Genomic DNA, 144,179 nt, shown 5'->3' with positions numbered 1-144,179 from the left:
ATAAATATACATATATCACCAGAGAATATCTATCTAGCTAATACTTCTAATAACCAACACTTATTATAATAAAATCACTAGATTACTAGTCATCAGATAACCTCTAGTTATTAGCCTAAACATTATCTTTCACATAATCCTTACTCACGGGATAGCAACTAACCACTATTTATTAATTAGCCAACATCTATCATCTAGTCAAGGTTCATCACTAGACAAAAACCGCCATTTATCCACCATTCATTATTATGAACTAATCATTCTATATACGTTAATCATTACTAGACAATACATTACTACATGTCACCTAACCATCTTTTATTAACTTACCCCATTCATTAACCCACCATTGTTAGCTTCCATGTTTTAACTAAGCAAGATTCATTAACTAATAAATTAGATTCCTAACCATCAAGTGATATAGCCCCCTAATAGACAACTAGTTACTAATAGCTTAACCATCTAACAAGATGAGTAGTCATAAGATCTTATTTAAGATAAAATCATATTATTTACAATGGTAAATAATAATTAATATAACAAATCTATACATGCCATCACCAGTATTCAATCAGTGGAATAATAAGCATCATACCCCATCTGCTTCCATCCTATACCAGAGAGATATGTATAAAAACATATACATATTCATATTCATTAACTGTAATCACTTCATTTAAAATGATAAAAAAATTCTTGACTATTCAACCAATATCATGACATGGCCCTTGGCCCATTAATTTATCCAAAATAATCACAATATCATAATTATGTCCTTAGGCCCATAGATATATCCGAGACTCATATAAATAACCATATTTATAAGCCTTATCTTATCTCTAATTATCTCATATATAGGAGGAATCTCACATATTAAAGGCATAATATCAATAAGCATGTAATCATCTCTCATACAAGAGACATCTAACTTCTAGTAGTCATAACTAAGAGGAACATCGTCTCTATAGGTTCAGCAATCATGACTAAAGAAAATAGCAACTTTATAGGCCAATCATCAAGTCTAAGAGGAAATAGTATCTCTATAGGCCAGTCATCAAGTCTAAGAGGAAATAACATCTCTATTGGCCGATCATCAAGTCTAAGAGAAAATAGCATCTCTATAGGCCAATCATCAAGTCTAAGAGTAAATAGCATATCTATAGGCCACATAACGTATCTAGGAGAAATATAGTCTATAAATGCCCAATATCACTTCCACAATAAGTATCAATCCATAACTCAAAATCCACAATCCGGGAACATCAATACAAGTTACAAAATTACGTAGTAACCTTATTCTAAGATTTACTATCCTCATCTATGTCTAACAACCGCAATTAAGTACATAAGACTTAACACATGCTTAGGCCTTAAGTGGGATGAATGATCCCACTTCTAACCCAAAATTTTCATAATTAGGAAAACTATGCCCCAAAATTAGAGAAGGTATCTATTTAATATTCTAGATGTCAAATTTCCATATTCAAGCATAAGATAAGAACTTCTACTAGAAACAAGGGTACTCAAGTCAACTCTACCCAAATTACAGTTTCAAGACTACCACATAGCACAATAAAGATAAATATATAAATAATGTATAAAAACCTAAAACCATATTCAAAACATTGTATTATATAATATCCATGCTATAACTAATCTAAACCAAAGAGAGAAGGCAACAGGATACAAAAGGGCTATTAACATACAATCTTATGGGCCCAAAACCCTCATCTAATTCCCAAACAACAATATATCAAGGCCAAGTTATCCTAACCATAATCAAACCTAACATCCATATTCACATGAAATATAATCATACATCACCTATGAAGAAAAGTGGCAAGAAACCTACCTCAAGTCCAAACCACAACACCTCACTTCATGCACCACATGCTCGTCTTCACTTTATAATCCTCAAAATACCATCACACTATCAAATCCATAATACACTTAACAATATGAGTCTAATGATACCTATATTGCACTATATTGATACAGGTCCAAAAATGACACCAAAATCCAAGTGGGTCCCATATAAAAAAAATGAGTTTCCAAGACAACCCAATGTTCACACATGAATAAGGAATCATAAACCCCAAATAATGGGTGAAAACTAAGCATAATTTGGATAAAATCAAGTCCTAAGCTTAATTAGGGTTTTGAGTCCAAATTAAGAAATTCAAGCATGAATTAAAGAAATTATTACCTTAATCTTGAAGATAATCGTGATACAAGATGATAATTAAGCTCCCAAGTCACCACCATGACCAATTTTGAGTTATTAAAATTAGTTTTTTCTAGGACTAAATGGCGGAGGGGAAAGGCCCCAAACGTGGCTTGGGGCCTTTATATATGCAATACCCTATATATTTCTAAGCTAGAAAATAAACCATTAATTCTATGCATGAAACCTCCTATCCTGTGATTCATATTTGAGTACATGAATTAGTATGAGTATCTTAGTGATAATAGAGCTTATGATGTTTTAAGCATGTTCATAAGAGTCACTTAGAGTAAGCCAAGCTAAGAGCTTTTGAATCCACCATGTTTTAGTGTGTGATTTCACATAGGTCATATTTGAATGAGAATAAATTGTTATATAGGAGGTATTTTTTTCATATTTATACCCTAAAAATTGTATATAATTAAATAATATTTCCGTCGATACTAAATTTGACTAAAACGGACACCCGGTGAAGAAGTTATGGCGATTTAAAGATTCAGCAGCGTCATTTTAGTCAGTGGCGCATCGCTCCATAAGACAAAATGATGTTTGTTCATTTCCACTATCTCTCCATGATTCCACCACATCGTGGTGAGTTTCCAGGTTGAAAACAAATGGCAACGCGACATCTCCGCATCGCGCCAGGGCCCAAATCGGGAAATTTTCACATAAATTAAAAGATGCATCTAAAGGGGTATTTGGTTCATTTTCCCACCCCTATATAATCCATAAACATGGAATTTATTCCCAATCCAACCACATTATACTTTTTTTTTCTCAAAATTCTCTCAAGAAATCCATAGGGTTTTCATAGGAGCTTCAAGATTCAAAGGATTTCACCGTTAATTTTTATGGATCTTTCATCGAAGGTGTACGTAGTGTTCATCCATGGATCCCTTTCATCCATGGAGCTCAAGAATCAAGTTTTAAAATCATGAATTGTGATTATAATGTTGTGGTATCATTATGTAAATGTTGATGGTTGTTATTTGGTATCTTGATGTATTTTCATGAAGTATGTGAGCATGTTAGTTAAAATCCATGAATTTGGGTGGCTTAAGATTGTTAAATTGATAAGTATACCTATGCCCAAAGTTGTGCATGTAAGGTGTTTGATAAAATGCCTAGAAGGATAGAAATCATGTATTATAGCTTAGGGATGAATTATATGATAAATTCATGCTAGTCTATTTTGTTCAAAGGGATCACATGTTGTTGTTGTGCAATTTATGTGTTAATGGAATGTACATGGTGATTAGAGAATGGATTCATAGTGTGTCTATATGCATTCTATGTTATGTACAAGATCATGATTATGAAGTACCACATGAGTTATCCCCCAATTATTACAATATGAACTAAATGTTAAATGCTTGTTATTTCCATAAGTTTAAAAGGTTTCCGTGCTATCGTTATGAAAAGTATATACTTTGCAAATGCTCATGATGTTAGAACATGAGGTTTATAACTTGATTACAAGAATTCCCATTCATGTTAGATACTATGATGATCATTTACTTTATGAAATCCCTCACTCATGTATTATGGATTGTTATTGATGTTCATGTATTCAAGAAAGTCACGTTGTGTCAGTTTCCTTCCATCGAGTCCTAGGGGTACCTATACCAAATAAATATAGTTGTGTGCCTTAAGAAAAGTCATGTTTTCATGATATCCTCAGTCAAGCCATGATCCGTAGAACTTAGTTAGTTATGTGACTTAAGAAAAAATTTAGTAAACTCAGTTAATCTCAGTTAACTTCAGTAATGTTAGTACTTAGTAACTTCAGTAATCTCTATAATTCAGTACTCTCAGAAATCTCATGAACTCAGTACTTAGTAAGATCAATAATCTCATAAACTCAGTCAATTATCAAATAATATTAGTATTTCATCAGTTAACAAAAATTTAGTAACTCAGTCCATTTCAGTTAAGTTAATCATGTTTAGTGTCTATTCAGATAAGAGTAGGATTTAGCACTGAGTAAACCCACGGATGGGAACTCAACTGCCAGTAGAGGGTGTGATTCTTAGAAGCAATCCTTGCGTTCCAGAACTATGTAGCCAGCGTAGGTTGAGATATCTAACCTGCCAGTTGAGGGTTGATAAGGTGTCTTACCTACCAGTTGAGCGTTCCCACCATTCTTATTTGAGTACCTGCTAGTTGAGGGTCTCTCACAGCTTGTCCATACCAGTGGTATGGTATTGACACCCTTCCAATCAGGGCACAGATTGAACCCCATCTCAGCTATTAGAGCATATTTAGGCATTGTCGGTTAGATGACTACTTCCCACAGTCTCAGTTTTAGTCTTAGTATTAGTAAAAGAACTTAGATAGTTCTTTAGATTTTAGGACTGTCAGATACAGTCAACTCAAAAATAGTATGGAACTCAACTAGTTCCATTTGATTTAGGACTGTCAAATATAGTCACTCATGTTATCAGATATGTCTATTCTCAAAAGTCAAGTTATTAATCATATCAGTTATCAGAACTTATGATATCAGCATTCAGTTTTAGAACTATCAGATACAGTAACCAGACTAGTTCTTCATAATCAGAACAGTCAAACTTAGTTATTCATGTATTAGTAACATAGTATCATTCCCTCAGTATCCAGTAATATAGTATCAGTCTTTCTCATTCATCAGTGACTCAGATGTCAGTATCAGTAAACTCAATAGTCAGAACTTAGTGTTCAGTCCTATCATGAGTTTAGTTATAGTTACTTATGTATGTATGTATTCTCACGTTTATATCAGTCAGTATTTCTCATACATATAAACCCTTTGCATTTAGCCTACCTCACTTATTACTCAGTATATTCAGTCGTACTAACGCATTTGCACTATGGTGTTTCTCTTATGTAATACCATAGGTTCAGAGGCACAAGATCCAGACTAGTATTAGATTCTAGTCTGAGCATTCAGAGTTAGAAGTGAGTCCTAATCTTTTGAGGACATGAGGCTTACATTACTAGTTCAGTTTTCCATTTATTTTAGTAGTTGGAGTTAGTTAGGGACATCTCCCATCAACTCCTTATTTAGACAGTTTAGAGGCAGTCAAATTATAGCATATCAGATAGTGATTTCAGATTTGTTTTGGTATTGTTATACTATTTTCAAACATTATTTTATCAGATGTTTATTCATTTTTGAACCTTATGGCCTTATAGATTCTATTCTGTATTTTTACTGTATATGTATACATATATATAGTATATTATACAGTGTTCAGGTACAAATATCAGTCATGGGTTAGCTTATGGTCATTCGGGGTCATGAGCACCATGTAGCATTTCGGTTCATAAAATTAGGGCGTTATAAACTTGGTATCAGAGACAGGTTTAATAGTGTCCTAGGAAGTCTGAAAGTCGTATCTATTAGAGTCTTGTACATGGGTTTGTTGTGCACCACACTTATATGTAAGAGGCTATGAGATGTTTTAGGAATAGTTTCCCTTCTTACATGTCTCAGGTAATACTATAGAAAGGTTGTCTAAGAAAACTCATAAAGATTCTCATTATGATTCACTCATGTCAACTCCACCTTACTTTTAAGGTAACAAAAATAGTGAAGCTCAAAGTCCTAAAGATAAGGCTTTCTCAGACAGTCCCTGCAAACAGCTATGGAATTTGCCATATGCTCAGACAGTATCCCCTTAGTTTTGTTATGATCCAAAGTCGTACAGATCTCATTCATGATCATGAGAACTCATTCTCAAACCCGTATTTAGATATGCCATCAGATCCCTTCTCAAAATCCTATGACAGCATAGACCTAGAATTTTAAGCATGAAATCAGGAGTTAACCATGGTAGAGTTGGGATAATTTTATCCAAATTAAATAGATTATGTATTCATGGGGATAGTTGTACCGAGGTAAACCAGTAGGCTTGAACAGTGCAAGCAAGCAAGAATTTAGGTTTATTGACTTAAAGTTAGGTATGAAGATGTGAATGTGATATCAGTAGTATATGAAGAAACAAAAATAGATAATGTGTTTAGTAAGGCAAGCATGTGTCATACAGAATGTAAGTATGTGATTAAGATTTCAGTGTAGTTCAAAGTTTAGTAGAGTGTTCACATACTTATGATGATGGCTTTAAGCTAAGGGGAAGATAATAGATCAAGTGACCAAGTCAGGCTCTCAGATTCCAATAGTAGTGCCAGTATGTATAGAAAATCAGCAAGGGAAGATGATTCCTGACCCATTTTTATCTCAGCATAAAGTTTCATAAGTCAGTCAGCATGATGCCTACGCATGATTCACATCTCAGTTCCATGAACCCACCTTATATTCATACACTTTTCATAGAATCATGTACGATTCTAGTTCCCAACATAAGGAGTTCAGTTTTATTCCCCTCAATAATGCAGATCATGTCCCATGAAAATAGAAAATCTAGACTCAGGTCATACAGCCCATGACTCATGTACACATATCATGCTCTACAGCATACTCAGCTTCCATGACTCATGCTACATCCCTACTGACCAGTTAAATTTAGATATGTCATGTATATCCTCAGTTTAGACCTTTTGGTACACATATGGTATTCATATTCTATCCCTAGACTTTAGTCAAGTGCCAAGTTCAGTTAAGTGTTTATTCATGTTTTAGGTCCTCCTGATTTAACCCCTTCAGTGAGCTCTCTTTGTGAAAATAGTGTAGTGTAGTGATGAGCAGTTGCTTAAATAAGGGAGTGAATTATTCATGTTAAGAGAAGGTTGTTGCATGCTTACTTTACACGAGGGTGTAGTTATAAAGATAGGCTTGAATATCATGATAAGTGTGTAAGTAAATGGCTAGCAAGAGGTAGTATTTAGAAATTGGGAAATTTCAGAGTGTGAATGTACATTCAGAGCCTTGACTTATGTCATCCTTCATTGTGCAACTATTATAACTCAGTTACCATTTCAGTTATAGTTTAAGTAATCAGTGTTCAGACTCAGAATCAAGAATTTCAGTATTAGCCTAAACATCAGCTATCAATACTCAGTTATTAGGACCCAATATCTAGTTTCAGTATGGATCCTAGTTACATTCATAGTTATAATGTATGCTTCAGATCAGTAATTAGCTCAGTTCATGTATCATGCCTCAGTTTTAGATCTCATATAATCAGTCGCAATTCAGTTCCTAGGTGTCTTGCGCATCACCTTAGTTTCCCTCAGTAGCTCAGCCAAGTTAGTATTCTTTGGGGGATCTAGTGTCCCAAAGAGGGAGATGCGCTATAATTCCCCAAACTTTTATAACATAAGCATTCCATTATCTCTTCACATAATGAATCCAAATTAGGAGTAGGGGGTACTTATAAGTTAACCCTTAAGTTCCATCCTCAACTGTACGTCAAGTGTTCAAGACTCAGTTCAGCTCATGGAATTCAGTTCATGCATCATGTTCCAGTATCAGTCATGTTCTCATAAGCCCATACATGCATACTTCTAGTATAATTGTGTGTTCATCATTTATTTTTCAGGTTCCATAACAAATTTCTTGAACCTACTCAGTCCCATGTTCATGCTACCATTATGAACTTGGTAAAATATTCATTACAAACTTGGTACTAACTGTCGTTGCATATTTTAGTCATACATTCGTATATCAGTTTAGTCAAGTAATTATGCATCAGATATGCATCCTCAATTTGAAAAAAACTCAGTTATCATGTTTAATTTTGTTACCAAGTTGGTATTCAATTCCATGCTTAGCTTCAGTTCAAACTTGGTATCTTTACCATTGCATGTTCATTCGCATGTTCATAAGACAGTTCAGTCATATATTCACGTATCAGATATGCGTGAACATCTTATCAGTACTTTCAGTCATGCATTCATGAATCATGTCAGTCGTATAATCATGTATTAGATATGGATGGATTTAGATTATCATTTATGCATCAGATATGCATTCTCATTTTGAGAAAACTCAGTCTATCATAATGCTCAGTCGTGCATTCTGAATTAGTTATCAATACATCAGATATGTTTCTTCAGTATGATATGTATTAATCTTATCAGTTATATCAGTCAAGAAATTGTGTTTCAATAGTGTATGTCTTGTACGTACTTTAGTTTATCGTTTCTCCCATCCTACTCAATCTCATTCGAGGACGAATGTTCCCAAGGGGAAGATATTATAATACCCCGTATATTTCTAAGCTAGAAAATGAACCATTGTTCCAACACATAAAACCTACTATCCTGTGATTCATATTTGAGTATATGAATTAGGATGAGTATCCTAGTGATAATACAGATTATGATGTGTTAAGCATCTTCATAAGAGTCACTTAGAGTAAGTCAAGCTAAGAGCTTTTGAATCCACCAAGTTTTAGTGTGTGATTTCACATAGGTCATCCTTGAAAGAGTATAACTTAGTCTATAGGTGGTATTTTTGCAGATTTATACCCTTCAAATTGTAGATAATTGAATAATCTTTTTGTCGATACAAAATTCGCCTAAAATGGACACCCGGTGAACAAGTTATGATGATTTAAAGTTTCAGCAGCGTCATTTCAGCCAGTGGCACATCGCGCCATAAGTCAAAATGATGTTTGTCAATTTCCAGTGTATCTCCGTGATTCCACCACATCGCGGTGAGTTTCTAGGTCTTAAAAAGGTGACAACACGATACCTCCGTGTCGCACCAGGGGCCCAAATCGGGAATTTTTTACAAAAATTAAAAGATGCATCTAGAGAGGTATTTGGTTCATCTTCCCACCCCTATATATTCCATAAACACGGAATTTAAGCCCAATCCAACCACATTATACTCTATTTTCTCAAAATTCTCTCAAGAAATCCATAGGATTTTCATAGGAGCTTCAAGATTCAAAGAATTTCACCGTTAATTTTCACGGATCTTCCATCTAAGGTATGCATAGTGTTCATCCATGAATCACTTTCATCCATGGAGCTCAAGAATTAAGTTTTAAGATTATGAATTGTGATTATGATGTTGTGATATATTATGTTAATGTTGATGGTTATTATTTCGTATCTTGATGTATTTTCATGAAGTATATAAGCATGTTAGTTGAAATCCATGAATTTGGGTGGCTTAAGATTGTTTAATTGATAAGTATATCTATGCCCAAAGTTGTGCATGTAAGGTGTTTGATAAAATGCCTAGAAGGATAGAAATAATGTATTATAGATTAGGGATGAACTACATGATAAATTCATGCTAGTCTATTATGTTCAAAGGGCTCACATGTTGTTGTTGTGCAATATATGTGTTAATGGAATGTACATGGTGATTGGAGAATGGATTCATAGTGTGTCTATATGCATTACATGTTATGTACAAGATCATGATTATGAAGTACCACATGAGTTATCCCTTAATTATTACAATTTGAACTAAATGTTAAATGCTTGCTATTCCTATCTGTTTAAACAGTTTCCATGCTATCGTTATGAAAAGTCTATGTTGTCGGAATGATCATGATATTAGAATATGAGGTTTATGACTTGATTACAAGAATTCTCATTCATGTTAGATTTTATTGTAACACCCCAATTTTTTAAACCGAAATTATAAACGGTGCTTATGACCCGAAGGAACACAAGCTAACCCATGACTGATATTTGTACCGGTATACAGCATAATATACATGTAAAATATGGAAAACATGAAAAATAGGCCGTAAGGTTCAACTGAATAAAGTATCAATGAATAGTAACATCCATATAGGGAAACAAAACCCAAAACAACTGAAGTGTGAATCAAATCTGAACTAAATCTGAAAGCCTCTAAATACTATCTGAGTAAGGAGTTGATGGAACATGTCACCAAATAACTTCATCTTGAAAAATTGAATTGAAATAATGATTGAAATAAAATAAAATCGTCCTTGAATGGATGAGGACTTATTGCAACTCTGCGTACTGGAATGCTAGTGCTACTGCTGATCTGGAACTCGTGACTCTGAACCTATGGTGTAACATAAAATAAAGCACTATAGCGCAAATGCATCAGTACAACTAAAAGTAATGAGTATACGAGTGGGGTAGGCTAAATGCAAAAGTGTTTACATGCATGAGCAATGCTAACTGACTGACTAATATTAACGTGAGAGTGAAAACATGCATACATAGTAACTGAGATCATTAATACATGATATCTAGATCTGTACACTAATACATGGATTACTGATATATACAATGAATAATACTAGGATCATGATAACATGGATGACTGAGTCTGACAGTCCTGAATCTGATGGAACTACCTGAGTTCCGTACTATAACTAAATTGGTTGTATCTGACAGTCCTGGTTTACTGAAATCTGAAGAACTATCTAAGTTCTTTTACTAATACTAGGACTAAAACTGTGGGAGGTAGTTTTTTAACCGACATGCCCCAATAAAGCATATAGCTAAGTTGGGGTCCAATCTCTGCCCCGACTGGAGGGGTGTCAATACCGCGCCACTGGTAAGGACAGTTGTGAGTGACCCTTAGCTGGCAGGTACTCGAAATGAGAATGGTATGAACCCTAAACTAATAGGTTAAGCCACCTCATAAACCCTAATCTGATAGGTTAAGATGTCTCAACCTACGCTGGATACATAGTTCTGGAAAACAAGGATGACTGCTAAGAATCACACCCTAAACTGGCAAGTGAATTCCCATCCTTGGGTTCACTCGGTACTAACTCCTACTCCCATCTAAAGAGACTGAACATGATTTAACTGACTGTACATAGACTGGGTAACTGAATTCCATTGATTGATGGAACAATACTACTATCTGAGAATTAACTAAGATCATGAGATTTCTGAGATTTCCTGAGTCACATGACTGACTGAGTTCTATAGATCGTGGCTTGAATGAGATTATCATGATAACATGACATGGCTCTAGGCACACAACTATATTTTTTGGGTACAAGTACCCCCAAGACTCGATGGAAGGAAACTGACACACATGACTGACTTGATCGTAAGAGTAGAGGCCATAATTTACAATATCATAAGTAGGGGATTTCACATTAAGCATAGTTCTCAATATCTTGTACATGGAAGGGAAATTCATACAGCATATATATACTTGTATAGATTCAATATAATGCTCAATACATATCACAACAACAACGCATATCACTCACGTCGAATTCATGTGAAATTATAAAGCATAGAGCATGGACTTGTCATTTAAGAACTATTAAAGCATGGGACGTGAATTCTATCATCTTAGGCGTATTATCAAACACTTTGCATACATTCTTTTATCTTAGGTGTGTTCATGAATTTCACCATATTAAGCCACATAAAGATCATGGGTTTTAACTAAGAAACACATATACTTCATGAAAACACCTTTAGATATCATCTTGAAACTTAAACAACAACCATCAACATATACATGTCCATATCAAAACAAGACAATCACAAATAGTATTTAAAACATGGTTCTTGAGCTCTATGAACAAAATGGGTCCATAGATGAACACTACACATACCTTAGATTAAGAATTCGTGAAGTCAGTAGTGAATTTGGCTTACCCCTAATTGAACCATAGACTTGTTCTTGATGGTTCTTGAGAGAATTTCAGAAAAAACACTATATTTTGGTGTTTTGGAGCCTAAATCCCGTGTTTAAGACTATATATAGGTTAGGAAAAATGACCAAAATACCCTTAGAAATGTGTAGGTGGAATGCTTAAAAGCTGGGCACCCATCGGAGTTGCCAGGCGGCACCCGCCAAGTCCACCGTACTAGACCAAGCGACGTCTTCCTTAGAGCAGTGCTCTATCTTGGGTGGCGCGGGCCTATCGCTTGGAGCTACTATTTTGGAAACCCAAACACGCCCTTACACCTTCCCAAAAAATTTTGAAACTTACCCTAGATGTTTACGACCTTGCCCCATCGTAACGCAACTTAAAAATCCAAAAACGAAGGTTGGGAAGGTCTTCAAATAAATCCCTAAAGTTTGGAGGTCTAAAATGAGACAAAGTGTTGAACACTTATAAAAAATTTCTAAGTCTTGAGGCTTGTAAAGCCAAATGAGCTGAATTTTGGACTTATGATTGTACGGGGTATTACAATATCTCTCCCGTGAGAACATTCGTCCTCAAATGAGAATCAACTAATAGGGGATAAAAGAAAAGATGAACATGAACTGAACATGAATGACTAAGACATGACTTCACGACTGACATGCTAAATATACTGAACTCATGCATATCTAATGCATGGATAATTGATACATGAATATATGATTGTGTGTTCTGATAACCTAAGTTTCTCAAGATGAGAATGCATAGCTGATGCATGATTTTATAACTAAACTGATACATGAATACATGACTGAGTATGAAATAGTAGTAGATACCAATTTTATACTGGGAACATGAACATGAAACTAAATGAACTTAAGGAGAACTATTACCTTGAGCTTGATCCGAATTGGTGGAGAAAACGTGAGGATACTTGGTACGCATATCTGCTTCTACTTCCCAAGTAGCTCCCTTGATGGACTGATTTCTCCAAAGAACCTTAACTAGAGGGACTTCTTTGCTCCTCAATCGACGAGTGTAATAGTCTAAGATTTTGACTAGAATCTCTTCATAAGAGAGACTATTCTAAACGTCAATGCTCTGAATAGGGACTAAAACTGCTGGGTCACTTATACAATTCTTGAGCAATGATACATGGAAGTCTTGATGAACTGAAGCTAGATTTGAAGGCAATTCGAGCTCATAAGCTACCTTGCCTAAATGACTGAGAGTCCTGAAGGGACTGACATATCGTGGACTAAGTTTTCCTTTCTTGCCGAACCTCTTCACTCCCTTCATGGAAGAGATCTTGAGATAGATATAGTCATCGACCTTGAACTTGAGATCTTTTTTACGAACATCAGCATAAGACTTTTGTCAGCTCTGAGAATCTCGGAGTCTCTCTCTGATCAACTGAACTTTCTTTAAGGCATCAAAAACCAAGTCTGGACCTATAACTGAGGCCTCACAAACTTCGAACCAACCAATTAGAGATCTATATCTCCTACCATAGAGATCTTAGAATGGAGTCATTTTAATACTGGAATGATAGCTATTACTGTATGGAAACTCAATCAAAGGCAAGTGGTCATTCCAACTTCCCTTAAATCAACTGCACACGCCCTTAGCATATCTTCAAAAGTCTGAATAGTCCTCTCTACTTGAACTTTTGTCTGAGGATGAAAGGATGTACTGAGATGGACTTAGGTACCAAGACCCTTTTGGAATGCTTTCCATAAGTAAGAGGTGAACTGGGTACCTCTGTCTGAGATGATAGATAATTGAACACCGTGTAATCTAACCAACTCCTTGATATAGAGTTTGGCATAATCCTCGGCTGAATAAGAGGTATAAACTGGGAGGAAATAAGCTAAATTGGTCATCCTATCTATAATAACCCAAACTGAATTATGCTGATGATGAGTTCGAGGCGAACACATCACAAAATTCATGTTCACTTTTTTCCACTTCCAGGTAGGAATGGTGAACTCCTACATGGAACCACTAGGTTTTTGATGCTCTATCTTAAATTGATGACATATATAGCACTTAGCTACAAACTCTGCAATATCTCTCTTCATCCCACTCCACTAATAGATCTCCCGTAAGTCACGGTACATCTTAGTGGCCCATGGATGAATAGAGTATCGTGCACCATGATCTTCTACAAGAATTTGTTGCCTCAAGTCATCTACACCTAAAACACATAGACGACCCTAACAACTAAGAACACCATCTCCCCCTTAGGAGAAAACCTCTACTTTCTGATTCTGAACTGACTCTTTTAGCTTGACAAGGCTAGGATCCCTGTCTTGCTTTTCTTTTACCTCAGAAACTAGAGAAGACTCTAAACTACTCTGAACTCGTACACCACCCTCTGAAGAGTCGACTAAGTGAATGCCTAGTCTGGCAAGTTGGTGGATTTCCTAGGCTATCTTTTTCTTGCTATCCTCAATGTGAGAGTCTACTGAGATTGTCGGCCATAATATTGGCCTTGCCCAGATAGTAAAGGACACTCATGTCATAATATTTCAAGAGCTCTAACCATCTTCTTTGACGAAGATTGAGATCTTTCTGAGAAAAGACATACTGAAGACTCTTATGAACTGTGAAGACATCTACATGAACTCCGTACAGATAATTCCTCCAAATCTTTAATGCAAAAACTATGGTTGCCAGCTCAAGATCATGAGTAGGATAATTTTTCTCATGGGGCTTTAACTTTCTGGAGGCGTGGGCTATGACCTTACCATGCTGCATAACGACATAACCTAAACCCACTCTGGATGTATCACGATATACTACAAACCCATCTGAACCATGTAGAAGAGCTAGAACTAGAGCTGAGGTGAGTCGAGTCTTCAACATATAAAAACTCTTCTCGCAGGAATCTGACCACTGAAACTTGACCTTCTTCTGAGTCAATCTGGACATAGGGGATACAATAGAATAAAATCCCTTAACAAACTATCTATAATAGCCAGCCAAACTCAAGAAACTCCTGATATCTGATGGAGATACGGGTTGAGGCCAGTTTCTTACCGCTTCGGTCTTCTAAGGATCTACTCTAATGTCATCACCAGAAATAATATGGCCAAGGAATGCTACTGATCTTATCCATAATTCGCACTTACTGAACTTGAAGAATAACTGATGATCTTTGTGAGTCTGAAGAATAATTCGGAGCTGGTCTGAATGATCATGCTCAGTGCGGGAATAGACTAGAATATCATCTATGAAGTGTATGACGAATATATCAAAGTAATGCTTGAAAACTCGGTTCATGAAGTCCATAAAAGCTGCAGGGGCATTGGTAAGACCAAAGGACATAAGTATAAACTCAAAGTGACCATACTAAGTATGGAAAGCTGTCTTCAGGATGTCACATTCTCTAACTCTGAGTTGATGATAGCCTGATTTGACGTCTATCTTGGAGAAATAATTGCCACCCTGAAGTTGGTCAAACCAGTCATCTATTCTAGGAAGCAGATACCTATACTTGACTGTAACTTTATTGAGCTGACGGTAATCGATACACATCCTAAGAGAACTGGTGCACCCCATGGGGATAAACTGGGCCTGATGAATCCCTTTTCTAAAAGATCCTTCAACTGATCCATTAGTTCCTTGAGTTCTTCTGGTGCCATTCTGTATGTCAAAAAAGATATAGGTTGTGTATCTGGAATAAGGTAAATGCCGAAGTCTATTTCCCTTTCGGGAGGAATGCCTAGAAGATCTTCAGGAAAGATATCTGAATATTCGTTAACCACTGGGACTGATTCAAAATTAGGAGATTTAAAACCAGAGTCCTTAACATGCACGAGATGATACACACACCCCTTAGAAATCAATTTCCTCACCCGAAGGTAGGAAACAAGCTGACCCCTGAAAGATGAAGTACTACCCTTCCACTCTAGGACGGGCTTATTTAGGAACTAAAACTGAACTATCCTATTTCTATAGTCAACTATGGCATAGCAAGAATGAAGCCAATCCATACCGAGAATGATGTTAAAATCAGTCTTCTCTAACTTGACTAAATTTACTGATGTGGCTTTCTGAAATATCATAATAGGGCAGTTCATGTTTACCCGCCGAGCTATGATAGATTTCCCCACTAGGGTAGAGACTGAAAAGGGTTCTACTAAAATTTTGGGATTGATTTTGAAATCGCCTTCTATATAAGGAGTAAAAAAAGACAAGGATGCACCTGGATCTAGCAAAGCATAAACATAAACATGGAAAATCTGTAACGTACCAGTAATGACATCAGGAGAATTTTCCTGATCCTGTCAGGTCTGAGGAGCATAGAGTCTGTTTGGGAGTTGCCCACTAGTGAACTGGAAGTGGCACCCTACTGATTAGGGCAACCGTACTGGGCTATGGAACGATTCTGCTGACCCTATAGACCTGACTATAGATACTCTCTAATTTTGTCGCCTGGTTTTATGCAACTGAAACAAACATCGCTACCAGCTCCACAAGTCTGACACAGGGGATTAGTTCAGGCACTACTGACACTGCCCTAAGACTTAGAGCCTGGTGCTCAATCTCAATTGCCATCTCTGAATTTCGGCATTGGGGCACTGGCGGAGGAAGGAGCTAGAACTGCTGGCTTAGGATGAAACTACAAACGGTTTCCTCCTTCTATTTTGGGTTGAGCAAAACTAAAACTGGCTGACCTTGCTCTCTTGTTCTGCCTCTCCTTAATCCTAATCTTCTGCTCCTCTATTTGTTGAGCATGGATCATGATCCTGGATAAATTTATATCACTATTAATCATCGTAGACCTACACTTATTTACCAAGCTATCATTCACCCCTAACACGAACTTGCTGATCTTAGCCCTATTGTCTGTAACCACATAAGGGGAATATTTGGCTAGCTTAGTAAATATAAAAGAATTCTCCTTAAACTTCATATTTCCCTTCCTGAGGTTGATGAACTCTAGAACTTTTGCCTCCTTTAACTCTTGGGGAAATAACCTGTCTCAGAAAGCCATGAAAAATTCCTTCTACTCTACAGGACCTGCATCCTCTAACCTCTCAAACTTCTACTGTTTCTACTAAGTATGACCCACATCTTACAACTGGTACATGGATAACTCAGTACCCTAACAGAAAGTAACTCCTACGATGTCTATGACCTTCTAGACTTGGTCAATAAATTCCTAAGGGTCTTCGTCAGACTTAGACCCGAAGAAGAATGGAGGGTTCATTCGGGTGAAGTCCTGAATCCTAGCTGTGGCTGAGTTGGCCACTGGATTGGATACAATAATTGGTGGCTATTCATTTTGGGTAGTCATAGACTGAGCAAGTATGGTGAATATGGCTCTAAACTCTACATGAGAAACATGTTCACCCAAAGGATCTTAGGGTTGGGGAGCTGGCTAGTTTCTTCTCTTTTGAGGCATATTCTAAAATAAGAGAAGAACGAATTAGACTGAGAGTTTAACTTGAGATTATACTCACTAGCACAACATGAATACTGAAAGAAGGGAAACTATTCTTAAAACATCTCATAGCCTCCAATACATAAATGTGGCATGCAACACACTAATGCACAGGACTCTACTAGATGTGGCTTTCTGACTTCCTAGGACTCTATCGAACCTTAGGCTCTGATACCAATTTTGTGACACCCCAATTTTCTTAACCATAATGATACACGTTGCTTATGACCCGAAGGACCACAAGCTAACCTATGACTGATATATGTACCTGTACACAGCATAATATACATGTAAAATGCGAAAAACATGAACAATAGGCCTTAAGGTTCAACTGAATAAAGTATTTAATGAATAGTAACATCTATTTGGGCTAACGAATACCCAAAACAACGGAAGTCTGAATCAAATCTGAACTAAATCTTAAAGCCTCTAAATATTATCTGAGTAAGGAGTTGAAGGAATATGTCTCCAACTAACTCTGTCTAGTAAAACTGAACTGAAATAATGAATGAAATAAAATAATATCATCCTCGGATGGATGAGGACTCACTGCAACTCTGCGTACTTGAATGCTACTGCTACTGCTGATCTGGAACTCGTGACTCTGAACCTATGGTGTAACATAAAATAAAGCACCATAGCACAAATGTGTCAGTACAACTAAAAGTACTGAGTATACGAGTCGGGTAGGATAAATTCAAAAGGGTTTACATGCATGAGCAATGCTAACTAACTGATTAATATTAACATGAGAGTTCAAACATGCATACATACTAACTGAGATCATTAATACATGATATCTAGATCTGTATGCTAATACATAGATTACTGATATATACAATGAATAATACTAGGATCATGATAACATGGATGACTGAGTCTGATAGTCCTGAATCTGATGGAACTACCTGAGTTCCGTACTATAACTGAATTGGTTGTATTTGACAGTCCTGGTTTATTGAAATCTGAAGAACTATCTAAGTTCTTTTACTAATACTAGGACTAAAACTGTGGGAGGTAGTTTTTTAACCGACATGCCCCAATAACGCATATAGCTAAGTTGGGGTCCAATCTCTGCCCAAACTGGAGGGGTGTCAATACCGCGCCACTGGTAAGGACAGCTGTGAGTGACCCTTAGCTGGCAGGTACTCGAAATAAGAATGGTAGGAAACCTAAACTAATAGGTTAAGCCACCTCATAAACCCTAATCTGACAGGTTAAGATGTCTCAACCTACATTGGATACATAGTTCTGGAATACAAGGATGACTGCTAAGAATCACCCTAAACTGGCAAGTGAATTCCCATCCTTGGGTTCACTCGGTACTAACTCCTACTCCCATCTAAAGAGACTGAACATGATTTAACTGACTGTACATAGATTGGGTAACTGAATTCCATTGATTGATGGAACAATACTACTATCTGAGAATTAACTAAGATCATGAGATTTCTGAGATTTCCTGAGTCACATGACTGACTGAGTTCTATAGATCATGGCTTGACTGAGATTATCATGATAACATGACATAGCTCTAGGCACACAATTATATTTTTTGGGTACAAGTACCCCCAAGACTCGATGGAAGGAAACTGACACACATAATTGACTTAATCGTAAGAGTAGAGTCCATAATTTACAATATCATAAGTAGGGGATTTCACACTAAGCATAGTTCTCAATATCTTTTACATGGAAGGGAAATTCATACAACATGTATATACTTGTATAGCTTCAATATCATGCTCAATCTATATCACAACAACAACGCATATCACTCTCGTTGAATTCATGTGGAATCATAAAGCATAGAGCATGGACTTGTCATCTAAGCACTATTAAAGCATAGGACGTGAATTCTATCATCCTAGGCTTATTATCAAACTCTTTGCTTGTATTCTTTTATCTTAGGTATGTTCATGAATTTCACCATATTAATCCATATAAAGATCATGGGTTTCAACTATGAAACGTATATACCTCATGAAAACACCTTTAGATATCATCTTGAAATGTAAACAACAACCATCAACGTATATATGTCCTATCACAACAAGATAATCATAAAATAGTGTTTAAAACATGGTTCTTGAGCTCTATGAATAAAGTGGGTCCATAGATGAACACTACGCATACCTTAGATTAAGAATTCGTGAAGTCAGTAGTGAATTTGGCTTGAATCTTGGAACCCCCAATTCAACCCTAGACTTGTACTTGATGGTTCTTGAGAGAATTTCAGCAAAAGCGCTATATTTTGGTGTTTTGGAACCTCAATCCCGTGTTTAAGACTATATATAGGTTAGGAAAAATGACTAAAATACTCTTAGAAATGCGGAGGTGGAATGCTGAAAAATTGGGCACCCACCGGAGTTGCCAGGCGGCACCCGCCAAGTCCACCGGACTAGACCAGGCAACGCCTGCCTTAGAGCAGTGCTCTAGCTGGCTCGGGCTTATCACCTGAAGCTACTATTTTGGAAACCTAAACACGCCCTTACGCCTTTCGAAAAATTCCAAAACTTACTCAAGATGTACTACGACCTTGCCCCATCGCAACATAACTTGAAAATCTAAAAACGAAGGTCAGGAGGGTCGTCAAATAAATCGCCAAAGTTTGGAGGTCTAAAATGAGACTAAGTGTTGAACACTTATAAAAATTTTCTAAGTCTTGAGGCTTGTAAAGCCAAATGAGATAAATTTCGGACTTACGATTGAACGGGGTATTACAATTATGATGACCATATACTTCAGGAAATCCTCACTCATGTATTATGGATTATTATTGATGGTCATGTATTCAAGAAAGTCACGTTGTGTTAGTTTGCTTTCATTAAGTCCTGGGGGTACTTGTTACCAAAAAATATAGTTGTGTGCCTAGAGAAAAGTCATGTTTTCATGATATCCTCCGTCAATCCATAATCCATAGAACTCAGTGAGTTATGTGACTCCGGAAAAAATTCAGTAAACTTAGTTAATCTTAGTTAACTTCAGTAATCTCTGTACTCAGTAAATTTAGTATTTCTGTAATTTAATACTCTCAAAAATCTCATGAACTCTGTACTTAGTAAGATCAGTAATCTCATGAACTCAGTCAGTTATCAGATATCAGTAGTATTCCGTCTGTCAATAAAAATACAGTAACTCAATCTAGTTCAGTTCAGTTAGTCATGTTCAGTGTCTATTCAGATGGGAGTAGGATTTAGAACCGAGTGAACCCAAGGATGGGAACTCACCTACCAGTAGAGGGTGTAATTATTAGAAGCAATCCTTGTATTCCAGAATCACGTAGCCAGCATAGGTTAAGACATCCAACCTTCCAGTTGTGGGTTGATGAGGTGTCTTACCTACCAGTTGAGGGTTCCCACCATTCTCATTTGATTACTTGCCAGTTGAGGGTAACTCACAGCTTGTCCATACCAGTGGCGCAATATTGACACCCTTCCAATCAGGGCACAGATTGGACTCAGCTCATCTATTAGAGCATATTTGGGGAATGTCGATTAGAGGACTACTTCCCATAGTCTCAGTTTCAATCTCAGTCTTAGTAAAAGAACTCATATAGTTCTTCAGATTTCAAGACTGTCAGATACACTCAACTTAGAAATAGTACAGAACTTAACTAGTTCCATCATATTTAGGACTTTCAGATATAGTCACTTATGTTATCAGATATATCAGTTCTTTGAAGTCAAGTTATCAGTCATATCAGTTATTAAAACTCATGATATCAGTATTTAGTTTTAGAACTGTCAGATACAGTCAACCAGACCAGTTCTTCATAATCAGAACTGTCAGAAATAGCTATTCATATATCAGTAACATAGTATCAGTCCCTTAGTATCCAGTAATATAGTATCAGTCTTTCTCATTCATCAGTGAATCAGATGTCAGCATCAGTAAACTCATTAGTCAAAACTTAGTATTCAGTCCTATCGCGAGTTCAGTTACAGTTACTTATGTATGTATGTATTCTCGCGTTTATATCAGTCAGCATTTCTCATGCATATAAACCCTTTTTATTTAGCCTACCTCACTATATACTCAGTACATTCAGTTTTACTGACATATTTGCGCTATGGTTTTTCTCTTATGTTACACCATAGGTTCAGAGGCACGAGCTCCAGATCAACAGTAGATTCCAGTCTCAGCAGTCAGAGTTAGAAGTGAGTCATAATCTTTCAAGGACATGAGGCTTACATTACTATTTCAGTTTTCAGTTTATTTCAGTAGTTGGAGTTAGTTGGAGACATGTCCCATCAACTCGTTATTCAGACAGTTTAGAGGCATTAAGACTATAGCATATCAGACAGTGATTTCAGATTTATTTTGGTATTGGTATACCATTTTCAAATATTATTTTATCAGATGTTTATTCAGTTTTGAACCTTATGGCCTTACAAGTCCTATTCTGCATTTTTACAGTATATGTATACATTTATACAGTATATTATGCAGTATTCAAGTACAGATATTAGTCATGGATTAGTTTTTGGTCCTTTGGGGTCATGAGAACTGCGTAGCATTCCGATTCAGAAAATTGAGGTGTTACAATATAGCCCCTACAGGTACTCAGATGTCGCAACTAATTCGGAATGAATATTATCCAATAGTGAATTTCGAGTGTAAACCATATTTCAAATCCATTTAAATCATCAAAACTTTCATCGGAGATCATTTTGGTAAAAAGTGGGGCTCACACCTATAGTTTCATCAATTTTCATAAAATGTGCTCAATAGCCCAAAATAACCCCAGGAGTCTTGGGAACAGAAGCAAGGGTTTCCTTAGCCTAAAATCGATGTTTTGGGTAAAAAGGGGAAGTTAGATTTTCAATATGAGGTCGTTTCAACCAAATGTGGTTCCCGCACCCATTCTTTTTAATTTTTAACTTTCTAACCAATAGGTTGAATTAAGCTCGGGTGTATTGGGATCTGATCCAAAGGTCTACCTAAACTAAACTGGTTATTAAGAATCTACTGGCATAGTCAAAATTTTCATCCGACATTATTTCACTAAATTTTTTGTTCGGTGGCCATTTGGAACCAATGAAGACTTTAAAATAGGGAATTGGCTCTAAAAAATAAATGAATTGCCCGATAACTGAACCATCGGTCCCAGCAAGTCATAAATAGCTTGGGAAATCTATGGAGAATCTCAAATATTTATAGTTATCATAAACATGGAAAATGACCTAAAGGGTCATTACAATTTTATAGAGATCATCCTTACTGTTATTTGAGGTTTACTAATTGTCTAATATTTAACATTATTATTTTATTGAATTATAAACAATGTTTAAAATAGATACGGAGAATTGTAAGAATCAAATGAATCCACACACTACTGGAAAAAAGCATTTTGTTTTAATCTGGAAAAAAAATGCAAGTTCTCTTATCTATTATTGAATTAACCTATCACCATTTTATATTTTTTATTTTGATATCCGGGTTTAATGAAAAGAAAAAAAAAGAATGGAACTGTATTTCTTATGGATTTCTTTGTGGCCCCAAGAGAAAGAAAATTTGACCGTTCATACAAGAACTTAAACTAAAAGTAGTTAGCAAAATTGTACGGGTGTTATCTATTATCTAGTTTTCATTAGCATCAATTATTTTTTGTAATGTTTATTTACTTGAATGTATATTTTGTATACACTTTTTGTTTAGATGGAGGACATTGAAACATTGTATTTGAGTTCAGATGGTCAGTCTATTGAAGCATTTTAAGTTGTCATGGGTTCCAAAATATCGGGTCATCTAAGACTGTATGATGCGGGAGTTACAAGGACTTCTTTTTGAAGAAAAGTTGGCATTTCTGAATCAACTTCAAAATTTACAAATGATGTAGTGGAACAAATTCAATAAATAATAAAAACATAGAGAAAGAAATTGAGGAAAAAAAGAATAATAATGCAATAAAAAGTTATGGCAGATGTAATTGCACAACTTCACCAAAAAGGATTGATTGATCCTAACATACAATCAATGTTATTTTTTCCTTCACCAGGAGAATCCACTTGTTCCAAATCAGATACAGGGAGAAACAATCAAGGTCAATATTCCTATTTATCCATTATGACATCTCGCTCTTCTTCTTATTCTTTTTTTCTATTCTTATTGACTATTTTTCTCAAGTCCCTATTGTGACTCTATTTTGTTTATATTTTATCTATTACAAGTTACAATAGTTACAAAAATATTGATTGTTGTACTATCATAGAATTTTATCATCTGTTGGACTGTTGTAACATGGTACTTTTTGTGGTTAATTGGTGGTGGTCACTTAGTGTGTTTGTTTCTATTTAGTTGAGCGTAAGTGTTCAGTTAACGTGTTTGGATTTATTTTGAATAATTTTATTTTGGGGAATTGTGGTCAACAATGTAAGAACCAATAATCACTATTGTAACATTGTATATATAACCATATAGTGGGTAATAGTTGAAAAATACTACATTTGAGAGTTGTTTTCTATTGGAATTTTGTTTTTCTTACTTTTTATATGATTGGTTGTTTTTGGATTTCCATATTTTTAATTCTTTAATGTGGCATTTGATTACCCTTTAGCCACTGTTTGGGTAGTTCTTGAAAATATCTCATTGATCCATTAGTTATTGGCGTGGGATTAGACAATTTGATTTTAGTGGAGACTTTGGTCTATACATTATTGCTGGGTGGTCTATGTAGTCTGTAGGTGTTGTTGTTGATGATGTTGTGGAGTATTTTTCCTTCCTCTTTTTCTTAGAGTTTTCCATTGATTATGCATACTATTTTCCCCTTATTCTGATAAGTACTACTTGCATGTAGAATTTTAGTGGCAGTCTTACAATTTTATTTGAATATTGGTATTTTCTCTTGTGTGGAAAATTCTTATTTCTAGTATTTATAACTAACTAGAATTGTTTAGTTGGTCAACTAAGTGCATTTGGTTAACGGTTGTAGCATTTTATTTGTCGAGTCTTGTTGTAAGAAAAATGGGGGTTTTGTTTGCTGAATTTAAGCCTTTGAATAAGTACATATGTTGTATATAAATATAAAACACTTAATAGTGGATTAGACTTGTATTGTAGGAGAATATAGAAAATTAATATTAAAGTAAAATTGGTCCTACCTAGCGGCTCTAGGGTAGTCCAAAGAATTCAGAAAAGGATATATGAAAGAGTGAAGTATGTTCGAGAAATTCCTCCTTGTATATTTTCTCTTTGAGATGTTTATATTTTAACATTCCATGGTCATAAAATAGAGAAATTATATCCCAGTGCTAAGGCCAAATATTCAAAATATTGCATCAGTATCTATGATTAGACCATTGTTTACTTGCTTATTGGCTATAATATTAATTTTTTAAAAATTTGTACTAATTCTCATCAAACCAATAATATAAAATTATTGTATTTTAGTAGAAACTGGTATAAGCCAGCAGACTGCTGAATTTACCAATGTGTATTAGCTTCTGCATCTACTTCTAATATCTGGAAGTCAATTTTTTTAAGATTGTCTCCCAAGTGAATGTAGTATACTGGATTCTCATTTTTTTTGCTGGCTATTTTAATATTTCATCAATGTTAAGTAGCTAATTTTTATTATTTGATTGCTGGGTTTTCTCTAAATTTCTCATAACTTGTGTGAAACAAGTACACTGAATTGTCCATTTTATTTCTAGTTATTTTCATTTACTTTGGTGAGGTTATAAAGACTATTTTTTTTATCTTTTGATCATTTTATTTTCTTAAATTCATATAGCATAACTTATTGGTATCATGTTTTCATATTTGTCCATTTTATTTCTAATTATTGTAACTTGTGAATTTGTATACCGTTTGTTTTTGGTGATGTTGATTTTGTTGCAATTGATTGTTGTATTTTCTTCCTTTTTTTTCCTGAGTTTTGCACTGATCATGTTCTAGAAAGTCTAATTTACATTGATTATTACCTTTTAGCTACAGTAATTTGTTTGTTCTTGAATTAGTTGTTGTGACTTAAAGTTTTTATAGTTGGCAATTATAGTTATTTATATACGAATCATATGTCTTTGTTATTTATTTTCTATTATCAATGTAAGTTGATATCATCCAAATTACCCTTTCTAAAATGTATAACGCTGACACTTGTAAAATATAAAACCCAACAAGGTTGGGTTGAACCCACATAAAATAGGACGAAAATCATTAGCTTGTTGATGCATCTTAAAAAGTACGTAAAGCAAATGGAGGATTTTGTAAGAATAGTATTAATAGTAACAATGCTGGCAAATAAGGTTGTTATCAGTATAAGATGATCACTAGGATTTTTTTCATCTTGACTTCATAACTCTGTAGAATTATTATGCTCGTCAAACTATCTCGATGCCTTTGCATGCAGAATCAAATAAGGTACATATCAACATACGTCTCTTAACCTTGGTTTGTGTGAATTTCACTCATCTCCTCTCGATCTCAAAGTGTCGCATTACTAATCCTTATTCTGGATCCCATATTAACTATATCCCCTACATCTCAAGTTAATTAAATAAAGGTTGGTAGCTTCAAATTACCGTTTTGATCTTATTTTCATAATATCAACCTCTCTCTCGAGTTAGTCTTGAATACAGACAGCTTCCGAACGTTTCCAACCATTAAGAAAGCAATCAAACCAAAAAAAAATCATAATACATGCAAGAACTCCAATCAAGAATGACTTTACACTACCTATAGTTCATTAATCCATTAGGGTCACCACAACCCTTGTGTAACACCCCGAGTATGTACCAAAGATGCTACACGGTGCTTACGACCTCGAAAGACGATAAGCTAATCCATGACTAATATCTATTGTGAGCACTGACACATGATACTGTAATAATGCGTAAAATAAGTTGAAATGCCATAAGGTTCAAAATATCTAAAATACTAATAAAGAATAATAATATCTAATAACAACATCTGAATCTGAAATAATGTTTGAAAATATAGTCTGAAAAGCCTTTAACTGAAACTGTCAAAAATTGGAATTGATGGGACAATGCTCCAACTAACTCCATCTACTAAAATATTGAGTCTACTATAATAAAGAAATAAAAGAATATCCTCAATAGAAGAGGACTCATTACTAAATATGATATGCAGGATGAATCTGAATTTGTCTATACATGGTCGAAAACCTGAGCATCCGAACCTATGATTGAGACATTATAGCACAAAGAAAGAGTATGTGTCAGTACGTGAAACGTACTGGTATACTAGATGAGGTAAGTCTAAATTCAAGCGTTCATATACATGAACAATACTTATTGAATGATATAGAGTAATTGAACATGAGAGTACATGGATAATCTGTAATTATTGTAAATACTGAATATGTAATACTGTGTGTATATATACTATAACTGAGCTTTTTTGAGCTAAGTACTGAGTTTTGATACTGAGTAACTAATAATTTGAGATTTCTGTAATCTGATTTACTGATACTGATTGACCGTATCTGACAATCCTGATTATGTAGAATTGAACTGAGTTCTATTCTAAAGATTGAAACTGGAACTGTGAGAGGTAATCATCTAATCGGTATGCCACAGATAAGATAAGAGAACAGAGTTGGGGTCTAAATTATAACCCCAATTGGAAGGATTCTAGCACCGTTCCATGGGTATAAACAACTGTTGTAGAGTTAGTCCTAACTAACGGGTGACCCATGAGATCATTCCTAACTAGCGGGTGATCCCTGATTATGTCAGTTCTATCTAATGGGTGACATCTCATAACCTACGTTGGCTATGTAGTTCTGGAGCTTGGGGATTACTTCTACGGACCCAGTCCTAACTAACGGGTGTGCCCCCGTACCTAGGCTCGCTCAGTGCTGAATGTTATTCCTAACTGAAAGACACTGAACTGGGAATACTGAACTGGACTGGACTGATACTTAGTTTACTGATTTTTCTTGAGTTTTATAACTAAGTTCTACTGATCGTAACATGACTGTACTATTCTGTAACTGACACTGGCTCTAAGTAAAAGCTATATTGTCAGGTATTAAATACCTCCAGGACTCAAAAGCATGAAAAGTAAAGCATAACATGATCTTGCAAACCATAACAATGCACACTTGTTCATAATTCATCTGTAGAGGCATTTTATCACACACTTATAGGGCATAAACTTATACATATACTAACATGTCATGATTTTTTCAATTTATTCATAGGGATATTCTATCAAACACTTGGGGAGCACAACTTAATGCACATAATCATGGTTAACATATAAGCATGGAAATTACAATGTTCAAACTTGCAATTTCATTGGTTTAACATGCAATCCTTATAATTCTCCCTAAATACTATTATATTTTCTTGAATCTTACATGGATTGAAAAACAAAATAACATCATAGACACATTAATCACTTTGTGAATTCAAGGGTTCAGCAAGATAATCACATATTCGTCACACATGCTATTCAATTTCATGAGATCTTGCACTTAAATCATGTATTGAAACCCAACTAATATCATGAACCTGAATTCAATCTACTTCAAGCATGGAAATCATAAATTTGAGATCTTGTATGTTTAAAAAAGAATTCTTGGACTCTATGGGTGAAAGGTACCCACAGATGAACACCTAGCATACCTTAATTGATAAGTTCTTAGAGTTCTTACTGAGTTTGTTGAGTTCTGTTCTTGATTTCTTAAGATCTAAGGTTTACTAATTGAGATAGAATAATTTCATTCTTGAGATAAGTGAGCAAATAATGTGGTAATAGTCTATTTAAGGCTTTAATCCCGTGTTTAGGCTGATTAGACATTGTAGGAATTGACCAAGCAGCCCCTCAAATTAAATAACGGAACCTAAAAATCCCAATTTTTCATGTTGGCGTGATGTGGTGGAATTGTGACAGCTTACCAGAATTTGGACGATTGGGAACTGAAGTTTTGGCACGACACAGCGCCATCGCTCAAGCTCATTGCATGGGAATTTACCGATTGGTACGAACCTCCATGATCATGGAGCAATATTGGATTTTAAAAATTATGAAATTGATTGGTGGCGCGATGCGGTGGTAACGTGTTGGATCCCTGGAAAATAACAATTTCCATTTGGACGGCCTCCGTGATATGCTGAAGTAACAAGTGGTACACTGTTTCACTAAAATGGCTCTAACTCTTCGCCTGGGTATCGGATTTGGGCGAATTTTATATTGTTGGAAAGCTAATTAAATTTTCTACGCAATGGTAAGCCCTAAAATAAAAATGAATGAGTATTATAAAAAATTTATATTGTATAACTCATGGACTGAGAGCTAATTTAAGCTAGGGAAATGCGGCATATTACAATATCACCCTTGGGAACATTGTCCTTGAATGAGACTAATTAAGCTGAGAAATGCTGATAGAATGAGTTTACACATTGAACATGCATGACTGAAGCATATGCTGATAGAATGAGTTTACACATTGAACATGCATGACTGAAGCATGAATACATGGCTAAAACTACTGAAAAGCTAATTTCTCATATTGTATATGCATATCTTATGAATTAGTACGTGACTACAACTACTGATGAACTGAAGATCATGAGCTAGAGTTATTTTCTTTGATACATTTTATACGACTGAGATTGGAACTTTGGAGCCAACTTATGAGTACCCACTACTCCAAACTGGATTTATTACATGAAGAGAAACTAAAAAGTTTAGGACATAAAAGCTCAAGGGATTACAGTGCATCTCCCCCTTGGGACATTATGTCCCCCAAAGGGTTCTAACTTGGCTTAGATACTGAGGAAAAGATGACGAGATGAATGGGTCACCTACGAATTGAATCATGACTGAATATCTAGGATCTAAAATTGAGGTATGATACATGAATTGAGCAGAACTCGCAACTACTAGGATGCTCTATCTTGGAATGGTCATATTCATGAAACTTCGAATTGTACAACTAGATGGAAAGATAGGAAACCATACAAACTCATCAGCCAGACTGTTAAATAAATTGTTGGTTGTACAGACTAACTCATGATGAAAACTTACACACGACTGGAGCATTTATCTAACACCGCTTTATATAAGGTTCTAATGACAATAAGGAGAAGGGGAATCTTGGCATGTTCTGAATAAGAAACATATAAGGCGAGGCCTACGAAACATCATCTAAGATAGAGTGACTAAGCCTTATTCACTACAACAACAATTTTAAAGCATAGAAATAGTCCTCAAATACTTTCTCAACTATACTCTCCACCTTAGTACGACACTTCACCTGAGACCACTGAAATTATTCACATAGACGCTGAGCATGGATGCATAAACATATTAACTTATCTGATTAACTGAATGGATGATAGTTACATACCGGTCATGAAAGAGTGAATTGCACTTAGTCTAGACTGAAACTATAAGGTATATTATTATACATATGAGGTAAGGACTGACTGGGCAACATAGAATACTGATCATACTTTAAAGCATGACATGATTACATGAGTCATGAACTGAATGACCTGAGTTTGGAGTTTTTGTGTTCATGGAACATGATTCGTAACACTGAGCGAACTAGAGCTCCTTATACTAGAAAGTGCAAGAATACATGATTTTTGTTAATATGCGCGAATATGAGCTATGATCGTAGAGTTGAAATGTAAGGCATGATTAGATATTTTGATAGCTGAAGTACAATACTTTGCACTGAGGTAAAGATGGATTGGGCATCATCCTTTCCTTGTGCTTTGCTTACACATGCTAACCTTACAACTAAAATATGAAAGTCTGACTTGGTGACTTGTTCTACCATCCCCACTTAGCCTAAATCCATTATTCTAAGTCTGTGCACCACTTAATCAACAACTCTAAACTGAACTATCACCACTTTACTTCTAAAATCAGAGGTAGACACTGAGGAGGGCTCTTTTATTATTTCGGGTCTGAGACTGAAGTTGATGGCTACATAGGGGTTACAAATTAAGTAAAGCCTCGGGATCTAACAAGGAATAAATGTAAAGATGAAAAACTCATAACGTACCTATAACTATATTAGGAGAATTTCCATGATCATGGCAAGACTGCAGTGCATAAAATTTGTTCTGGTATTGACTACTAATGGTTTTGGAAGTGGGGCCCTACTGAGTCAGGTGACCAGATAGGTTTGGAGGATGGTTGAACTAACCCTGTTGACGCAAATCTCTTCCTCTTTAAGCTATTACTCTACACTCCCACATCCTATGGCCTAGCTTACCATATCCAAAACATATATTATTTCCTGTTCTACACATACCTAGGTGATTTCTACCATATTCTTTGTAAAGAGGATGGGTATGACCACTGCTCACAATACCCTGGGTTTTGGAGCCTTGCTACCCATCATGACTGTCATTCCTAAACTTTGGTACTGGTTCACTAATAGAAGATGGAGCTGGGACTGAAAATTTCTAACTGAACTGAGAACGGTTACCACCCTCTGACCTTAGTGGAACAAAACTAAAGCTACCCGTTCTGGCTCTCTTATTCTATCTTTCCTTCTTCTTGAGCTTCTACTCTCCTCAACCTATTGAGCATGGACCATAAGCCTAGATATGTCCTTCTCTTTAATTAGCATTACCGTTCTGCACTCCTTAACCATACTCTCTAACACACCAGACATAAACTTTCTTATTCTGGACCTATTTTTTTCTACTACATGGGGAGCATACCTGGCGAACTGAATAAACTTGAGGGAATAATATTTCATGCTCATGCTACCCTGTCTAAGATTAATGAACTCCAACACTTTTCCTTCTCTAAGCTCTAAGGGAAATATTATGTCTAGAAAGGTAGTAGCAAACTCTTCCCACTCTATGGGCTCCACATTTGTACCCCTGTCTACCTTTCATTGCTTAAACCACGTATGGGCTACATCTTGTAGCTAATAGGTGGCTAACTCAGCACTCTCACTGGAAGTCACTCCTATGATATCTGAGACTTTCTGAACTTGATTAAGGAACTCATATGGATCCTTTTCTGACTTAGAACCTGATAATAGGGGAGGATACATTTGGGTGAAGTCCCAAATACTTGGTACAATAGTATTGGCCATTGGATTGGCCTAAACAGCAGTTGGACATTCAATTTGAGCTTCTACTAAATTGACTAGAGCAGTGAATATGGCTTTGAATTCTGCATGAAAGACATGCTCGTCCAGGGGATCTGTCTGAATGGGCTGAGGTGTTGACTGATTTTTGTTTCTTCCTTTTTAGTCCTTTTGGGAGGCATGTTTTATAAATGAAAGAAAGAAATAGATTAGGCTGAGAGTTTTTACTTGAGCTCTTGCTCACTCTTACGACATAAATACTTAAATAAGGAAAACTTTTTCTAAAACATCTTATAGCCTCCTATCCATAAGTGTACATACCTATACACAAAACTCTACAGGATGCGGCTTTCAGACTTCCTAGGACTCTATTGAACCTTAGGCTCTAATATCAGTTTTGTAACACCCCAAGTCTGTACCCCAGACGCTACACAATTCTTATGACTCCGAATAACCACAAGCTAAACCATAACTGATACTTATTATGAGCGTTGACACATGATACTGTACTAATGTGGAGAATGGGCAAAAATACCATTAGATTCAACATAACTGAAATACTAATAAAAATAATAATATCTGATAATAACATCTAAATCTAAAATACTTTTTGAAAATCTAGTCCGAAAATCCTCTAACTAAAACTGTCAGAAATTGGAGTTGATGGGACAATCACCCAACTAACTCCATCTACTAAAATACTTAGTCTACTGTAATAATGAAATAATAGAATATCCTCAATAGATGAAGAATCACTACTATATCTGATATTATGGCTAAATCTGAATTCGTCGATGTGTGGTCAGGAACTTGAGTATCCGTACCTATGATATGAGACATCATAGAGCAAAGAAAAAGCATGCGCCAGTACGTGGAATATACTGGGACGTACTGGCGCATGCTAGATGAGGTAAGGCTAAATACAAGGGTTCATATGCTTGAACACTACTGACTGAATACTATATAGTAATTGAACATGAGAGTAAATGGATAATCTATAACTTCTGTAAATACTAAATATGCAATACTATGCATATATATACTGTAACTGAGCTTTTCTGAAACTAAGTACTAATTTCTGATTCTAAGTAATGGATAATCTGAGATTCCTAATAACTGATTTATTGAAAATGATTGATTATATCGACAGTCCTGATTGTAGAACTATATTGAGTTATATTCTGAAGACTGAAACTAAAATTGTGAGAGGTAATCATCTAACCAACATCCCCTAAATAAGATAAGATAATTGAGTTGAGGTCTAATCTGTAACCCCAATAGTAAGGGTACCATCATCGTGCCATGGGTACAAACAACTGTTGTGGAGTCTGTCCTAGCTAAGGGTGACCACTGAGATCAGTCCTAACTAGGGGGTGATCCCTGAGTATGTTAGTCCTATTTAACGGGTGACATCTCATAACCTACGCTGGCTATGTAGTTACGGAGCTTAGGGATTGCTTCTAGGGACCCAATCCTAACTAACTGGTGTGCCCCCATCCCTTGGCTCACGCTATGCTAAATCCTACTCCTAACTAAAAAACACTGAACTGGGTATACAGAACTGGACTGGACTGATACTGAGTTTACTGAGTTTTCCTAAGTTCTGTAATTGACTGAGTTCTACTGATCATAACATGACTGTAATATTCTGTAACTGACACTGGCTCTAAGTAAACAGCTAGATTGTTAGGTATTACATATCCCCAGGACTCAATAGCATGAAAAGTAAAGCATAACATGATCTTTCAAAGCATAACAATGCACGTTTGTTCATAATTCATCTATAGAGGCATTTTATCAAACACTTGTAGGGCATAAGCTTTTACATATACTAACATGTCATGATTTTATCAATTTATTCACATGGACATTCTATCAAACACTTGGGGAGCACAATTTAATACAAATAATCATGGTTAACATATAAGCATGGCAACTATAATGTCCAAACTAGCAATTTCATGGGTTTAACATGAAATCCATATAATTCCCCCTAAATACTACTCTACTTTCATGAATCTTACAGGGATGAAAAAACAAATTAACATCATAGATACATTAATCACTTTGTAAATTCAAGGGCTTATCAATATAATAACATATTCATCACACATACTATTCAATTTCATGAAAACATGCACTTAAATCATGGATTGAAACCCAACTAATATCATAAAGATGAATTCAATCTACTTCAAGCATGGAAATCATAAATCTGAGATCTTCTATGTTTAAAAAGGGATTCTTGGACTTTATGGGTGAAAGGGACCCATAGATGAACACCTAACGTACCTGAATTTATAAGTTCTTGGAGTTCTTGGTAAGTTTCTTGAGTTTTGTTCTTGACTTCTTGAGAGCTAGGGTTTGCTAATTGAGAGAGAATAATTCCATTCTTGAGGTAAGTGAGCAAACAATGAGATAATAGCCTATTTAGGGCTTTAATCCCGTGTTTAGGCTGATTAGGGGTTTTAGGAATTGATCAAACAACTCCTAAAATTAAATAACGAAACCTGAAAATCCCAATTTTTCATGCTGGCATGATGCGGGGGAATCGTGCCAGCTCATTGGAATTTGGATGACTGGGAACTGAAGGTTTGGCCCTATACGACGCCATCACGCTGGCTCACTGCATGGGAATTTACCCCTTGGCGCGACGCACCATGATCGCGGAGCAACACTGTATTTTGATAATTAGGAAATTGCTGGTGGCGCGATGCGGTGGTATTGCGTTGGCTCACTGAAAAATGACAATTTCCATTTGAACGGCCTCCGTGATGCGCTGAAGTACCAGGTCGTACACTATTTCACTAAAATGGCTCTAACTCTTCGCCCGCGTATCAAATTTGGGCAAATTTTATATCATTGGAAAGAGAATTCAATTTCATATGCAATGGTAAGCTCTAAATTGAATTTTTTTAGTATTATTAAAATAATATTTAGGATAACTCATGGACTGAGAGCTAATTTAAGCTAGGGAAATGCAGGGTATTACACCTTGTTTTGATTTTTAGCAACTCAGGATCGTAAGAACACCCATATAATTCATAATTGAAAGCATATGAATGATCTCACAACTAAGTACGAATGAAAACCAAAATCTCAACTTTAAATCCATCCTAGATAACTAATAAGAATATTTTCAAGATAAAAACTTTATCTGAGAACTCAAAACAATGAATAAGGATATATATTGCATATACTATCAACGAAACATCCCATGGGAATTTAATCGATACATCAGAAAACCTATCCAAAACAAAGTATGAAAATAGAGTCGACACTAAGCTACGGCCGCACATACGGGTTATAGGTAGTACCCACGAGTTGTAGGTAGATTTGTAGGAATCAAAGCAGTCTTCAAGTCTTAAAAACACTACCTACGAGAGGTACCTATGGGGTACTACCTACGCCTCAAAATATTCTTTGTGGGAATCAGAGGCAAGAATCAACTTTCAAAACTTCAGGGAGCCCACTAATGGACCCAACCTACGAGCCGGTACTACCAGTGGCCCATAGGTAGGGCTTGTAGGTATCCTTCCTGCTAAGATTCATCACTTTTTGCTTCTTTTCTACTTGTAACTCTATTTTCTAGCAAAATAAACACAAATGCACATCATATCTAATAAAATGACCTATATACCTGCATAATTTCCTTGTTTGACTCATCAGAAGTTCCAAGAAACCATGTTACATTAACCCTTCCACTTAGAACATTTGCATGTCCTCGAACAAATAACACATAACATAAAAGCACGATGCTTAACTAAAACAAACCTAAGGTACCTATGGCAGTCAACTTAATTTGGCTCAAATTACTTACCCTATCTAAGTCATATCTTATAAAACCACTGTGTGGATCTATGAAGAACAACAATATAATACAAAGGAATCAAGTGGTAGTATTATATTAGCAACAAACAACCTAGCATATATGTAATTTACACTACCTAAGCAGAATAGCAACTAATAATACAACATTGTACCCGCACATTAAAGAAGTCACAATTCTTACAGTAGAGTAATGCATGTCAATGTAGGCACGATATCAGGGAACTCATGCTCTCAAAAAAAGTTCCAACAATGAGAATAAAATACCATAGGCTTGACCTTATTTTCTATACATTAGTTTTTTGGATAGTTGGACTGGGATCACTATAGGAAATTTTTTGGCTTGTAGTGTAGGCTTGGGGCTAGGCATGGTACATATGGGATATAGTGACTCACCCTTATTGACACTACACTTATATTCTTGGATCCAGTACATAACCATACTTCTTTTATTTCTCCATTTTTCTTCTTTATTTCTTATTAAGGTTGGATGTGGTTTCTTCATTCTCTTCTCTTATTCACTTCTCTTTTCATTTTTCTTCTTTTATACTTTTTTCTTCTCTTTTTTTTTTCAAATTTTCTTACCACACCCTACCCTAATCTCTTTCCTTTTATCCAACACTTTTCTACCAACCCAATTTCAACTATGCAACACCATGATAGTGACACAACCCGCCCTATAGCCCAGTCGTATTAGGCATCCCAAGTACGACCAGGATCGAAAACCACCCTCGTTACCCAACCTAACCTTTAGTCGCCTTCCCTGAGTTGGCTGAATTTGAGCATGTAGCAAGATAGTGTAACTGACTCACATAAAGACTCTAGGATAAGATCACAACCATGACCAAACCAACCAAGTCCAACCATCCCGTACCAATAATCAAAACCAAACCAAACCATACAAAAATAAGAGTCATACACTAGGCCATAACAAAAGATATTCCAAAGCAAACTATAGCTAATCCCAAAATGAATATGATGGAACAGTGAGAAATTATGTTTGATGATGCCAATCTCCTAGCTTATTCCAATGCCAAGGATGACACCTATACAGATCCCGCCCATTCCAACTCATAGAAGTACCACACAGCCTCTGGCTAAATGAGTACTGAAATCTGGTTGGGACATGCCACCAACCATAGCAAAAACCAATATCAAGAATAAAACCAAAATATCTAAAATTTTCCATAACATGAAATAGAGCCTTCCAAAAAAATAAAATCTCCCAACTTTAATCCAAATGATGCCCCGAGTTAATCACTATAAAGGAGGATTTGAACAATAGGTTCCTACATAGCATCGGTATACAACCGCCAGTAGACGGGGTTAGCGAGTGACCACTAGCATGATCTCAGGGTAAGGATAAAATAATGTCATTTATAAAACCAAGTAAAACCATCCATATGCACAAAAACCATACATATGCACAAAAACTATACATAAAACTGGTGCACGACGAGGGAAGATAACCTTAGGATAACTCCTTGGGATGACTAGTACATCCCCCCAATAGAGTACGACATCATGCACACAGTCACCAAGACCAACCTCATATCGACAAATATGAATTTCCAGGTTTTGTTCCCCCGAGACCTCCACCTTCCATGACTTAGATACACCTCCCGCCATTATTTCCTAATTAAAACCAATTTCCAAATAATCAAACCATTATCCATTTATCAACTAAGGCCATTAATATTGGTATCATCATAACAATCCGTAATTATAAGTATTATCCATAGCCAACTATATAGAGTTTTAAGGGGACTTTCAAGTGTCCTTATATTTACCATGTTAAAAAAACCACTTGGGGAATTCCATATACCACTCAACCATAACCATTAGCCATTGTCCATTCTAATCTATTTAAAGCATGCATAATTCCTTTACCAAGTTTTAAAACAAGCAACAGTTCCATTAAAGTAGTCAATGCAATGAACATATCTTTATAAGCATTTTGTCAAACAAATTAGGGGAATAGTATGGCCAAAACTAATTCCAGTTACCATTAAACCATTCCCATGAAATCCAATTATCCCAAAACACCATTAATGTATATAAAAGTATAATTAAAACCGTGGGAAACTATAACACCCAATTTAATATCAAAACCCCCAAATCATATTTGAAAACCAAAATCATACAATCAATGAAATTATGAAAACATTCATAAAACCATGCCTTTAGTTCAAATTAACAATGAGGGAAGAGAACATGACTTAAACCAAGACGGTGATGGAAAGAAATTGCCAAGACAATCTCCAAATTGATCCTTTAGTTAAACCTTAGCTTCTCTTTCCCAAAAGCTCTGGAAAGAATTATGGAGTGTTTTAGAAAAGTTTCCAAGTGTTAATGAATGGAATAATAGCGTAAAAAAACTCCCAAGTAGGTTAGAAGTCATGGGGCCTTATTAGGATTAGTGATGAAATGTCCAGAATACCCTTATTTTAGTTGTATTAAAATCCCATCATAGGGGTACGACTGACCCAGACGGGTCATACCCTCAAATATGAGTGGTACCCTAAACTCGTACCCTAATCCTCAAACTTTGGATCAAAAACTATCTAACATACGAAACATCCAACCAAGTCGTATCAAAAGTATAAGATCCGTACCGTTCATCTTTACCCCTGGCAGATTTAAGCTCAAGGAAGATTCAGACACTGTCCACCAGAAGAGTCTATGTTACAACTCATACCGTGGCTTACGACTCACGATGAGCCACTTGTACTCAGATCCAACAAAAGTAACAAAGTCTAAGATTAAGTTAAGGAATCTAATGATCTGTAACCACCAATATGACTCGTACCCCTAAGTCGTACCCATACTAGTAACCAAAATCCATCCCACCAACAAACACTGGTTAGCATACTACTAGAACTTACCATCTGAACCCCAACATACAGCTCGTACCCATGAGTCGTGTTGTGTCCAGAAATCAGAATTCTATGAAATTTTCTAAGATCCAGAGACTAGGGTGTTTCAGTCTCCCCAACTAGGAACATTTATCCCCGAATGACGGACAAGGTAGGAGTAAACACACGCATGAGTCATTTGCATTACGCTATCAAACATATTCCTAAGTTGTAACAAAGTTTAAAAACAAAGAGAAAAAGATATTAATCTTTTCTTTAATAAACTATGAAAATGAAGAAATGTTGAAGATAGATACCTTCTTCATGAAGCCCAGGAGCAGAAAACAAATATGGATATTTTGACTTTATGTACTCTTTCGCTACACATGTAACTTCTTCCACCTTATGGTTCCACGAAAGAACCTTAATCGAAATTACATCCTTGGTCCGCCACTGATGAACCTGCCTATCTAAGATCAAAATCGGAACCTCTTTATAAAATAAAGAATCTATTAGACCCAATCCTTCAAAACGAACAATCGATGAAGGATAACCAATGCACTTTCTTATCATGGAAACATGAAAGACGGGATGAACCAAGATCAAGCTAGAAGGTAACTACAACTTTTAAGTAACATTACCAATTCTCCACAAAACATCATAAGGACCCACATACTGAGGACCGAGATTTCCCTTCTTTCCAAACCGCACTGCTCCCTTAATGGGAGATACCTTGAGGAAAACATTATCCTAACCTCAAACTCAAAGTCTTTGTGCCTAACATCCGTAAATGACTTTTGGCGAGTTTCGGAAGCCTTAAGCATATCCCGAATCACCGTCACCTTCCCTATAGCCTGATAAAATAAGTAGGGACCAAACACGTCAGCCTAAAAAAAGATCAAACCAACCAATATGAGATCTACAATCCTACCTTACAATGCTTCAAAAGGGGTCATACCAATACTAGAATGAAAACTATTGTTGTATGAAAACTCCAAAAAAGGTAGATTCTAAACCTAATTGCCACCATAATCAATCACACAGGCCTAAAGAATATTCTTTAATGTCTAAATAGTTCTATGCATTTGCCCATCCATGTGTGGATAGAAAGAAGTACAAAGACTCACCTTGGTCCCGAATCTTTTCTAGAAAGATTGCCAGATGTGAGATGTAAATTGCATTCCACGATAAAAAATAATCGAAACAGGCACCCAATGTAGTTTCACCATCTCCTGAAGATACAGTTTCACATATTTCTCCACCAAGAAGGTAGTCTATATTGGCAAAAATTGTGCAGACTTAGTAATCCTATCAACAATGGCCGAAATCAAATAATATTGATTCTGAGACCGAGTAAGACCAATAACAAAGTCCATATTAATCACTTCCCACTTGCATTTGGAAAAATTAATTTCTTAATATAACCCTCCTTGCCTCATATGCTTAACCTTAACCTGTTGACATACCCTGCACTTGGCCACTAAATCAACCACATCCCTTTTCATGCCATTATTCCAAAAAATATCCTTGAGATCATGATACATCATAGTTAAGCTGGGATGAACAACATAGTGCGACTCATATGCCTCAGCTAAATTATTTTGTCGCACCTAGTTTCCATCAGGAACACACAACCTCCCTTGGTACCATAAAGTACAATTGCCACTAATCTCAAACATTACTACTTTCTTCCCACTAAAGTCACTCTTGATTTTCATCAAGATAGGATCTAACAGTTGCTTCTCCTTAATCTCTACACCAAGAGATGATCAAACTACTTCTTGCACCACCGCACCACCATCCTTGGATTCAAAAAGGAAAACTCCAAGATTAGCCAAGTGATGAATATCCTTCACCAATTCTCATTTTTCTACTTCCACATGAGCCAAAATCCCCATGGATAACCTGATAAGAGCATAAGCAACCACATTAGCCATATCTAGGCGATAGTGAAGACTCATATCATTGTCCTTAAGAAGTTCAATCCATCTCCTCTGGCTAAGACTAAGTTCCTTCTGAGTGAACACATACTGTAGACTCTTATGATCAAAAAATATAACCACCTGAACACCATACAAATATTGCAGCCATATTTTTAATGCAAACAAAACCACTAACAGCTCCAAATCATGAGTAGAATAATTCCTCTCATGTTTATCAAACTTCCTGAAGCATAGGCAATCATCTTTCTATGTTGGAACAACACACAACCAAGACCTACCCAAGATCCATCGTAATAAAACATGAGCCCATCATTCCCTTCCAAAAAGTCAAAATTAAAGCCAAAGTCAACTTATCTATCAACTTCTTGAAACTTCCTTCCCAAGCATTTGACCAAGTAAACTTAACATTCTTCTAAGATAACTTAGTCAAAAGAGAAGCTATCGATGAAAAGCTTTACACACACAACCTATAATACTTAGCTAAACCTAAGAAGCTCCAAATGTCAGATTGAGTCATGGGTATAGGCCACCTCTTTACCATAGCAACCTTTTATGAATCCACCATGATCCCCTCACTAGAAATAATATAACCCAAGAAAGATATAATATTGAACCAAAACTCTCACTTGGAGAACTTGGAATTCAATTATTGTTCTTTTATAGTCCACAACACCTTACAGAGGTGAGTAGCATGATCCACCTCACTCTTAGAATAGAACCAAATATCATTAATAAACACTATTATTAAAAGATCCAAACACTGATGAAAAACCTTATTCATCTGATCCATAAATACCGCTGAGCATTAGTCAACCAAAATGACATTACAAAAACTCAAAGTGCCTATACCGAGTATGGAAAGTAGTATTGAGGTTATCCATCTTTCTAATCATTAGCTGATGGTACCCACATCAAAGATCTAACTTAGAAATGAACTTGGAACCTTGTAATTGGTCAAAAAGATCATTTATACTTGGAAGAGGATACTTGTTCTTAGCCTTCACATTGTTCAACTGCCTATAGTTAATGCACATCCGAAGGGAACCATCCTTCTTGTTCACAAACAATGCCAGTGAATTCCAAGGATATACACTAGGATAAATAAACGCCTTATCTAGAAGATAGTTAAGTTTCTCCTTGAGTTCCCTCAACTCAGTCGGAGCTATTGTGTAAAAAGAAATAGAAATTAGATAAGTGTTTGAAACTAAGTCAATATAAAACCCTATTTCCCTATCTGGAAGAACACTAGGAAGATCATCTGAAAAGACCTCTAGAAACTCATTAACCACTGGAACCGACTGGAAAGAAGGACCTTTCAAGTTAGAATATTTAACTCAGACCAAGTGATAAAGATAAACTTTAGTATTTAACCTCTGAGCTCTAAGATAAGAACTAGGAGCTAAAGAAACACCCTCCCACTCTATAACTGCTTCACCAGGAAACTTAAAGATAGCCTCACAGGTTTGAAAATCCAAGGATGCATAAAAATAGTGCAATCAATCCATACCCAAAATGACATCAAAATCCACCATATCCAACTCAAATAGATGCAGCAAGGTACGATTGCCACCAATAAATACCACACCTCCTATAGACTCTATTAGCATGAACTAAGTCATCTACTAGGTAAAAAATAAAATAAGATCTGAAATAACTTTCAGATCAAAACCAAAAGATACAGCCACATAAGGAGTCACATAGGAGAGAGTGGACCCCAAATCAAGCAAACAATATACATCATAAGAGAAAAGCTATAACATACACTAACAACATCAGGTGATGCCTAGGATTTCTATCGAGAAGCCAAATTATACCAACTTATTTTGACAAACATTAGAATTAGGAGATGTAACAGAAGTAGATGCCATACCACAATTTGTATGAATAAAATATAAAGATACAAGAATCTAATTTGCCCTCATAGAAACCTTATTAACTAGATAATCCTTGAGCAGATGGATTTTCTTACCACAATTGAAGCATTTTTCCTTTCCTTCATCATGATATCCCCATTAAAGATGACCTACAAAACTAAAAAGAAAGGCATGAAGAAATTGACTGGCCTTCGCATGCCTAAGATTGGGCACCCTAAGGCCAGAAATTATTGCCACCATGATGATGCCTATCTCTCACCTGGTAAGGAGCACTAGTAGAAGTATAGGAACAAAAACTCCCTCACTTCTTTTCTTCCATTTACAATAATCCCCTTCACCCTGAAACTGAGCACCTCCCTAAATAGAAAACCTTCTCCTCTTTCCCTATGTATCCCCAAACTTTGTCTATTTCCTCTTCTCATCCTCTACCTATTGAATATGAATAGTCAACCTAGAGATGTCCATTTATTTAATCAGCAAGGTAGTCATTCTCTCTAAAATCAAGTACTTACTCAACCCAGAAGCAATGTTTCTTATTCTAGCTCCCATGTTAAGAACTAAATTAGAAGCATACCTTTACAATTGATAAACCTTAAGTCATATTCCTTGACAAGCATTCTCTCCTATTTGAGGTTCACAAACTCTTCTATCTTTTCTTCCCTCAACTATTGGGAAATAAAAAATCTAAGAAGGCCTTAGAAAGAGTATCCCATAAGTTTTTCCACATCATGCCTATATCTATTCCACTTCTCACACCATTGATAGGCAACATATTGGAGTTGATAAGCTTGAAAGTTTACCCATGCTACATTGGTAGCATGCATCACCCAAAATTTCCTATCTATTTAATCCAAGAAGCCCTTTGGATCCTTTTCTACCTTCACTCCAGAAAAAATGGGAGGACTCTTTTCATAAATTAGCCAACCCTTGTGGCCTCACCAAATAGAGCACCAGATATATCCTACTCATCCTTAGAAGCAACCAATTTAGAAATAGCTTGAATGGATTGATGAAATTCTATATTAGTCACCTCGGCTTGAAAAGGACTAGTATTGATTTTTAGAACTCTAGAAGTGTCAGTGATAGGACCTTAAGAGAGAAGATGAACCCCAAAAGTATGAGGCATCAATTCAGCACTACGCGTGTAAGACCCCGCAAGATTTGTAGCTTAATTCAATCCTTTAAGCTTGTCAAGGGGTCCCAGAATTAGAAAATCCTAGCTAAGTTTTTAGACTTTGTTTATTTTTAGCCTTTGAAAGTTGGCAATATAATTTTGCAACCTTAAAGTCCTTTAAATGTCTATAATTTAGTTAATTCATGATCAGGAAGATCAATAGGTATTCTTGGATAAGTTTTGGATTTTTTGAACTTCATTTTAAGCTTCTTTGGAATACGAACATAGTTTACCAACGTGATCTAGGCACGCCGCATCGCCCATCACATTGGTTAATATTGTTCCCAAAGTATCATCGTTCAATTCCAGTGAACCGGTGCAATCTTGTCATGATGCGTTGGATATCTCTTCGATGCCATCGACATATTGCGTCGACCTGAGCGTCGTCAATCCAGTTTTCACTCATTAAAAGACTGCGTTCTTGGGGGCATTTGGGTTTTTTCCATTGACTTTCACCCCCTTAAATGCAAATTTTAATACCCTAGAAATCAAATAAACACATTCTTTCTCAATTTCTCTCAAGAACAAGCCTTAGGGTTTTTAAATTTCAAATCAAGAACTCAACATTTCCACCATTAATTTCATAAAATTCTTCAACAATGTGTCTAAAGTGTTCATCCAAGGGTCCCTTCTACCATTTAAGCTCAAGAAACCCTTTTCAAAATATGAATTTTGAATTCCATGTTGTGGGTTTGATTGTACACATGTTAAAGTTGTGATATGATTTTAAAGATTGAATGTTTAATAAATTTCATAACTTTATGTTAGCATGTGTGTAGGAATCCTATAAATTGAATTGATTAATTTAGCCATGATGTAATTGTTTGATGTTCATGCCTAAGCCTAAAGATATGCCTCCTATGTGTTTGTCAAAATTCCTAAGTGAATAAATTGTGCATTGTGAACCATTGGTGATCTTACTAATGAACCCATAAGGAAACTGCATGTTTAAGATTACACCTATGATATTGTAATGCCTTGCAAGTGTTTGCTGAATTATCCATGTGAATTAAATAGTGTTCCATTGCATGATAGCATATGTTTCCATCTATGTACAAGTTCATGATTTAAAAGTACTTGATGAAATACCCCATAGATTCCATAGTGAATAGTTGACTATTATCATGTTGTCAAAAATTGCCATGTCTTATTATTCATGCTATCAAGTCCTGAGGGTATTTAATACCTGACAATTTAGCTGATTTCCTAAAGCCAGTGTAAGTTTCAAGATAGTCTTAGTCATGTCACGATCAGTAATACTCTAGTTTAGTTATAGAACTCAGTAGACTAGTACCAGCCTAGTCCCATACAGAATTCAGTTCAGTCCTCAGTAAACTCAGTCATTTAATAGAATTTAGTAGTATTTTGTCAGTTAATAGAACTCAGTAAAAGAAGTCCAGTTCAGTCCAGTATACTCAGTTCTGTGTATATTCAGTTGGGAGTAGGATTCAGCACTGAGTGAATCCTTGGATAAGGGCTCACCTGCCATCATAGGGTATGATCCTTAGAAGCAGTACTTACGTTCCATAACTGTGTAGCCAGCATATGAAGAGACATCAAACCTGCCAGATGAGGGTTGATGAGGTGGCTTAACTTGTCAGATAAGGGTCCCACCGTTCTTATTCGAGAACTTGTTAGATGAAGGTATCTCTTTAGTGTCTTTACTCGTGGCACAGTACTGACACCCTTCCAATAGGGTTACAGGTTGGACCCTATATCAGTTAGAAAATGGGCATGTCAGTTAGATTATTACTGCCTAAAGTATCAGTCTCAGTCCTCAGTAAAGAACTCAGATAGTTCTACAGATTTCAAGACTGTTTGATATAATCACTCAGCTCAGTACAGAACTCAACTAGTTCCATCAGAATCAGGACTATGAGAAATAGTTATTCAGTCAACAGTACACCAGTTATCAGTAATTCATGTTATCAGTAGATTCAGTAATCAAATTAATTATTCAGTATCATGACAATCTCAGTTACAGTCCACGTATTCATATATGTACTCCCATTCAGTCATACTCATGTTATTCAGTTATTATTATTCATACATATGAACCCATGCACTCAGCATACCTAACTTTACATTCAATTATATTCACACATACTGACGCATGTTTTTTCTTACACTATGGTGATTTATACCATAGGTTCAGACACATGGGCCCTAGAGCTTCCCTAGCGGTTCAGATATTCAGCAAACATCAGTAGACTAGCAGTGAGTCTTTATTATTTAAAGATATTCTTTTATTTCATTATCTCTTTAGATTCAGCATTTCAGTAGATGGAGTTAGTTAAGGGATGTCCCATCAACTCCTTATTCAGACAGTTCAGTTTAGAGACTTTTCAAACTAGAATGTTCAGACAGTATTCAGCATTTCAAATTCTGATGTTTTATTAGACTTTATTATTTTCTTATTATCAGTATTTCAGTTTTGAACCTTATGGCACTTCATCCTATTATTCCGCATTATATAATGTTATTACTCAGTTATTACAGCAGGTACTAGTCTTAGTTTAGATTGCGGTCCTTTGGGATTATGATTATCGTGTAGCGTTTGGGGTACCAGACTCGGGGCATTACACCCATGGATGGGATAGAAGAATTTTCTTGTGTTCCAGATCTATGAGGCATGATTTGAAAAATAAACAAACAAGAATTAAAGAAGATTCAAGGATTGAGACTCTAAGCATAAAAATAGAATAACAAGAAAGTGAAATATTCCTAAATGCCTTATAGCCTCTCCCTTATAAGTGTGGCACGCTACACATCTTGAAAAGAGACTCTATTCGACATAGTTTTGTGGACTCCCAATTGACCGTAAACCTAGGATATGATACGAACTTGACACAACCCACCTTGGTTCCTTGTCATAATGGGCATCCCATGTCCGACCAAGACTTAAGACCACCCCTGTTACCTAACCCAACCTCCAGTCGCTGCCCTAAGTCGGATGAATTTTGAGTATGTAATAAGATAGTGTAATAACTCACATAAAGACTCTAGGATAAGATCACAACTATGACCGACCCAACCGAGTCCAACCATACCATTACAATAATCCCACCATGCCAAACAATACCAAAATAAGGGCCATAAACCAGACCATAACAAAAGATGTTCAAAAACATAATATAATTAATCCTAAAATGAAATATGATAGAATAGTGAGAAATTATGTCAGATGATGCTAGCTCCCGACTTATTCTAATGCCAAGGCTTAAACCTATACCAATCCACCCACTCTAACCTATAAAAGTATCACAAAGCCTCTAATCAAAAGAGTAATGAAATCCGGTTGGGACATGCCCCTAACCATATCCAAAACCAACATCCCGAATAAAACAAAAATATCTAAAAATGTCCATAAAATGAAATGGAGACTTCCAAGAAGTTGGAAGCTCACCACTTTAGTCTAAATGTTATCCCCGAGTCAATCACTATGTAGGAGAAGTAGAATGATCAGTTCCTGCATAGCGTGGGTATACAACCGCTACTAGATCAGGTTGGCGAGAGACATCTAGAATGATCTAAGGGTAATGATAAAATGACTCCATTTATAAAACCCTGTAAAGCAATCCCCTTTATGCACACCAACTTATATATATATGTATACATATATAACCATGATGGAAAAAAAGATCGATTTTAGCATACCTTTAAAACCTTTACTTGGGTTGTGTAGCTTTTCCATTCTAAACCACCCATGGGTTATATGGATTTAGCTCCCCCTGTTGAAAAGGCCCTAGACCCTTTAGCCACAAGAATAGGGAAGAAAACCTCAGTATGAATAGTATATCCCAAAAATATAGTGTGACATCATGCACACGGTCACTAAGACTAACCTCATATCGGCAATTATGAGTTTCCAGTTTTGTTCCCCCTGGGACCTCCACCTTCCGTGGCTTAGCTACATCTCCCGCCATTAATTCCCAATTAAAACCAACTTCCAAAGAAGTAAACCATTATCCATTTATTAACCAAGGCCATTAATATTGGTATCATCATACCAATCCTTACTTGCAAGTATTATCCATAGCCAACCATATAGAGGTTTAAGGGGATTTTCAAGTGCCCTTCCATTTACCATGTTAAACAACTTGGGGGATTCCATGAACCACTCAAGCATAACCACTATCCATTTACAATTCCAAGCCATTTAAACCATGCATAATTCCTTTACTATGTTTTAAGAAAAGCAATAGTTCCATTAAAAGTAGTCAATGGAATGAACATATCTTTATAAGCATTTTGTCAAACACATTGGGGGCATAATATGACCAAAACCATTTATAATTACCATTTAAGCATTCCTCTACATTCCAATTATCCAAAACCATGATTAATGCATATAAAATCCTATTTAAGACCATGGGAAACCATAACCAACCATTTAATATCAAAACCCCCAAATCATATTTAATAATCAAAATCATACAATTTATGAAATCATGTTAACATTCATAAAAACTATGCCATTAGTTCGAATTAACAATGAGGAAGGAGAACATGCCTTAAACTAAGATGATGATGAAAAGAAATCACCAAGACAAGCCCCAAAATTGATCCCTTAGTAAAAACCCTAGCTTTCCTTGTCCAAAATCTCTTGAGAGAATTATGGAGTGTTTTTGAAAAGTTTCTAAGTGTTAATGAATGGAATAATAGGGTAAATAACCTCTCAAATAGGTTAGAAATTGTTGGGAACTATTAGCATCAGTGGGGAAATGTCTAGAATACCACCACTTAAGTTGAACCAAAATCTCATCATTGGGGTACGACTGACCCAGATGAGTCGTACCCTCCAATACAAGTGGCACCCTCCACTCGTATCCTATACCTCAACCTTTGGATCAAACACTATCCAACATATGGTACATCAAACCAATTCATACCCAAAGCAAACGATAGATACCCGTGGCACATTTAAGCTCAAGAAAGATTCAGACATTGTCCATTATAAGAGTCCATTGTATGACTCGAACCTTGGCTTACGACTCATGATGAGCCACTCGTACTCATGTCCAACCCAAGTAACCAATTCTACGATTAATTTAATGAACCAAAGGATTCATAACCACCAACACAACTTGTACCCCTAAGTCATGCCCATTCTATTAACCAAAATCCATCCCGCCAACCAACAATGGTCAGCGTACTACTGGACCTTACCATCCATACCCAACATATGTCTCATACCCATGAGTCATATTGGGTATAGAGATCAAAATTCTAGGAAATTTTCTAAGGTCAAGAAACTAGGGTATTTCAAATAGCCACTCTAACCTTAGGCTATTTGCCTAAGTTGAGGTGCACAGTGTCCAAGGAGGGTCCAGGGCCAAAACATGTTTATTGTAAATAGGTAGGTGAAATGGTTAAATTAAAAAAATAGATAAACTTAGGCTCAAATCAGGGATAAATGGACACTTATTATTATCCTGGTAGTTTTTTAGCCTAAGAGTGAAGTAATTCAAAAATGGCCTATGATAATGTCCCAATCAACTATCCTACAACCTAGGAAAGACTAACCGGGCAAGATCTAGATTAAATACACAAAGTGAAATAGGTAAATATCTCAAAAACACATGGTACATGATTATATTATCAATAACCTATCTAGTTCACACTATGCTAAGATCTAATTATTTTATGCCTAATACTAATTCCATAACAAGATTCACACAATGGTCACACATATATTTACACACATAGTTCACAAAATTTTTTAGAGGGGTTTCATACTTTTCAAACTTTTTAAAACCCAAAACAAAATGTGTCATCTGGATTTAGGTTCCTTAATTTTCATCTAATTAATGACAAACCACAATAACACAAAACAACACAAATAATACCTAAACATGTTAGTTTCTAACTAAGATAAAGCAACAGATGAGAAAAGAAACAAGAAAACAAAAACCCTTGGTTGTGGTATACCTCATCCCAACTAAAAGTTGATGCACTGTCTCCGAGTGTATACTAGAAACTAAATAACAAAAGGGTGTAGGGACATATCTAGGATGCTCTAGGAGTCAGAATGTGTATTACCCCCATCTAGGTCATCATGTGGCTCATCGCCAGGAGAAATTGGACATGCATGACTACAAGAGGCACCTAATGTCATCTCATCATACCTATGCACATCAATAGTAAGCTGAACCCTTGAATCTACAGTGGCTTTTCAAAAGGCTCATATAAACTCATCTACTAGCTCCTCTGTCTCACATACTTTCTTAGATCTTATAGGCGGGGCCTCATCATCCTCAAAAAACAACTCAAAAACCATGGGTAGATGTAATGACCCTTCAAGTAATTTTCCATATTTCTAATTATTTTCATTATTAGAGTTTCAATAAAGTTGCCCAAGTCATTTCTGACCTGCTGGAACTGACAGGTCAGTTATCGGGTAATTCATTTAGTTTTTAGAGCCAATTTCCTATTTTAAAATCTTCCCTGGTTTAATATAAACACCAAGAAAAATATTCTATGAATCAACCTCAAACACAAATTTTCACTATTCAAGTAGCTCCAGAAGATCAATTTTAAGATTCTTTATTTTGGTCTCAAGGCACCAGATATCATTTTGACCTATTAGTTGGAAAATAAAGAAATTGAAAATTTGGTGTGGGACCCACTTTTTATTGAAACAACCTCAGATGGGAATTTCTACTAGGCCATTGAGTTTTGAATGTTAGATTTTATAGGGTTGCATAGTCTGTTTGCATATATAGGATTCTGAATGAATTCGAAGGGCTTGGTGGAGACTTTTAAAATTCCAAGTCTAGTGATGTATCTTGTCTATTGCAATAGCGATAGTTTTTGAAGCAATAGCCACTCCTTTGTGCAGCCCAAAGTATCATGACAGATATGGTTTTGGATATGATAGCAACTCCTTTGTGCAACCCAATGTATCGCGATAAAGATGTTCATGTCTGCAATTGCGACTCCTTTATACTTGCCAAGGAACTATAGTAACGACTCATTTGACAACTGTAATATATCACAATAGTGATAGTTGGATCATAATAGTGATACCCGAGAACCTGGTATGGATATAAATAAACCATTTTAGCCCAAGTTTGACTATTGTTCATCTATTTTCTTTAGAGCTAAAACCCTAAATGGTGAGATAGCTTAAAATTAGAGATTATAGGTGATTTGGGAGCTTGTCTAACATTTGTTTATTAGATTAATCTTCCAATTGTACTAATATTTTTTCATTTCATGGTTGAATTTTCCATTTCTTTTTCAAAAATCTCAAAACCTTAAGGGCTTGATTTTAGCCCCAAATTAACTTAGAATTTTCCCAACTTTGAGGTTAATGATTCCTTGAGCATGTGGAAATATAGGGTAGGTTTTGGAAAGGTGATTTTTCGCAAATTGGACCCACATGGTATTTTGATTTTAGTACTAATGAAAAATCGTGCAATATAGGTATAGTTATTCTGATATTGATGATCAGAATGTGCTTTTGTTAACTTGGGATCTCGTGGAAGCTTCTCGAAAAGGAAAATCAATGATTTTCTAAATCCTTTGTGTTTTCTTGGGCATCCAGGTTGGCTAGGTTTTACCCCTTGTTAGATTGAGCTACTTCACAGTATATTTATGATATTGTATTAGATTTTGGATGAGTTTTAGGTGTTGGAATGATAAATTGAAATACTTGGGATTAGTCTGATTATTTAGGTTATATTGGATATCGTATTAGATATAATTAGCATAGTTAATAATACCTTAGGTGGTGTAACCCAAAATAGGGTGGGGTCATGACGGGTAGCTTAAGTCCAATAAAGGAATGGAGGCCACCCCTAACACCCAAACGATCGACCACCTTACACCAATGTTGGATGAATTTGGAACATATAACAAGATAAGAGAACATAAAATTAAATATATTATGATATGTGCATAATGAAAACATCAGCTAAACCATCCCAAGTCCACATAGTCAAACAAAGCCTCTACCAAACTAAATATCAATAAGGTTTTGGGACATGCCCCCGACTACAACCAAAAATAGTATCCAATAGTCTATAACTCAAAATAAAAACATAATCCTACAATGGTGCCATATTATGTATGGAAGCTTAACGCTTTAAGTCAACTCTCGATCAATCCACAATCATTGAGCAAGAGAAGTAGAGGTATATCTAAATCATGCATCACTTGGGCATACAACGTTAGAAGATGGTTAGTAGGGTGAACGCTAGCTTGTAACTTAAGGATAAAGATAAAATAGTGCCATGATCAAAAATTTCAAATCATTCAAATTCAATGCACATAATCAAATGCACAGATGTATGTATACTTATAAAAAGTTGGGGAAAGGAATAAGGCTTAAGATGCACTTTAAAATCTTAACCTAGATTGTGTATCTCAACCATCATAAGATAGTATCCATGGGTTATATGGGCCCCTGATCTCACCCTCTAGTTGGGCCCTAGTGCGTGTAGCCGCACGAATAGAAGAATAAACTTAGATATATGCACATTGGGGACTCAAACCTCCAAACATACAAAGATGACTTAAGAACCAAATATTGTAATGATTTATGGGAAACTCAAACCTCCCTAATCATGAAATAATAATAAAGGGGACTAGAACCTCCCTGGTCACTTTGGCCCCTGCATCGACAAATGTGATTTCCAGTATCGGTCACTCGGATCTCCACTTTTATGACTTATCTACACAACCCTTATTAAAGCCCAATTAAAATATTTATCACACATTCCCATTTATTGAACCACATTCCATATTAAGACATGCATTTTGGTATTGTCATACCAACTAGACTTGCCAGGTAATAACAACATGCAAAAACAATTTCCATTAACTTGAGGAAAACAACTCTTTTTATTCATTAATACAAGGTGGGGAAACTCAGACGCCTTTTGTTCATTAAATCATACCATTGTATTTCATATACCTCTTTATATCATGCAATAGTTCAAGACTAGTTCTATTTTACAATTTACCACAGTTCTTATAATTTAAAACCAGTTTCACATTAAGGGGTTGGGGTCATAACAACTTCAAATTCACAGTTTGGGAAAATCGTAATTCCCTTGTTCATTCACTATACCCATGCATCGAGATGTTCAAAACCATAATTAAAGCATGAAAATCACATATAAACCAAGAGAAACGTTGTTCAATTCATCAACATTCAAAACCCCAACCTTTGTTTCATGACCATCATAAATATGTCATGAAAAATACGGTAAAACAAATACCTTTAACAAATCAACAATGAGGGAAGAGTAACATGCCTGAAATAGTAAGATGTACGGAGAGAAATCACCCTTGAAAAACCTACGTGCTCAACCTCTTGAAAAACCTAAGTGTTCTTGACCTTGACGATTTGAGAGATCTTGAGAAGTTATTTTGATGTGTTTTTAAGGGCTAATGATGCACTAAAGGGTTTATAAGAAGTTGTTTTTAATTTTGGTAAAAGGGGAAATGTCCAAAATGCCCTTAACCAAAAAATTGGAAATAGGACGCCTTTGACTATGATTCAGCCATTGACTAGTAACCACTCCTTACAACTCATCACCACAAGATGTAACTAGGACATTCTCTAGGACACCACTTACTACTGACCTTATGACTAAACCAACCAACTCATAATAAGACCCTACGACTCATAGGGTCTAGTCGTAGTCAACACAGAACACTATCAATTTAAACACTAGACACCCTATGATTTTCACTTATGACTTTTAGTGAGCCGCTCGTACTCAGAGAAGAACTTAGCCACTTACTTTCTGATTTGATTATGACTTGGTCCCTAGGACCCATAATGACACCCTACGACTCGTTGGGTGAGTTGTTACCAAAGAAGTGAGATCAAAGCTCATGAAATTTTCAATGGCCATAATTTGGGGTGTTTTAATTCTCCCCCACTTGGATCATTCATCCTCGAATGATGGGTCAAGGCAGTTACATGCACAATTTTAACACAACTAACAATGACAATTCCCATTAACAAAGTCAGAAAACAAAGATGTAAGAATAAAACCTACCTTAAGCATGATTATCCTGGGAAAAAATAAGAATAGATACTTGGACTTCATGTCCTCTTTGTCTCCCTAAGTAGCCTCTTCAGCATTGTGGTTCCTTCATAGAACCTTTAATGAAGGTATTTCCATCGTCCGCAATTGATAAACTGAATGATCAAAAATTTCAACCTGGATTTCCTTAAAGATAAAGAATCCAAAATACCCATCTTCTCTAAAGGAAAAATCATTAAAGGATCACCCACATGCTTTCTTAACATTAAAACATGAAACACCGATGAATATAGCTCAAACTAGGTGGCAACTCCAACTCAATTTCACTACTATCGACTATCTTCAAGTCCAAGAATGGGGAAACATATCGGGGACTGAGCTTCCGCTTCTTCCCAAATTGCATTACTGACTTCATGGGAGACACCTTCAAGAACACTCAATCTCCAACCTCAAACTCTAACTCTTGATACCTTACATACACATAGGACTTTTGGAGACTTTTGGTGGTCTTAAGCCTATCTCGAATCACCTTTACCTTCTTTATGTATTAGTGAACCAAATCAGGGACAAACAGCTTTGCCTCACCAACCTTGAAGAACCCAATAGGAAATCCACACCTCCTACCATACAACACCTCGAATCGAGCCATCGTAATGCTAGAGTGGTAGATATTATTCTACGCAAACTTTATAAGAGGAAAATGATCAACCCAACTACCACCATAGTCAATCACTCAAGCCTAAAGCATATCTTATAATGTCTAAATAGTTTTTCTTCTTGCCCATCTGACTGCGTATGGAAAGTAGTACTAAGGATCACCTTAGTTCCCAAACATCTCTAAAATGAATTCCAAAAGTATGATCAGAACTAAGTACAAAAATCTGACATAATAGAAACAGGCACCCCATGCAAATTCACAATCTCTAGGAGGAAAAACTTTGCATAATTCTCTACAGAATAATTACTCCTCACTAGAAAGAAGTGAGTAGACTCAGTCATCCTATCCATAATGACCCAAATAAAATCAAACTAATTTTAACACCAAGAATGACTGGTAATGAAGTCCATATTAATCACTTCCCATTTCCATATAGGCAACTTAATTTCTTGATTCAACCCTCCGGGTGACAGTTCTCCAACCTGTTAATGCACCATGGATTTAGCCACAAAACTTAAAACATCTTACTTTATATTTTTTCACTAATAAGTATTGTTATGATCATGATACTTTTTTGTTGAACCAGGATGAATAGCATAACGTGACTTATGAGCCTCAGCCAAGATTCTCTCTCACAACACATATACATCGAGAACACAAAATCTGTCTTGGTACCTCAAGATACTATCATAACCAATCTCAAAAGCTATAACCTTTTACTATCCCACATCTCCCTTAATCTTTAATGTGATATGATCCAGTACCTATGTCTCCTTTATTTCAGCAAAAAGGGATGACTTTGCTAACTTTTGCACAAACACACGACCATCCTCAGAGTCAAAGAGACAAACTCCATGGTTAGACAAATGGTAAATATCATTAACTAACTCCCTTTTATCCTCATCCACATAAGCTAGACTCTCCATAGATAACCTGCTAAGAGCATCAGCAATAATATTAGCTTTTCCTAGGTCCTAATAGAGACTCAGGTCGTAGTATTTCAATAACCCCAGCCACGTCCTCTCTTGAGATTCTACTCCTTCTGGGTGAACACATATTACAGGCTCTTATGATCAGAAAAGATATCTACAAATAACTCATACAAATAGTGACTCCAAAACATTGATATGAACACCACATCCAATAATTCTAAGTCATGAGTTGGATAATTCACCTCTTGAAATTTCAACTACCTATAAGCATAGTCCACCACCCTACCTTGCAACATCAACACACAACCAAGTCCCATGGGAGATGCATCTCAATAAATCATAAATCTATCATTATCGTTAGGCAGGTTCAAAATTAAAGTTGAAGTCAACTTATCTTTCATCTTCTCGAAACTACCATCATAAGCATCAGACCATAAAAACTTTATCTTCTTCTAAGTCAACTTAGAGTATGAGGTAGCTATTGTAGAGAAATTATCCACAAATATACTATAGTAACCGGCTAAACCCAAGTAGCTCTGAATATCAGTTGGAGTTGTGTAAATAGGTGACTTCTTAACAACTATAACTTTTTATGGATCCACTATGACCACTTTACTAGAAATGACATGACCCAAAAAATAATAGCCTCCAATCAGAACTCGCACTTTGAAATCTTAGCATACAAATGCTGATCTTTCAAGGTTGCAATATTATACGGAGGTGATCGTCATGATTCGCCTCTCTACAGGAATACACCAAAATATCATCTATAATAATGATGATGAACAAATTTAGAAACTAATGGAGACCTTATTCATCAAGTCTATGAATGCCATAGCATTAGTCAAACCAAAAGACATGACTAAGAACTCATAATGATCATACTAGCTTCTAAAATCAGTCTTAGGGATATCCACCTCCCTAATCTTTCATTGATGATAAAAAGATCTAAGATTAATTTTAGAGAAACATCTAGCACCCTAAAGCTGGTAAAACAAATCAACAATCAGAGAAAGAGGATACTTATTCTTCACCTTAACCCTATTCAACGATGTAATCGATGCATATCTAAAGGGAACCATCCTTCTTACACACAAAAAATAGGAGAACCCCAAGGAGACACACTGGATGGACAAAACCCTTGTCAAGATGGTCTTTCAACTACTTCTTAATCTCCCTCAACTCAGATATCAGCATTTTATAAGGAGAGATAAAGATAGGATGAGTGTACAAAATAAGGTTAATCCCAAAATTAATCTCTCTATTGGGAGGGACACAAGGATGAGTATCAGAAAAATCATCAAAGAATTCATTAACCATGAGAATGGATTATAAAGAAGGACCCTCAGAGTTAAATTATTTAACCCAGACCAAATAATAAAAACATCCCTTAGAAATCAACTTTTGAAATCTAAGATATGATATTAATCTTTCCTTCGGCACCGAAGAACCTTCTTCCCACAAAATGACAAGCTCATTAGGGAATTTAAATATGACCTTATGGGTTATAAAATCTAAGGAGGCATAACATAAGTGCAACCAATCTATCCCAAATATGGAATTAAGATTAATCATGTCTAACTCTATCAAATCTATGAGAGTTTCTCTGCCATAAAAAGATACCACAAAACCCCTATAGACACTTCTAGTGACAACAGAGCCATCCCCACGATAGAAAAAAAGTTTAGGGATACACTCGGGAGTGAAACCAAAAGTCACAGCCACAAATTTGGTCACATACAAAAGAGTAGACCATGGATTAAGAAAACAAGACACATGACGAGAAAAGAGTCATAAATTACTAGTGACAGTATAGGGAGATGTCTTAGAGTCCAGGTGGGCTATAGGGGCATATAAGCTATTCAGGCCAGTGGCGGTACCAGAAGTAGAAAAAGGACCCTTCAGTGCAGGAGCTGATAAAGTGGCTACACGAAGGTTATTTTCCCTAAAAGAAACCTTAGAAGGGTAATCTCGTACAAATGAACAATTTGACCATATTTAAAACACTTGTTCCTCCCCTCGTTATAGAAACCACAGTGCACCTGTCTGCTGAAACTACAAGGAGGATATGATGGAGCTTACTGAGCCCACCAACCTAAGATTAGGAACCATGTTCCCTAAACCTACTACTCTGCTGACATTGACGATCACTCAATGACTTTGGAAAGGGAGCACTAGATGTAGAGTAGGAACCAAAACTCCCTCTCTTCTTCTTAGACCACTTTTCACCATTCTACCACTCTATTTCTAACCTCCACCCTGATAAGAATATCTAAACTTCTTATTTTGCCTTTCTCATAGCTCTACCTGCTTCTTGTTCTCTTCATCAACGTGTTGCATATATACAATCAATATGGAGATATCCATATTCTTGTACAACAAGACAACCTTACTATCAAGATTTAAATCACGGGATAACCTAGAAGAAAATTTCCTTATTCTATACTCACTGCTAGACACTAACTCAGGATTATATACGGACAACTGATTGAATTTCAAGGAATACTAAATGATTGGCATCCTACCTTACTTCAGATTAAAAACTATTCTATTTTTACCTTTCTCATCTCTAGAGGAAAGAAGCAGCCTGAAAAGCACTAGAGAAATCAACCCACAGTGCAGATTCTGTGTCATATCCCCTAGACTATTTCCATTCCTATGCCATTGGTATGCTATATCCTTCAATTAGTAGGCACTAAATTCCACATCCTCAAAATCAAAATCATGCATAACTCAAAATTTCTTCTCCATCTCATCAAAAAAACTTTGAGTACTATCCTAAACCTTAACACCAGTAAAATTTTGAGAACTTAACCTCATAAATTGGCCAACCCTTGTGGCCTTAAAAGATGGTGTAACAGAAGCTACATGCTTAGAATGAAAAGCTACAAACTGAATTAACATATAAATAGACTAACAACATTCCACATTTGACACATCATCCTAAGGATCTCAAGCAGGACAAGAGTGGATCGGTGGAACTCCAGAAGGGCTACCAGGAACTAGACCCCTAGACCATGTTTGTACTAAATAAGTTGTATCCCATCAACATTATCCTCAAGTAGGAAAAAGGAGATTATATGAGCTTCAAATCATCTTGGATGAATTATCTGGTAAGTAAACAAACGGAAATTAGAGAAAATTTCAAGACCTTAGAATCTATAGCCAAAATAAGATAATAAGAAAGAAAAACATTCCTAAATGCCTCGTAGCCTCTCCATTAGAAGGGTGACACGCTACATTCCTATAAAAGAGCATCTACTCGACATGGCATTGTGTAAACCTAATTGACCATAAACATAGTGTAATACCCCGTACAATCATAAGTCCAAAATTCAGCTCATTTTGCTTTACAAGCCTCAAGACTTAGAAAATTTTTATAAGTGTTCAACACTTAGTCTCATTTTAGACCTCCAAACTTAAGGGATTTATTTAACAACCTTCCCAACCTTCATTTTTGGATTTTCAAGTTGTGTTGTGATGGAGCAAGGTCTTAGTACATCTCGAGTAAGTTTTGGAAATTTTTGGAAGGCTTAAGGGCGTGTTTGGATTTCCAAAACAATAACTCCAGGCGATAGGCCGCACTGCCCCAACTAGAGCACCGCTCTAAGGAAGGCGTCGTCTAATCTAGTCTGATGGACTTGGCGAGCGCCGCCTGGAAACTCCGGTGGGTGCCTAATTTTTCAACATCCCACCTCCATATTTCTAAGGATATTTTGGTCATTTTACCTAACCTATATATAGTATTAAACATGGAATTGAGGCTCCAAAACACCAAAAAATAGTGATTTTGCTGAAATTATCTCAAGAACCATTAAGATAAAGTCTAGGGTTCAATTGGGGGTTCCAAGATTCAAGCTAAATTCAATACTAACTACACAAATTCATAATATAAGGTATGTGTAGTGTTCATCTATGGACTTATTTCATTCATAGAGCTCAAGAACCATGTTTTAAATACTATTTTGTGATTTTCTTGTTGTGATATGGACATGTATATGTTGATGGTTGTTGTTTAAGTTTCAAGATGATATCTAAAGGTGTTTTCATGAAGTATATGCATTTGTTATTTGAAACCCATGATCTTTATGTGGCTTAATATGGTAAAATTCATGAACACACCTAAGATAAAAGAATTCTTGCTAAGTGTTTAATGATATGCCTAGGATGGTAGAATTCACGTCCCATGCTTTAATAGTGCTTAAATGACAAGTCCATGCTTTATGTTTTATCATTTCACATGAATTCCACGTGAGTGATATGCGTTGTTGTTGTGTTATGGATTGAGCATGATATTAAAGATATGCAAGTATATACATGTTGTATGAATTTCCATTCCATGTAGAAGATGTTGAGAACTATGCTTAGTGTGAAATCCCCTACTTATGATATTTTAAATTATGGACTCTACCCTTGCAATCAAGTCACTCATGTGTGTCAGTTTCCTTCCATTGAGTCCTGGGGGTACTTGTACCCAAAAAATATAGCTATGTTCCTAAAGCCATGTTATGTTATCACGATAATCTCAGTCAAGCCATGTTCTATAGAACTGAGTCAGTCATGTGACTTAAGAAATCTCAGAAATCTCATGATCTCAGTTAATTCTCAAATAGTAGTATTGTTCCATCAGTAAACAAAAGTTAGTTAACCAGTCCATATACAGTCAGTTAAATTATATCCAGTCTCTTCAGATGGGAGTAGGATTTAGTACCGATTAAACCCAAGGATGGGAACTCACCTGCCATTTTAGGTGTGATTCTTAGCAATCATTCTTGTGTTCCAGAACTACGTAGCCAGCATAGGTTGATGCATCTTAACCTATCAGTTTAGGGTTCCCACTATTCTCATTTCGAGTACCTTCCAGCTAAAGGTCACTCACAGCTGTCCTTACCAGTGGCGCGGTATTGGCACCCCTCCAGTTGGGGCGAAGATTGGACCCCAACTTAGCTATATGTGTTATTGGGGCATGTCAGTTAAACAAATACCTCCCATATTTTCAGTCCTAATCTTAGTAAAAGAACTCAAATAGTTATTTAGATTTCAGTAAACCAAGACTGTCAGATACAGTCAATTCAGTTATAGTACGGAACTCAAGTAGTTCCATTAGATTCAGGACTGTCAAACTCAGTCATCCATGTTATCATGATCCTAGTATTATTAATGTTATATATTAGTAAGTCGTGTATTAGCGTACAGATCCAGATATCACATAATCATAATCTCAGTTACTATGTATGCATCTTTGCACTCTCACATTCATATTAGTCAGTTAGTTAGCATTGCTCATGTATATAAACCCTTTTTCATTTAGCCTACCCCACTCGTATACTTAGTACTTTCAGTTGTACTAATGCATTTGTGCTATGGTGCTTTATTTTATGTTACACCATAGGTTCAGAGTCTTGAGTTCCAGATTAGCAGTAGCAGTAGCATTCCAGTACGCAGAGTTGCAGTTAGTCCTCATCCATCCGAAGATGATATTATTTTATTTCATTCATTATTTTAGTTCATTTTTTCTTGATAGTTAGTTGGAAACATGTTCCTTCAACTCCTTACTCAGACAGTATTTAGAGGCTTTCATAGTTAGTTCATATTTGATTCAGACTTTAGTTGTTTTGGGTATTTGTTACCCCATATGGATATTACTATTTATCAGATACTTTATTCAGTTGAACCTTATGTCTTATTGTTTATGTTTTCCATGTTTTCTATGTATATTATGTTGTGTACAGGTAAAGATATCATTCATGGGTTAGCTTTTGGTCCTTCGGGTCATAAGAACCATCTAGCATTCCAGTTCAGAAAATTAGGGTGTTACAAACTTGGTATCAGAGCCTAAGGTTCAATAAAGTCATAGGAAGTCTGAAAGCCGCATCTAGTTGAGTCTTGTGCATGGGTTTATTGCGCGCCACATTTATGTGGCTATGAGATATTTTAGGAACAGTTTCCCTTCTTTCAGTATTCATGTCATGCTAGTAAGCATAATCTCAAGTTAAACTCTCAGTCTAATCCATTCTTCTCTTATTTCAGAATATGTCTCCAAAGAGAAGAAACCAGCCAGCTCCTCATCCCGAAGATCCTTTGGGCGAACATGTTTCTCATGCAAAGTTTAAATCCACATTCAGCATACTTGCTCAGTCTGTGACTGCCCAAAATAAATGGCCACCAGTTATTTCGGCCAATCCAGTGGCCAACTCAACTGCATCTAGGATTCCGAACTTTACCCGAATGACCCCTCTATCTTTCTTTGAGTCTAAGTCTAGGTGAATAACCTCTCCATCCATTTTTGGGTCTAAGTCTGATGAAGACTCTCAGGAATTCATTGACCAAGTCCAGAATGTCATAAACATAATGGGAGTTACTTTATGTCAGAGTGTCGAGTTAGCCGTGTACCAGTTGGAAGATGTGTCTCATACTTGGTACAAATAGTGGAAGTCTGAGAGGTTAGAGGATGCAGGTCCTATTGAGTGGGAGGAATTTGTCATGGCTTTCTTAGACATATTCTTTCCCTAGGAGTTGAAGGAGGCAAAAGTTTTAGAGTTCATCAACCTCAGGCAGGGAAATATAATGGTTAAGGAGTATTCTCTCAGATTTACTCGGCTAGCCAGATATACCCCTCATGTGAGTGCAGAAAATATGGCTAAGATGAGCAAGTTCATGTCAGGGGTGAATAATAGCGTGGTAAATAAGTGTAGGTCTGCGATGTTGAATAGTGATATGACTCTAGCCAAGCTCATGACCCATGCTCAGCAAATAGAGGTCAGAAAACTAGGACTAGGGAAGGCAGAACAAGAGAGGAAGGTCAGGCAGTTTCAGGTTTGCTCAACCTAAATCTGAAGAAAGAAACCATTTGCAGTTTTGTCCTAAGCCAGAAGTTCCATCTCCTTCCTCCACCAGTGCCCCAGTGCCAAAATTCAGAGATGGCAACCGAGATCGAGCACCAGGATCTAAGTCACAGGGCAGTGTCAGTAGTGCCTGAACTAATCCCCTGTGTCGGACTTGTGGTAAGAACCAGAAGGGTACCTATAGAGCTAATAGCGATGTTTGTTTTGGTCATGGAAAACCAGGCCACAGGATTAGACAGTGTCCGCAGTCAGGTCTATAGGGTTAGCAGAATCGTTCCACAGCCCAGTCCGATTGCCCAAATCAGCAGAGTACTACTTCGAGTGCTACTATTGGGCAACGCCCAAATAGACTCTATGTTCTTCAAACCCGACAGGATCAGGAAAATTCTTCTAATGTCATTACTGATATGTTACAGATTTTCCATGTTCATGTTTATGCTTTGCTAGATCCAGGTGTATCCTTGTCTTTTGTTACTCCTTATATAGAAGGCGATTTTGGAATCAGTCCTGAAATTTTAGCAGAACCCTTTTCAGTCTCTACCCTAGTAGGAAAAACCATTATAGCTCGGCGAGTATACAGGAACTTCTCAGTTATGATATTTTAGAAAGCCACATTAGCAAATTTAGTCGAGTTAGAGATAACTAATTTTGACATCATTCCTAGCATGGATTGGTTTTATTCTTGCTATGCCACAGTCGACTGCAGAAATAGGATAGTTCAGTTTTATTTCGCGAATGAGCCTGTCCTAGAGTGGAAGGGTAGTACTTCATCTTTTAGGGGTCAGCTTGTTTCCTACCTTTGAGCAAGGAAAATAATTTCTAAGGGGTATGTGTATCATCTCGTGCATGTTAAAAACTCTGGTTCTAAATCTCCTAGTTTTGAATCATTTACAGTGGTTAACGAATATTCAGATATCTTTCCCAAAGATCTTCCAGGCATTCCTTCCGAAAGGGGAATAAACTTCGGCATTGACCTTATTTCAGATACTCATCCTATTTCTTTTCTACCATACAGAATGGAACCAGCAGAACTAAAGGAACTGAAGGATCAGTTGAAGGATCTCTTATACAATGGATGCATCAGGCCCAGTGTATCCCCATGGGGTGCAACAGTCTTATTCGTGTGCAAGAAAGATAGTTCTCTCAGGATGTGTATCGATTACCGTCAGCTCAATAAAGTTACGGTCAAGAATAGGTATCCACTTTCTAGAATAGATGACTTGTTTGACAAACTTTAGGGTGCCAGTTATTTCTTCAAGATAGATCTCAGATCAGGCTATCATCAGCTCAGAGTTAGAGAATGTGATATCTCAAAGACAGTTTTTCATACTCGGTATGGTCACTTTGAGTTTATAGTTATGTCCTTTGGTCTTACTAATGCCCCTGCAGCTTTCATGGACTTGATGAACAGAGTGTTCAATATGCTATTGATTTGGCAATTGTTTGGGCTACTAAATATACTATTGAATAGGCCTCTAATTATCATATTGGCTAAGCAATAAATTATGCTATTGATTGATCCAATGAATGAGATATTAACTATGCTAGTGACCATGCTCATCGATAAATTAGTATTAAATCTTTTCTTCATCTAGAGGCCATGCTCATTAACTATATTAGTGATTAAGCAATTGATTGTGCCATGAATAAGCTATAGATTATGGCATAGATTAGATATTACCAAGATAAGGATAAGCTATCTATTAAGATAATGATAAACTATTAATTAGGGTATTGATAAATTATTGTCTATGCTTGATTATACATATTAATTATGGTAGAGGTCATGTGTAATGACTATATTGGCGAAAACATTATGGATTATGCCAATATCACTCTTGTTAACTATATTGGCAATTTTTCTATTGGTTATTATATAACACTTGATTTTGATTATGATTATTGATCATGTTAATATATTTTATTCATAGTTATGAAATTAGGTACTGTATTGGCCATTTTGAAGATAATTATGATATATATATATATATGTGCCTGACAAGACCGAAAGAATATTATACTGATGCATATATTCCTTGCAAGGTGGGAGGATAATTATGATGATATATATGTATATATATTCCTGACAAGATTGGTGGACGATTATGATAATATATGGCAAGAAAGTTCAGAGGAAGATTATGATGATATATATATATATGCCTAACAAGGCTAAAGGATGAAAATGATGATATATGTTCGATAAGGATAGAGGATGATTATTATGATATATATATATATATATATATATATATATATATTCCCCCACAAGATCGAAAGATGATTATGATGATATATATATATGCCCCCGCAAGACCGAAAGATGATTATGATGATATATATATGTCTAGTAAGACAAAGAATGATTACAATGATAAATATGCATGGCAAAACAAAAAGATAATTATGATGAAATTTATGAGGATATTATTTAATATCCATGTTGGTTTGAGTTCGACTATATGTATTATACTATGATGATATACTTATTATGAAATGATGACATTGCAGTGTCAGATTGATAATCTAGCTATGTTGAAAATAAAGAAATAGTTATAATGAATAGTTAATAAGTGATGATTATCCACTATATGAAAATTAGTAATACGCAATATTTAGTTCCTAAAGTATTATTTATTGATACATTAGGATTAGTATTTACAAGATGGTTAGTTGATAAGTGTTGATTAATTGAAAAATAATGAATTTTTACTGTTGACAGTTATAGTATGACATAACTTTGAGGAATTTCAATTATATTATGAGAGTTGATAAATGATGGTGGTGGATTACCTCCCCTTTATCCTATCTGCCACATAGTAAATATCTTTCTCTCCAGCTTATCGTCTTTATAGTCAGCTTAATCAATATGTTCAGTTAACACTTTAGATTACTGATGAGGTTAGTCTAGTGCTAGTGATTGCCCTGGTCTAGGTAATGGTTAGTCTTTGAGAGGTGCATCTAGTCATTGTAAATGTGGTGGTTATTTTAAGATAGCCAGATCTATTGGTTCTAGTTCATCTCAAGTGACATAAAATAATTATAGAGCTCATAGTCTCTTTACATGAGATTTCACTAGTCGTGGAGCGATTGTTTCTTCATCTTAGAGTGTTTCCCCTATTTAGCATGGCTCATCCCTCAGCTAGAGATGGTTCTTAGGGTCATATTAGTGATTTCTAGAGTACTCAAGGAGGTTCTCAAAAAGGCAAGATAGGAGATTAGTTACGAGCCAATCCAAGTGTTAGGCGTGGTTAGTTATATTCAGTACCTACTTGACCCAAGGATGAGTCTTCAGATGTTATTACAGGTATGATTTTGGGTTTCCATAAGTCAACCCTTGCTTTATTTGATTTAGCATCCACTTATTTTTATGTATCTTTTTTTTATGCTCCACGATTAGAGTTACCTTGGGATTTATTATCCATGCTATTACTTGTATCTAGTCTCATGGGTGATTTTTTAGTAATGGATCAGATGTTTAGATCTCGTGTTGTGATTTTAAGAGATGTTCATACTCATATTGATCTTATTATTGTGGATATGGTGGATTTTAATGTAATTCCCAGTGTGGACTGGTTTTCCCACTATCATAAAGTCATGGATTGTTTTGCCAAGACCATTACCTTAGCCATTCCCGATAAACCCCTAGTCATGTGGCAGGGAATGGTTAGCTATGATCTAATGGGGATTATTTATTATATTCATTCGAGGAGGCTTATTTAGAGGGATTGTGAATCTTATCTCGCTTATATTTTTTATACCACTTTGTAAAGTTCGTTACTTGATTTTGTTCACTAGTTTGGGAGTTTCTTGATATATACCCTACCGACCTGCCTGGTTTTCCCCTATCCGTGAGATTGAGATTGTTATTAATAATGAGCTTGGCACCCGACCTATTTCTATATAACCTTATAGTATGGCATTTATCAAGCTTAAGAAACTAAATTCTCAACTTCACGATCTTTCTAGTTAAGGTTTTATTAGACTGAGTGGGTCCCCTGGAGAGCTCTTGTGATTTTTGTGAAGAAGAAAGATCGCTCCATATGTATGTGTATTGATTATAGATAGATTAATAAGGTTATAGTAAAGAACCATTTTCCTATGCCTCATATTAATTATTTATTCTGCCAACTTTAGGGAGCGACCATGTTTTTAAATATTGATCTGAGATTTGGTTACCATAAATTGAGGATTAGGGTTGAGGATATCTCGAAGATAGCTTTTAGGTTCTATTCTTGTCATTATAAGTTAATTGTGATGTTTTTTGGGTTTATTAATGCCTTATCCGTATTCATGGATTTGACGAATCGGGTGTTAAAGTTTTCCTTTAATCAAATTCAAATTCAACTTAGATTTAGATCAAGGTAACAATTTTTTTTGAATTTACTCAGTTCCATATTCAATAAGACAAGTTGTGAGTTTACCCTCTCTAACAGGAAGCTCTTTCATCAACCCTCGCTGGTAGGAAAACTCAAATGAGATGTATCAACCATATTCTGGTAGGAAGATATCTCTACCTACGCTAGCTATTCAATTCTGTAATGCAAGGATTGCTACTAAGGGCTAAACACTATATTGGAAGGAATGCCCCTATACCTGGGTTCGCTCAGTGCTCAATCATACTTGATAACGCTCAATCTACAGCTCTCGTGGGAGTGTAAAGCGGTCGTTAGCAAATATAGAACCCAACCTGGGTTGGGTATCGATCCCACAGAGAATAGCTTGGCCAACAAGCAAGAGAAATTACTAGACTTTTAGTGCAAGTCTCGTAGGAAAGGGGGGATTGTAGTATGTAACCAAAACAAGAATGTAAGAACTGAAAATAGCAAAATAAAGAGAGATTGTCACGTGTGTTGTAAACAATGAGAATTGAGGCGTTGGGGTTATGTCCACCTTCTGAGGTATACGTCTCTATTGGCTATGAGTGTGTAGAGTCTTGACATGTAATTGCTTATAGAGAATTGTAGTCGATGGTAAATCCAAGCGTCTCTCGACCTAAACAAGGACTATTTCACTTTAACTCTCTCGAGCTTAAAGCGTGACTAACGGTACGAATTCTCCAAGAAGTTAGTCCAGGTACGGCACTAGCTTTTTAATAGGAAAGGGTGTCCTACTACCTTGACATTATCTCTTTTCCAGACAAATAACTTTTCTCTCGAACAAGTCAGATGTTAGACTGGCGTTGGTCTATGCGTCTTCTTTTCTAGACAAATAACCTTTCTCTCGAACAGGTTAGATGTTAGAATGGCGTGTTCTTGTGTTTGAACCGCAAAGAATGTAGATTTAAGATGAAGAGAATAATGATATAAGCAATATACTTGTCTTGAACTCACAAACTCATAGCTATAGATAGTAACTCATTCGGCTTCCATAACCCCAACTAAGAGATTTAGTTACCCATGAATGCGAAGGATATCACGTTTTGCATGGTGGATGGCGTGAATAGTAGGTGTTTGGCGTGTGGTTTTAGTGATTCCGTAGCAAGTAACGATTCTCTTGTTGTGGAATTTAAGAGTAGAAGAATGAAGAATTGAGAATGGGCTGTAGGAAGATGTCTTAATTGTAAGGAGATGAATGAATTGTCAGAATGTCTCCCCCCCCCTAAAATCTCTAACATGATAGGGTATTTATAATACTCCTATCCTACTCCTACTAAACTAATAAAATAAATAACCAAATCCTAATATACTAATGAAATCCTTGACCCAATTGTACTAGGGTAAGGTTACAAAATTATAATCCAAATAGAATGATGAAACACATAACCTAATTGCACTATGTTAATGTATTATGGCAAAAATCCAGCTTTGTGTCTGTAAGTCCCAAAGTCTTCAGAAATGCTGTTTTAGCCCGGGACAGATTTTCCATGCAGCAGATTTAGTCCTTTATGCGTCCAGCTCCTTTCCATCTCGTTTGTGAGCTTTCTTTTGCGTCAAGTAAGCCATAAATTGCTGTATTTTGCATCATTTATACCTGAAACTTTCCTAATCACATTTGTTAGCTCATTTACAGGAAAAAGGACTAAAAGTGTACGAAATAGATAATTAGTTCTCGAAACTAGGCTAAAATATGGGCAAAATATATTGATATAGGCGCGTAATTTCGCCTATCATCAATACTCCCAACTGTATAGACACTGAACTAATTTCTAAACTGTACTAGCCTTGACTGAACTGTTACTGATCATATTGTCTAAATGAACTGAACTAAGTTCGCTGGGTTCCGCTAACTGATGGAATACTATTGAATTCTGTTAACTAATTTAGTACAACTGAGTTCTGGAATTGAATGAGTACACTAAGTTTTGTACTAACAAAATACTACTAATCAATCTATTTTTGAGACTATTCTGTGGCTACTGTAGCTCTAGGTCAACAGCTATTTTTCGGGTATTGAATACCCCAGGTCTCGATAGCATGAAAAGTAAAACATAGCATGACCTTTGAGGCATAATAGTACTTGTTTACTAATAATGCATTCATTTAGTAATTTTTTCAAACACTTGATATACATGAGCTTGTGCATGAATGAAATCACATAATAGCATCTCATGCTTTCACTAGTCAAATCATATAAGCATTTTAACAAACACTTGGGGAACACAAACTATGCACATGATACTACACAAAATGTACGCATCATAACTTCAATTCACAAATTCAAGGGCTTTAACATGAATTCACATGTTACTACATGCATGATAGCAAATTCCACGTGAAACTTGTAATAAACCATGGATTAGAAGTCCAATTAAAATTATAATCATGAATATACTAAATTCCAACATGAAAATCCTGAAATCAAACTAGTTGTAGTTTAAAAGAGTTTCATGAACTCCAAGGGTGGGAGGAATCCATTGGATAAAAACTTCTCATACCTTGGTTCTTGAAGTAATAAAGGTTTTTGATTAAATCCTTGGGACTTAAATCTTGAATTTGATGGATTAGGGTCTGTTCTTGAGAGAATTTGAGAGAAAGTGAGTGTATTTTGCTTATTGGGGGCTGAATTTAGTGTTTTGGGGATGATTAAGAGTTGTAAAATGACCCAAATAGCCTTATGGATGAAGTTTTAATAAAAAAAATGAGCCCAGTGACGCATAGCCCGATGCACCACATCAATTAAGTCAATACGATGGCTGATGTGTCGCGTCGAGTCCATGTTGGTTCACTAGAAATTGGTAGTGGGAGCTAAGGAAAATATTAATTGATATGATGGTGATGTGGTGTGTTGAGATCGCATCGATCCTTTATTTTAGATTCCCAAACATTGTTCACACGAGGTTTAAAAATTCTGAAACTCACCCGAAGTGACCCACTAACATTCCTGATCATGAATAAACCTAAAAATTACTATTTTAAGATCATAAGGGTTGTGTAATATGATCTCCAACTTAGGAAGGCTAAAATAAATCTAAATACAAATACTTTGCTAAAATTTCTAAGTCTGTGATCCCCTTATCAAGCTCCAAGTGACTGAGTTAAGCTTAGAATTTGTGGGGTCTTATAACATTGTGAGTTTTTCATCGATCATCACAATCTTTAGTATCTTATGACCTAGAGGGAGATTAATGCTAGACAACATAGAAGGATAGAGTTGTTTAAGGATTATTATAACTCTATCTTATATCATTTGGGTAAGGAAAATGTGTTAGCAAATGCCTTGGTCAAAAGACAGTGAGTATGGGTAGCTTGTCTTGTATTTCAATTTCTTATAGGCAAAAGCACAGGACATTCAATCCATATCCAACTTGATGATTTTTCTTGATATTTCATACCTTAGGAGCATCTTTGCTAGAGTTGAGGTGAGATATTTGATCTTAAAAAGTTTCAGGATTGTTAATTTGTGAATAGTAAGCTTTGATTCCTCTGTGATCAGTTGGTAAAAGGTCAGTCCAAGAGGATCACCCTAGCTTTTGAGGGGATTTTAAGATTTGAACATCCCATTTGAGTTTTAATGATCGATGACTTGATTCAGTTGATTCTTCATGAGTTTCACAGCTTTAGATATTCTATTCATCTAGGCATAACTAAAATATTTAGATTTGAGAAAACATTATTGGTGGAAAGGAATAAAGAGAGATGTGGTGGATTATGTAGCTCGTTGCCTATGTTGTCATCAAGTAAAGGCTGAGCATCAGTGTCCAAGTTGTTTAGTTAAAATATTTCCAATTCTCGAGTGGAAATGGGAGCGGATTACCATAGATTTTGTTAGTAGTTTGACTTGTACTTCCCGTGGTTCTAATGGCATTTGGGTCATTGGGAATCGATTGACCAAGTTATCTCATTTCCTTCCTATTTAGATGTCCTTTGGTGCTGAGGGGTTAGCCCACATTTATGTGTGTGAGATAGTCTATTTACATTGTGTTCCCATCTTTATAATTTCATACAAGGGTTTCATGTTCACTTCTAGCTTTTGTGGAGCTTTTCAAGAGAAGTTGGATACTCAGGTGGACCTTAGTATAACCTTCTATCCACATACTAATGTCCAGTTTAAATGGAATATTCAAGTGTGTAATATATGCTCTGAGCTTGTGTTATGGATTTTGGAGGCTAGTGGGAGGAGCACTTAGCCTAGGCAAAGTTTGCTTATAAAAATAATCATTATTTGAGTATTGAAATAGCTCATTTTAAGGCTTTGTATGTTAGTGTATTTCATTCTCCAGTTGGATTATTTGAGATTTTTAATATTCAACCCCATGGTAATGATTTACTTTAAGAGTCATTGTATAGATTTAGGGTGATTAAGGATAGGTTGACAAAAATTAGAGTAAGCAGAGGGCCTATGTAGACCATAGACTTTGTTCCTTAAGATTTAGAGTTGGCGATCAAGTATTCCTTCTAGTATCTCCTATGAATTGTGTGATAAGGTTTAGGAAGAACTGCATACTCATCCATAGGTATGTTGGACCTTTTGAGACTCTTTACACAGTTGGTAAGGTCGATTATGATTTAGGTTTACATCTAGATTCTACTGCTTTCCATCTAGTTTTCCATGTTTTCCTGTTGCGCCGATACATTTTTTGAAACACCTAGGCTTGGAACCATGAGAAAAATTTCCTCATTTGATGTCACTATGCTAGGTACGACTATGGGCTTTAGTTGTATCTCTTGTATATGAGTCTTATCCTCCTTCCTCACTCCTCTCATACCTTAGGTAGTATGGTTAGGATTACTCACTATCCTATGTACAAGTTATCCACCCTCGGATTGCACCTAAGTGTAATCATACACAAACCAATTGTATAGATTATGTGTTGATCAAAATATGGATGATTTTTAGAACGAGTGAAGAGTACAAGTTCAGGCACGAGTTGTACCCTTTGGATATTCCTTAAAGATGGGTAGTCATACCCTAACTTGTATGGATGACCTAGGAGTATCCTAGGGTACGTGTTAGAGTACCACCAGTACCCTAGGGTATGGTTCCCTTAAGTGAGTCGTACTCAAGGATAGGCTTATTTTCCAGCTTTTAGTTTAGGACCTTATGGTCATTTCCCACACCAAAACCCTAATTACCCTCACTATTTAAGTGTTGTATCCTCCTAAACATCCATTTTAATTGATCAAACATCCAAAATACTCTCTCTAACTCATTTGTAAAGAATTGGTGGCTATGGTTTCAACGGTGTGCATCTGGGAGCAAGGTGAAGTCAAGATTATTGGTGAATCAAGTTGTCTAAATCATGAAACTCTCTCCCTTGTTAAATTACTAAAAAACCACGTATTTCACACTTGGATTAGTAAGTGTACATGGTTGTTTGAACTTAACTAAAAAAGGTTTTTATTGTCAATGATGAATAATCTTTGTTCTTGCTCGATCTTGTGATTATACATATTAGTGATGGATTGCATGTGTGGGTACTTGTTTTACGTGGTCTAACATATGGGTCTGAAAAACCCTAATAATTATGAATTCCACGTTGAATTTGGTCTTGATAAAGGTATGCATATAAGGTGTTTCTGAAAATGTCTAAATGAATTACCTAGTCACATGTTAATGGTGTGTTGAACTAGGGTGTTGGTCTAGTGAATATGAATGAGATAAGATATTATTTCAATGCATGTGAGTACTTAGTAAATGATTAGTAAAGGCATTGTTGACCATGTATTGAGTCATGATGAATGTGAATGTTTGGTAAATGGTTTGTAAGAATTTTGTTAATCATGTAAGGGATTAACTTATGACTTTAGATAGTGTAATGGCCCAACAAGTATAAATGGTTTAGGTATTGTAACTATGTTTTTAACCATGTAATTAGTTAAATTATGACTATGTTGGTTTAATGGCTATGTAAGGGGTTCAATCCCCTAAACATGAACTTGAATTGTGTGTGAATACTACTGAGTACTGAGCTTGATTAGACTGAATACTAAGATTTACTGGATTTTCTTAATGTCTATACTGACTGAATTCTACTAGTCATAGCACGACTGAGATTCTCTTGAGACTGACTCGGCTTTAGACAAGCAGCTTAGTTTTGGGTATAATACCCCCAGTACTCGATAGCATAAATAAGTAAATAACATAGGACGATCTTGCGTAACAACATGAAAATAAAATATCATTCACAACATAGTCAATGAGACATTACTTCAAGCACTTGGGAATCTCTAACATGTAATGGTATAGGGAAACATGCTATTGTCTCATAACTCATTCAATGAGGAATTCACATGAATTGGAATACATGTAACATATCATAATTCATTCATTTGGGTCTTTCAACAAACACTTGACATGCATTCATTAATACATAATAGGGGATTTCATGCTTAACATGCAACTAAGGCACTATTCTCTTCACCTAAGCATTTTAACAAACATATGGGAAGCATGTTTTGGATTGTACAACAAATTCTACATCTAATTGTCATGGATTTATCAACAACATGTAAACTTAAAAGGATTTCATCATGAACAACATACATCCAACACATACTAGGGCCAAAGCTTGAATCTTTAAATTCAAAACATAAATTAAACTCAATATCAACATGAACTTCAAATTCAAGCCACATAAATCATGAAAAACTCATAATCATATATGCTTGAATTTAAAAAGGGATTCTTGAACTTCTGAGTGTAAGGAACCCAAGAATCAACAACCCCATACCTTAGTATAATATTCTTGAACTCCTAACAGTGAAACCTTGATGATTTAGGTCTTGATTGAGGAACCCTAAGTCTTGTTCTTAAACAATTTTGAGAGAGAACTTGTATATTTGGGTGAATTTATGTTGAATTTTGTGTTAAAAAGGCTTATATAGGGTGGGAAAAAGACCCTTTTACCCTTCAAAGGATAGAACTGAAATGCGGAATTTTGGCCCAAGGCTATAGCCTGGGCGACGCCTTAGCTTGAGCACTGCTATAACCAGGGCGGCACCTTTCTATAAACTGGTTGACGCCTTGAGATCGCCCTGAGATACTATTTCTAAAATCCAAACGTGCCCTTATACTATCCAAAAAATTCCAAAACTCACTCGAGATGTACTATGAGCTTTTCCAATTGCAACGCAATAAGAAAATCAAGAAACGAAGGTCAGAAAGGTCACAAAATAATTCATCAAAGTTCCATAGGCTTATGGAATGAATAAGTTCCAATACTTAGCCAAACTTTTGAGTGTTAAGCTTCTCTTGGCATACTTTAAATGCTCTAACGATTAGGAAAATTTATGGGGTCTTACAGGTGCGTGATGTGAGGTTTTGTAGTTCGGTCTTGAGGTAGGATTCTACCTAATCTTCTTCGAAGATGATATATGCTATGTATGTCATGTGAATATGAATGTTAGGCTTGTTTATGAATAAATAACCTAGTATTGGATATTGATGTTTAGGGAATTGGATGAAGGTTTTGGACTCGTAAAGTAGTATGTTTATGACCCTTTTAGAATCCTATTGCCTTCTCCCTAAATTGAATTAGTTTGTAGTATGGAAATGTTATGATACTAGTTTGGGATGTGGTTCAAGTGTTGGAATCATGGTTAGTGTGATTGACCTTAATTTTGTTAATCTAGTGATCTTAAAACCATATCTTCAGGTAGAATTGACATAATTACCCATGTTTCTAGATGAATTTCCTATTTTAGGATTGGTTATGGCTTACTTGACATCTAGAAGTTGAACTAGATACCTTAGCCTAGTTTTGGGTGTACTTTGCCTAAATATAGAGATTCAGGATTAGAAGTGGGATCATACGGACCACTTAGGCCAAGACTTATGTTAGCCCTTGTGGGCTTAGTTGTGGATAATAGGTCTAGTTGAACTAATAAGCCTTATTTATGAGATTTACTTGGTGAATTGAAAAATTGTGATAAGTTTTGTCGGATTATGATTAATGGACTATAGAGATGTTAATTTTCCTTAGATGTGATATTGGTACTTCAGAGATGTTATTTCGTTTAGTTATGATATTTGGCCCATAGAGATGCAATTTTTCCTTAATTAATATATGTGGCCCATAGAGATGCATTTTTCTCTTAATTATGATATTTGGCCAATAGAGATGCATTTTTCTCTTAATTATGATATTTGGCCAATAGAGATGCATTTTTCTCTTAATTATGATATTTGGCCCATAGAGAAACATTTTTCTCCTAGTTATGATATTTAGTCTATGGAGATGATTTTCCTCTTAGTTATGATTGTTGGGCTTATAGAGATGATTTTTCTCTTGGTCAAGACGTATGACCCATAGATATGAGTTGTCTAATAGAAGTGATATGCTTATTTATATTATGCCTCTTAGATATGGGATGCCTCATATGTGAGATGATTATAGATATGTTATGGCCTATAAATATGAGTTTCAAATACGTATATGGGCCTAAGGGAGTGATTGTTTTGATTATTTTGGATATATTATTGAACCAAGGGCCATGTTATCATAATGATTGTATATCCAAGAAGCGTGATACGTGTTTTATATACGCATCTCTCCAGTATGGGGTGGAAGAGGATGTAGTATGTTGCTTACGACTTATTTGATTGGATATTGGTATGGCATGCATAGATTTGGAACTTACTTTGTTATTGGATCGGTAACTTATGTAATTCTAGATGAAATACGATCTTATGACTGTTCTGCGTCATTAAGGGTTAATCTATGTGGTAGTTAGTTGTCTATTAGGAGACTATATCACTTGGTGGATAGGAATTAAATATATTAGTTAATAAGTTTTGCTTAGTTTAAACATGGTAGCTATCAATGGTTGATACGTGGCTAATGATGATGTCGGGTTTAGATTAGGTGAAGATTAGTGATATTGATGACTAAGTTTATATTGTCGATTAGTTATCAGAATGAGGAGTTGGGTGTTAATGAGGCTAGATAATAAGTGATGTTGGTAACAAAAGGTTACTAGTTAAGAACAATAAATAGTTGTTAAATGATTTATTAATGAATAGTTAAACAAGGATTAGTTGGTTAACGATGCTTAGTTAATGAATGATGTCAGTTAATAAAGGATGGTTATGTGTTGTCTAATAATGGTTAATAGATATATGTTGTTTAGTTGAAAATATTGAGAAGTAGATAAATGGCTATTATGTTCTAGTAATGAACCTTGGCTAGATATTAGATGTTGGCTATTTGATAAATAATGGTTAGTTGCTACCCCATGAATAAGGTTAATACTTAGGATAATAACATTGGGTCATGTAATGACTAGTGAACTAATGATTTCATTATAATAAGCGTTGGTTAGCTAATGACGAGTAGTTGGGAAGTATTGACTAGATAGATAATTTTTGGTGATATGATTATGTTCCTGAGTATATTAGTATATGTTATTCTGCAATTACTATTGCGATATTTATACCCAGCAAGGCTAGAGGATACTATTGTGATATTGATATCGGTAAGGCTGGAGGATACTATTATGATATTGATACCCTACAAGGTCAGAGGATACTATTATGATATTGATAAGCCAGAGGATACTATTGTGATATTGATACCTGGTAAAGCCAGAGGATGCTATTGTGAGGATATTATTACCAGGTAGGGTCGGAGGATATTATGATGATACGTTGATACCCGACAAGGATGAAGGTTGATTACAATGATGATAGTCATGATGATGAGGGTTATGATGAGTTGTGATATAGATTTTGTACCTTGCATTCATTCTTGCATGTGCATCGCCTATCATCAGTATGCATCTATATTTATCATCTGATATAGGATGGTTGCATAAACATGGGTGAAGAATATACCTTGTGTTGTTGTATGTTGATTGAACTTTTGAGTCTGAGGCGGTGGGGGTACGCATAGGCTCGGCTAGGTATTTGGTTATCTGGAGTAGCCGATTATTCGCGTTGTTATTGATATTGTTGTTATCATTGTTATGATCATTATTATGGCTAGCTTATATCAAATTGGACATTGATCCTATATTAAGCATTGAGGTATGTCTTTGGCCTCTTCTATTTTATGATGGTATTATTGTACACGATTATATCATGTTTAACCATATGGATTAGAAACCTTGAGTATGATAGTATTGAATCCTGGTAGTATCATAATGAGGTATTAAATGAGGATATGATGATCTGGATTACTCTTTGAGATGAGCTCATGTTTACGTGTATGTATATATATATATAGCTATATAAAGCTATGGCACTACCGTATATCCCTTTCTTTGTTTGTTCATATTGTATATTCATTTCTTGACCTTGTGTATTGCTATATATCTCTATCTCAGTCTTCATTCGTATATTGTAATGGTATATACGATATAGGAATAATGTCTGATGAATGTAGCTAGAATAGGATAGTTCACCTTTATACTTCCTTAGTCTTGTTATGTTAGACTCTTGGACTTGAATAGGATAGTTGTCCCTTATTATTCTCATTGACTTGTTATATAAGCTCTAGATTCTTGGGTGTAGTTTCCATTCTGTTTATATGATGTATATATCTACTTTATCTTAGGAGCTCAATTGGCAGTTGCCTACAGAGTACTATTTATTTGATACTCATACTACACTTCTGCAGCCTGCAGATCATAGTACAGGTTATCTCCCTTGATTGTGCATTGTGCGGAGCAACCATGGTTTAGATACTTAGAGTGAACTCCTGACATTTGGAGTATTACTCATTTTTCTCCTTGTATTAGACTAGTCTCTATATTGAATGCAGAGATAAGTTGTATCAGTGTAATTCTCTTGATAGACCACTTTTTTACTCTTAAATATATTTAAAAACACTTGTAGTGATACCACCAGGTTTTGGGATTCTATTATGTAAAAATATTTATGTCCTTTATTTCGCATTCTTTTTCTTATATTATTGAGTAGTCTATTACTAGTCGTTCTGGACTACGGGTTGTCTTACCTACTGGTGAGTTATTGTAGGTACCATCATGATCTAATAAATCGGGTTATAACAACTAGGGGTTCTGACACGAAGTTGCTAGGGGATGCTATGAAGGCTAGCAAGTCATCTACTTCCAAGAGAAGAAGACCAGTGTAGTGGAGATAAAAATGTGGAAGTTGTAGACATTGGATAGGGTGAAGATATTGTTCCTTATGATTTTTCCAAAACTCAAAAGAGAAGAAAACAAATTCATGATGAAGGAAGGACCAAGTCCTCTGCTTCAAATTCTAGAAGCCTTGTTGAGATAAAACAAAAGCATATTTTAGTCAAGAAAAAAAATATCTCTGAGGGACCTGGTCCCAAAAAGAAAAAAAACTACATAATGGGAACCAAGCAGTGGTTCTATAAGAAGAAAGAAAGACGAGGAAGAAAAAATCAAACGGTTTTGAATGGAAGGGTCTTTGATTCCAGGGTTTTATAAAAGCCTGGAATGGTGTAATTGGGGAGTATGTTAGACAAGGGCTGGTTACATCTCTTGGAAAAACCAGTTCTCTCTGTCTATGAAGCTGAAGAAAGACAATTCTTCTACATAGTGAAATTCTCTAAAGATGAGAAGAGCCTGACTACACTTGTGCAATGAAAGAAAATAAAGTTTGATAAAGAAACTCTTAGAAAAATTCCAAATGTTCCTATTGTGGGTGTGAGGACTGTCTCAAAACAACAACCCTCAACTGAGTTTATGGTTGATGCTTCAAAAGTAGGAGAAACTTCTGTGGTTGGTGTAGGGAAGAAGTTACTCAAGGGTGAGTTTCAACTAGTGTTTGAGTTTGTTAACAAAGTAGTTCTGTCAAAGTCTAAGAAAAGAACTATTGCTTCTGGTGTGGATTTGTATGTGATGGAATGCCTCAGCAAATAAATTTGAATTGATTAGTCTGCCAGCACTAATAATTCAACATATATACAATGTCATACACGAGAAAGATGGAAGGCATTATGGGTATTTGTTGAACAAGGTATTTGAATATTTTGTAATGGTGTGCGAAAGCTCATGTTCACCCTAACTACTTTGATTGAAAATGAGTGTGTTGAAGGGAAAGTAAGGACCATGTCCCAGATGTCAAAATTGTTGGCAATTCAAGAGATTCTGAGTAAAGAATTGGATGAATTGAGAGTTGATATGGCCACCAAGGATACATAAATCCTCACATTGAATTTGAAAAATCAGCATCTTTCATCGGAAGGACCAAGTGTCAATGAAGCACTTAGTGCAGAAAATGCAAATCTGAAGAAAAGGGTTTCAGCACTCACTGATGAGGTACAAAATTTGAGTGCTGAAGTGAAGGACCTAAAAAAGTAGTTTGTTGGATTCTCATGTTGCTGTGAGTGCTAGAATGGAAATACTTCTAAATACCTTTCCCCAAAACCTCCATCTATCTAAGCCTCATCCCTCCTATTTTTAAGCTTACCCTGTGTCAATTTCCTATCTTTGATCCCTATGTGGCTTTTGAAGATTTAGATGTTTTATGTTTTTGTTATGTTGTAATGGTACTAATCCTTTTATATGCATTTGTGCCTATTATCTGTCTCTTTTATTTTAAAGTACTTCATTATTGTTAGTGTTTCCCCAGTGGCCATGAGTTAAATGATATGTACTTATTCTATTCTTTGTTTACTATTCTGCTTTTCTATGATGCCAAAAGGGGGAATACTGAACCACCTTAGTAGAGGACCTGGTGCTGTTTTTGAAACATTGGGAATATTGATAGGGGGAACACTAGGAGGAAGCATGTCGATAGGGGGAAATTGCTCAGATGTTTGAATGAATTTTGATGTTCTGAAGTTATAGTTTGTTATTATCAAAAAGGTGGAAAATTGATGTCTCATGTTTTGATGATAATCAATTGACATTTAAAGGACCAGGTCCCTGGTTCATCATGAAGTGGTACAACTGTCACATCTCTACACAGTTTTGTCCGCTAGTGCAACTAACTTGCAGGTATAAAGCGTACCCAATTAGACACCTGGTCTAATTAGAGTTCATCCTTGATTTATACACCCCTATAAATCAAACAGTTTTTGCAATTTTGGTGAATTAAGAAAAACGGCAAAAACTCTCTTTTGCTCAAGTTCCAAATCTGTGAGTGCTCAAAGTTAGGTTGTTCTTGAGTCAAGTCTTGGTTTGTAATCGTATTACTCATATTATAAGAGTAATGTCTTTCCTTTGGCAATAGAGTTCTTAGGTGGAGCTACCTAAGGTCATTCGATTAGAGTTAATCGAGTGTGGTATGCTTGAGGTGTGCAGAGGTGGTTGTAATAGAGTTATTGCAACCAGTAGAACTTAGAGTTAAGTTCTGAGTTTTGATTATAGTGGAGATTGAAGTACTTGTGAGGGAAAGCCGTGGTTTTTCCTCCCTTGATCAAGGAGGTTTCCGCGCAAATCGTTGTGTTCATTTTATTTCTTCTAATTCTCATTGATTATTGTTTTATTAGTTATCTCTCCTAATCTTATCAAAGTCTAACATGTCAAAAATCAAATCACAAAGTTGAGAAGGTATATTTGTCCCTTTACCTTTTCTATAATGTTCTTTCACATTCTACATGTGTTACCCGTATTGGAGCCCAACTAATTTGGATTTACGTCAGATAGGGCGCATTCGAGGGTACCGCTTCCTACCTAGCATATTTTGCAGTGTTCTTTCTATACATTTCATTCCAAATGCAAAACCCTTCGCTTGTCTGCCACCATTAAATCCCTCACCAACGAAAGAGAGGTGGTTCAAAATTTCATCCCGAATGCTTTGCAGTTCTATAACTTCAGTGAGTACCACTGATGTACCCAAAGTCAGTGACGGAGGATTATCAACTGATGCATCTAGATAGAGGAGGGTAATTGCGAAGCTCCAAAATTTGTCTTTCACTCGTCTAGAAATTTGTTTCTCAATAAACAAGATGTCACAATTTATGCAAACTTCCTCGGAGACTCACTGGAAAGCTGTCAAACAGGTAATAAGGTATCTTCAAAGGACTGCTCATTTTGGTTTAGGTACATTTGATGTGTCATAATGATATCTCCTTACATATGTAATCTGATGCAGATTGGACTGGAGACAACACTGATTGACCCTCCATCACTGGTTATCTTTTGTTTTTTGACCAAAATCATGTGAGTTGGTCCTCCAAAAAGCAAAGAACGAATGCCTGTTCTTCCGCTGAAGTTGAATATCGGGCAGTTGCAAGTGCCCATGCGGAAACAAACTGGGTAATAAATTTTCTGGCAGAGCTGCAACTTAAACTTCAAGAAGTCCCAACTAGCATACTCTTATCCAAACCGGCCTTCGACAACCACATGTTCAGGCCTTGCCAACTTCATTTCATTTTTTAGTGTCACAAAATGAATGTAGAAATCTCTTGGTGCCTTATACTGTACGTAGCGTAGCAGCTATGTAGGAATATCTTTTGATGGTTTCCATATTTAGTTTCCTTAATAGAGCTCATTGTATCTGTATATATACATCTTACATAATTGAATAATATACAAGTTATTCTCCATGCCTTGTCTTTTACATTTAGCAAACTCATCTCCTCATTGCAACATTGATTAAGATAACTGCTATTTTCTGTCTAAAGATTCAAATATTTTAGACTCTATAACTTCCAATTCATCTTCTAATTCGGCACGCACATCTTGAATGTTTTTACATGATTAAATCCCCCCACTTCTTCTAAAGTAGCAATCCATCACACAAAACTCGAGCTCACAAATTTTTTAAGACTTTTCGAGCTTTAACTTCAAGGAACTGATATTCTTATCTTTTATCTTCAGTTCGTCGCTCCTCATTCGTGAGTTACAACGCTAAAATGAAAACACCTCATTCGTTCCTCACACTAAAGAATGTGGTGTTTGAAGTACGAGAGTAAGTTCGTTTTTGTGTCAATCAAATTCAAGGTCAAGATGCATCTATTATTGGCTTGATTGTTGCTGCTCCTTCAAGGTCTTTACCAAAATAATATTATTTCCAGTTCATTATTCCTGCTTCTGCACCTTTAAAGCCCTCAGACCAACGAGTATTCACATACAGGGGCGGAGCCACCTTTCATCGTTCATCCGAATCCCCTTCGACGAAAAATTGTATTATTTTTTGTGTATATATAGTAGATGTTGAACTCCCTTCGACTAGATCGTATGTTTACTTTTGAACCCCATCAAAGAAAAATCCTAGTTCCATCACCGAATCACATATTTCTTCTCAGCCCGAAAAAGAAATAGGAGATTCCTCTTCTATTGTTCCTAACCAACAAAATATTGTTGTTGATGTCTTCTTCAATCCTCTAGCCACATGACTAGCTATTCTATCTCAACAAATCTTCTATGCCATGTGTTGTTAAATCTCCTTCATTAGTAAAATTGACGAAAACCATGTTTTATTATGGGAAAAAAGTGTGAAAAATACCTCTACTTTAGCGAAACTCTCAGTTAAGCATCCTGAACTTTACGGGGATCTTATGACCCCTAGACTATTTTTTACCGTATTTAACTGGCATATATTTGCCACTTGGACTACTGCGTGTAATACACGCATATTGAGCACGTTAGAAAAAAATGTTTGACAAGTGACAAGTATATGTCAGTTAAATACGGTAAAAAATAGTTTAGGGAGTCATAGTAACCCCGCAAAGTTTAAGGTGCGTAACTGCAAATCTCCCCTTAGTATGGGTATTTTTCACACATTTTCCTTTTTTTTTTAATTATTATTTTTGTTAATAATAATAATAATAGGTTCATACAAATAATAATAATAATAATAATAATAAGTGGTTCATTCACAGTAAATACCTGATTGGTCCAATAATTTCCAAAAAAAAAAAGATGAAAACGATGTGAAAATCATAGACACACATGCCTCAAATCCAACTCTTATGCAACATACATCTGAAGCTACAGAATCAAATCGGAAGCACCTTATAAGCAGGGGCGGCTCTACCTTTTAAAAAATTGGAGTCGCCTTAGGCCGTAAATTTGAGGGGCCTCATTTTATACGATAATATATTATAGATTTTTTTTAAAAAGAAATAAATTTCTTATATCCTGTAAAAGGAAAAAATTATAAGAAAAAGTTCATATACCTAGAATATTATGTCTCAAGAAAAATTAAATGCATTAATTATATTATTACTTAAAAAAAATAATTAGAAAAAATCAATTATATAATTTTAAAAATAGAGTTTATTAAAAGAAATACTACATTTAAGGTTTCCATTTAATTTTCACCTTAAATCACGAATATACTTGAGTCGCACCTACTTATATGAAATACTACACCGCGAGATATGCCCCTTATATTTACTTATGTGATTATGCATAATCGTGACTAACAATTATTACATTTATTTAACAATAAATTAATATGACCTACACCCCTGTAAAATATTAGCAATAACTTTTTACTAAATTTCTTTTTTCCGTATCTTGGATTATTTCTCAGAAACTTTGAATAAAATACTTCTACTCAAAATTTTAGAACAAACATATTTGGTCACACACAAGCAATTATTTTAGGGAAAAGGCTCAAATATGCCACTGAACTATCAGAAATGACTCATTTAATTCATCCGTTAAAAGTTGGGCTCATTTATGTCATCGTCGTTACAAAATCGGCTCATCCATGCCATTACTTTTTAACAGCCGATTTTTAAAAACAGCCTTGCCACGTGGCAGCTTATTAGAGGGCCACGTTATTTTTTATTTTTTTATTTTTTTTATTTTTTTAAATTAAATTATTTTTTTGATCCATTAAAAAGAATCCACGCAACTTTTTGATCCATTGAAAATTAGTTTGATCTATGTTTTTAAAATTTGATTAATTTTTCATGAATATATTCTTAAAACATTCTCGTTCGATTCGTTTCTTTGTCATTTTTGACATATTAAGATTGTTTTCATATTTTACCTTTAATATTAATTATTTTTTTCTTCAAATTAATTTCAAATACAATAGTAAACATCATTTAATAAATATATTATAATAAAATAGTTATTTTAATTGACGGACGAGTAACTAAAAGGGAACGGAGAGAGTATACACTCCACGCTTTTTATCACTTTATTTATTTATTTATTTTAAAAGATTCACGTTAACTAAAGCTTTTGTCATTGTTCAGTTGAAACTGAAGGGATATATAAACATCAATATTATTATTATATTATTAATAGTTATCTTCTCATTTTGCCAACTCTACGTATACTATATATGTCGTCATGTTGTCGCCTTCCTGTTTTTGCAATGATAAATGATGATGCATAAAATGTTACGTACAAATATTGAATGCTGATTAGGGGCGGCTCAACCCTTTAGGAGAAAAGGCGGCCGCCTAAGACCCCAAAATTTGAGGGGCCTATTTTTGTTTGGTAATAATAAATTACAAATTTAAAGAAATATATTAAATACTATTTATAGAAAAAATAAAAATTTTATATAAAAAAATAAAACGCAAGGCCTCCGTTTGATTTTTGCCTTAGGCCATAAATTTACTTGAGATGCTGATGATGTCATTCTATGCTTAATAAAAAAAAAAAAGTTACTTACATTCGGCTGAAAAAATATTTCATGTATGCTAAGACATACTATATGTTTAATTAGAATAGCATTTGGTTATAAATTTTAGTAGTAGATTTTAAAAAAAAAAATCTTTAAATATTTGTTTGATCATGAAAAATTAATCAAATTTTAAAAGCATAGATCAAATTAATTTTTAATAGATCAAAAAATTGGGGGGATTCTTTTTAATGGAACAAAAAAATAAATTAAAAACAAAATTAACTTTTAAAAAAAAAAATGACGTGGCCATCTAATAAGCTGTCATGTGGCAAGACTGTTTTTAAAAACCGGTTGTTAAAAAGTAATGGCACGCATGAGTCAGTTTTATAACGGCGATGGCATAAATGAGTTCAACTTTTAACGGACGACATAAATGAGTCACATAGTTCACTGACATATTTGAGTCCATTCCCATGATTTTATTAACATTCCAGTACTACAGGAAAGATAGCTTGACAACAGCAAGCATACAGTGGAAAAACAGAAAAAAGACACATGAAAATATTACTACATAACATATATATATATATAAAAACAGCCAACATGGTGTAACTGCTCCTTCAAAGCACTTCATACGCAATGGCAATTATTCTTGCTCCTTCAAAGTGATTATCTGATGAAAATTCTCTTTTAACGTTTGCTGATGATTGTCATTAGCTCCCTGTTTATAATTAAACGGGATAAATCCCTGTTTAAAATAAAAAATCAACTGAGGAAATTGGGAATTTTCTGTTAGGGCTTGCTGATGATTGCCGTCAGCTCCTTTTTTATAATAAAATGGGTAAATTTCAGAATTCTCTTTTAGGGTTTGCGGACGATTGTCTTCAACCATTTTCCTAGCTTCTGTTTCATAAGCAACCTGCCATATGAGGTGAGCAACATATATAATTACTCTTGATCAGAGTTAAACAATAAGTAGTACTAATATTAAACAAAATACTACTCCTCGCTAGCATCAATTTACATTGTTGAGAAAAAAATGAAAATTAAATTACCACAAGAATTAGGAGATTCAGGAAGCGAACACAAGAAATAAGGTTAAGATCCATAGTATTTATGTTGAGTTCTTAAGAAAGAGTAAATACATAAAGTACCCCTTGATTTTGACCGATTTTTATAAAAAGACATCAAAATTATACTTTTGATCTAACGAATCTAACTTAAATCGTTGTAAATACATCATTTTGACCCTCTGTGTGTATACATGCACCTGTTGTGCGTGAAAGGCTCAAAATTGACTTTATTTACCAATTAAAAGCTGTCAAATGTAAATAATTTTATCGATAATTTATCTTCTTTTAAAAAGAAAAATTAATATTTATTTACTTTTATAAAAATAATATTTACTTTTTATCCCATACCCCCACCCACCCACACAAAACACCATTGTCTTCTTCAACACTTGCATATACTACTTCTCTTTTCCTCCATTAAAGTTAATGTTTTTGTCAAAGGCAAAATGGTTCAGTGGACTCTTGTACTATGTCCGTTTTGTAATGTGGATACTCCTACTTACATGTTTATCATCTGGACTCTTGGACCCACTAAAAAGCAACATTTTAAATTCATTTTCGGTGAATGCAACACACTCACCCCACGTCAGCAGCCATGTCATCTTCCACGTTATTTTTTAAGTATAAAAATATTAAATATTAAAATAAATAAATAAAAACCAACCCTCCCCCTTTTCCTCTCTCTTTCCCCCGTTTCTTTTTTTTTTGTTACTGTTCTCCTTCTTTCTCTATTTCTTCTTCTTCTCTTTCTTACACTTCTCCCTTCTCTTTTGATTCATCTTTCCTTCATCATCTTCATCTTCTTATTCTTTTTGTTCTTTGAAAAAATTGGGAAGTAAGAACCGAAGAAGTTGATTATATTGATTTATTTTTTTCTTGTTGATTCTTGTTCTTTGTTTGAAAAAATTGAGAAGTGAGATTCGAAGAAGAAAGAAAACCACGTCATTTATTTATTTGTTTCTTGTTGATTCTTCATCTTCTGATTCTTGTTGGTTGTGTTGATTGTGTTGATTTATTTGGGAAAAAATTGCTCAAAATATAAAGTATTTTTATCATCATTAAATTAGTTTAATTACTTTTGATGCATAATTGACTGCTGAGAAGAGGTGTCATGTACAAATTAGTATTGTCTAAAAGAAAATTCTATATAAATCTGTATTCTTTTGATTCACATTAAGTTGTATTTTAGTTTGAGAAAGAAATTTACTGTATGTTAGGAAGTATTAAGAAAATTTTTTACTAATTTATTTTTTATTGTTTATTTTTTATTTTCCTTAAAATCTGAGGTGTGTCAGTGAAATTTTTGTTGGGAAGTTTATGATTTAGGTGTTCTTTTGTGGGATTTTCAGCTCTTTTGCTCTATTGATTTTGTGATACTACTCTTCCTTGAGTTTTTTTCTTGAAAATCTGAGGTGGGCTAGTGAGATTTTTGTTATGAAGTTTGTGATTTAGGTGCTTTTTTTAGAAGATTGCAATTGGGTTGGTTGTAATTGCAGCAAAGATTTGATCTTTGTGGGATTTTTCAATTGAGGTTGCAATCCTTTAGCTCTATTGCTCGTGGTGCTGATGGCCATAGTAGCCGGTGGGGGTGAGGGATTGGTGGATGGCGATGGGGGTGGGGGCTGTGGGTAGCGGTGGGAGTGGGGTGGGGTGGAGGCTGGACGGGGGAGGGGGCTTTTTTATTTTTTGTAAACAAATTATTATTTTTTAATTTTCAAAAATATATTTAAATTAAGAAAGTTGCGAGACTTCTTTTTATTTTATTTTTAATTTTATAAAATTATTTTAATATAAAATTGACCCCCACTTGCACCTAATGCGCGTGTAATCATGCACTTTGCCCTAGTCAGCTATTTTAATGCCACATAGGTCCGGTCAATGGTTAAAGGGTTTAAAATATTGCTTTTTAGTGGGTTCAAGGGTCCAGTTGACAAACATGTAAGTAGAAGTATTCAGATTACAAAACGGACATAGTGCAACGGTACACTGAATCATTTTGCCTTTTTCAAATAATTATTTATCTATTTTTATTAAGAATCATAAAACTCCATTAAATGGAGTTTCAATCTCATGGTGATGGTGAGTGTGTATCAATGGAGCTGCTGGATGGAGACGGAGCATCTCCAAAGAAAATTATTCTTTTGACAAGAAAATCAAAAGAATCAGAAAGTTTTAATCAAATCAACAAATAGATTACCAAAAAAATAACTTACTTATATTGGGTGTTTATGCCAACTAATGTAATTTCATATGAATATAGAATATAAACAAGTGGTGGAGTTTAAATGGAGCTTTAATGGATTAATGGAGCTAGAAGGGGGTGGAGGTGGGGCGAAGATACTGGATGGGGGTAAGGGTGGGGTGTGGAGGGAGATGCTGGATGGGGTGGGAGGGGGAGAGGGGGTGAGGTGGGGTGATAAATTAAATAAAAAGGAAAATTTTATTCAAAAATATAAATAAAATATAAAATTAAATGTATTTAACACGTGAAAAAATCTGATTGGTGCGTGCATTTACTTTCTTTCTTGTGACTGAAATTCAGCGAAAAATGGTATATTTGCAATGATTTAAGTAAGATTCGTGGGGTAATACGTCGGAAGTATTATAGTTTAGGTGTCTTTTTGAAAAAATCGACCAACATCAGAGGGAATTTATGTATTTACTAAAAAAAAAAGATTTAAGAATGAAAATAATTTGATATAAATTGATTTTGCGCTTCATCACATTTATCATATCATATTACTACTATATATAAGCGAGGATCCTTGAGTTTGGTAGTCCTCACATAGATTTATTTTGTCTATTTCATCTCTAATTAAAGTTTTAATGTTCCTACAAGTTTTCATCCATTGTAGTAAATTTCAACAATTATATGGGTTTGTATTAAATGTCATATAAAAAGTGATAAGTCATAAAACAAATGATAGTGACACCATAGAAGATCTTTATCTAATCAAATTCAAAATTAATTCAAAAAATTTGTTGTATTTTTTTATGTGAAAATAGTAATAAGAGAGACCTAATCTTTTTAGTCCTCACAAGGAATCGTTTGTACATTTTATCCCTAATTAAAGATTTAATAACATTGTAAGATTTCACCCATAGAAGGAACATCTACAAAATCATTTGTTGAATCAGACCTTTTAATTGGTTAATTTTATTTTTTCCTTAGATTTGAACTTATTAATTGAAAAGGAATACTAGATGCAAATATTGCAATAGAAAATGTATCTGTTGCAACAGATAACACATCTATTGGAAAAAATCAAACAGATTTAGACATAAGTTGCAATAGGTAGGTAATCTGTTGGAATTTATCAAAAGGTCTTCCCACTGTTGCAACAGATGGACTTAGATAGAAACATCGAGATAATGCAACAGATAAACTATATGTCAGAATAGGTAGAATAACTGTTACAACGGATGGAGAATCTATTGCATTATAAAAATTCAACTTTCTTTGGGCATAAAAAAAATTGTCACTACTTGTAAAAAATTTAAAATGAATTGAAATAAAAAAGGCAGAACCCATCGATGGTGTTTAGTTCAAACACCTAAAATAAAATAGGCATCAAGTAGACAGTTTTCATTTTAAACACATAAAATAAAATAGGCATCAAACGTGTCAGTTTGGTACTTTTTGCTGACTTGCCGTCATTTGGCCCCCACCGGTCATTCCCCCCCCCCCCCCCCACACACAATTGTCATATATATTCATCTTTCTCCTAAAATTTAATCCAAAATTCTCAAATCTTCTTCTTCATCGTCATCTTCTTTTATCTATCCAAATTCTTCAAATTATTTGCATTTGGTCTTTCTTTTCTTCATTTTTTCCAATTGAGCTTGACAATTTCGAGCGTATCTTACACTATTTTTTGTGATAAAGATTTTTGATATTGTAAATGTAGTCATGAAGCTCCGTTAAAGACTTCTTGGACTCAAAAAAATCTAGGTTGTAGGTTTTTTACTTGTAAGATTTCAAAGGCAATATTTTTTTATTTAATTAGTTGATTAATTATTGATTTATAATTATTTTGTAATTCTGTTCTTGTTTTTATAGAAATTGAGTGGATGCGATTACTTTGATTGGTATGAAGAACGACATCCTTCACAAGCAAACCGTGTAATCTGGGGTTTTTTTAACAAAGTCAAGGCTTCTGAAGAGAAACAAAATCAAGCAAGAAGATACTACATTGTTACCGTTATTGTGACTGGTTTGGTGTTGTTGGGCACATTGATATTCAAACCTAATTTTTGAAATTTTCATAGTGGTGTGTGTATTTTCTACTGGTTTGGTGTTGTCGAGTACATGGATATTCAAGCGTAACTTTTGGAAAATATCAAAAATATTTAGGCATATGTTGTAAAATTTAGGTCATCTATTAGAAATTATCAAATAAGTCTTTCCACTGTTGTAACAGATTAGACTTAGCTTACATAGAAATAACATCGGCATAATGCAATAGATGACCAGCCTATTGCAGCAAATAAACTATCTACGAGAACAGATTCAATATATTTTACAACAGATTGACAATCTATTACATTATAAAAAACTCAACTTTCATCAGAAAAAAAATTATTGCCACTACATTTACATGTAATAAAGTGAAGGGTGACTTGAAATTAAAAATTGTTACTTCACAGGCTCTTCTATATACATAGGCTCCAAGCGTCCAGTTAGTACCCCATAAGACCAGAACTCTTGCAGGTTTTCCACAGTGTTATCACACAAAAAAGTCTTTGGCTCGGCCATTTCTGTGTCGGTCAGCAAACATTTGATGTGTGCAAGAGCGTGCGAGCCGCTCGCGTAATCGGCATCATTTTTTGAAAGGATCATTCCCTTGTTTCAACCTTTAAAATACCATGATTTCTTCATCAACACTTTCTTTGGAAAATAATTCATCATTTTACTCTTCCTCAACAAGATGGGCAACAGCTCTAACAGTGGCTCCATGAAGAGAAAAAGATCGAGATCGTTGATGAGAGGTTTATTGCAGTCATAAACATTGATCGTAACCTCCTTGAGTAGTATCTCAACATCCTGATAATGCATGTCATTCACACTAATGACATCAAGAATTCTCTTTGCCTCGGTTCAGCTCTTGCCGTATGGATTTGGCCTCTCCCCTCTAACATATTTTATCATTTCTTCTTCATCCAAGTAGAACATAGAAACTATGAAATCAAGTCCCACGCAAAGGGATGACGTCTCCCCATTGAGTTGATTGTACCTATCCTTGAGCTTCTTGCAGAAGTCGAGGTCCATTATCCTATCGGCACTGTCATAAGCTTCTCGGTATGTTAATTTTCTTTTCCTCATGAGGCAGAGAATTATGTCAACATACTGTGATATAAGAAGTCATTTTTTAAATAGGTTAATAATTGTAAATATGCAATGGATGGTCCATCTATTGCATAGGTTTCTCTGAATCAATAATCCAACTCAACTTATGCAACAAATCGATAATAAGTTGCAACAGAACCACTAGCAGTTGCACCAGTATACCCAGCTGTTGCAATAGATTTCATATCTGTTACATATCTTCTTCTTCATGGGGTAGATTAGAAGGCTAGGTTAGGAAAATTACACATATCATTCAAAGTCTGGAAGTCTTGGGAGGGAAAGGAAAGCCCGGGGTAATCTGGTGTGCCTGGATTGGCATTCTTGGCCTATCGTAGATCCCTCTTCTCTTTGGCTCCAAGTTTCACATATATGTCCACCTTCTTGACTAGCCCCTGAACTTCAACAGCTTTTGGAGAGGGATGAATTGCAATTTTTTTAATTTCCGACCGAAGAGTACGTCTCTAATTGCTCTTTTCTTTCTCCTAACCAACACTGTAGGAGTGTGTGGATCCCTCACCTTCTTGGATGGTATGCCACACCTCTTGGATTTGAATTCCTCGACAGTTTTAGAGATAGCCTCTACTTTTTCAATGAGTTTATCCTGGTTGTTCTTGCACTCTTCCCATTCGCAATGAGAACACGAGGGTGAAGAGGGGTGAGAATGACCTGTGTAAGGGTGAAAATGGGTGTTTTCTAACATATTTATTTTTTCTTGAGCATCAACATGCTCATCATCATGAGTGATAGCAGCATCAGCATGCCTGCCACCAACACCAACAACTCCACCAGAAGAAGCACTCGTATCTGCCTTAGTAGGTTGGTTATAAAGAGCCTCGATATTATACTAACCTGCCTAACTGTTTTTCTTATGGCTATTACTCCAGCTAATTTCTTCTTTATTAACTCCACCATTGGGTCTGCTATCGTATCAACATGACCTAGAGTAATATAAGAAGTCATCACCGACTCTTTCTCAGTAGGCACAGTCCATGGATGCACAACCTATGAAAAAGGAAAAAAAGACAGATATATTTAAATCATATAATATAATAATTTTCAAAGTTGGGTTACATTTTAAAAAAAGACCCATCTGTTGCCTAGTTTTTAGTATATGGTTAAAATCCATTTGAGTCGGGTTCAGAGAAACAGAGCAACACATGGATAATCTGATGCAAAATATCAATCATCTATCGCAACAGATTACCAAACGGTTGCAACAATTGCACAAGATGGGTAATCTATTATACAACAGATGATCTGTATGTCATAGTAGATTAATAATATATTACATCAGATTACACATCTGTTACATAATTTGCAGTAGATGGTTAATCTGTTAGGAGTCTAGTTCAGATAACCAAAGTAATAGATGGGTAATCTAATGCAAGATATCAATTGTCTATCGTAATAGATTATCCATCTGTTGCATCGATTGGCACAGGACGGGTAACCTGTCACAACAGATGTCCCATCTGGTGCATTAGATATAGCATCTATTGCACAAGATATAACACTTGTTCAATATCTTTCATTGAGTAAAATCATTTTACTTCAAGAAGACGTACTGCATCATCCAGAGGGTTAAAGAGATCAGCCTCCTTAATGTTGATATTGCTCTTTGCAGCCAACCACCTAAACATCCTTGGATGAGAAACCTCATCCAGCTAATCCATTATCTTCTTTCGTAGGGGAGGAATGACTTCAAATGCCTAAGCCTAAAAAATATAAACATGAAGCAAGCAAAAAAAACACATAATAGCTATATTCAATATAAATTAATGGATGAGTAAAAGTAGTGATTAATTTTACCATGAAATCCTAAGGAAAGCCATATAATGTGGTCGTCCCTGAGAATAGCTTTGTCAGTAAATATTGGATAGTCAAGTAGAAGTTGTCATTATCCCCAGGGATAACTATTGAATTTATCAAAATCCTCAGCACGCGCCAACAAATCATCTTCTATGACCTTGTTGATGTCTCTTTCCAATATAACCGAATGGTCATACCAAAATAAGCACAATTTCTCCCTGTACTGCTCTGGTATGGTTTTATCCTTGATATCTGTCAACAAATCTGATGCTTTGTTGCCACATCGAGCAATGTCAAACAGCCCATTTATTTTTCCTTGCATTTTCTTGCCTTGGATATTTTACGGGTGGTGGTTCTTCTGGATGATGTCATCTCAAGCCCGTCACTATGGCAAACTCTTGCAAGCCAAAACAAACTGGAATGTCACAGTAGTTGATCCAAATTTAATCCATCTTTTTTTTTGCCCCTTCCTCCAGATCTTTATCATCCCCCACATACTTGATCTTGTGCTTGAGAAGACCATATACCATCGTCATAGGAAAACAGAAATGGGCAGGGGGTCCTCAGGCAGCTCAAGAAAGCGTCCAAAGTCGCTCTTCTTAAAAAGTCCGTATATGTTTTCGTTCTTCATAATTTTCCTAAAATGTTCAAAAATTTCCCCATTTGACCTTTAAGTACAATTTGACCAGTTAGTTCTGCTTTTGGGTCATTTATCATCATCGTAACTTGAAACCTTTCAATACTAAAAGTTTTGACAGGATCATGCTGGGATGATGAAACTAATTCATGCCCCATTGGTGATCCATTATCATCATGTTGATGATCATCCTCTTTTTCTTTCTCACACTCTAATTCCTCCTCTTTCTCACTTTCATTTTCTTCATCACCATCTATAAACCCTTATCCACCTCCCTCAATGTTGTTTTCATATCTCTCCTCAGCTTCACTTTTACCTGATTGAGATTGTTTAGGAAACTCCTTCGAATCCCTCTGTATTGTAGCCTTTTTTTTTGGGTGATCAGACGTTGATACACTTTCACTTTCTTTTCTTTTGGGAGACATGTTTTACCTATAAATAACAAAAAAACAAAAATTACATTACAATTGATATATGGATAAATTTTAAAAAATACATTACAAACACCACAAATACAAACACACCAACATCCACCACCACAAATACCACCAACTAATGCCACAAACACCACGAATACCGACACCACCGACAGCCACCACAAATACCACCAACCAATGCCACCACGATGACCAAAAACCACCAACACCAACACCACAAACACCATCCAACAATACTACGATAGTCAATGGAACACTGCGATAGAAACTAGGTTTTCTTGAGTTATTCCTACAATTTTATCATCAAAACTCAAAATTGTAAACTCATTCTCGAAGATAATACAACTAAAATTTTTATTTTCCATCTTAACTTAAAATCCTTTATTTTTTAGAAAAAATAAATAAATATAGAACTCTTCTCGAACTCTATTGCCTACGAAGACAAAGAAAACGACTGATACAAGCAAGAATAATGTCAAAAATAACACCTATGTGGTTGAAAATGAGAAGTAAAGTGATATGTTGTGAAGGGTTGAGAAAATTTATTGAGTAGTTGTTGTCTATACTATATTGTTAAGTGAGAATAAGAGAGAAAGAGCGAGAACTTGATATTTGAAATGATGAAACGCTTTGTATGGGTTGATTTGTATTTTGGAAAAGAATGATAAGTTTTGAAAATGTTAATTTGGTTTGAATTGATCTTAATTATTTTTAAAATTATAAAAGATATACATAATTTTTAACCCTCTCATCATGCAATTGCTAAAAGGGTAATATTAGTCTAACATATGAACTCAATTGAAATTGTATAAAAATAATTGAAGTTGTAATTGACCCTATGAACTCACCTCTGGTCCTAGATTAATCAATTTTAGATACTATTAGTCTAACATATGAACTCAATTTAAATTGTATAAAAACAAATGTTCAACATGTTGCATCTGATTTCGCATCTGTTGTAAATTATCAATCAGATTAGGTAACAACAGATTATGAATCTGTTGTCAATTATCAAACACATTAAGTCATATGTTGTGACAGATTATCCATCTATTGTAAATTATCAAATGGATTGTCATATGTCCCAACAGATTACCCATATGTTGTAAATTATCAAATAGGCGTTGCCATCTGTTGTAGTTGACCCTATGAGAACTCACCCCTAGTTCTTGATTATTTAATTAAGGTATTAGTACCCTATCCTAGGTTAATTAATTAAGGTATTAGTCTAATATATAAGGTAGTAAGAATCGGTACGGATCAGAGTGATCGATCGACGACTCTAGTCGATGAACGTAATACCGTCTCATCATACAATTGCCAAAAAAACTCAATTGAAATTGTATTTAACCATATGAGAACTCACACCTAGTCCTAGATTGTTTAATTAAGATATTAGTACCCTGTCCTAAATTAATTAATTAAGGTATTAATCTAACATCTGAGGTAGTAAGAATTGGTTCGGCTCAGAGTGATCGATCGACGACTCTGGTCAGGAGAAATGCAATACCGTCTCATCATGAAATTGCAAAAATACTCAATTGAAATTTTATATAAATAAATGTTCAACCTGTTGCAACATATGTCTTTTCTGTTGAATTAAATCAAACAAATTAAGTAATCCATTGCAATATATTACGCATCTGTTGTAAACTATCAAATAGATTATGTCTTTTGTTGCAACATATCATGAATCTATTGTAAACTATCGAACAGATTAAGTCATCTCTTGCGAAAGATTACCCATCTATTGTAAATTATCAAATAGATTAAGTCATATATCGCAATAGATTACTCATCTGTTGTAAATTATCAAATAGGCATTGTCATTTATTGTAGTTGACATTATGAGAACTCACCCCTAGTCCTAGATTAATCAATTAAGGTATTTGTTGAACATATGAGGTAGTAAGAATTAGTTCATCTCAGAGTGATCGATCGACGACTCTAGTCGGGAGAAACGCAATACCATCTCATTATGCAATTGCCAAAAGACTCAATTAAAGTTGTAGTTAATCCTATGAGAACTCACCCCTAGTCCTAGATTATTCAATTAAGGTATTAGTATCCTAGTTCTAGATTAATCAATTAAGGTATTAGTTGAACATATGAGGTAGTAAGAATCGGTTTGGCTCAGAGTGATCGATCGACGACTCTGGTCGGGAGGAACACAATATCGGCTCATCATATAATTGTTAAAATACTCAATTAAAGTTGTAGTTGACCCTATGAGAATTCACCCCTAGTCCTAGATTATTCAATTAAGGTATTAGTGCCCTAATCCTAGATTAATCAATTAAGGTATTAGTTGAACATATGAGGTAGTAAGAATCGATTCGGCTCAGAGTGATTGATTGACGACTCTAGTCGGGAGGAACGCAATACCGTCTCATCATGCAATTGCCAAAAGACTCAATTGAAGTTGTATTTACCCTATGAGAACTCACCCCTAGTCCTAGATTATTCAATTAAGGTATTAGTCTAATATATGAGCTCAATTGAAATTATATATAAACAAATATTCAATCTGTTGCAACAGATGTCTTTTCTGTTGGTTTATATCAAACAGATTAGGTAATCTGTTGTAACATATTATGCATCAGTTGTAAACTATCAAACAGATTACGTCATTTGTGTTGAAAGATGATCGAGCTTTGGAAATTTCCAAAAATAAATTGTCATCTGTTGCACTTAAATATTTTAAGATCCTTTTTTTAAAAGAAATTTAGGTATTTCATGTCCAAGATAAAAAGGTTAAAATACTAAGGCGGTAAAAAATATTACTTGGTACTACTTGTATAACTCAAAAATCTCCTGAGTGAGTAGTCTTATCTGGTCTTTTCAATGTCACCGTCTTCTTGTTCCCCTCAAAAGTTATTAATGACTATTTAAAACCCATATCTATACTCTCTCCTTCAGCCATCAAGTAAGACTTAACTCATCAGTCTTCTTTATTCTCAATTCCCAATTCTCTTTGTTATCTTTTTTCCTCTCTTTTCTCTCTTCCTTAGGATGAGGATCCTTTCGGATCTCAACCAATAAATATCTTTTATTAACTGAACTGGATGTTCTGGTCTAATACAAGACAGCCGATGAACACAAGAAAACAAACACCAAACCAGTCCACCAGTTCAAGGAACTATGGACCTCTTTTGGTGACCCCTCTCGGATTCAAGAACACCATGTAATGAGGTGTTTAACACCTAATTTACAGCAGCAAACCAAACTATATTATGAAAATAAAAATGAAGAACAACAATGTTACAACCACAATAACCAAACGGCTTGAACAACAACAACAACACAAACTACAAGATTAGGACAAGAAACAAAGATAGATAGTTAGACAAGTGTTGATGTAGTCTTAACAACCCAAGAGCATATTCACTCTTGGACCTTTAAAACTTCATAAAAAACACCTAACTCTTCCAATTACACAAGAGGGGCATCCACCTCTCAAAGCACCAAAGTCTCAAGCTTTGCAACACACAAGAGAATCTACCCTTATGCTATGCCCTAATTTCAGTTTTGAGAACTCTCTCTCACAAGAGTAGTGTCCTCAATACCAAGAATAAACTAAGAGAATAAACCCTACAAGGTTCTATTTATACAATATTACAAATAATAGAGAAATGACAAAAGAGCCCTTTAGTGACTAGTATTCAAAAATACTCAAAAGTGTCATGATCATGATCATACTTGTATCATCCTCTCCATCTTAAGAGGAATTTGACCACAAATTCACGGTCACACCTTTTTTACAAAGGCACTTCACAATATCCTTCTTCCGGCCACACATATTCTCCATACTCTTCATTTTGTACTTCGGCTTCTTTTTGCTCTCCATCTTACGATTTGTCATCATTCTTAACCGATTCAATGCCCACCTTTTCTCTGAGATAGTACAATCTACCCCCCCCCCCAGGATCATATTCTGCCATTTTGGGAACTCACTAGCCTTATGACCCCACCCTTGACACTTGAAGCAATGAAACCCCTTGGGATTGGAAGTAGAATTCAATTTACCTTCATACCTTGGAGGATATTTTTGTAAACCCTTAGTGGCCTCGGGTTGGGTAGCCATGAATGAGTTCTCTTTAACCTCCCTCTTAACCGTCAAATTCACGTGGAAGATTCCATCTACGGTGTTGAATTTGTGAAGCGTCATGCGTGTGGAGATGTCCTTGTTTAACCTAAACTTAAAGTGCATAATGTCATGACTTACTTGCTCACCTCGGTGGTCAAGTTTCAACATCAATTGTTGAAATTCATCATAGAAATCCATGGTAAGAAGTTCATGCCTATAAGTCTTAGGCAAGTACCATTGCCACATAAGGTTCTTCAATCGAAACTAAGGAGGAGGTTGTCCCCCAATCATCTCATTCCCAAACTATTTAACATACTCCCACCATGTGTTAGCAAACCCTTTGAAGTGAGCACTAGCATAGCATCTTTTCATTTCTTCGGTGAGATCATTAAGTTGGAAGATCTTGTCACAAGACGACTCCCATGTAAGGTAGGCTTCAGGATCTCTCTCACCTTTGAAAATGGGAAGGCTCACTTTGATGGAATTGAGACCGACATCTCAGTTTGGATGGCCATATCTCACCTATTGGTCTAACTCCCCATGTCTACCCTTCATTCTTTCTTCCCTCAAGTAAACATCATCATACGGCCCATAGCCACCATGTTGTTCTCCCTTACCATAGCCCTCAACATGGATGGGTCAATTTGGGTTAAGTAGAGCTTATAGTGGAGGGATTGGATTTGGATAGTGAGGTCTTTGGTCAAGTGGAGTTTGGATGAGAGGGTTCGGGTTTGGTGGTGGTATTTGGGTTTGAACCCCTTCTTGTTGGAATTGGTGAAGTAGGGGATGGTTTGGTCTATCTTGTTCTTGGCTTTGGGAATAGAGATTGGTTGGATTTGTGGCAATTGGTGGATATAGAATTTGGTGCATGGTCCTGGAAGTATTAGTTGGGGAATTGTTTTGAGGTGTGGAAGGTCGACTCCTTTGGATTTCCACACGTTCTAATCTCCCACTTACTTATGCCACATCTGTATTTAATTTCTCAAGACCCATATTCAACCTAGCCATATCTCGTGACATAGTTTCAAGGCGTGCTAAAATGAGATTGATGGCATTATTATCCATTGTGTGAGCATTTGAAGCCTCGGTTTCCATTGTGGTTATACCAAAAATAACCCTTTAAGTTACGGTCCAACAAGAAACCCAATAAGTCCACAATTCCACACACAACAATACAATACAAATTCTACAAACAAAACACACGTGAGTTCAAAACAACCTCCCACAATGAGATTACACCTTCAGGTTTCTTCAAACTCAAGCTTAACAATGGTGGATGGCTTAAATAACCTCCAATTTATCTCAAATTCTAACCCTATACTCCTATAGTGTTAGAGAACACAAATCTAACACTAAAAATACAATAAAAACACAAAATCAAAAACTCAAAATTTGACCTAGGGTCAAAAACGGGTTTAGTTTTTTTTTTAGGGAATTTTCGATTTTGACACTTCTTTTTTGTTGAGATTTTCAATTTCTAGACTCTAATAGTGTTAGGGAACAAGGACCTAACACTAGAACACACAAAACACACAAAAATCAAGTTTTTTTGAAAGACCCTAAAAACGTGAACAGTAACTTTTTTTCTTTTTCTTTCTTTTCACTTTTTTTTTTTAATTTTCAAGATAACAATCCCAAGATTGATTTTGATGGAATAAAATCAAATCTTGTTCTGATACCAAATGATACAATACACCCTAAGAACACAAGAAAACAAACGCCAAAATAGTCCACTAGTTCAAGGAACTATGGACCTCTTTTGGTGACCCCTCTCGGATTCAAGAACACAACAAGAACACCATGTAATGAGGTGTTTAACACCTAATTTCTAGAATCAAAGCAAACTATATTATGACAATAAAAATAAAGAACAACAATGTTACAACCACAATAACCAAACGGCTTGAACAACAACAACACAAACTACAAGATCAGGACAAGAAACAAAGACAGATAGTTAGACAAGTATTGATGTAGTATTAACAGCCCAAAAGCATATTCACTCTTGGACCTTTAACACTTCATACAACAAATACCTAACTCTTACAATGACACAAGAGGGACATCCACCTCTCAAAGCACCAAAGTCTCAAGCTTTGCAACACACAAGAGAATCCACCCTTATTCTATTTCCTAATTTTAGTTTTGAGAACTCTCTCTCACAAGAGGAGTATCTTCAATATCAAGCATAAACTAAGAAAATAAATCCTACCAGGTTCTATTTATACAACATTACAAATAATAGACAAATGACAAAAGAGCCCTTTAGTGACTAGTCTTCAAAAATACTCAAAAGTGTCATGGTCATGATCATACTTGTATCATGATCCCTTTGCTTTTTTGACATTGTAGGTATGGTTCACTATATCTCTTTTCATCTCATTTTTTTCTTTATATGTCATTTAAATTAGATATTTACATCTGTTGCTATTAATGATTTACATTACCAGATTCCTATTTATTGAGAAAATTAAAGAAAAGATGTCTAGTAGCAACACTGATTTGATTTATTCCAACAGATGATCCATCTGTTGTAACATGTCATCCATTTGTTATAATGATGCCCTATCGATTAAATAGATAGGTAATATGTTGCATCATATTGGACATTTGTTGATTCACTTAATTTTGTGTTACCCTTTTATAATGTTCTTTTTGTTCTTTTCTTGTTTGCAGATAAAAGAAAGTGAAACTGGATCTACTTTTGCTCGGCCAGCATTAAAGGCTAGAGTAAAGATGGGTTCGGAGGAATAAGCTACTTGCAAATGGAACCACTTCATATGTGAGAGGTATGTATTACTGATCAACCTATCGTGAAAACAGACATCCAGTACAATAATTTTGTGAATGCTTGTTCTTTACCTATTAGGCGTTAATCCTTCAAACAAGATATGGCATTTTACAATTAAGACTGTTAGGTTTGAATTGGTAAGGTGGAGGGACCAAGACGGTGGTGTCGATAACCCATTATAATTTAATGATGGTTTATTCTCATATTTTTGTGTCAAGTTTGGGGAAGGGTTCAAGTTTTTGGCAGTAGTATAAATATCTAATAGTGATTGGACCGATTTTAATGGCTCAATAGACTTGTTGAAAGGCCTATGAAGCCTCGCACTGCAGCAAACAACGATGGAACTAATAGAAATTCCCCTGGTTCAAATTTATATGGATGGATTATTGAAGGAGACTACTATACAGCAGAAGGTGTTTGGGAGAAAACCTGTGTGGGAAGAGGGAGGTTAAGAAGGCCATTTATCATCTCAGTCCTTATTTAAGAGGAAACATAGGGTAGGAAGGAAAGTGTAGCAAAATTGGCTGATGAAATTGACATGAAAAATTAAAAAACTGGATGAGCTGCGAATGTGAAAATGTATCCAAAAATGAAAACCCATCATTTGTTAAAGAAAAAGAAGAATGGTCAAGAGGACTTGAGCTGATCACTTTGCTAGAAACTACAACTAGCGAGCGTGGCCTCAACGAAGACCTATAAAATGCAGGACTAAAACTCTAAAAAAATGGCTTCGTGAGAATGAAAGGTGGTAAGATTTTTGGACTGAATTAAAACCTGAACCAACTACTCGTGCATTAAAAATATGGGATCAAGCCAAGGAGGTAATTTCTCAAGTTAAACTTGCATCCCATGTCTCCTGTTTATGGCTCTGGTTAGGTCAAAGGTAGTGGAAACAACAAGGCATGGGATTTCATCCCAACTTTGGACCTTTTGTTTCTACTACTATTGACTTGATCATAGCCATAAATAGATGGCATGGCATGCAAGTTAGACTTTAAAAATTGACGCCTTGGCTTCCCGTGTTTGTAATTCAGGAGTTATTGGTTCAGGTTTCAATTCTGACCGACAATCTTACCACCTTCCTTGCTCATGAAGCTTTTTCTTTAGAGTTCTAGTCCTGCAATTTGTGAGAGTCTTCATTGAGGCCACGCTCGCTAGTTACATTCTCGAGCAAAGTGTCCAGCTTCAGTCTTGTTGACCATTCTTCTTTTTTTCATCGACTGACGGAGTTTTATATTTGGATGCACTTCCACATTTGAAGCTCATCCATGTTTTTTATTTCTCATATCAATTTCATCGGCCGATTTGACTACACTTTTCTTCCTACCCTGTGTTTCCTCTTAAACAAGGTCTGAGATAATATATGGCCTTCTTCACCTCCCCCTTCGTGCACAGGTATTCTCCCAAGCACTTTCTGCTGTATAAAAGTCTCCTCCAGCAATCCATCTATATAAATTTGGACTAGGGGAATTTCTATTGCTTCCATCGTTGTTTGCTGCATTATGAGGCTTCGGAGGCCTTTCAAGAAGTTCATCGTGCCATTAAAATAAGTCCAATCACTATTGTTTATTTACACTACTGCCAAAACTTGAACCATTCCCCAAACATGACACAAAAACATGAGCATGAACCATCATTAAATTGTAACGGGGTATCGACACCACCGTCTTGGAACCCTTCGGCCTTATCAGTTTACGCCTATCAAACTAAACTGTATAATGCAGGATCTCGTTTGAAGGACAGTGTCTAATCGATAAAAAACTTCATTCACAAAATCATTGCACTTTATGTGTGTCTGTCATGGTAGCCTGATCAATAATAAACATAACTCCCACGCATAGAAGTGGATACATTGCACACACCTTATTCTTCCTACCCCATAAGGAACATGCCAGACAGTGTTGTTTATTCATCTGCACGCATGTGATGACCATTAAAAAAATAGTGTGAAAAGTTATGACCTTTTATCTCAACTCATTCAAAACAGCTGATGAATCAAAATCTCTATCTGTTGTAACTGACGAATCAGTTATTGAAAGAAATCAAAATATCTTCTCCAACATATGGTCCATCTGTCGCAACAGATAATACATATGTTGCATCAGATGTCTCATATGTTGTACATACAAACAATCTATTGCAACAGATGGTAAATCTATTTTGACAGAATATTTGTTGCACATTCAATCTACATGTTGCAACAGATGCTAAATATGTTGCGACAGATGGAAGATCTGTTGCAACAGATCAATAATAGCGGTTGTTATCGAGTCTCAAACCATTTTGAAAAGGTGAGAAGTATTAACGTAAAAGAAAAGGTCGCAACTTTTCATAGAAAACAAAATGTCACCAGTTTGAATGTAATTAATACAATGGAGTTGAACAGTCGTGCCTTTTGGCTTGACACGTCCAGATTCAATCCTCTATAAATAGGTCCCTCCTTAATCTTCATTCTACTCAAATTTATTTATTTCTTGCATTTTTTTGTATGACATCTTCAACCACTTCTTTTGAAAGAGCATATTCCTTTCCCATTGAGGTAAGTTTTTTTCTTGGTGTAAATTTACCAGTTGGTCGTATACGTCGTATTATATTTTGGACTTTTTTCTTTACATTTGTCAATTCATGTGTGTTCTAGATATGGCTGATCTTATTTAAGATATTGATATTCTATATGACACAGTGCAGAAACTTTAAAGGAAGGTTAATGACCTGCAGGGAGAGTTGGTCGCTGTGAGAGCGACGATGTTCAGAGATATGCAGAGTCTGATGAGGGCCCTGCTGCTGCGAGTTGATCAGCCGGCTGTCATTAATGATGATGATGATAATAATTAGAATGTATTTTTTCTTTTAGCGTATGTATTTTAGTTTTTCTATATCGAATCTATACCTAATGTATTATATTTTCATTTAATGAAAAATTTACTTTTAGTCGACTTTGGCATTTTAATTCTTATTCAATTTTCATTCTGTCTATTTCTTCTAATCTAAACATACATACATTTTAACAGATCGACGATTGGAGGCATGGAGCAATGTTGAATCCAGCAGCACTAGCAATTTTGGCTTTTGAGTTCTTTCAACAGATGGACCATGTGTTGGAACAAATTGGTCATCTGTCTGTTGGGTTTCTGTCAATAGATTCTCCATCTGTTTCGATAGATTTTTCATCTGTTGGAGAAAAATATTCCAGTTTGTGTAATTATTGAGAATAATTGTGGTTTGCTGTATTATTTAGTTCATGTTTTACCTCTTTTTATTGATGCACAAGTTATTAAAAAAGATATTTTATATATAATAAATGATAACATTAGGTTCACAACAATAATTTAAATATATAAAAGTCCATAACAAACAAACAACAACACAAGTTTCTACAATTACAACGATCATGGTGGATTATGATTTGGGCATTTAGTTCTTTTGTGGCTAGCGCACTTATATATGGAGCACTTGTTTCTTCTTGATAAAAATGATTCTCCAACTCCACGCCTCCTCTTATATGGCTTTCTTCCCAGTTTGATAGTGCTTGGGTCAATATATAGAGGAGGTATTAATCTCTCCATAAGCTCTGTAGGAACAATCCAAGATTCTTCTGGAGGCACCAGAATAATATGCTCACTATATTCCATTTCATATTTTTCTACCGAATAATATTGAGAGCAGTACTTGTAAAATTTAGGTCCATATTTATGACCGTATTGAGCTTGAAGCGCTGCCATAGCATGTGGACAAGGTATTTTGTCCAAGTCAAAAACTCTACACGTACAAGATCTTGTTTGAAGATAAATCGTGGCAGCGTCACCATGATCGGTGATACTGAATTTGTAATCTGCTATTTTATGAGAGAATAACCTATTCCCCAAATTGACGTTTGTTGATATTATTTTTTTGATTTCGAGAACAAATCGGGTTCTTTTTTCTGGGCACTTGAACAGTAAACGCCTTTCATTAAAAAATTCGCTATACTTCTTGCTTATTTTTTCAAACATAGCTTTGATGGAAAATTCTCTTTCATCGCCAAACAATGAATTCACCAATTCAGCTATGTTTGATATCATAATATTATACTTATAGAAAAGAATCACTTAGTATGAAATCATACTAAACTTGTAAATCAAACAAGACAATAAATTCATAAGAATGTACCTATCTGCTGGACAGAATGCTCGGCTCCATCTCTCAAAACTGACACATGCGAGAAATTCTACTACCTTGGGATTCACATCCGCTATTTGATTGAAATGGTCTAGAAAATCCTCTCTACTATATGCTTTATCTGCTCTATAAAGAAGGGAGATGACCCTTTTATTGTGTTACATAGTTTGAATGTTCTCTCCAAGATGTCTGATGCACCAACCAAAGTAAGCTAAAGTGAAGAAAAGTGAACCCATATTTGGAATACTTGGATGCCTATCCGATACAAAACACAACTCTTTGGTATCTTCAATGCGGCTTTGCATTTGTTCAAAAAAAATCCATATGAGGCATCACATTCCTTGTCTGCTACACAAAAAGTGATAAAAAAATGTGATTCTCTACATCCTGCGCCACTGCTGCCAGCAAAACTCCATTATACCTGCTCCTCAAGAAGGTACCATCGACAGCTATGCCTTTCTCAAATGTCAAAAACCTTTAATCCAAGCACCATAGGATATAAAAAAGTACTTGGATCTTCTATTTTCATCCAGATGTAATGTCGTCTTACTTTCGGAATTTGTGGACTTAATCATGTAATGGTAAGCATATAGAACTGCATACCCATGCTTGAGTGTCCCCCTAACCAGGTCCTTGGCAGTCCCCATGTCCATATATATATATATCTTCCAATAACTGACTAGGACACCCAAATTCGTAAGGAGTTGATTGGCCATAACCCTTGTTGAGGCCCTTTGCCATCGGGGAAACTACTCCTAAAATATTCACCAAGGACCTTTGTCGTGGCGTGGAATATTCATGTCTAGATCATCCAACCTATCATCAAAGAAGTCTTCTTGTTCTTCTTCTTCTACGTTCTGGTTCTTATTCTTTGTCTTCTTTTCAACCATGTACACTCTTAACACTGGCCTGGTTGAATCACTTAGATAAGCACACAACCGAACCTGATAGGTTATCTTGAAAGGCATTACCCTCTGATTTTCAAAGGAGCTGTGCATGTAGATGATGGTGAGTTCTTCCGGTTCATAATTCAGTCCACAAAAGCTGATGATTAAGCTCACAAAATTATCATACAAAATATCACTTTAGACTATCATAGCTATCGTCTCTAGTATTTTACCCTCCTTCCAATGCCATACATATCGATTGCTCTTCCTGATCCATTGACCATGATAATTCACCCCTATTGTTATTGATACCTCCATTAGTGGTACCTAAATAAAGTCATTTGTTAAAAAAAGTTGATAGTGATTTCATAGTGCCGTGAATGAATCCCAACAGATGTGTAATCTGTTGCAACAGGTAAGTGATCAGTCGTAACAGATTACTTACCTATTGAGATTCATGTAACGCTCTTGAATATCTGTTGCAACAGATGAAGAGCCTTTTGGGATTGATGTTATAGTACTTAATCACCTTTGAAGTTGATTCCAACAGATGAGTGACATGTTGCAATAGATAATTAACCTGTTGTGATAGATGAATTACCTGTTGCAACAGGTTAGTAATATGTTGTAACAGATATTTATCCTGTTGCAACAGACAACACTTCTGTTGGAATCGTGTTTAAATTCTGTTGCAACAGATTACTAATCTATTGAAATAGATATTTACTATGTCGCACCAGATAACTAATCTGTTGCAACAGATATGTCATATATTGCAAAAGATGACCCATCTATTTAAACATGAATCCAATATATCAGTCTTTCATTGAAACAGATGTCTCATCTGTCACAACAGATGATTTATCTGTTTAAACAGATGGATCTTATGTTGGATTCATGATCGGGTTTTATCTATTGTTGGAAAAACAACAATACAATAGCAGTTACCTAGATGACAAATTCAACCAAAAATCATAATTTGACTTAACAAGGTCTCCTATGAATTAATGCCAAAGTGGAAAGTGATGTTCGAAACAAAATTTGACCTAAGAAATTGGTCAAATAGCAACAGTAGTGGTAACAACAACAACAATAAATGGTCAACAAGAAGAAGATGAAGATGATAATGAAGTAGAAAATGATGATAATGAAGCAGAAGATAATAAATAAAGCAGCAGCAATAATGAACAACAAAAATCGCTAAGAGAGAGTGATGTGTGAGCCCATGCTAACACATTTGAAGCTTTTAACTCTAAATAATTGTGAAGTCTTGAGCAACTTTAGTCGTTTTTTATTATTTTACTTTAATTTGGCAGCAAAAGTAGAGAAGAGGGGGAACCACAAATAAAGAAAGCAAAAAGCAAGAAATCGAAAGCAAATAGAGAGCTAAGTGTGGCTGACGACATCCATGACACACCGTCAGCTTGATGATAGGCTGTCACGGATGCCTTCAACCTTAAACAGAAGATGTAAAGTTACAGGAATTTTTTGTGACGGCAATCATGACACATCGTCAAGATGATGATAGGGCGTTACCATCGTCGTCAACCTTAGGCAGCAGAAGATGAATTTGCAGAAAAGTTGACGACGTCCGTGATAGGCCGTCAAGTTCATGATAGGTCATCACGGGCGTCATCATCTAATCCGAAGAAAATCAGAAACTTTAATTTTATTTCCTTATTTAAGGTTAACTATTTAAAAACCTTGTTTTAGGGCTTTTAGGGGGATTTTTATCCATCATCCATTGACATATTGACAATATACGACTTTTCTCTCTCTCTCTCTCTCTCTAAATCAATATTTCAGTGTTTGCCTTATGATTTAATTACAAGTTCACTTTTGATTTCCTTCATTATTGTAAGTTAATCTTCTCAATTATGAATTCAATTTTTGTGCTTATTTCTTACATCATGAGTGGCTGAACACCCTTAACCTGGATTATGGGATCTAGGGTAGGTCATGATAAGGTGGTAATTAATTACTAAAGGTTTAATAGGTATTAGGATTTCTTGGTAATTCTGAGATTAGAATTTATGTCTGTTGGTTGTAAATAATAGGCGTACCTACTTTGGTTTGCTTGAGAAAGAAATCATAAACAGTAGGAAGTGAATTATCAACAGGGACTCAAAAAGGCTTCGTTTAGTAATCAGCGCTGTAACAAGGTTGATTAACCTGAGGTAAAATCTGGGCAGTGAGTTGTGATTCCCTAAATCCGAGAGAATTAGGAAATTAGACGCTCGAATAGGTTGAGAGACATTTGAGCATATCATCGATAAAGATAGCTTGTCATCCTAACCACCGTGAGAACCTTGAGTTAATGGTAGAATCTGTCATGTTTCGTAAGCCCTAGTGAACATAATCCTGATTATCTCATAAAATCTTGGTTACAAACATTAAATTCAAAGTGATAAACAATTATCTGCAAAACTTAAACCCCCATTTCAGGAAACAGTAAACTATCAGTAAATTATATCGTAAACAACTTGAGTTCACACCTTATTCCCTGTGGGATTTGACCCCAACCTAGTTAGATTTTATATTGACAACGATCGCTTACACCCATTCAAGAGTATAATTTGAGCGTTATCAGAGAGAAAACAACAGTGGGTGAGAAGAGAGAGAAAGACGCCTTTTTTTCCCTTTGTTTTTCGTTATATAGGTAAATATTTGGATCAAAGTGTAAATTTAAAAACTTGTGGGTTATTTTCAAACTTTCTCAACTTTCTTAATCCATAATAAAGTAATTGTCACCTCCACTCAATAATTAAGACTTGTGTCACTTACACCTCATTTTAAAACTCTTCTGTCACCTATATCCCAAAATCCCTTGTTAGTCTTGCTTTTTTTTTGTTCTAATTCACTTCGTATCGCCCATCTTGACTTAATAGTTCCACTTTTATTTATTCTCTTTTCTTTTTTGCACGTTTGACTTTTGGGTTGAGAATATTGATTATGCACATATCATCGTATGGTAAACATATGAGAAGATGACGTTTGAAGTATTGAATTGTGAGGTTAGAAAGAGCAACTTTAAACAGATTTTTGGTATGTTGGTCGTGTAATATTGAAGAAGTTTTACTTTCGGTAGAGATGAGGTCTTACAATCCCACAAATATAAATTATCTTGTCAGTATTGCTTTCTTTGTTCCAATTTATTTTCCGATGCCCATTTCGACTTGATTTCTCCTTTCATTTTGCCTTCGTTTCTTTTTTAGCACTTGTAATAGCAATATTATAATAGTACACTACGTCAAACGGGACTTAATAGACACCTCTTTCACCGAAAAATTAGTGTAAACTAGTAATTTATTTAAAGTATACATCATATATGTTGAATCTTTTTATCTTCTTTGTGTGATTTACGTCTTTATATTCCGTATTCTTAGTGAAATTCTGGCTCTGTCAATAATAGAAGTCATAACTAACTCAAAAAATAATATATACTAAAAATCTTATTTATTTAGATTATAATTTTTGTTAATGACAAACCATGGTACACGCATGCGACTTACGTGTTCAAACATTAGTAGTGTAAATAATATAACGGGAATCCACAATTTCTATTCTATGGGTATACTCTGGGTAAATTCAACTCTGGTGTAATAGCTCATAATCACACAGGAGATACAAACTGCACTAGAAAATCTCGTGCAACAAGTTTGACTAAGAAAATATGCACATGACAACAAACCCAAGATTCCTCATTTGGGAGATCCACTAGTCAACAAACTTGACCACCACTGAACTATCGTCAACCTCATCGCTACTATAACAAGTTAAGGTATTTGAGAATTCAACTAGAAGTAGATTAATTCAATTAATCAATTAATAGAAGTGTTAAAAGAAAACACAATCAACCGGGAGAGAAAAAAATAAGCATAATACATACACATGTCCTTTAACATAGCTTAAGCTGGCATTTGGGCCCTCCAACTTTGGATGTATATAAGTAGACACTTAAAATTATATAAATTTAAATAAGATATGGCGTAAATACTCTCTTGAAATATCACAGAAATTTCAAGGACTCATCTTTCCTTTGTGGGGATCATATTAACCCCTTTAAATTATTTTAAAGTGTAATAAATACATCAGTTGTGTTGAGGTGGAACAGAGAACGTGCTCACTACTTGGAAGCAAGAGAGAGCCAACAAATATGAGCAAAATTTGATTAACATTGGCCACATGTCCTTTTTTTTATTCGAACATTTTACAATTACTTAGTACACATAATTATTAACACTAAAACTCAAATATATTTAATTGTTTTTACTTCTTTCTTTGTGAAATATTTATTTCCCTCTTGCACAAATGTTTACACTAACTACATGGTGAATCACATTATATTGTGGACGCTCAACCACTTGAATGTTCTGATGTGACTTTAGATTAATTTTGTATTTTAAAATTACAACTTAGATATTTAAACTATATATAAAGTAATATAACTTATAGATATTAAAAAATAATAAGGAAAACATTATAAATTGTAAATCTTCTTATATTAATGCCGTGTAAAAATATATTTTAAAATAATAATCAAAGTCAATATAATTTGATTCTCAGGAATTGAAACATGAAAAGTATTATTGGACGGAGCTAATAGATAAAAAGTGATTCACCATATGGTTAAGAGTAAACAACAGTATTTTGATTGTCCAATTAATTTCATATTTTGGGGCCAGAATTTATATATATATATATATCCCACCTCAATAGAATTTCTTAAGAACTCAACAGAAAAACAATGGATCGTAAGCTTATTTCTAGTGTTCTCTCCCTACTAATTCTGCTGGTAATTTAATTTTCACTTATTCTCCACAATCTCTCGGGTCCGTGATCCAGAGTAACGGTGAGATTGACGAGGATGTCTCGCACCGTATTGGGGCGGGATGGATGAAGTGGAAACTCGCATTGGGGGTGCTGTGTGATAAGAAGGTGCCGCCCAAGCTTAAAGGCAAATTCTATAGGGTGGTAGTCCGTCCGGCCTTGCTGTATGGAGCGGAGTGTTGGCCAGTTAAGAACTCCCACATCCAAAAAATGAAGGTGGCAGAAATGCGGATGTTGCGCTGGATGTGTGGACTGACCCGAGGGGATAGAGTTCGGAATGAGACTATCCGGGAGAAGGTTGGTGTGACTTCAGTGGAGTGTAAGATGCGGGAAGCACGATTGAGATGGTTCGGACACGTGAAGAGGAGGGGCATGGATGCCCCGGTTCGTAGGTGTGAGAGGCTAGCGTTGGATGGTTTTAGACGGGGTAGAGGTAGACCGAAGAAGTACTGGGGTGAGGTGATTAGGCGGGACATGGAACAGTTACAGCTCACCGAGGACATGACCCTAGATAGGAAGGTTTGGAAGATGCGAATTACGGCAGAGGATTAGGGCCAGTTCGGGTCGCTAGTGTAGGGAATTAATTGGCGGGGGTGTATCCCTGTTATGATCCTGTATTCAGTGTTTCGTGTTCCGTGTTCCATGTTTATTACGAATCTGTGTGCTTTCCTCTGCTTTATATTCCTGCATTCCTGCTTTACTCTGTTTTATATTCCCTATGGGTGCCGTATTTATGTTATGTCATCTGCTGCTGTGCTGTACTATGTGTTTGTGTGATATCTCGTAACTTGAGCCGGGGGTCTTTCGGAAACAGCCTTTCTACTTCATCAGAGGTAGAGGTATGGACTGCGTACATCTTACCCCCCAGACCCCACTAAGTGGGAATACACTGGGTTTGTTGTTGTTGTTGTTGTTGTGTTATTCTCCACAATCTAAAACAATATTTTTTTTTAATATTGGTGCTACTTATTGTTCAACTCTGATTATGAGTATTTATAGATGTTGCTCACCTCATAAATATGACAGGTTGCTTATGAAACAGAAGCTAGGAAAAATGGTTGAAGGGAATTCCCAATTACCCCCGCAGTTCTATAAACAAGGAGCAGAAGACAATCATCAACGAGCTCTAAAAGAGAATGAACAAATCGACTCATCATCCCATATGGATCATGTCCATCCTTCTCTACGAAGCTTCTTCCTTATAGATGAGTTGAAGTTGGGGAAAGCAATTACTGTCTCCTTTCCAAGAAGGGATTTTTCTTCTTCGCTTCAATTCTTACCCAAAGAAGTGGCCAATTCCATTCCATTTTCACTGAAGGAACTCCCAAACCTTCTTCAACGTTTATTGTTCTCTAAAGACACTCCACAAGCAACAGCCATGGAAGTTACATTGAGAATATGTGAAGATTCACCCATAAAGGGAGAGACAAAGTACTGTGCCACATCCGTGCGTGGAGGCAATGCTCGATTTTGTGCAAGGAATCTTGGGAGAAAAAACACAACTAATTTCTCAGAGGACTCAAATACCCTTCTTCTTCAAAACTATACTATTTTGGATGCTCCACAAGATGTTGCAGCTCCTTAGATGGTGGAGTGCCATACCACTGCTTGCCCTTACACAGTTTTCTACTGTCATTACACAACTATCAAAAGCAAGGTGTTCAAGGTTTCTTTAAGGAATGAAGCAAATGGTGATAGAGCGGAAGCAATTGCTGTTTTGTCACTTGGATACCTCTGAATGGAATCCATCTCATGTATCCTTCCGAGTGCTCGGTATATTACCAGGAACATCACCTGTCTGTCACTTTTTCTTATCAGGTAATCTAGTGTGGGTTCCAAAAACAATTTCCAATGGACATCAAACTCTTTGAAGGATCGGAGCAGCTGCACCATGTTCTCGCTTTTGCATATACAGATGTTTACTTGTATCTGTTTTCTGTTTTTCGAGTATACCTGTTGAGCATGCTTTTGATGATGATAAATAAATAAAATATATCGTTGTCCTACAAATTGTGCCAAAATATGTTTATTCAAAGTTTTCAAGAAATAATCAAGGACAATGGAAAAGGGATTTAGCCGGGGCCGGTTCAAGTAAGTTCAGTGGACTAAGGCCAAAATCAAACGGAGGCTTAAATTTAATAAAAAAAAGTTATTTTTTTAACAAAATCTATTTTAAAAATTATATACTCATTTTTTTTGTAATAATTCTCATTTAGTTGGTAATATAATCAATGCATTCAATTTTTCTTGAGATATAATACTTCAAATATATTATATTTCTTCTAATGATATTTTTATTATATATTTTTCTACACATAATATATATTATTACTTAAAAAAGTAAGGCCACTCAAATTTTGGACCCTAAGGCGGTCGCCTTTTTTTCAAAAGGGTAGAGTCGCCTCTGGATTTAGCAATAGCTTATAGTTAAATCCTACAAGGATGTGGGTCATGATTTTTACGTTCATTCAAATCTGGATAGTTTTTCATGTATAAATAGAATCTACTACATTATTTCAACTCAGAAAAACGTAGTTTTTTAATGGTAAAAAGGGATAATATCGTAAAAGCTTAAAGGCGGCATATGTAGAGTGTTATGAGCACAAATGCTGATGTGGAGGACAACTTGGCAGCCACGGTGGACAATAATATTTCTCAACCTAGAAGGAGCAAGCAAATGACTATTCCCTCTAAAAGATTTACTGATTTCGTTGTGGGGTCGAGTAACAAAAAGTGAAGAGCAAGTTGGTGCAAGACAGTGAATATTGCGTGTAATTTTGTATTAAGTAGCAGGGAGTAGGCAGAGGAAAGTCAGGCTATTTTTGTGTGGAGTCTTCTATCTTCTCATTCCCTATCTTCCTCTGTATCTCATCCCCATTTATTCTCTATTGTCAATATCAGTTCAGTGACCAATTCCTTGTAATTCCAATTAGTGAGTTCAATATTACAACAGCTTCCTTGGTTATTTTTGAGTTGTGTTACATTGGTGCTATCATCCAGAGGTTTCTCATGGAGGACCAAAGACTCAAGGCTCTCTCGATGAATCGATTACGGAGGTAAAAGAATCATTTTCCAAGGATATTGCAGACATTCGCTATTTGTTACAGGAGGTTATCCAGAAGTTTATTCCGGCAGGACCTCAAACTCGAGATCCAACAATGGAGGTCGGTCGTCCTCATCATGGGAAAGACGTTCCTGAAGCACCCACGCTCCGTCATAGACCGGCTCTGGTTGAATTGGAACGATTCTGTGGAGAAAATTTGGAGGCATGGATTTTCCAAGCTGAACGTTATTTTGATTTCTATGGAATCGCAGAAACACACAAGCTGACTTTGGCATCCTTTTATCTTGATAGTGAAGCTTTGGAGTGGTATCGGTGGTTATTCAGGAACAAGCAATTAGTAGGATGGGATCATTTTGCTGAGAAGGCACAAATGCTTTTTAAGAAAAAAGGGGCTTGAATCAGCAGAGGGGCGTTTGGCGAAGCTCCATCAGGTGACTACCGTATCTGAATATTAGGCTAGATTTGAGGCAATTGCAAACAAAACCACCGACATCTCTGATGAGCTAATGGTAAGACTTTTTATTTCTGGGCTAAGGGAAGATATAAAAAATTCTGTTATTACTCATGAGCCCAAAAGTTATGAAGAGGCAGTTAACTAGGCCCATATCCACAAGCAATGTATCCAGGCTGAGAAGGGTCGCTCCGACCCACTCTCGCTAATAGAGGACCCCCCCCTCTTACCCATCCCTAACTCAGCACCACAATGAAATTTTACAACTACATCTCATATTCTCTCTACTTCCAAACAATTGCAAAATCGTCAACCCCTTAAATGCTTATCCCATGCCGAGGTACAAAGCCGTCGTGAACGTGGTCTATGCTACTACTGTGAATAAAAGTACACGGTTGGGCATAAGTGTATAGTACCTTCACAACTAGTTTTACTTACGAATGGTTCAGATATTGAGCCGATGTTGCCGGATCAATTTGCCTCCAACGATCTCTTAGCTGAAGAATTGCAGTACTTAGAGATCCAAAAGCACTCCGCCTTTTCGTATAATGCATTAGCTGGAGGAAACTCGGCTTCCACTCTTCAATTTATTGGTCATATTAATGTTCATCGGGTCCAGGTCTTGTTGAATGGGGGAAATACTGATAATTTTATTCAGACTAGGGTGACTAAATTTTTGCAACTTCCCATTAATACCACTTCTAGATTTCCAGTGGTGGTGGGCAGTGGACAACGACTATGGGGTGATGGAGTGGCAACCTCAACTTCTCTTGTGGTACAGGGTTGTTGTCTTACTCTAGATTTATATACGTTGCCGATGCATGGTGCAGATGTGGTGCTTGGTGTATCGTGGTTGTCTACACTGGGTCAGGTGATTAAGGATTATGGAGCGTGTTTGTTTGAGTTTTAATTTCAAGAGAAATCATACTGCTGGAATAGAGATGCACCAGCTGTGGCCCAACTAGTACAATTGCATAGCTTCAGCAGATATGTCGCCACTGATGCAATATCTTTCTATTTTCATCTACAATTAGTCCAATCTAATGCAACTCCTATTGATACTATTAATTCGGACATGATGGTTATTCTGGAAACCTATGAGGACGTCTTTTAGAAACCACAAGGATTGCCTCCATCTCGACCACAAGATCATGCAATCCACTTGAATTTCAGGGCTGAACCAGTTAATGTTAAGCCTTATCATTATCCCTACTTCCAAAAGCAGATTATGGAGAAGATGGTGGGTGATATGCTTAAATAAGGAGTTATTCAGGCTAGTACGAGTCCATTTTCTTCACCAGTGTTGTTAGTAACAAAGAAGGATGGAACTTGGCGGTTCTGTGTGGACTATAGAGCCCTTAATGCAATCACTGTGAGAGATAGATTTCTAATCCCAACTATTGATGAGTTTTTTGATGAGTTACATGGTGTTGTTTATTTCTCTAAGCTTGACTTACTGTCAGGCTATCATCAGATTCGGGTAAGGCCCGAGGATGTGGCTAAAATTGTTTTTCGTACGCATGATGGGCATTATAAATTTTTAGTGATGCCGTTTAGTCTGTCCAATGCTCCTTCTACATTTTAGGCTACTATGAATGAGGTTTTTAGGCTTTACTTTCACCACTTTGTATTGGTTTTATTCGACGATTTTGGTGTATAGTGTAAAATAGATGGACCATATTAACCATCTGCAATAAGTGCTGCAACTTTTGCGCCAACATCAATTGGTAGCCAAGAAAACCAAATATCTGTTCAGTCAAACCACGATAGAGTATCTCGGGCACGTCATATCTAATCAAGGCTTGAGTGTTGATCCGAGAAAAATTAAGGCCATCCAGCAGTGGCCTCCACCTAAAAATATTAAGGAACTACGTAGTTTTCTTGGACTTGCGGGCTATTATAGCCGCTTCATCCACCAACATGCAGCTATAGCTGGGCCTCTCACTGATTTGCTACGAAAAGATGTGTTTGTGTGGAATTCTATAATCCTCACTGCATTTGAAACATTGAAAAAGAAGCTTAGTTCTACCCCGGTACTTGCTCTGCTGGATTTTTTTCAAGAATTTCAGCTTGAAACTGATGCTTCTGGCCGAGGCATAGGAGCTTTTTTGTCGCAAAGAGGGCACCCGGTAGCTTATTTTAGCCAAAAACTAAGCACCCGAATGTAGGGGGCCTCCACCTATCACAGAGAGATGTTCGCCATTACTAAAGCAGTGAGTAAGTGGCGTCAATATCTATTGGGATGCAATTTTACTATTTATACTGATCGGCAATTTTTGAAGAACTTAACCAATCAGACCATTCAAACACTAGAGCAGCAAAAATGGCTTTGTAAGTTGGTTGGCTATGATTTTCAGATCATATATCATCCAGGTAAAATGAACCAAGCTGTTGATGTTCTTTCTCACACAACTGAGGCGGTCGTAATAGCCTTTTCCACGAGGAGTTATGATCTGGAACATGAACTCAGGGAACTCAATAAAACACACCCGGAGTTAGTCAACATTCAGCGGAAGTTGGAAGAACAGCTTGATGTTGCCATTGGTTATGTTTTTCGTGACGGTTTACTATTTTTAAGGGGAGATTGGTTGTCCCATATGATTCTCCGCTCCGTTAACACTTGCTCCTTAAATTTCATAACACTGCTATTGAGGGACACGTAGGGGTGGCTAGAACTTATCATAGGTTGGCTTCCAATTTTATTTGGAAGCACATGCGAAAAGATGTCCAAATTTTTGTTGCATCCTGTCAAATCTGCCAGCAAATGAAAGATATGCACCACCACCCAGCAAGCCTATTGCAACCATTACCCATTCCAGATTTGGTGTTTGAGGATATAGCTATGGATTTCATCACCTGTTTGCGTAGTTCAAAAGGAAAATCTACCATCTTAACTATGGTAGAACGTTTGATGAAGTATGGCCATTTCATTCCCTTGCCTGCCTTTTTTTCCACTCGAGTGGTTGCTGAAGATTTTATGACTGGAATTATTTGCCTTCATGGTCCACCAAGAACTATTGTTACTGATTATGACCCTAGGTTCCTGCATTCCTTTTAGCAGGAGGTCAACCATTTGCAAGGGACGTCTTTGGCTATGAGTACAGCATATCACCCCCAGTCCAATGGCCAATCAGAAGCTCTTAATAAATGTATTGAGCAGTATCTTCATTGTTATGTTGCTGACATACCACATAAGTGGGTTGCGATATTCTCATGGGCTGAATATTGGTACAATACGGCATACCAGACCTCGGCGGGCATGTCTCCATTTAAGGCACTTTATGGAAGAGAACCTCCCACCATAGCACGTTACGTGTTGGGAAGCAGTCCTAGTGAGCTAGTGAAAGAGTATTTTGTGGATCGTGATAAGGTTTTGGGCCTTTTAAAACTCAATCTGCTTAAGGCTCAATCACGGATGAAAAAGTTTGCTGACAAACATCGCAGTGAGCTTGAAGTTAGTGAGGGAGATTGGGTGTTCGTCAAGCTCAAACCATATCGCCAAAACTCTATTCGCTTGCAGCAATACTCCAAATTAGGTCGGCCATACTTTGGACCTTTCAAAATCCTTAAGCGCATTGGACAGGTGGCTTACAAATTAGATTTACCTGATGATGCCCGCATTCACCCCGTCTTCCATATTCGCTGCTCAAGCGTTGTGTTGGGGATCTAATACTCCCTATTACTCCTTTACCATTGATTGATTACCCTGAGGCTTCCCAGAACCTTGTGGACAAGGTTCTTTCTGAGGAGAAAAGTATTGTTATGAGCATAAATACTGATATGGAGGACAACTTGGCAGCCACGGTGGACAATAATATTTCTCAACCTAGAAGGAGCAAGAGAATAACCATTCCCTCTAAAAGATTTACTGATTTCATTGTGGGGTCCAGTAATAAAAAGTGAAGAGCAAGTTGGTGCAAGACAGTGAGTATTGCGTGTAATTTTGTATTAAGTAGTAAGGAGTAGGCAGAGGAAAGTCAGGCTATTTTTGTGTGGAGTCTTCTATCTTCTCATCCCCTATCTTCTTCTGTATCTCATCCCAATTTCTTCTCTGTTGTCAATATCAGTGTAGTGACCAATTCCTTGTAATTCCAATTAGTGAGTTCAATATTACAATAGCTTCCTTGGTTATTTTTTAGTTGTGTTACATAGAGTATCCAGACTCGTTTGTTTGCATAACAAAAGTATTAGAGTTTGTGCCCCAAATTTTGTTGATCTGGCCTTGAAAAGTTTATGGTGAGATCGAAGTTTGAGATTTTTTGGGGGGGTCTGTGGTGTAGCAGAGGACCGATCCTGGAGCCCACCACTGATCTCGTTGGGGGTGCGGGGGCAAATTCCCTGCGGTATGGACCTATATGTTTTTGGGCTTAGGATTTATTTGTACGCATGTATCATAAGTGCGATTTAGTGGGTTGTTTTGGACGTTTTATATATGCGTCATTGAGACTTTCGTCTCCTCGTTGCATTCCTCTCCATCATAGTGAATTTCCTCCTCCTCTGCCCGTGGTTTTTTTCTGTCAAGGTTTTTCACGTAAAATCTGTGTTTTCTTCTTGTTTTCTTTCACTTTGAGGTATTGCTTATTCCTGTCTGTTCAATATCAAAAAGCATTAGTGTTTTGCTGAGCCAGAATATTGCAAGGCTTAATCGATCTAGAAAATTAGTTCCTAGAATGTCCACCCACACTGCTTCAGATGCATGCGCACACCGAAGGAACAACAAAAACTGTCCTATTTACCAGATGTTGCATTCTTTCTCCTTCTTTGGCCAGAGCATCAACCACACTATTTTATTCCATGTAGCTATGTTTTATGTAGAAGGGGAGCCATAGAGTAACTAGTAAAGTTGTTTTCATGTAATTGGGAGGTCACGATTTCAAGCATTGGAAACATCCTCTCGCAGAAATGCAAGGTAAGACTGCTTACAATAGATCCTTGTGGTCGGGTCATTCCCTGGACCCTGTGCATAGCGAGAGCTTTAGTGCACCAAGTTGGCCTTTATTTATGTTTCACCGCTGATGTCCTAACTCTGCTAGTAGAAACCTGCATTCTCCAAGCTTAGCATCATAAAGGAGGTTACCATTAGTAAGCATAGAAATTACTACCTGTTTAGATCCAAGAACAATATAGTAACAAAAGTTGGAAGACAAAGACTTAGTGAAAATAGAAAGCTTAGAGCATAAGAAAGTAAGATGATTATTTACGTGAAAAACTACTATTTATAGGTTACAGTTAGGGGAATACATTAACCAATAAAAAGCTCCACTCGAGCCCTAAAAATACTATACCAATGGTTGTTATCCACATGGATATGTTGTTAGTGATGCCAATTAATATTCCTCTATTGTGGCTAGGATGTTTTACAATCATATCAGGTTTATCTGTCCTTTTTGTCCTTTCTTGCCATGTCATTGAGACACAATCCTCTTCACACCTTCGAGTCACAAGCTCGCATCCCAACCGAGCGAAGCTCTTTCTTTTTTTTGGGTCGTGTTTTCACCGATGACGGCCTTAACCTGGTCACTTTGGAGGCTCTTCAAGGTTGACATCTACCAAATACATATTGGAGACGGGCATATTTCTCCCAACTAAGCTTCTTCGAGCCTTCTTTGTTAGTATCACTTATCCATCCTTTATACTTCCAAGTGTCCAAGTTTCTTTTTGCCCGAAACAGATAGACCCTACGCTTTTTGGTCACAATGTTGGTCATGATCGGGAAGCGGAATGATTTCCAAAGATCCGGACGAAAAGTTCAACTCGCCAATACCAAACGACTCCCAATGTAGAGTATTTTGTTTTCTAGGAATGGGTTGTTTGCTTAAAAGATACGTCTAAATTAAAAATATCTCTTATTTTAAAATAAAGAGAGTAGTAGGTAAAACAAAAACTACATTAGGATTCGCTTGCTAGGATGTATTAGATAACTAATACATGTACTTAGCCATTGTATTATATAATTTTTTGTTTAATTGGATTTTTAGACCTATTATTTATACATCCTATTTAGTACTATATGGTGTATAACAACTACATAGCAAATCATGTATTAATAATACAATGGTTATTAATACATGAATAATCATGGTTAAAGACAAAATATCATTAATACACCACCAAATAGTTGATAAGAAAAAAAATATTAGCATAAATAATCCTAATACTACTAATATACTTTATTAAGTAATATTCTTATATACTATCAAAAAAAACAATGTCAAATGGATCAAGGCGACCCAAACCAAACTGTTTTCCACTCGGACCGAACCTACCCACTTAAAAGGGGGTAGGACTGGTTGGGTCCACTATAAGCCCCTATCCGCACGGGTTCAAGAGGTGCACCGAGTCATCAAAATCAATGAAGCTCGATTGTACCACATCATCTGTCAATTATCCGAATCGAATCGGATCAGACGGACCCGGCCAAATGGCAAAAAATATTTACTAAACATTATATTTAATAGAATATGATATATAAAATTAAGGTGGGTATTTTGTTTTTGTTTTTTTGATAACATCGTGAACATTACCATTAACAGACAAAAGAGCTATTTACAACCTAAGTGCACCCCATCTTCTCAGTTTATACAGGAATGAGCAATATCAGGACTCAAGTAAACACTAGTTACAAGTAATTCTTTGCATAAGATCCATGCATTTATGTAATTTTTTTTGCAAGTAAGGAAAACTCAATCTAACAACAAGCTCCTCCTTAATCTGCTCTATGACTCTCTTTTGCACAGTTTGTCCCTTAAACAACTTTCAGTTTCGAGCCCTCCAAGTGTGATATATTATCGCACCCCAAACTGTTGTTTCCTCCTAATACTTTCATATACCAGTTGCACAGTACCATACAGCATAGTTACACAAAGCCATTGTACCAGTGCTTCCTTGATAGTAGTTATCCATAGGCACTCTACAAATAAGTGCCCGACAGTTTCAACATTAGCTGACGTACAGAGGCAGCAAAGTAAATTATCCATAGGAATGTTTAATTGAACCAATCTTCCTTTAGTTAACAATTTTTCTTTCACAGCCAACCAAGCAATAATATTCTATTTATGTTGTGCAACCCTGTTCCAGACTAAACTTGTTATATCCATTTTTCTTTAATCTCCAAGAATAGCCATGTAGCTCCTAGAAATAGAGTACTTCCTCCGCGGTGTGAGGCTGTATCTGCCCTTTATATATCATGCCTTCATTTTCTCTTTCAAAGAGTTCTTCTTCCAATACCAACTACAATCCATAGGCTCTCGATGCTACCATATTGTTGCATCATTCTTCATATAAACCCCATGGATCCACTTCACCCAAAGGGAATCCTTATCTACCACAAGCTGCCAGAGTAATTTGCCTACAGAAGCTATGTTCCAAATCTTGAACCCCTTTATATTTAAACCACCATTACGCTTGGGTACACACACTGATTCCCAAGCTACAAGGTTGATCTTCCTTCTCTCTTCATCACCTCCTTGTAAGAAAGTTCTACACTTCCCATCAACAACTTTCAACACACTCAGTAAAAGGCTAAAAATAGCCCCCCAAAAGTTGTGATCAATTGAGAATAGAACAACAAGAATGACTTGCAATCTTCCTGCATATTGATAGCTGCAGAATAACCATTTTTAATCTTACTAGTAATCTTATCAACCAGCATATTACAATCAATTTTACTCCACATCTTTGGTGATAAAGGAAGGCCAAGACACCTAATGGGAAAAGTACCCTCAGAAAACCTTGTCTTCTTAATAAAGTAACCCTTGTGGCATCATCAACTCCAGCCATAAATATGTTGGGCTTGTTCATATTGGCAGTCAACCCAGAAACAGCACTAAAGTGATTGTGTGCTTCAATAACTCTGGAAACAGACTTAACATCCCTTTTGCAGAATATCATTAGATCATCAATGAAGGCTAAATGAGTCAATTGCATAGGTTTACACATAGGAAAGAATTTAAAATTAGGTAACCTGCTCATACTTTTCAAAACCCTTGACAAATACTCCATGACCAACACAAATAGTAAAGGGGAGATGGGATCTCCCTGCCTCAACCCTCTTTTAATAGCAAAATATTTATGCCCTTCTCCATTCACTTTAATAGTATAGTAAGGTGAGGTCACACACGTCATCACAAGGTGCACAAAGGTAGTAGAAACCCAAAGCCTATTAGTACTTACTTCAAGAAGTCCTAGTTGACCATGTCATAGGCCTTTTTGAGATCTATCTTCATCAAACACCTTGGTGAAGTCTTCCTATTGTAATGTCTGAGCAAGTCATGACATACAAGTACATTGTCGACAAGAGATCTACCCTGCACAAATGTGGCTTGATTTTACGCCATAATGTAACTTATAGACTCTTTTAATCTGACATACATCATCTTTGACACGACTTTATATATGACATTGCAACAGGATATAGGTCTAAATTGAGCCACATATTCCGGATCTTCAACTTTTGGGATTAGAGAAATATTAGTAGAATTTAGTTGTTTTAGAAATTGACCATTCTGGAAATATTGTAGGATAACAGCAGTAATATCATCTCCAACTATTGCCTAAGCAGCCTTGAAAAAGTCTCTACTATACCCATCTGGACCAGGATTTTTGTTGTTGTCAATTTGAAAAATGGCAGTCTTAACCTCTTTCCCAGTATAAGAAGCAAGCAAAGCTTTTTGAGGCATTTCAAAAAGAATATGACCCTGCTGAATGAAGCTAGTAAAGCTATTTATTCTTTCTTTGAGGTAATGCCGAAGCAGATTTTCGTAGTAACTAACAAATAAGCCAGCTATAATGTCAGGATCAGTCTACCACACACCCTAGTCATCCTTCAACTAAGTAGTAGATTGCTTAAGTTTTCTATGCTTGATAATGGAATAAAAATGCCTTGTATTTTCATCACCTAGCTTAATCCATGTAGTCTTAGCTTTCTGCTGCAAAAATACTTCAGTTAAGAATGAACTCTGTCTAAATTTAAGATATTTGTCCTTCTCTTCTTGCTGCAAATTCCTACAAAGAGGATTAGCCTGTAGCAATTGTTGCACCCTCATTAGTTCTTAATTACCTATCTTCTTAGGCTTCAGTCTCTATATTCCTAAAAGCATGACTATTCAATACTTTCAGGTTTTGTTTCAACAACTTCAGCTTTCTTACCACTTGAAGCATTAAACAACCATCAACCTGAATGCTCCAACCATCTTTCACAACCTCCATAAACTTAGGATGATACGCTAATAAATTACAGTAAAGAAATGACCTCCTCCTCATTGGTCTACCAGAAGCAAAAGTGATCTTGGTAGGACAGTGGTCACTAATTCCTTCCGGCAGAAAAATTTCATCGCAAGCTGGCATGATCGTCAATCACTCATTATTTATAAAGATCCAGTTAATTTTGGAGAAAATCATCTGAGTACTCCGTTTGTCATTCCAAGTGTATTTTTTACCTTGGTGAGGATGTACCAGCAAGCCACAAGTGTGAAAATCAACAATTTCATACCAACAAACTGGGTTACCACCAATCTTATCTCCAGGGTGAAGAATGGAGTTGAAATCCCTCAACACCAACCAAGGCTTAGCACAGGAACTCCAAGTAACCATGGCATCCCAGAGTTCCTTTCTATCTTCCTTAGAGTTGAATGCATAAACAACAGTGAGCTAAAACCAAAGGTTTAATCTCTATCCCTATTTATCTTAAAAGTCTGAAGCCCTTGTAAATCACGTTTGAACTTTTTGCACTTCATTAAAAGTGTCTTCTTTAGATAAAATCGTCTTTTTACTTCTTTTTTTTATTATTTTTTAATATTAAATATTGATTATAGCACATATATTTCTAACTAAATTATACTTGGTCTAAAAAAGTGCAGCTATGTAGTTCTTTAGGTTATACATATCTTATTTTGATAAGAAAGTTATAATTATACACAAACACTACTAATATTATATATTACAACAATAATAATATTATATTTTTTAAAAAAAAATCGTAGTTTTATTTTTGGCAAAACAACTATTTCGGAGTCCTTTCTTTGTTCAAATACAAATTATTATGAATTCTGCTTTTGTCAATTTTCAAACATCAAATAAATTATACATGGAAAGAAATAAGAGTCCTAAAATATGTGAAATATATGAGTATCTAAAATATATGAATCCCAAAATATATAGAAAAAAATTAAAAGTGTTTGGAAGTATTAGACTTTCTATATATATCAACTAATTATGGAAAAAATTTATGCACTAAATTTAGTTAACAGGGTTTAGGATTTTATATAAACTAGTTTCTCGACACGTGTGTTGCACGTATATGAATGTCGAGGTCATGTAGTATGTAGTTGTATTAAAGGATGATATTATTAAAATAAAGTACAAGTTTATTTGAATGATTAACGTTGATCAATGTATAGCAACTTGTTTGTTGTGGTCAAAATGATCGAATATCGGTAAAACCTATGAGGATGAACTTTAAAAAATTAATTAGATGACATTTACTTATTGTAAAGTACAACATGTAATGAAACGTATATCTCCTAATACTTCTTCTTTATAGATAATATTCTTGGTGTATGTTTGTTTTATCTGTCACTATTATGTTGCCATGACCAGGACTCTTGTTGCCATCGATAGTATCTGTTGTGTTGCCATGACCAGGACTCTTGTTGCCATCAATCATTAATAGTATCATTCTTGAAAGAGGGACCTAAAATTGGCAAAGTAAGAAAACAAGTTGTGATAGATACTACACACTATTCAATATTCGGATTATTTGACATATACTTTATTTATCTTATTGCAAAACATCAATTAAGTATATAATAGTTCATTTTGGATGAATTTAAAAGGATTCTTTGTAGAGGAAGAAAATTGAATTTTCGATAAAGAACATAATTGGCAGCATATTTACACATTTTAATTTCTATATGGATGGCATTGTTATCGAAATCTTTTATGAATCACCCATGTGTTGTTGCACAAGCTAAGCAATTAGATAGTGCAAGTTTTGTGTTAAGTGCATTTTCTTTCAAAACTATCACAAGGGACAATTGCATTACATTCAACATGGAGACTGATTTTCTTGAATTGCCATAAATTTATTTTTACACAAAATCATAGCAATGTAAAGTATGTACTATGAAATTAGAAAATAATCTCAAAGAGTATTAGAAAAGTAAATCAAATTACATGATTAACACTTGTAGATTCGTTGAGTGCGCTCCAAATTATGAGTAAGTCAAATTAAATGAAGAGAGAATGGTCAAACACCCCCAACCTATAGTCGAAATCTCAACTACACACTGAATCTTTCAATTAGACCTATTACCCCCCTGGTCTATTTTTTTCTATATTTATTACCCCCTAAATGCTGAGCTGGCAAAGAAGGTGAGAACACCCCCTCTAGGCGCGTTGGTTTAGTTTCAGCACATCCAAGATTAAAAGTTCAGCCTTCCACGTGTATTATACACATCATTTATTATTTATTTAATGAAATAAATATGAAAAATTACTCTCTCTCTCTTCCAACGGTCATCTTCTTCCTCTTTATATGACCCATGTCTTTCTCTATCATTTTTTTCATGTTCCAGCATTTTCTTTCTTTCTTTTCTCTTTCTTTAACTTACTTTTTAGATTTTAATCCCAATTTGTACTTCGTTTCTTAAATTTTGTTTTGTAATTTGGTTCAACTATTAATTCAGGGTTTTAATTTGATGAACGGGTTTGTTGGAATTCATGAAATGACAAATTCGAAATTGAATAAGCTTTGTATGGATGAATCAGATCCAATGGTCAATGCTGTTATGAGATGCAAACATGGTATTTTGGTTGACTTGCAAACTTTATGGTCGAAATCAAATTCGGAAAGAAGATTTTGGTCTTACCCCTACTATGTTGTATGTATTTTTGCATTGTATTTTGCTGTCAATTTATATTCAAATTATGATAATGTCCTGATTTCTAAAAAAAATTTCAGTCTCAAAATGTAATTTTTTTCTACGGACGGACAAAGAAAAAGTGGATCCAAGATCAAATTTTATCATTCCAAGATTTTTGAACAAAATCAATGAGTTGGAAGATGACTTATGGCTTAAAGAGGCCCAATTGATAACTTGATGCGGGAGAAGAAGCTCAATGAAAGATGAAAACGGTGTAGGTTGAATAGGAAGATATTTTTATGTATTTTGATTTGTGTTGTTGCTATGTTCATCAGCAACAAATGAACTGAAAGTAGTTGCTAGATATGATCGACTATGGTGTAATTTTTTTATACCTCTCTAAATATATCAGACTATGTTCTATTATGTTGTCTTTTGCGTAGTCTTACTTCAGATGTTGTTGTGCTGATGCTATGTTATTGTTTGCACTTGTGCTGCTGGTATGTTAATGTTTGCACATTCAAAATTGTGTTGTGTTTCTGCTATGTTGTTGTTTACACTTACAAAATTGTGTCGTGTATTGTTGTTATGTTATTGTTTACACTTGCAGTGTCTTGTCTTGTTGCTATGTTATTGTTTACAATTGCAAATTTGTGTATTGTTAGGCAAAGCCCCGTGCTACTGCTATATGTTTACACTGAAATTGTGTAATGACAATGCTGTGTTGCCATTATATCAACTTTACAACCATTTAACACAACAATAATGGGTAATGACAACATTCATCAACAAAACATTCCAACTTCACACAACATCATCATTCATACCAACCATTAGGCACAACATAATCATTCACCAAAATAAAATTCTTTTCATGTCAACTGATCTAACTTAAAACAGTGCTTAAAATAATCAACATCACTACAATTTCCAGGTATCTTGGACTTTGAAGAAGTATTTTTTTGACTTGGATTATTTGAACTGCTTCTCACATTCTTTTTTCTTTTCTTCTCTTTAATCTCTTGTAGTTTTTTTGTTGATATTGCTGCTTTACCATTCTATTTCAACTTACTGGTAGAAGTTGGTGTATAACCAATGTTACCAATTATATCAGCTGATCTTGTTACCCTTGCTTGACTAGTAGAGCAGATCTTACTGCTAGGCATGTTAGGCTACAGTGAAGGAAAAAATTTATTCAAAGACTCATACATTAAAGACTCATATGTACATAAGATACAACACAGCTAGATACTTACATTTAGGACTTTGAATTCATTTTCAGCTTGGAACACACCCATTTCCATTACTTTTGACATTTTTCTCCCACTAAAATGTAAGACCCCACCATGGTACCATCTTAGAGTTATCAACGTAAATTCATTCATATCTTACCTGACGACAATAAAGAATCAAATAAGACATTGTAACATAGCAGAAATATTTTGAAAAAAGAAAAATAAAATTCATGAACATGCTACATAATTCAACACCAAAATAACAAAATATTAACATGGTCGTGCTATTAAACATCATTGATTTTTAAATTTTGCCATGTTAACAACAAATCGGAGAAAACCCTAATTTCTAATAAACCAACTTAAACAATCAACAAAAATCGTAATTTCGATGTTTAGCATAAAACCCTAATTAATTTTAACTCAGTTTTGGGAAAAACCACTCAAACTAACAACATAGTAACACACACGTCCTATTAAACACAACTGAAATTTTAAGTTTTCATATTAGGAGAAAAGCCCTAATTTCTAATAAACCCACTTAAACACTCAACAAATCATGTACTTATGAACGGATTATGCTATTAATCGAACACTTAGACAACGTCATAACAGAAAGTCAGTTGATTTCACTTAATTAATTTATAAAATTAGAGATTACCTAAAAATCCTAATTCAATTTTTTCAGTTTAGAAAAAAAAAAAAAAACACCTTGATACAGCAACAAGATGATTGTTTGAAAATCCACAACCAAAATATTTTGATTAGAACAAAAATCATCCAAAAAAACTGATGAAATCGCGGTTTAGAAAGTAGAGAATAGAGGAGAGAGGAAGATGAAAGGTTTAGAGAGAAGAGAGAGGAGAGAGGAAATGAAATTGAAAAAATAAAAGAGATATTTTGTTTTGTTTAGGCGTGGGTCAGGTGGGCCAGGCGCGTGAAATGCACGAAAGTCTTTTTACTTGGTTTAGGTAGCCAACTCAGCATTTAGGGGTAATAAATGTAGGAAAAAATAGATCGGGGGTAATAGGTCTAATTATAAGGTTGAGTGTGCAGTTGAGATTTGGACTATAGGTTGGGGGTATTTGATCATTTTCTTATTAAATGAATAATATTTTTTTACCAGAAATTTTTTTTCCTAGTTGCTAGTGATTTGAAAGAATACAAGCTTAATTAACTTCTTTATGCTCTTTTAATTTTAGCAACAATTTGACAAATAAATTAATTGATGAGGAAAAATAATTATACAATTTGCAATAACTTAATTGAAGTTGAAACAAAACCATAAATTGTTTTTCTCCATGCTAAATTACTCAAAGTAGATAGACTCGACACTTTAAGGTTGAAACTATGCTAAATTATTAAAGAGATTAGTCAAGAACCAATTATTTAATAAATTATACGGACAAAACAGCATTGTCCTATCCAAGGTCTGGTGCAATAAATACTTTCAAGATTTCTTTCTGGGATGAAGAATGCTCAAAAGAAACTTCCCATAGGTAACATTGTCCACAAGTTTAATAACTAAAATACTTTCAGATGCTCATGTTGCAGGGTGGATAAGAAGAAAATTCTAAACCATCTCTTTGTTTCTAATGATTTGGCCATAAGAGTTTGGAATTTTATTTCCAGTCGTTTGGGCTTAAATGCTAGGGCTACAGCTATTCAAGGCATTTTGTGGTGGAACACCCTGCGAAAAACTATGCTCATGTGCTTTTCTTGAACATCACACCTATAATTGCCTGTTGGTGAATCTGGGAAGCCAGGTGTGGTAAGAAATATGACGACAAAACTTTAATTTCTCTAGAATCTGCCAACAAAGTTTGGTCCAAGTCAAAACTGCCATGGGTAAGAAATTTTGCAACATGGAATGAGATTTGAGTTGGTCTAAGGTTTGTACTATTGTGGAGATTTATAGACCAAGATTACAGGTTAAATGGATAGAACTTTTGCTATATGCATTATGGAATGGGATTAAAGTGGAATACTAATGGTAGATTCATTAAGGTCATTGGCAAAGCAGGAGCTGGTTGTATTGTTAGGAAGAGAAATGGACAGATAATTATGGCCTTTGCTGCCCCTATCCATTTCTGTACTAACAATTACTTTGAAGCTCAGGCTTCTCTCATAGGTATATTTCATGGTGCTGCTAACAGTTACTTCACAATATTCTTGAAATGGACTCCTTAGTTTTGGTTTACATGATCTTGGGCAAGTATAATACTCCCCGAAACATTTAATGAGAGATGCAAAAAATCAAACAAATGGTTCAGGAAAGGAGAATCCAAGTGCAGCACTGTTACTGAGAAGGGAATCAAGTAGCAGACATCTTAGCTACAATGTGGTTGAACTTCCATGTGATGCGACAGGTAGTTCTATAATGGATAGACTTCATGTGCCTTCATTCAGAATATAAGCGATAAAGATTGACAATTCCACACCTTGAACAAATTTGTGCTATCTTATGAGCTGGAGACTTCTTTCAGTCCCATCTAGCAAAACTGTGAATACTCAAGGTTATGCTTATAAAACATCTTAGAGACCACTGCTTCAAGGAGATCATTAAGCTTAGCGGAAGATCGATATCATCATCATATTCCCTATTGTTCAAAGCCAATCTTATGAAACATCAAATAAAAAGAGCAATTATGTATCTGAGATAGAGCATTTGAAGCACATTTAGCTTTTATGGACCACGAGTTTCTCATGGGAGCTCAGTGACATTAAGAAATTTTTTGTCATCCCCTGTGCAACTCTATTTAGAAATGGCAAATACAATTTGATTTGTTTCACTAAAGAAGGCCATTTGGATTATCAGTTGTCTTATGTCTTGAATATCGTCCAAAAGTTGCCAAGAAATTCTAATCTTAAGGAAAATTTCTACTTAATTTTAGTAATGAACAAACCATCCCTTAGGAGATTTTCTTTTTAAAAATTAGGTGATATATATGTACTAAAAATAAAAAAAATTGAGAAGAAAGATATAACAGTAATTCTTCATACTCCATGAAATAATGGAACCAAAAAACTTGTGTCAAGAAAATTCTACTACCACAGATATTATTATAAATTTTTAGTACTCAAATTGTTTATCAAAAAAACTATCTAATCTGCTACATTATTAGTAATATTTAAATAAACATTGTTTTCTAGAAAATAATACCCGAAAACATTTTATTGGATATTAATTTTAAAAGGTAGGTAAGTTTTAAAAATGATGTCATTATTGCCAAATAGACAAGAGCATCAAAATCGGTGATCAATGAAGTTATTTCTCTTATAAACACATGTAGTTGTTGTTTACTGTAATAGTAATCCACTACCGTGAAAAAAGTTATTTATCTTGAAAATATTCTCCAATTATGACAACCAAGAAAGAATCTAAATTGTTATAACTATTGTGAGGCTAACTTTTCATGTAATCTACTCACAGTTGTAATTTACTGCATGAAAACACAACGAATCACAATGATAATTTACTACACAAGAACACATAGCGATAATTAATTTCTGCATTTCTATTAAGTTACCCAATGATGAATGCATCAATTACGTAAAATGGTATCACAATCACCTCGTACAATAATACACATGCCAGAATTTAGTTTTATCTTAAGTGTCCTTTTGACACTAATTCTATATCATCATCTCTTCAAAGAAGCAATACTCACAAATTAATATCCACTACTATACGTACCCGCGCGTTGCGCGGATTATTTCAAAATGAAAAAAGAGCTGAGGTAATTGAAAGAATCTTGTCTTCAAGTTCTGATCATCTTAAATATTTGCTAAAACATTATGAAGTTATACTAACAAAACACCGTAATAACATGAAAGAAGCTGAACCACAAAAAATTAAATATATTTTCTAAAAGATTCATATTGAACATCAATTTTATCCACTCCAACATCTATTTATGTTTCATGAATTGTGGCAAGATAGGAATGATGGAAAAATCCTTTCAACATTGCCCTCACCAAAATTGCACCTGACAACACATAAAAAACATATTTCAACAGTCATACTTATATGAGAAAAATCAAATTGGTGTTAGCTATATTTGGAATTCAGAATTTGAAATAATGAAAAGTACTTTTATTAAATTTGTTCCTTGATGAAATTTCTTGTTATTTATTATTTAGAAATGGTATGAAAAAGGAGGCTAGTGGACCTCACTTAATTTCAACCTCGTTGAAATCTTTTTCCTTGTCCAGTTAACTTTGTTAAAACTCTTTCTTCATAAAAAATAGTTTCTACCCATTTGATATACCAACTGAGATTGCAAAATCAACAAATTTAGACTTATTTCTATAATTGTTTCAATAATTGCGAATCTATAATTGTTTCTCCCAAATAACTATCTTTTTGAAGACACTTGAATCTTAAATTATATAATAGCACCTTGACAGAAAAGTCATTTTTAATGTCATATCCTTAATATAATTTCAAATCTTCAATGTCAAGATATGACCTCATATGATGCTTTATATTAATTTTAAAGGGAATTATAGTTTATTCCAAGTAATTCAAATGCTTAATGAAAAGTATTTTGCCTCCGAATGCACCTATTTTAATATGGATAAGACAATAAAAAGAACAACCTACAAGTTTCTGGCTTGATTCTATGCCCAACAAGCATTGAACAACACTAGTTATTGTAAGGCAAACTTCAAAGGTTGTTTACCACTACTGAGAGTAGGACTCTCTCTCCATGCAACCTTTACAAACTACTCCTGATGAATCCATATGACATCTATCTAAAAGCACACTTCCACACTTCAAATTAAGTGTCCGGCCTCTCATTTTCATGTGATCAAACTTCCAATGCAGCCCCCCGCCCCAAACGAAAAAAAAGAAGAAGAAGTTCATGACATGCTACTAAACTATCCAATACAGAAATAAAAAGGAATTATCACCTTTAAGAAGTGTGAAAACTTTTATTTCCAATTCGATACATTATCCATCACTATAATACCCACAGTAAGAGCAGTTTCAACCTTTTTAAACATCTCTTTTTTGAGATAGCTCAAGAGTTCTTCACATAATAAGTTTCAAAGGGATCACTATCAAACTTCTGCCTTTAAATCTTATCAAAAGATAAAACTTATCACCTGAAACTATGGACAATTTAAGAGATGGTTGTTAGCATTCAAACACTGGCTAAAAACAAAACCCTATCAAATTGCTGTTAAAATTAATGTTTTTTTTAACAGTGGCATTTAAAGGAAATTAACAAAAAAAAGGACCTAAAGTGTGAAATGTTTAATTAAGCTCCCAAGTTCTGTTGTAATTCAATTAATGGTTCTATTATTGGAATTCCCCATAAATCCTATATTCTCTCTTGCTCAGGGTGCAAAAACATTGTTATTGTGTGCCCAGAGCATCGGACCAATGAACTCCCATGACTTCTTTAACGTGCCCTTAGGTATCTTTCCAAACCACAGATTATTTACTCATGAAAGTTGACAGTAACCAGAGACTCATTACATCTAGTGCGAAAGACCTAAATGGATAGACTAAAGAAAATCCTAATCCTTAACATGATTGGTCCTACCAAGACCTCGTGCAGCAACATCAGTGGCAATTATTATAGGACTTCTGCTACTTTTAAAATCAGCTGGCACCCAATCTCTCTCATCCTGATTTTTATCCCCATGAATGGATAAATCTAACCATCCATCCATTCTCAACTCCTTGATCGAATTATAATTTGGGACACTCACAGAAAACTGATAAACGGTAAAAGAATAAAAAGGAAAAATTATAAATGAACAATTGATGATCAATCCGAAAGTTCTCAATTTCTCAGCCAAAGCTACCCCACCCAACCCGTTGCCTCCTCGTCCCCCAGAGCCACGCGAAGAAGAAATCATTTACAGTGGCAACGGGATCGACACACATAAAAGTAAGGAGATTTTTCCTTTCCAAAACTTTGAACTACAAATAGAGAAATCTAAGGAATTGCATCCTTTCCAAATCTCGCGTGCATTTTATACTGCATATTAGCTTTGGCAGCAACTTATGTGGCATAGACCATTAATCAAGCACTTGGATAAGAAGATAAAATCTATCTATACTAAGAAAAGGAATAAAATGAGTGTCTAAATACTTGCAGACACCTGGCAGATGCGTTTTCTGAAAAGCAATTTCTCAAATTTCCATACTCGTATCTATCGCCACAACTTTAGTCCACAAAAATCCCATCAAATTGACATGAAACCCATCTTCCTCTTCTGATATGAAACCAAATTCTGCTTTGCTAAAAAAGTAGAAATTGGACAACAAAATCGAAAAATCAATGAAGTGTTTGCTTATGAACTGAAGAGAGGTTTATTTTATTTTTTTGGGTGAAAGAACGGAAGAGAGGTTTTCTCATTGTAAAATAACAGTTATTGTTGGGTTCATAGTAAATGAGAAGTGTGAATGAAAAATGGAGAAAAATCAAGTGGAAGAGAAAAATTGAGATCACACCAATATGGAAAGTGTACTCAAAAATAGAAAAACTTACTAAATTCTCCCACATTGATGGGAGAAAGAAGCTTTAAAGTGTTTATATTGTGAAACACACTCTCAAATGGATAAGTGAGACAAGGAATAAGAGATGTCTTATGTTGTCATAGTTGTTGCTCAAATTTGGATTTGGATTGATCGATAAGGTCTATCATTTTGGACAAACTTTATTTGAATTTCGAAGAATGCCAAGAAAAAACACAGAAATTTTTTACTGCAGAACAGTGATCGATAAGGTCTATCATTATAGAACTAACTTCATTTATATGCATGCAGTAACAGTGAAACAGTAACAGATGCAATGGTTTGAACAAGAAATGTTTCGAACTGATATTTAGTTTCAGAAGGATGAGACACAATGTTTTGTGAACTGACATGACTGTTTCGGAAAAACACACTGATTCGCATGAAATGACATGACTATTTCGGAACAAACACACTCCTTGATGAACAAACATGAATTTACAGAAAAGGTGCAACCTTTGAAGTGAACCATTGCCTCTTTTCAGAAGAGGCATGTTATGGCTATAAAAATCTGCTTTCTTCCACAGGTTTTGGTATGAAAATTTCAGAATAAAAAATACTTCTTGCCTTCCAAATTATTCTATGTGATCAATCGAAACATTCTGTGCGTTCGAAGATATTCCAACCATTTGAGGTACCGCTACAGTTGGTCTGTTTAGCTATTTTACCCTGGGAGGAAAAATTCCACAACCTCGGGTACAGTGAGGGGAATTATTTTCTTAAGAAAACTCCGTGAATTCGGACGACTTGGCTATTTTCTATTTTATCTATTTTTCTGAAAAATAAAAGATACCTCTTGAAAAGGTCATTTTGATCTTGTGTTAAGGGTATTTTTCATTGTGTTCTTGTTTATAAACTTGAACTACCTGAGATTGTTGTTCTGCACATACAGATTCTGTGTACCCGAAGTACAAACGAAAGATAACAATCTTAAGGAAATAATTAATTTTACAGAATCTATATAACTTATTTTTAGAGATTAAATCTTTAAGTTTTCTACTCCGCTTGAATTTAACTAGTGATTAGAAGACATAAAATCTTCATCACAAGTTAAAGTTCACTCGGTTAACGATTTGAAGTTATAAGAACTTCATCGTGAATTAGAAACAAGAAGAAAAGTTGAAAAGTTATTTAACTTTATAAGTAGTATTCTGAAAATACTAAATTTTTCTATCTTGTGTTGACAGGAAAGATGACTAACGAAAGTCAAATGATGGATGCGACAACGTCTGTGGGGGCAACTAATATTTTCGGGCATTGACTTCAAGCGGTGGCAGTAAAAGATGTTCTTTTACCTCACCACTTTATGTATGCAATGGTTTGCTAGCGAAGATTCTCCTGAGGTGCCCGAGGAAACCTCGGACAAAGATCGCTTTGTTATTGTAGAAGCTTGGAAACATTCGAACTTCTTTTGCAGGAATTATATTCTGAGTAGTCTCCAAGACGACCTCTACAATGTTTACAGTGGAACCGAGACATGAAAGGAACTGGGGGGGCACTTGAACGAATGCGGGAATTAAGAAATTCCTTGTTGCACGGTTCCTGGACTTCAAAATGATAGATAGCAAATTTGTTGTCTCTCAAGTACAAGAGTTGCAAGTCATCATACATAATCTCCTAGCAGAAGGTATATCTTTGAAAAATACCTTAGTTGAACAAATTAAAAATGTTCTTCATAATTAAATAAACTGTTTTATAGGTTTAATTATGAATGATGTTTTCCAAGTAGCAGCGATAGTTGAGAAGCTACCACCTTTGTGGAAAGACTTCAAAAACTACTTAAAGCATAAACGCAAGGAGATAACTGTTGAAGATCTTATTGTCCGACTTCATATTGAAGAGGATAATAAAGCTTCCGAAAGAAGGTCAAAGGGGAATTCTACAATTAATGGAGCACATATTGTAGAAGATGACCAAAACAATTTCAAGAAAAAGAAGAAAACTGAACAAGGAACCAATCAACCCAAGTAAAAGTTCAAAGGAAAATGCTTCAACTGTGGCAAGATTGGCCACAAGTCTACAGATTGTCGTGCTCCAAAGAAAGGCAAGAAGAAGGATCAAGAAAATATGATTGAATCCAACAAAGAATGCGATGATCTGTGTGCTATGTTCTCAGAATGCACCTTGGCGGGAAATCCTCACGAATGGTGGATGGATTTTGGTGCCACCCGCCATGTATGTGCCAACAAATAGTTGTTTTTGTCATTCGCTCCGACTCAAGTAGAAGAAATGATCTACATGGCTAACTCCGCTACTGCTAAGGTAGAAGGAACAGGAAAAATATGCTTGAAAATGACTTCAGGAAAGGTCTTGACACTTAACAATGTCTTGTATGTTCCGAAATTACGTAGGAATTTAATTTCTGTTTCACTTCTATACAAGAACAGATTCAAATGTGTAACCGTTTCTGAAAAAATTATAATTAGCAAAGGAGAAATGTATGTAGGAAAAGGCTATCTGACCGAAGGCCTTTATAAGATGAATATAAGGACTGTTGAAATAAATAAAAGTTCAAATTCTTCTTATTTGCTTGAGTCTTATAATTTATGGCATGAACGTTTAGGCCATGTTAATTACAAAATGTTATGAAAACTGCTTAACTTAGAAGTTTTGCCAAACTTTAAGTACAATAAATCAAAGTGTCAAACGTGTGTGGAATCGAAGTATGCAAAGCATCCTTATAAGTCCATTGAAAGAAATTTCAATCCCCTATGCTTAATACACACTGACATTTGTGATATGAAGTCAACACCATCACGTGGTGAAAAAAAGTATTTTAGAACTTTTATTGACGATTGCACTAAATATTGTTATATCTACTTGCTAAATAGTAAGGATGAAGCAATAGATGCGTTTAGGCAATATAAAACTGAAGTTGAAAATCAGTTAGACAAAAAGATCAAAATGATAAGAAGTGATAGGGGCGGAAAATATGAATCTCCCTTTGCGCAAATATGTGTAGAGAATAGAATCATCCATCAAACTACGGCCCCATATTTACCTCAATCTAATTGAATTGCGGAAAGGAAAAACCGATCTTTGAAGGAAATGATGAATGTCTTACTTATAAGTTCTGATTTACTGCAAAACTTATGGGAAAGGCTATCCTTACGACCAATCATATACTCAACAGAGTTCCCCATAGTAAGACACAATCAATTCCTTACAAGAAATGGAAAGGAAGAAAACCCAACTTGAAATATTTTAAAATGTGGGGGTTTCTAACGAAGGTTCAAGTTTCTATACTCTAAAAGGGTTAAGATAGGACCTAAAACGATGGATTGTGTGTTCATAGGATATGCTAAAAGTAGTAAAGTATGTCAATTTTTGGTTCATAAATCCGAACATCCGAATATTAATGAAAATACGGTAATTGAATCAAACAATGTTGAATTATTTGAAAACATTTACCCGTATAAAATTAGACATGAACAGTCTAGTGGAGGATCTAAATAACCTCGAGATGAACCAAGTGAGAATCTACATAATGAAGAAAATCCAAGACGTAGTACACGTCAAAGAACGTTAACTTCGTTTGGATCGGATTTTGTAACATTTCTCTTAGAAAATGAGCCTCAAATATTTAAAGAAGTGATGTCGTCATCAGACTCATCCTTGTGGAAAGAGGCAGTCAATAGTGAGATAGATTCAATCTTAAGCAACCATACACGGGAATTGGTTGACCTTCCTCTAGAAAATAAATCTTTAGGTTCTAAATGGATCTTCAAAAAAAAATGAAGGCGTATGGTACTATTGACAAATACAAGGCAAGACTTGTAGTAAAAGGATTCAATCAGGAGGAAGGCCTTGATTACTTTGATACATACTCGCCAGTAACAAGGATAACCTCAATTCGAATGTTAATTGTTTTGGCGATGGTATATGATCTTCAAATCCATCAAATGGATATGAAGACCACATTCCTAAATAGAGATTTGGAGAAAGAAATATACATGGAACAACCTAAGGGTTTTGTGGTTCCAAGAAAAGAAAATAAGGTGTGTAAACTTGTTAAGTCACTTTATGGACTAAAACAAGCACCTAAGCAATGGCATGCAAAGTTTGACCAAGCCATATTGGCAAACAGATTCAATATAAATGAATGTGACAAATGTGTATATATTAAAGACACACCAAATCACCAAGTCATTATTTGTTTATATGTGGATGATATGTTGATCATCAGCAGAGACATTTGTGACATAAATGAAACCAAACGAATGCTCGAGAGCAAGTTTGATATGAAAGATCTTGGAGTTGCAAATGTGATCTTAGGTATAAGAATCCATCGAACTCCACAAGTGTTAGCATTGCCACAGTCTCATTATATCGAAAAAGTACTTGACAAGTTCAAGCATATGGAATTCGGTATTACCAAGACCCCATTGGATGTGAACTTTGCACTTCAAAAGAATGAAGGTGAAAGTGACTCATAATTGGAGTACGCAAGAGTATTGGGATGTTTAATGTATATAATGAACTGTACACGACCAGACATAGCATGTGCAATTAGTAAATTGATTCGGTACACGAGTAATCCCAACAAAACTTATTGGATGGCAATGAAAAGAGTTTTGGAGTATCTTAAATACACTCAAAATTATGTTTTGCATTATAATAAATATCCTGTGATACTTGAAGGATATAATGATGGAAATTGGATCACCGGATCGAATGAAGTAAAATCCACAAGTGGATATGTATTTACTATCGGTGGAGGAGCAGTTTCTTAGAAATCATCCAAACAGACTTGTATCGCTTGTTCTACAATGAAATATGAATTTATCGCATTAGATAAAGCTGGTGAAGAAGCAGAATGGCTCTGGCATTTCTTTGAAGATATTCTGTATTGGCCCAAGCCAGTGGCACCAGTATGTATACACTGTGATAGCAAGCGGCAATAAGTAGGGCAGGGAGTATGATGTACAATGGTAAATCTCGTCACATATGATGGAGGCATAATACCATTAGGGAACTTCTCTCTAGTGGAATTAACACTATTGACTATGTAAAGTCAAAGGATAATATGTCGGATCCACTTACAAAAGGCCTATCTAGATAAGTAATGGAAAGAACATCCAAGGGAATGGGTTTAAGGCATAGGACGAGTCAGCATGGCAGTAACTTTACCTAGCAGACTGGAGATCCCAAGAGCTAGGTTCACGGAGATCAAACAAATTTGTGTCTAACAGGTTCAACATTTTCAATTATCCAACTCATTCTCATGATGTAGACAATGTATAGTAAACTAGGATAAGACTTAAGGTGAAAAATCTTTTAATGATTATCTAAATTTGGCAGATTTGACCAAACAGTTTAATCTACGGGATTGAATGTTTAGAAATCACCTATGTGAGGGCAAAGTGGAAGCCGCTTCAAAGAGAATGTTAGTAAAGGCCTATTCTCTAAGCTCTGATGAAACCGAGACGTGTTCATGGCTAAAAAAAAAAAAAAACCATGAGAATCATAAACGTTAAAAGGTTGGTTGTGTGACATGTATTGTCTAGGTGTATATTAAAGCTCGACGGTTCAAAGATATCAAATCTACCGATTGATCGAGTGCATCCGATACATGTTCACTACGGAAAGTTCAAAGGAAAACCCATTTATCCAGATGCAATCAGTCTTTGCTTGATGATCACATACTTGTCCGTAAAAATTTTACGAAAAATAGTCATTTCGCATTCATTTGGGGGATTGTTGGGTTCATAGTAAATGAGAAGTGTGAATGGAAAATGGAGAAAAACCAAGTGGAAGAGAAAAATTAAGATCACACCAATATGAAAAATGTACTAAAAAATAGGAAAGCTTACTAAATTCTCCCACATTGGTGGGAGAAAGAATCTTTAAAGTGTTTATATTGTGAAACACACTCTCACATGGATAAGTAAGGCAAGGAATAAGAGATGCCTCACGCCAGCGGCGGCGGCGCTCGCTCGGCTCGGCTTCGGATTTGGATTTGGATTTGGATTTGGATATGGATTTGTCAAATGATCGATCAATGAGATCTATCTTTTGGACAAACTTTATTTGAATTCCAAAGAATGCTAAGGAAAAATGCAGTAAATTTTTACTGCAGAGTTTCGAAACTTCATTTATATACATGCAGCATGCAGTAACAGTGAAACAGTAACAGATGCAATGGTTTGAACAAGAAATGTTTTGAACTGATATTTAGTTTCAGAAGGATAGAACTCTTCTGAAAATGACACAATGTTTCGTGAACTGACATGACTGTTTTGGAACAAACACACTGATTCACATGCAATGAAATGAGTGTTTCGGAATAAACACACTCCTTGATGAACAGACATGAATTTACAGAAAAGGTATAACCTTTGAAGTGAACCATTGCCTCTTTTCAGAAGATGCATGTTATGGCTATAAAAACCTGCTTTCTTCCACAGGTTTTGGTACGAAAATTTCAGAATAAAAAATACTTCTTGTCTTCCAAATTACTCTGTGTGATCAATCGAAACGTTCTGTGTGTTCGAAGATATTCCAACCGTTTGAGGTAGCGCTACAGTTGGTCTATTTAGCCATTTTATCCTGGAAGGAAAAATTTCACAACCTCGGGTACAGTGAGGGGGATTATTTCCTTAAGGAAACTCCGTGAATTCAGACGACTTGGCTATTTTTTATTTTATCTATTTTTCTGAAAAATAAAATACACATCTTGGAAAGGTCATTTTGATCTTGTGTTGAGGGTATTTTTTCATTGTGTTCTTGTTTATAAACTTGACCTACCTGAGATTGTTGTTCTGCATATACAGGTTTTGTATACCCGAAGTACAAACGAAAGATAACACCAATTACTGGTGCACCCTCCAAGTCCTTGTCACTATGAAGCATTTGTTGACGTGCACAAGCATCACAAGCATTAGCCTTATGATTTTCTGAGAAGGTTGGCTGGCCGGACAAATGTCGGTGTACATCTTGAAAAAATACTTGATTTCGTTGAAGATGGAGATATATGGAAGGCTATCTTCTATAAGAAGCGTCGATAGACTATAGCGGGGGAAGTTAAGGGAAGGGTCTATTCAAACAGGCAGCTTAGGTGTATTCGTAGGGTTTTTAAAAAAAGAAAAAAAACTAATAGGAGAATGGTATTTTAATAATTTCACTTTAAGATTAGGGAGTTCATGCTTTTAAGGTAGTATAGTATAGATATAGATATTGATATAGATATAGATATTTAGTTCAAGAAACACCAAAGTCAAATACATCTTCAAGGTATGCTTTAAAGTATGGCTATATATTATTTGCTATGATTTCTTTAAGTTTTGTAATTGCTCAACTTGCTATTAAATTTCAACATCTATTTATTTTACTTTTTATTTAATGTTTAATATTTCAATGTTATAGATTTTGAGCGATGTTTAATCATGTATCATGATATATGTTATTTGCAGACGATATAGTATTGTTCGATGAAATATGCAATGGAGTTTCGAATAGACTGGTATAATATCGTTGTTTGTTGATATTATAGTTACAGTAAAGTTTGATGATGTCCAAAAATATATCGCTGTTAATTGCTTTTAAGTTTTGATTTTACTATTTATTTGTATGAATGTGTCAGACAGTCCAAGCTAATTGCGTGTATAAAGTCTCATCGTTTACTAATTTTATAGCTTTAGGATGCTCTAATTTATTTCAAAATATAATTGTGGGGAGAGAATGAGGAAACTTTGAAGAATTGACTTTAAGATTAACTTTCCAATTTATAACTTTTGTAGCATGCATAATGGTTATACGAAATATTATTTGGTATTAATATGAGAAAGTAGAGTTTGGTATTGTGTTTCAATGAGATAGAGTTTAATTTTGGTTCATCACATTAAACTATTTATTTAAATCTTGGCAAAACTAAGATATGATTTTTTATTAGTATTATACATGAAAGTGAAAATTATTTTTGAATTATAATTTAGAAGAATTGTTTATTGGTTCCAAATTTTCAATACATTTGTCATTTTTTTTTTGTCCTTCTTTAAAAGATTCCGCAATAGATAAAATTATCATTTACTATTTTTCTTTAAATTATTATTTAATTATTAATATAATATTAATTATAATCTTTAAAATTAAGAAGTTCTAAAATATATGGTAAGAAAAAAATATTTAGAGAAGCAATATTGTATGTTTTCCTGGTGTATCTTATAAAAGAGTTTTAAATTATATAACAAGAGGAAAAGAAAACGAAAAATATTGATGGTTCCCATCAAAATTAAAATAGTAGTATTTATAACAAATTTATTTTTTAAACATTATACAAAGAAAATAATATTCTTACAAAAAAATTAATCCACAACTCATCAAAGAAAGACTGTTTTGAATCTTAAATTTAAAAGAGGACACATAAATTGAAAAGAAGAGAGTATAGTAATTATTTATAAGAAAATAAATAATTTAATACGTGCAGTTTTCTTTATAATTGATTGATTACATTGTTTACACGATGGATATAGAAGTGATTCATGAGAATTTATCTCTCTATATCTTGCGCACATAAAATTTGATTTGTATATAATTTTCTTCAATTATGGATTGTTAACATGTTTTCTATTATTAGTACAAGGGTTTAGCCCAATTATCATGACTTTAAGATCAACTGAGATTTTGTCTATTAGGTTTCGTCATAACCATTATTTTAACAATACTAAGTGACTTCTTCTTGTGAGAACTATGCTACGTGAATATTAATTTTTGATAGTTTGAAATGAGTTTGTTCAATATGAGGCATGAAATAACTTGAAAATTGAAAGTTTGAGAGCTAGAATCGAGAGATTTATAAGTTTCTGATTATAAAATTAAAGGTTAGTATGTCACAAATATTATTTTAATAATATTAGATGGCATTCTTTTTGGAGAATTATACTATGTGAATGCTGATTTTGATAATTGAAATGAGTTTGTTCAATATGGAGCATGAAATAACTTGCAAATTAAAAGCTTTAGAAAATCCAAAGCTTTATAAATTTTTGATTATGAAATTAAGGATTAGTCTTTTTATAATAACACAAAAGCTGAAGGAGGTTGAACAATATCTCCCATTATAGATCATAGATGGTGTCAAGAGAGTTCCTGAAACAAAATAAGTTAAGGAAATTAAAAGGATGAAGTATTATAATCCATAGAGTTTTTTTAAATAGTTTTAAAATTGTGGACGTTCAAGAATTATATATTAGTGGAAGTAATGAAGTTTTAAGGTGTCTTTTGCCAAGTTTTAAATCTAAATAAAATTAGATAAATAACTGAGAAAATGCTTACTGCTCGCGTAGCGCATGAATTATATATGCTATTTCATCAATCAATAAAGATATCACCGAAGAATATATAAGCGTGAAGTGTCTTAGGAATATTGTTTGAATTTTTTCCCTTTATTTCAAGTCTCGAAGTCCCCATTTTAGATAAAATCATATTTTCGCTATTTTCCTAATATTTAAGAATTGAAAATTAATTGAACATTTATAGTAAAACTATTCCTTATTAGAAGTCCTCACCATTAAAGACAACTAATAACTTTTTTATTAGTTTAAGAATTCTAAATCAACTTATAGAGATTTGAAAAAACTAGAAATAAATATGAAAACCTTAGAATAAGAAAAATATAAGAAGTACCAAATTTTTAAAAATTTAAAGTGAGTGATAAAACATTTTCTAAAGATTAAACTTTAAAAAATAAGAAAAGATTTTGAATATAGAAAAGATTAAAAAAATAATCATACTACAAATATGGTTCAAACCGATGCATCTTACTTAGCTTTTAGCAACAAGGAAAAAAAGAATTGCATGACATACGCGAAAGTGACAATCCATTATTTGAGAAGTGATTTGAACTTTTTACAATTTATTAATTTTAATTAAATCAAAGGTTACACGTGCAAGGCACGTGCGATTAATCTAGTAGACTAAAAAGAACTTCACAATTATCATCTTGAGCAATGATACATACAGGGATTACTCTGTAGATATCAGGCATCCATATCATCATGATTCTACCGTTTGAATGCGATTCTAAATTTGTTAAAACATGCCAACCTCCAAATATTTTATTTGTCATATCATCAACCTTATTCTTCTTAATTTTTGTCTCTAACAGACACAAAATTAGACTTCTCATTCTTGCACAGGAGCCTAACCTCCTATTGCTTATTAGGGGCATTAAGCCCCCTAATATTTCAACAAAGGAAGTTAACCATTCCCTAGTAAGGGAATGGATTGTTCTATCCCAATTAAGACGTACACATGTGTGACAGAATGGTTATTACCATCATCCTTCAATGCATCAAAAGAATTACATTTCTCAACCTGATGTGATTGCAATTGTTGCATCCTACCTCTATTAAGAGGTGTGATCCATTTTACCCAGTATGATCCTGTTGAGGCCTCTTCTCTGGATTTTTATCACTTTGCACTTGTGCTCACTTAGACACCTGAGGTGCCTTCACAGTATCCATCACATGTTGATTACCTCCATCCAGATGTGTGTCCATCTTATTCTGATCATGAGTAGTTGGTGCCTTAGCTTTAACATTGTGCTTCTTCCTACAAGTTCCAATGGAATGCCCATACTTACCAAAATGTTTACATTAGATGAGTTTCAATCATATTTTTATGCCTACACAATTCTATTTTTGGAAAATCAGTATTCATATCCACTTCCACAAGTAGTCGCGCAAAGTTAAGGCCCATTTTCTTCTCAATACACTGATCAACCATTAATAGTTTTCCTACAAGGCTGCCAATCTTACCCATCCCCTTTTGACTTCTATATTTAAAATCTAACCCCGGGAATTTAACCCAAATTGGCATAGTTAAAAGCTCCTCCCTTGTAAACTCCATGTCAGGACACCAAGCTTTTATAATGAAAGACTTATCGTCGAAATGATAGATACCTTCCACAATTACTGCATCCTTACCCATTGCACTATCAAACCTTACTAGGACAATACCATTTTCAACATGGATATCTTGTTAATCCCATGTTTTGCCCACAAACTCTAAATAAAACTGTCATGACCCTGTGGCATAGTATAAATCAGGTACCCCAGTTCTTTCGGCAAACACAAATTGGGGGCTTTCGAGTTAAGGGTGGAATTCAGATAGCCCATGAATTACTAGGAATGTAAGGTGACCCATCTAGCTCAGGAGTAATACAAAGAGTTGAGTCATGATTACAAGAAAATGTTTTGATGCATATCAAATTATGCCCATGTGTTTTCATTTACCTTATGCTAAATTGCTTTATGAAATGCTTTCACCTATTTATATAAAAATATACGTTATTTTTTTTATTGTTTTACATACCATTACTTTCGAGTATTGACCCCCTATATTTTAAGTTCTGAGGCATAGTCCATGTTATTTCCTTCTACGGGTACGCAGAATCTGTATATGTAGAACAACAACTTCAACTTTAGTTCTATGTTTAAAAACAAGAACACAATGAAGTGTAGTAAATACCCTCAACACAAGATCAAAGTGATCTTTCTAAGAGGTGTATTTGAATTTTAGAAATAAAGATGAAAACAGAAATGATCAAGTCGCCCGAATTCACAGACATTACTTAAGGAAATAATTCCCCTCACTGTATCCGAGGTTGCATAATTTTCCTCCTTGGATAAAATGGCTAAACAAACCAATTGTAGCGGTACCTCAAACAACTGGAATATCTTCGAACGCACAGAATGTTGTTATTGATCACACAGAGTAATTTTTGAAGTCAGGAAGAATTTTGTATTCTGAAAATTTCGTATCTAAACCTATGAATGAAAGCATTTTTATATAGC

The 144,179-nt window shown here is 35.3% G+C and overlaps 1 protein-coding gene across 1 annotated transcript; it reads left to right on the top strand.

Moving 5' to 3' along the window:
• Nucleotides 1-110,292: 110,292 nt before the first annotated feature.
• Nucleotides 110,293-110,823, top strand: LOC107866107 (BURP domain-containing protein BNM2A-like). Its single transcript, XM_016712289.2, has one exon. The coding sequence runs from the start codon at nucleotides 110,293-110,295 to the stop codon at nucleotides 110,821-110,823; it is 531 nt and encodes a 176-aa protein (XP_016567775.2).
• Nucleotides 110,824-144,179: the final 33,356 nt, after the last annotated feature.

The sequence above is a fragment of the Capsicum annuum genome, chromosome 5 (assembly GCF_002878395.1).
Source record: "Capsicum annuum cultivar UCD-10X-F1 chromosome 5, UCD10Xv1.1, whole genome shotgun sequence".
Lineage (NCBI taxonomy): Eukaryota > Viridiplantae > Streptophyta > Magnoliopsida > Solanales > Solanaceae > Capsicum > Capsicum annuum.
This window is presented reverse-complemented; position numbering and strand designations above follow the sequence as displayed.

What these genes read in the sequence shown, in the direction of transcription:
- LOC107866107 (XM_016712289.2), top strand. Translation starts at nt 110,293, where the DNA reads ATGGTTGAAGGGAATTCCCAATTACCCCCGCAGTTCTATAAACAAGGA.